The following is a 136,979-nucleotide window of genomic DNA, read 5'->3' on the forward strand; positions in this document are numbered from 1 at the left end:
CAATCCACGTCCAGGTCATGACTCATTAGGGCTGAGTTTGTGGATTGGGATCAAATACTCTCTAATGGGCTGCAGAGCCAGCAAATGTTTCTGGTTAGAGGTTCCACCATCTTCTTGGCTCCACAGAGATGTTATCACTTTTACTACAATGTTTCAAAGTATGGCAATGAACTCTATCCTGCATGCATTTTGTAAAAAGTGTGTCTATTGCTCAAAATTACATTGACTATGAGTGAGACCACCTCTTTGCAAATCTAACTTAACATCTTTTACTGTAATCACTATTTTGTAAGGAATATAAACCCAGAATTATGTAACTTATGGGGCGTAGCATCTGATTGCAAGGCACATACAATACAAAAAATAGCAGACACAAAGCATGGTATGAAGCAACATATGAACAAAGTTGTAGATTTTGAAATAGATTGAACGGGAGCCGGTAAATTTGAGAACCCTGCTACAGAAAGTAATCCATACTTCCACTATAATGTTTTGGTCATTAGTGTTTGTGGATTGGGAGAGGGTCCTGTAATGAGCCCAGAGCAATAGCCCAAGTTTATTTAAGGAAGTGAAGGGGGGGTTTACAGTCAGGAAACTGAGGTGGCAGGCCCATTCCTCTGTCACAAAGCACATGTCAGCCTCACATCGGAGGAAGGAGAAGGAACGCGCAATCAAAATTCAGTGCTCAGTGTCATCTAGGGTTGTCAAAAGTATCAATAGTCTGGTACTAATTGATTAGTTGGCAGTTTTAGAGTAATCTTGAACATTACCAACACCAGTATAGAACCACATGACACATGATTTTTATATATATATATATATATATATATATATATATATATATATATATATATATATATATATATATATATATATATATAATTTTTTTTTTTAAATTTTATATATATTTTTTTTCATCATTGTGGTATCGAAATTGGAGTATTGAGCCTTAATATGTTACATGTCTGAAGCTAAGTGGGGGTGGGCCTGGTAATTACTTGGATGGGGGGAATTGCTTCACAGCAGGTGTCACAGTCAAGCAGCAGTGGTTTGCGAAACACAAATCATTTCATATTGTCCCATTGTCACAGCTTTTGTTGCTTGTGGACTTAGTCAGAGAGGAAAGAGTAACCAAAACTTTTACTCAAGTTGCCTTGTTACCTTTGAATATTACTCAAGAAGGGGTAAAAATAGGCTGCTAGAAAACTACCGGTACTCTGAAAAGTACAATTTCCTTATAAAATTGCTAAAGTAAATGTAATTGTCCACCTCTGCTCACTTCAAGCCTCATTTACACAGATTCTTCCTCAAATGTGGCAATGGAAGCAGACAGTTGCAAATAAATGGTTTTTACTCATTTTCTATATACAACATGAAAGACCCTGAAATGTGTTATGGACATGACAACTAGACCTACACTATCTACAATATCGAGAACCATTTTTTTCTAGACTCTCGAGCACAGAATGGAAGAACAATTAGGCTAAAATATGGCTTATGCCACAATGTTAATATATGTATAGACAAATATTGGATATCGGCATTGTCTCATAGTGGTGTGGCACTTGGTATAAATACTAGGACAAGGAAAGTGACTGTGTCCAGTCGCGTATTGACCTCTTCCATCCAAACCACTGACCACTGGCTAGGGTTATCTGAAGACACTCAAAAAGGAATTCTACTGATGTTTTCGGTCCCCCAGCCTTCTCTCGTCACGTTTATCCCCTCATGAGGAACCCTCATAAAAGAGGATGAAAAAGTGTAGACCTAAATGTGGATTCAGGCTACTGTTATCACAATACTAAAATTTCAAACTCAATGCCGATACTAAAGTATAGACTTGATACTTGATACAGAGTTTCATACCCAAATGATAATTTTAAAATCTCTTTTTACGCAATATTATAACTTCCAACACAAAATAAAATTCTTTGTTTTTTAAACCATGTGGTTACACTAGTTCTGATAAAACGCAAGATGGAACTGTTATTTATTTATTTTTTTCAGAATCAATACTTGCTTAAATGAGTATGATTTAATAAGATTTTAATGATAATGTTGACAACCATTGTTCATTTTCAAGGAAAATACATACACAGATAATATACCCTTTAAGATTTATTACCAAAAATGTGTGAAAATCAAAATGCTGTAGAATTAGATACAATTTCTAAAAGCACTCCAAGTTGTCCAACAGTTACAGTTTGGCTTATACAGTATGGCATTCAGGTGATGTTGGAATAATTCAAGTCTAAAGCACTGTATATTCTTAGCAACACTGTTAATAGCAAAAGTGAACAGACCACAAACATCACCAAAATTCTTCATCAGCAACTAGGTGCCTATATGTAAAATTGCAAATCTGTACTATTGTGAAAATATTTCTCTTGTATTGATTGTTTTAAAATGAATATTAAAGAGATTGTTACAAATATGGTTCTCACATATTCACATAACTGATTAACACCCAGCAAGCTTTCAAAGTTCTCACAACCTTTTGTTTTTGTCTCTGAGCAAAATTAATGGGAAATGTACTCCAAGTATTGTTAAGCTCCATTGTAGAAGAGCTCCTAAATAGAAAACGGTCTCCTTATTTTGAATTATGAATTACAGAAAATGTTCTTGTTTGGTGGTTAATCATTTAGGAACCAAAGAACACTTAGTTATCTAGTACAAGCCCTTCTAGGTTGACAATCACTTAAATTGGCATTAAATATGTATGAACGTCCCTTCTGGAGACATTTCATAGATGAAGGACTGGGGTGATAAAACAGTATTATGATATTGTTTTTGTTTACATGGTGTAGTTTTGTTTTAAGTGTTTTTTTCTGCCACTATTGGCAGACATGCTCCCGTTTGCTTCTCAAAACTCACTGAACAGTTCTTCCATCCTGAAGGACCTCCTAAACCTTTAAATCTACAAATGCCTTATTCAAAATGGCAGAGGATTAGATTTCAACCATGGGAGTGTGATGGTAGAGGATATGATTGTATGACTGTGATTAAAACATTAGAATATACAAATTCTGGAGACTACTGGGGCTTTGTAAAGTTGAAGGAGTTCACAGTAGAATGACAGAGACTGGTGGTGGACGGTTCTTCAGAGGACTTCCAACTTCAGCTACATGTCCATCTGGAACTGGTCTTCATCGTCTACAAGTACACAGACCAGAGCAGCAGCGTGAGGGGAAAGAAAGCCCAGACGTTTTTGAGATATGATCATATTTGAATGCCTTAATAAGTCTCACAGTTTTAGTTCAGTTCTGATTCTTTGATTGGATCTATAAAGTGCATTTCAGACACTTTACGGTGCATTATTCATTCACTCCACACTCGATGGTGGAAAGCTATCAGAGTAGGCAGACTGACAGAAACAAGGCTGCCAATCTGTGCCATCAGCCCCTCTGAGCACAATCAGTCACTCACACATTATATTCATATAGGCAAGGTGGATTAAGTGTCTTGCCTATGGCCACAATGACATAACTTGGTTCAAGTGGGAGTCGATCCTAGAGGTGTCCTGGAAGAGTGCTCAAACCACTGAACCACTGTAGCTATAGTGTGCCTGTACCAGAGTACTGGTTCTTTACAGTGTCAGCTGATAACAGTGTAAGACTAAATGAGATGATTTCCAGATATATTTAAAAAAAATGTAGACATTGTATTTTTTTCAGTTTTAGTGGCCCCAGTCTTAAAGTTTTTGAACCTCTTCCTTAATGTGCCAGGCAGCTCAGGTGCCAGTCCTTACCAGTGTGGCCACTGGGTGGTGCCAGGGTGCTGCTGTTGTTGTTCAGTAGTGGTTCCTTGCCCTTGTCTCTGGTCTCACTGGAGGAAGGACTGGTCACTGGGAATGTTGGGCAGACCAGGAGGAGGAGTCTGACGCCTATGTGTGGAGCCATGGTGTATTACAGTGAGAAAGAAGGTATTTTAAAGGTTTTCCATTCATGGTCATCATGGTGTCATTTGTCTCAGCATCACAGGCACATCACAAGACAGGCCTAATCAACCATTTGAGGGTTTCTTTTTCAAAAGAGCAACTGATCTTTATTAGATTATGGCTCATCTTTCCTAAAAATCATTATCCTCAATAGTCACATTCTTGCCTGTCACATAGCCAAGGATTTAGGTTTAACGTCTTCATCATAAAGCCTACAGTCACACTACAAATATGACACACCATAGCTCTGTGTCATGGACATGGTACTGTAAAATGGTCATAGTCTTGAGTAGACCAGTTGTTTTAATACAGTCTAGGTCGGATATGTCAGAAACGCCAACGGTTGTAATTCAGACCCTGTAAGTATGTGCAGACGGCGTACATTCAAAAATACAAAGTGACCAATTTTAGTCCACTTTCGCTGAGATTTCCGTAGCAGTAGGCCAACAAACGCTGAGGGTTAGTGGCACAGGGTAGACCTACAGTGCACAAGCTTTACTGTCCATTTAAGTTTTTTACTTGGCTATGTAACTTATATACAACTTATGCGTTTGAAGGGGTGTTTAATTTAAATGAACGGTGCTTTACTTTGTACAACCAATTTAATATATGCCGTGTGAACGTGTACAAAATTATACTACCTTTTAATTGATCGTGGTTTAAACAGTTAGCTGCGGCATTGTTAGCATGATGCACAACACCATATGAAAGAATGACTCAGTCTGTCAATAAAACCTCGGAACAGCTGTTTAGCACACTGGGCTTTGTCGTACAGCCCGGGGGATCTGCGCCGGGTCGAGCACCGTCACCGTCCTGGTCCCTGGAATGGCCCTGTTGCCACTGGTCTTTTGCATATCCTTGGATATCCAAAACAATTTCTCAAAGGAAGGTGCAACCCACACAGGTGGTCCTGTGGAAAAGAGGTTCCAGTAAGGTTTTTAAAAGACTAAAATTAAATATATGTTTCTTATAGGGCAAAGTTTAGTAAGTGTCTAAGTATGTGACATGCCTCTCCCTCGCAAATGTTTAGAGCAGGCATACCCAAAGTGGCCCGTATGCAATTTCCACTGGCCCACAGCCTCTGGAATAAAAATAATTATGTGTGGCCCGTCAGCACTGTTGACCAGTGTAAAATACACATGTTCAAGCTCGCTAAGTTTTATCGCCAACTGGATAAAGACAGGTTTAAAGAAATTCAAAGCTTTCCTAAGAAAATGCTGAGTTTGTTTGGTTCGACATATTTGTGTGAGAAAACATTCTTGAACTTTAACATGAACTTTAACAAGAACTGTGCTAGGACAAGTCTAACTGACTCTCACCTGTGTGACATTTTGCACATCAAAACCACTTGAGCCAGACCTGGTTTGTTTATTACAGTCAAGATCTCAATTTCACCCTTCACATTAGTGCAGGCAAGTTATTTGTTTGCCTTCTGAGGAGAATAAATTCTAAAATCTCAGTGAATTTATTTTATTGTGATTATCAAAACCACCTTTTTTTTTTTCCATTTTGTTTTTGAAATGTGAAAGCCATTTGCAATAAAAAGTAAAAAATAATTAAATAGTTAATTTGCATTTAATATTAATGGTTCAAAGAATGATCAGGCCCAATGATCGGCCCTCAAACATTTTCACATCACCAAATCTGGCCCTCTTTGCAAAAGGTTTGGACACCCCTGGTTTAGAGTCTGTGACAAGGATGCTCGTTTCTGCTCAGTCTGTGCACCGAGGACACGCAGACGCAGCATCTGGATCACAGTAGAGCTAGACTGTCCCCTAGTGGACACAACATCACCCTACCTGTCCAGGTTAGTCAGGTTCACAACCTATGGGTTTTATAGAAAGTCGCCACCTGGATTTCACTAAGCAAATAGGTACGAGCCTCCTCCAGTTGGTCAAGTCTAGGTTCAGCAACAGTATGTGCTCAAAGAATGAGGTCAGCTGACTACCTGAATGACCAGGTCAATTGATTTTTTTCTCCCCTGATAGCCTGGTCATGTTCCAAGATGACAATGCCAGGATTCATGGGTTGGCCACCACAGAGTCCAGACCTTAACCCCATTGAGAATCTTTTGGGATGTGCTGGAGAAGGCTTTGCGTAGCGGTCAGACTCTACCATCATCAATGCAAGATCTTGGTGAAAAATTAATGCAATCTTGTGACATTGCAGAAGCTTCTCGAAATAATGCCACAGTGAATGCATGCCGTAATCAAAGCAAAAGGCGGTCCAAGGAAATATTAGACTGTGACCTTTTTGTTTGTTTTTTTCAGTGGCAACTTTTGTTTGGCCAGGCAGTATAGTCACATGTGACCTCCTGACCAGCTTTTGCTCTCTGGTACTATATCATCCTTTCCTCTGCAGCCTTTCTTATTTAGGTGCCCAAGTTGGCTAAATAGAAACAACCACCATGTATGGACACTAAATGAAGTTTATTTCCCTACTTTATTGCCCCTTTATGATGGAAAGTTATCCCACCTCCTTCTAATATTTAAGTCTATATGGTATGTTACTATATGTACTTTCTGTACAGAGATCAGCTTTATGATGTTTTTCTTCACATAAGATGTCTTTACTATTATTTTAAAGAATAGTTTTGTGTTATAATTGAAGGCTATTTTATAGCAATATCACAGGTCTAGTAGAGTGAATGTCCTCTTAGTGTCTGGGTCATTGCTCAGTTTGATTTACACAATATTAGCATAGTAAGTGAGAGTTTGTGTTGTGTGTAATAACATTTGGATTTGTATATCGCTTTTCAAGGTACCCAAAGTGCCATGACAAGCTGGTATAGATGGGCAGCACAGACAAGACAGAAAGGTAAATATTTGACACAAAAAATGTTTTGCTTATGCAGAGATAATGTTATGACAGTACAGTGAAAAAACACACTAATAAACTCATCAATTCACAAATCTACAAGATGCCCTACATATGTATCAAATGACCAGATGTGGTTTCATATTTTATTCAGACACACAAGACACACAAAGACATTTCATTTCTTTATTAATTTTTGTAAATGTTGAGCTGGTGTACCGAGTAAATTCATAGATGTTAACAGAGTCAACTGGATTAAAAGGCTTTTACATATATTTTAAATTCATGTAGGATTCTCTATAACAATAAAAAAAAGCAAACAAAAATAATTTCAAATACCCCAGAATGTCCCTTTATTTCCCAGGTTGCAGGCATTACCCGACAGTCACTTGGTAGCTACAGCTGTATGATGCTAAAAGTATATCCATAACATAATCCCATTTGACAAGGAAGGGTGCATAGCATTCTAAGTAAATATATATACTTCATATATCTCATATATATATTTATAGACATATAGCCTTTTATGATAAAAAGATTTTCTGTTCATGTGCGCAGTTGCATTCCTTAGTATTGAGTATATACTATTGCGTTAATAATGTCTTCAATCCATTCTAAAGAAATATACAAGTTCTCTAGTTTTTGCAACAGTAATATTTTTGCATGAACTCTGTGACGTCACTCTCTGCTTCTCAAGTCTCTATGTGGAAGCCTGCTCCTCTGGTGTGGGCTCTAGAAGGCTATACTGTGGAGGGAAAATGTCAGCCATCTTGTACTACTGGTCATTAAGTCCACCGAGTCTCTGAACAGCTGAGTGTGCCCTGGCCATATGGCTCCGAGTCTGGCTGTATGCACTGAGCCCATCTGTGTAGCTGAGAGCTCGCCCATCCTAGATAAGGTCAGGAAACTCATTCAGTTTCACCTGTGTGGTCTCATGTTTTTGATTAGGACAGTATGCTATAATAAGATATATCTATAAGCAAATAAAACTACAAGAGGATTTGCTCTTGGCGTTTCAGTCTCCCACCTAAAATATGTATAGTGGTTCTCCTGTCCTGTCCTTGTTCGAAACACTGTAGATAGGACTCAAAATTAACTAAGGACTGGAACAAACTATATATTTCTAGAAGAGGATTTTCCCAAATTTTTGTAATTTTAAATAAAGACAACTGCAAGGAATTGAGATGCTTTGGAATCTCAAATACATGTAATCATACTTTTTATGAACCTATGCATGTACAGCCTTCAGTCCGAGCACTCATCCCCCCTCACCTCTCCTCACCTCTCCCCCTCACTCATGACATCAGCTGCTTGAGTAAAAATGGCCCTTGGCTTCAGAAACAAGCAAAACTCCTGAGCCCTTCATTTGCAACTACTACTGCATATTCTCACTGACATCTGGCTTTTGTCTTATTATTAAAAATTTTGTAAAATATAGCTTATATGATGAAATGTTTGTTAGTTCAAACTCCTTCGCCCCTGTGCCTCTGTGTTAGCACTGAGATGACTTTATACTGTAGATTATTAGCAGATACAGAGGTGAAACATTCTCTAATCTACTAAAATACAGTCAACACATAGGACTACTTCAGAACTACAGTACACCAAGACTGTACATTCATCAATTCAAGTCGCACTAAACGAACACTACTAGGTGGTTATTGCAGCATTGGTATGATTTTACACAAAGCAACTATTTGAACAACTTTGAGAAAATAATTGAAATAAGCTTATGATATAACATGAGATGGCAAAGGTTAAATTTATGGTGGCTGTAAAGTGCAAACCAAAATTGCAAAATAAGACCTTTCAAATGAATGAAAACACCTTTATATTTATAGTGGTAGTTTTGTGCAACCTGTTTGTCAGTTGAAATTATAAACATGTTTATTACAATGTTGTTAAATAAGTCTTATTTTGCAACTTTCTGGCCGTCATCTGAACTTGAGGTAAAGCAACTTGGAAAAAAAAGTGTTTTGTAGAAGACTCATTAAGTTTCTCCTTTGCCCATTTCAGAACCTTTAACTGTATACTGAATATATGTATGTATACTGAAGAACCCATGTGGTTTTAGAACAACCACAGACATTCATAAACACACTCTTGTCAATCTGAAATGCAAATCTCTAGAACTGGGCACTTGGAAGGTGAGATGGCTCATTGGAAGTTCAACACTAAACGAGGATGAGATAAAAAAGTTGCTACACTCGAAATGCAATTGTCACTTTATACAAGTCCAAAATGAAGTTTCTATGTACTGACATCATTGCTTGGGGGGCCTGAATCTGCTCTCCACCGACTAGAAGCCGCGTTTAGGAAGAACATGAAGCTAAAGTTTCCTCTCCAGTCACATGGACAATCTTCTCGGCGCTGTTATTGCTGCGTAGGTTTGGGTGTGTTTGAATTAGCGGAGGAGAGTGGCGCTTGCGAAGGGCCACACTCACAGTTACAGGTCAGAGAACTCTTCACAGTGATTGGTGACTCTCAAGAAGAAGCAAAAGGGACAAACATTCAACTCAACTCGACGCACCCTCCTCTCCACTGTCGAGTACGGGGTGACATTTGTGCCAAAAGTGGATGCAGACAAATCGATTTGGCTGTACAAAACCTTCCAACTATACACTCTTTTAACAAGTGCAGTTACTCTTTCTTAAATGAGCTGTATGTGAAATTTTTATTTTAAACTTGATAAACATGACCTAACTATGTCCCCAGACATGAGTTTAGCATGTTGAAATCAAATAAAGCTTATACTGATGATAATTCTAATGCTGATTTATTGATTACAAAAATGTTGCGCCAAACACTGATTGTAAGAGTGCGAGCTATACAGTTCCTTTAACAATATTCAAGGTGATTGTGCACATAATTTGCACAAATGTAAAACTGCAAACCAGACAAACACATCCCCAAATTATGCACACGTTGTGCATTAAATATGGAAGTAATGTCTGGCTCATGTAATCATGGAAAACAATAGCAATAATATACTTCCAAAATGAAAACATGTTTTCTGAATTTTACATTCAAGTAAATGTCATGCTGAAATGACAATTATTCGGCTTTGGACCATGTTTGCAATGACTCTGGGTATTATAATCTCTATATTAGTCTCTTTGATGCTAGTAGCAACTGATTTAGTCTTAAATTGCTTCACTCTTCATTGTCATAAAGCATGACGTGTCACTGCTGGATGTTCAAGCATTCTAAACACAACATTATTGCATAGTATGGGACCTTTGACTGAGGTTATAAGAAACCTACTTTGGACACAAATGTAGTCCCGCACCTGTCTTCTCTCCTTCAGTGCTACAGTCTTGAGCTCCTCTGGTTGTAGGGCAGACTCCAGATGCTGCTACTTGCTGCTAGTCTTTTGCCCCATGATGACCCTGCCTCTGCCTGAGGACAAGGCTGCTACATCTACTCTGAGGTGGCACCGGTGAGTAGTGACAAAGGCCAGACACAGATGGAAGACACGTGATGTTAACTCACTCATGGTAGCTCATTCATCATCTTAGTTTGATGCAAAAAAAATATAGGTTATTCTGTAAAAAATAAGATGTAACTTTTGACTACACATCTTTGGCTGAGACTTCTCCTTGGTCTTCTATACTTCTCTATGCTCATTTTGAAGACAATAACAAGCCCAAACTTTTGCATTATTTCCATGAAACTGTATGCTAAAGTCAACCATGCTAGCAAACACCTGTAGAGCTTTCTATTGATATTTTTTAATCGCATGTTTATCTTGTGTTCAATTCAAAAATAATAGCAAAATGAAATTTTCGTACACTGGCAAAATACATGTTCTCATATCATACCAAACTACCTTCCAGCAACAATTTAATGGAAATACTGGCTAACAAACACATTCAAGTAAATCAAATGTGGAAAGCTAATAAGCCCAAACAAGATGATGCATGGCGCCATCTGCAGGATATCTAAGGAATCATATTTAAGCTCTTAAGCCGTTAAACTGTTGATAAAACCACATAGAATTATAAGTTCAGTGGATATGGACACAAGGGAGAGAAACTGTTGCCTAGAGACAATATTCTTTTCATTTTCAAATTCATTACCCTTTTTTTCAAATTTCGCGCCACTTTATGATTGGCCCATCATTGACCATATTCAGTGCTGCATGCCTGTCCCCCAAACCCCCCCCATATCGTAGTTAAAAACAGGCCATGCGGTGGGAGTCACTCATGCTCATACACATACAGGAAGCTCATTTGGTTGCTCAATTTTTTTGTAATTTTTTTGGTCTGTGTTTTAATTTTATACGAAATCATGCGTCTTGCCTAGAGTAGATGTTTCTCATGGTTTTAAAAAAAAGTCATAAAAACTACAGGTAAAACCATATCCTTCGGTGGTGGCGTGCTGAAGGTCTGGTGGTGCTCAGGTCCGTTTGTCTGGCTATCTGGTGTGAGGTGGTCACTGGTCAGCAACAGCACCGGGTCATGTGTCCATGTATGATGCTTTACGAGAAGGGCTAGAATCGTGTGGAGAATTCTGTGGGCAGAGGAAACAATGTTGAAGATAATGGCATTTTGTTTTGCCACGTTAAATGTTCACAGTTCTGTTGATTCTGTTCAGACCGAGCACTACCATGCAGGCCTCACTGGGTGTGTCCTCTTAGCCATGTTAGTTTTGTGTATTTTAAAGAAGACATATTGTGCTTGTGTCTCTTATTTATGACACCTGTGGATCATTATGTTATAATTTGCACATTTGAAATTGCAATATTCATCTAAAAGGACAAAGAAAAAAAAGAACAACAAAAAGCCATGAAGTTGTATGCACCTACGATGGGTAGCTATCATCACGCTAGCAAGCCGTATATTTTTTTTAATATGTACCAAAATGACCATGTGACCCTGCTGAATCCTACATGCTGAATCACAGATTAAGAAAATAAAATTGGAGAATGAAATAAGTATAGAGCAGTGGACCTATGCCAGTGGTGGTGAACACGGGGGTTAATCGGAAATATGGCGTCTTGAAATTAAAGTATTAAAAATTGTTCAAACATGCATAAATCACTCCAAAAACAACTTTTAGAGGGTCAATGAGAAGAGCAAACAACTCTAACATGGCTAAAATCTCTGAAAAGTTGGGTCTGCTTTAAAGAAGCATTTGAGTAAAGGTAGTGAGTGTGGCATCCAACATATCAGGAAGTGCTGTTCACTATTTGCAGCTAAGGCTAACTTTTTGAGAAACAACTACAGAAAAAAGTCCTTCCATAGCTGCAAAAAACAATACTTGCTCTGCTTTGTGCTCAGCATGTCCTTTATCAAGTGCTTTTGACTAATCTCAGTCTAGTCTGGTGTAGTATATGTATGTGCTGCCCTTGGTGTTTGTCCACGTTCTGAACAGGACCAAACAGTTGTTCCTCCAGAGAAAACCAGCTTGCTGCATGCATGGCATTTACTCTGTGAACACAACTTAATATGGAAACTATATTTAATTGTCCTCTGTGATGCAAGCAATCACTGTATTAGACCAGCCAGACACATCTACCCCCCCCCCCCCCCCCCCCCCCCCCCCCCCCCCCACACACACACACACACACAGGGTAGTGCTCTGCAGAAGCTCTCACTCCTTCACTACAGCCTATAGCTGTGCCTGCCAGGGGCTTTGAGAACATGCAATAGTCAGCCGGGGTCAATCGGAAAACTCCGTTAGATGTGAAAGTGTGCATAGAAATACATCCTAATATTGTGATTCTGCATGCATACCTTTCCAGTTAATTCTAACCATTTGCAATAAGGCAAACATCAAGAAGTCAATCTCTGCTTTATTCAGTAGTAACAATATGCATTTTGTCAACCAGTTGGTCTATATAGATTGGTTCATTCTGGTTTTGGGGTGAGATTGCAGTGCCAGTATTGTGTTACATATGATTAGTACTGAATTAAGGGCACATCGTTTGGATTACATTTTTTTTCCAAAAAGATGAAATCCATTTTGACTGAAACAAATGCATTTACCTCTACAAAATAACATTCAGGCTCAGTAGCAAAACAAACAATAGTCTAACTTTGCTCAGTAGTTGATAAAACTGGATTAACATAAGCCTTCTAAGCTAGCTAGCACTTATTGTCAAGTAACTAGCTATTAAAGTGGAGGTGGACTGCATGCTACTAAAACCTTCCGACTGTCTGCTGTTAGTTAACATTAAAACTAATGCTGTCAATCAATTTTGAAAAATTAAGCAGATTAATCAAATGTTTATTATTATTATTATTATTATTATTATTATTATTATTATTATTATTATTATTATTATTATTATTATTATATTTAGGGTAATTAATCGTGAATAATCACATTGAATGCTGATTTTAATGTAGGCTTACTTTAAACATAGCGCTTATTTTCTTAAGTCTTGACAGTATCTTTCCTAATGAATCTTTGTGTTCTCAGTTTTAGTGAGGTAAAGACCCGTCATTGTCGTTTGCAGTGTAACAGGCTCTAATGGTGTAAGCCGCTAGGGTTGACCTGGCGTCTGCGTGCTGTAGTGGTGAGGTTTATGCTTATAATCCAGCAGATGCCTGTATTTTGGACTAATATTGAGTATTTCCTTGTTGTTATTTGCTTCAGTCAAAGAGAATGTTTTTGGCCCAGGTGTGATTCCATACACTTGAGGCATTTAACCCCGGTGGACAGTGGGTTAAATGTGAGCAGACGGGTTAGAGGCAGCGCGTACCTGCAGCCTGCCTCACTGCTTAACTCTCCGCAGACTGGCACATTTCACTATCTGAGCCCCTCTCTTCACATCAGTTGTATCGGGCTACATCAGGGGAGGGGCCACACCACAGGGGCCCCACACCAGAAGGGGGTTAGTAAGAGGAGGAGAGGGAGAGACAGAAAAAGAGCAGGAGAAGTTGAGGACAGCCAGCGAAAACAAAAAGAAAATGTCAAGCCAAAGGAAAAGTGGTGTGGACAAACGGACAGAGCTGAGGTGTGGCTGACCTATCTGCTAACGCTGTGGAGGTGCTAGTATCTACGCTGTTATGTGACAATGTGATGGCTCCATATTCAAGCATGTAGTCTATTGTGAGGGTGTAGCTGAGATGGTAGTCCCAACAAGTGATCCCATGTGACTACATTTGGGAGTGCCAGGAAGAAGGTCCACAAATTGTTATTGGGATTTTTTTTTTTATATAGGCACATTAGTATATATATATATATATATATATATAAATAACTATATATATATATATATATATATATATATATATATATATATATATATATATATATATATAGTTATATATATATATATATATAGTTATATATAGTTATAGTTGTTATAAAACTAGTGGTGGTGACATACATAATTTGTAAATGCTTTTGTTCAATCCATTTTCTTATCATTTCAGAATATATTTAGGTGAGGTAAGGAAATCTGAATTTTTAAAGGCAAAACTTTGTTTCGGCGCTGGGGATTGGTAGGTTTAGCGTAATAGTGACAGAGAACACACTCAGATGAAGGACTACAGTCTTTAATGAAAATGTGAATAATATACAGCTGTCATAAACAGAACAGTGATGCTGCAGGGAGCCAGTCTTCTCCCAGAGCCATGAATTAAACACAATGGATTGGTAGGAGCATGTAGGTGATTGCCATCTGTCTGTGCAAGCGCAGTCACACTTCTCACTCTGCCCCCACAGCTTGATTTGAACCACCCTCTTGTGTCAAACCAAAGGCCCATGGCCCCACCCAGCAATTGTGGCCCCAGACAACAGCTTCCTTCTGCCTCCTTATGGCTTTATTTGTGGTTAGTTGAAGGTTATAGAATCTGGCAAAAGATTCATCCTCAATTCAACATCAGTTATACTATAAATGGGTACCAATAGAAAGGACCACATAACCCTGACACTTGCCTCCCTCCATTAGCTCCCTGTCAAAACCAGGATCAATATCAAAATCATCCTATTGACTTAGGATGATCAAAGCATCAATAATGTTGCTCCTTCTTACATTTACTATCTCCTGTCCCATACTCTACCAACAGAACCCTTAATTTTCAAAGCAGGTTTACAGTGTTCCCTAAACGGGTCTGTTATCCTTCCCCCAGGGTCTTGGGAGCCAGACTTTAACCCTCAACTGATTATTTTATATTAAAGACCCCAGAAATTCTGGCAAGGGTCCTGATTTGACTTGCCCCATCTCAGTTAAGCAGAACAGGGATATAGACTGCCATGACTATCTCAGCCTCCACTGTTACTGTTTTATATTGTTTTTTGTAGAAATCTGACTGAAAACAAGAGTAATTTCAAAGTCCTTAATCTTCCTGCAGTGTTAGTGACAAGCTCTTATTCAGTTTGGACATTGAGTTTGACACGCCTGCCAGCCCTTCCGCCTCACGCTGACCACACCTCTCAAAGCTCTTCTGACCAGTGCGCATGGGTGTTGAGTCCGCTGGGTGCTAGCTAAGGGAAGGGCCCGGTCAGTAGCCCACCTTGCTGCTGTCCCGGCCCAGGATGGCATAGCTCATGTACTGCTCGGTCTCCAGGTCATTGGGGTCCTCCTCTGTCATGTCCTGAACCCCCTCCTCACCCTTGCCCCGCCGCACCACCTTCCTCACAATCTGCACATGGCAGGCACACAGGTGGAGAGGAAAACACAAAATGAGCATCACAACCACGCAGAAGAAAGATGAAGAAGGACACGTACATTAGTGTGGCTCAGGGTGGACAAGGACAGGTGCACTCTCAGGTACAGATTTAGCAATGCTGGTGCAAACTCCAAATTATTTGTCGGTGGGTTGCATGTCATTTACTAATGGAGAGGTGTTTTATTTAAACTGATATATAAATGAGAGTATACGAGAGGTACCTCTGCTGCTGTTCCTTTAATAATATTATTGTAATGCATATTAAAAGAAGCCCAAAATCACATACAAAACGTTATGATGATAGATGACTGAATGTGACTGAGAATTGTTAAGTCTGTAGAAAATATATATATATATATATATATATATATATATATATATATATATATATATATATATATATATATATATATATATATAAAATTATGAGTCAAGTTTCTACTTGTGTACACTTTCTTCTCAAAAAGATTTTAAGGAGAGATGGTCTGTCATGAAACCATCAAACACTGAAAAGTAGATTTATATAAAGAGCTGTTTGTGAACTGTCTTTAATATTTATAAAACCCCACTGGAGCACTTATTGCAGCAATGTTGCCTGCACAAAAGTGTACGCAGAAGTTTACTCCTGATCCACACGACTTTAATTCTATTATGAAGTCTTGTTTGCAGTTTGTAACGATATGAATGTTGATACAGTATATAAGAATAAAAGTATGCAAGCCTCTGTAACATTTGTGATGGGTTAAAGCCCCGATAGCCAGCGAGAGCCTGCCATTGTCACCTCTGAGCCCTCTAGTGTACATTGGTCTAACACGGTCTTTGGCTCTGGTTCAGTGGAGTGACATGTTTGAGAGCAGAGAACATGAGCTTAGTGGACTGACCTTTTTTGTGACAATGTTTCCATGTTCGTCAGTGAAGTGTTCTTCGCTCACTTGCTCCCCAGGGAGATTGTCTGCCTCATCACCCTAGCAACACATGTATGTACACATCAGCTCAGGGATCATAGTGCCCTGCTTTCCTTAACTGGGCGTCCTCACTCTGTAGCTTACAGTATCCAAGTGTTTTTGCAGTTGCTAACTGAAAAGATAGAAGTACAACAGATGGTTGGGGTTGTTTTGGAAACCCACCCTAAGATCAAGTGGTGGAATTTTCAGAGTTTATTAATGTTTCTGAGCAACATTTCATTTTCTTTTATTGCTCTAGCCCTGCTAACCAGCTAATAATAGAATCAAAGAGACAATCAGACAGGCAAGCTATGAACAAAGCATCTGGAGGAGAACCTAAGTAGTAGTTTCTTTATCTGCAATAAAAGCACAAAGAAGTGGAATATAGGCTCGAAGAGAGCAGGTTTGTACATGATGGAAATATAATATGCACATTTCAAGTTGTTACTTACAAGCTTCAGCCATTTCTGATCTCAGAATCTGTGTTATGTGTGTTTGTGGCTCTATTCACAAACATATGATCAATTCATAACACCATTAGGCTAAAGGAAATTTTCACAAGTCATAGCCATGCTTTGTCCTCATACCGGCTACAAATGTACCTTGAGGATGACGCGGCGGCGCACCACTCTGGTGGTGACATTCTCCTCTTCGTCGGCCACGCCCTCCCCCTCCCCCAGCTCATGGTCCAGAGCATGGTGTATGTGCGTGAGCACGGAACGCACCGAGCCGCTGGCTATGTGCAGCACATTCTGACAACTGATGACCAAGAAGGCCAGCAGCACGAAGCTGAAGAGCAGCTCTGTGACCAGGGCCCACATGGCTCCTCTGTCCTGGCAAAGTCCAACAGTAAAGGCAGCTTCTCTTCTGATCTCCTCTCAGTTCATGTTGTCCTTCAGAAGCAGTAGGGCTCCTCCACTCCTTGTCCCTTCAGTGTCCTCTCAGCAGTAGCCTCTCACTGACGTCCAGTGCTGTTCACACCCCCCTACTCCCACCACTTTGACTGACCATGTGACCCCTGCTCTTTAAATACCACAGGCTTCACTGTGTCTCAGATAAGCAGCCCTGGGCCCACACTCAAAGTGCTCCCCTTTTCACAGGAATCATGTGCATCCAAAGGCAAAGATCACAAACTTAAAATTCTATAGTAATAATGCCTGTAAGAGATGACAGTGTAACCCTGTGCAGCTCCCTCTGACAGTGTCCTTCACAGTACTGTGGGTCAGTTGGACCACAGAGTACACAGCGGGAAGGGGGTGGCTCTGGTTCAGCTTACAGCAGAATGCGGCTATATTTGTCACCACATCGTGTGTGCCCATCTTGGGCTTTACAGTGTTTGTGTGTGTGTGCATGTACATGTGATCGCGCATGAACAGTTTTGATGCTTTCAAACTGTCTGAGTAAACAGCCTACAAAACAACCCAACTATCCAGTCTTATATAGAACTGGTAACAAAAACTAGAGCCTTTCCAATCTACTGTAGGATGCAACCTGGACATTCCATAGTCTCCATATTATAAGGCTAAACACTCATTGGTCATTTTTTTGTTGTAGTGGTAGGCTCAAAAGGGAACGTTTCAGTCAACATAAATACATTTATCCACTGAAGTTACTGAATCCATTGTTAACAGAAAGCAAGATGATGATGATTACTCTTGAAGCTTGCTTGGAAATAAGTATCTTTCTGCAGCAAGATGTTTATTCACAGTTTGTGATTTGTGAGTTCAATGACTTACTTACAGCCTATTTTTTTTGAAAATTATAGACTATTTTGTTTGTGAAAAATATGCAGAGGGAAGCTCTTTGTGCATCTGTGGACAGAGACTGTGCTAGTCTCTCGTCTAGATGTAATAAAAGTTAGATTTTTTCCACTGTTGTGACACAACAAATATGACTCAAATATTCATCATGACATGAAATAAGTGCCCCCACCTCCTCGTCATAATATAATATCAGAAGTTTAATATTGTAATTATACAATCTGGTTAAACTGTAATTATGTAATGGTCTGAACCACTGTAATGCATGTGTGTATGTGTGTACCTGTCCCTTCAGGCGCATGTGGTCCCAGTTGCGAAGCTCGGGAACTCTGTGAGGGAAGCCCAGGCCCTTCTCAAATGGCTGTGTCCCTCTGAAGTGGCCCTGCAGAATCTCCGAGTGGCCCATGTCCCGCACTGGTTGCAGAAGGGCCTCTTGGGCCATATGCTCCACCTCCATGGCGTTCCGGACCGAGGAAATCATACCATCCATGGCCTGCCTCACTTTAGGCTGAGACCCCACCCAGGCCTGGGGGTCAGTCACTGGGGTCCAAGGCTGACCGGTCTGCTCCTGGAGGTAGGACAGGAAGGAGCCGCCGCTGCCCCCGCTTCCCCCACTTCCTCCGCTTCCCCCACTGCCCCCGCTGCCACTACCACTGTTACTACACCTGCAAGCAAAGGATCAGGACTTAGCTACAAAGCTACATGTCCCAGGTGCATGAAGGGCATATATATATATATATATATATATATATATATATATATATATATATATATATATAAATAATGCAGTATATTTATATGTAGTCAGGGGAATATTATGAGTCAGTTCACTGTTGTCTTGGCTACTTACCCGTCTCCGTTGCGGTCAGGCACACAGCTGAGTCCAGGAGATTCGCTGAGGCGTGCATACACCCGCTGTTGTCCTGTAATAAGAGAGGCTTTTTCTGAGCCGGGGGTCCCTCCTCCTGCTCCGTCTCCTGTCTGACCGGTGAGCGCCGACAGCTCCGAGCTGTTCTCTGACCCCTGACCCATGGAGTTTAAGCTCATGCCGGCGATGGTGCCCCCCAGTGAGGCCGGAGTGGTAGTGCTGAGCGAGTCTACGCCCATCTCTGAATCATCCTCCGGGAGCTCGATGGAGCTCAGCCCCCTGCCCCCACCACTGGCTGCGCTGGCCTGGCTGGCAGGCCGTCCCAGACTGCCGTAGGGTAGGCCCAGCAGGCCCTCCGAGTCGTCTGCATTACTGCACTCCAGAGAAGAGTCCTCTACTTGCACCAGTGAGGGGCTGTTTCCTGATGGCCAGACCTGCACATCGGACATCTCCATCAGTGTGTCCTCCTCGGTGGTGGCGATGGGCGCACAGTCCATGCTGGACACTTCCTGCCAGTAGGGCTCAGCCCCCAGCGGTGAGGGGAGGCTGTACTGCATTGACGCGGGGGACAGGAGCTCATCCTGGGCCAGCCCGTAACCTAAAGCGAGACACAGAGAGGCACACTGACACCCGGCCCCCCGCCTCGCTCCCTAGCACCACCCCACAGCACCTCATCTCTGGGGGGGGACGTGCCCCTGCCCAGGAGCCGGGCATCTGGGGGGGCAGGGGGCCAAGAGGGACACATAAACAGGCCAGGGCAGAGGTGCAAAAATGCAGGAGCTCAGGTTAGCTTTGGGCAGGGTTATGTTGGATCAGCTGATGGTGCAGTGGCAGCAACACTGTCTTAGGCCTGTGCCAGCAAGCTGCTCTGCTCCTGCTACCAGCCAGACCCAAGTTCTCCAGAACACCCATCAGAGTCATGCTCCACTTCTCCCACACACACAGACATGCACTCCCCTGGAATTCAGGCAGGTTAATTTGCTCAGGCTTATGCATGCACCAGGCAGGCTCTCTGCTCACTCAGCTCTATCATTCCAATCAGTCTAGCTCACAAAGATCATTCTGCTGCCACACTGTAGAATAGCTATTGCTGCATCATTGTCACTCTAAACATTGTTCTTTTGTTCTGGACTCAGCCTACTGGCTGCTTCACATTATGGAATTAAAACCCCTCAGCACTGATAGCCTTTCTGACTGTGATGTTGACATGTGTGGGGCAGGATAAAGCTCTGGAGGTTTTCCCTTTCCCCGTGGAGTTTGTGCATTCTCCTTGTGTCCACGGTGTGAGGTAGGGGCTGTAGATTTCCCTACACTCGAGATATACTATAGAATATTGAGGCATACCTCTTAAAAAACTCCAACTAACTGCACAAGTGATATGATGGCACAACCAGTTCATGAAACCTCCTTGCATTTGTGTTTAGGGTTCTGAAAACTCTAACCTGATTTGGTGAGTAAAACCAGGTTAGACACAGCAGGTCATGGGGAGATACCGGTTTTTGCACCAAGGGTTCTGTCAGTTCACAAGCTGTGCTTCAGATTTCTTATGGACAATAACTGAATCAACGTGCTCACTGAAGGCTGAGGCCTGGCCTGTGCACGAGCAACAGAGCAGTGGTGTAACCTGAGTCATGGCTTGCTCTACTCTGAAGAAGTGCTGAGAGAGCACACAGATCTGTGACACATGAGAATGTCTTCAGAAAATAGATGCTAAGACTGGGCTAAAATCTATGACATCGGACCATGTTATTTTTAAGTAAAGTTAAATTGTGCAGGATTTTCACAAGTAAGCTTGATAATGTTGACATATCCCAAGTGCACAAACTATATTACTTAGTAAAATTACATTGAACATGACACAATGTCTGACTTCATTTCTAGTTGGAAATTGAACCACAGCTTCTCCAAGGTCTTCATATCCCTGGAAAGTCTGCCCCAGGCTCAGGGGGCATTCGCAGCTGAGGGCGTCTGTTGGAAAGGCAGAGCCAAAATCCACCCAGGTGGTGGGAAGCCTGAACTGTATGCTTCAAGAATTCGGCAACAGGCCTTGCATTTAGGAACAATGATGAAGAAAGGATATCATGGGCATCACTGTATCCTGGTCAGCTGTGGGTCAATGCAGTGAACTATGTTACAACACATGAAGACTGTGAGACCAAGACGACTAGGTCTCTCTTTTTCAAAGACAGTTAATCTGACATCTCTTTGAGATGGTTCAACCCACACTGGATAAGTACTGACCACTCAAATTCGATGTGTCTAACCAAATTAAATCTATGTAAAGTGTGTATGGCTGTAAATATGATACATTCTGTGTTGGTGAACTTTGGTGGCAAAAAAATGAACACAAATGTAGTGAAATCAAAATAATGTCATAGAGAACCAATTTGATTGATGTAGTTTGTGGAATCACTGTTTAGACAATACTGGAGTAACCAAGCTAATCTCTAATGCTATTGGTCAGTAAAGAGTGAAAGCTAGGCTGGTTTTAGACCTTTAGTGACCAGTAGTCTAAGTACTGACCTCACTCTTTACACCTTTAACTAGAATTGGCATGTTCTTCTGTTAGTATCTATTACATTGCACATTACAGTGCTCTGAAGAACCCACTGGTCTGCCCTGGCTTATGACACAGGTACAGAGACCCAAAACTGCTAACGGTGAAACCAGCCTGAACCTCTCATCCTCCACTGAGCTGAGCATTAAGGATCAGGCCCAGCAGTGCTCTCAGGGATACTGTACCAATGCACATCTCTTTGTTCTTGAATGAAAAACATGTTTGACAACCTGGATGACCATGTTGCTCTACATCCACCTTCATTAAAAATACAAAATTACTCGAGAGTGTTTAGCATGCAAACATACACACTCAACATGCAGTGAGTGAGTCCCAGTGTGTACATGCAAACACATGGGGACATGAGCTCACGCACGTGCACAAGGCTCAAGGGCACATGGGTAGGTCCAGAAGGGACAGATCAGAGACAGGATAGCGGAGAATACACATAGTGACACCTCCCCCTCCCAGTGGGTGCTGGCACAATTTGTGAGCAGGGGTTCTATAAACTACACAAGGGCTTCTCAGGACTACCAACAGCACTGCTACGCGCAGCTCAACAGTACAGTGTGGGTCAGAGGTCAGCATGAGGTCAGCATGAGGTCGGCATGGTCGAATTCAGAGAGGAGAGAGGAAGAGGAGGGCGGCTACAGGCTGCAGAGGACACGCTCAGAAACAAAGAGAGGGACAGTCAGGGGACACTACATTCAGTGCACTACATCAACTTGGACTACAGTCCCCATGCGACCACAGGCACAAGAGCACAACACACACTACAATATCAACACACTGACAGAACCTGACCCAAGTATGCTCCTATCTGGGCTGGCTGCTGTTGGCCTGAAGTGTCATAGGACTATGGTGTAGTTTTCTCGGGCAGTAGGGGGGGCTACGGAAAGTACCTGACAATGGTAGACAAACACTCTTGTCGGGCTTAGACAATGAAACTAGTGAGAGCTGATTCTGTGGTGCTCTAGAGCTGCTTCTGTGGAGGTATAGAGCTGCTTATGTGGAGGTATAGAGCTGCTTATGTGGAGGTATAGCGCTGCTTATGTGAAGGTGTATAGCTGCTTATGTGGCGGTATAGAGCTGGTTATGTGGAGCTATAGAGCTGCTTATGTAGAGGTGTAGAGCTGGTTATGGGGTTATATAGAGCTGTGGGGGGATAGAGCTGCTTATGTGGAGGTATAGTCATTGAGTTGTGTTCAGTTGAGTCCATTGAAAGCCCTCAGTGCTGTTTGGGCCACATAGGAACACGAGACAACACATATGGTGTCAGATACACTTAGATGTGATCTGACTGCTTCTGAAGCCTTTCACTCTCATGTTGGATGTATGTTGGAGGGACACAGAGAGCATCAGTACATCAACACCACTCCTATTTACACCCTGACCACTGCCAGTGACTGGTCTTCTGCAGTGGGTCCTGAGGTGCAAATAGAGTGCACCAGATGTACAGGATGCCTGAGTGAACAACCCATGAGGAAAAGGAGAGAAAGCTTCACCACTAATGAGCTCTAAGTCAACACTGTGATATCAGAAACAACGAAAAATCTACACTACAGTCTGAAGTCTCTGAACATGTAGCTCCGTTAGCTCTATGCTAGCTCAGCAGTTCTGCATAACAGTGTAAGCGGAGAAGGAGCGTCCTGAACCCATTGAAATTAATTTAGGTTTACAGCACGTTAAATACACTTTAGGACAGCAGGGAAAATGTTGATGGTTAACCAGTATCTTAAAAAAGGGCACTCTCTAAACCATTGTCTTTTCATCTGTTGAATGAAAACAAAAACAAAACCTAAACAATATTTGGTTTAAAGAACCTACTTGTCTGGCAAAGCTACAGAAAAAAAAATCTTTGTTATTATCAAACCTTATTATCATACTATGCCTGTGAAAACTGCTGCTGACAGACTTGAGGTCTCAGATGTTCAGTGGGAATCAAGTCTGTATGGTTGGTCACAGTATAGAGGAGGTGTGGGGGCTCTTACCGTTGGTCATACCCGGAGAAAGGTGTTCTCTATCGGGATGTCTGCGCCGGCTCATGTTCCGGGACTGTCTGCTGGGCTGGGGCGGCTGACCCTCCAGCAGGTTCACTATGTCCATGCGGTCGATGCTCTTTAGTGCAGCGTAAAGACTCTCCACTGGAAAATAAAGCCCACAGTGTTAGGTCAGGACCAGCCTATGACCAGGCCATGTGGATGAGGTTAGGCTTACTCTTGGCCCTCTTGCCCTCCCTGGTGGCCCACAGGTTCAGCAGTGCTGAGCTCTGTTCCAGTAGTGAGTTGGGGTTCTCCACTCGGATCTTGTTGATGTCATCTACACTCAGCTGGAGCTCCCGGGCCAACTCTGTTCACAGACACAGAACAATACAAATCTTTTATATTTGCATATATATATAATATATCACTGTGATAGGTCCTATATTATCCATTAGTTTGCCCTGGTATTCAGAATTTTCAATTTGTGTTGTTATGATATTTTCTGTTAGTCTACTCCTGTTCTTGTAACTTCTGCTGTTCTTGTAATTTGTGTCCAAGCATTTTCTCTTCTGTCATACAAATTAAGGTAGCCCTAGCTTCTTTCCTTTAGGGGAAATAGGGAAGCTTTAGGAGCAACAGGGGCTTCGTAGTTAGAGCGTTTGTCCCCCAACCCAAAGGTCAGATAATCGAGGAGGATCCACTCGGACAAAGTTCTGTCATGTGTCATGTGTCCTTAGACACTTCACCCACCTTGTCTGTATGAAGGTGGTGTGTGTGAGTGTTGGTATAGTCAGAGGAGCCGATGGTACATATTGGCAGCCTGTCAAGATCCCAGTCTGCCTTGTGTTTTGTTTTCTCCCTCCCTTCTGTGTCAGAGCCTGGAGCTGGGTGGAGATTCGGACTCCTCCCATGCATACCTGCAACTAATTGCTAATCAAGCTGGACCTGGGGAGGACAAAGGGAGACAGACCCTGACACTCAGTGCCAGATCATCAGCGTATCCACACTGATACAGCTCTGCTTGGCTCAGTCTCATGTTTTTGCATTTGCTACTCTTTTCTAAGTTGGATGTTTTTGCTCCTCGTCAGATCCCGCTCCCTTGGCTCACTCAGCTCCTTTGCCTCCGACACAGCTCTCCATGACCGGTACGAACCTCACACCCTCCGACCCAGCTCACCTCTACCGGTATGGCTTACCTCACCTCTGACCCCGTTGCCCACGATCTACTCCAGGACTACTACAAACCACCCTGCTCTCAACTATCTGATCAATCTACCTTCATTTGCACATTTCAAGCTGTAAATAAACATTGTTAAACTGTTCCCCGAGGTCTTCTATTTTTGGTCTCCCTGTCAGTTGTGACGACAGAACGATCTGGCCAACATGGACCAATCAGACTCGGGGCCAGATCAAACGCTACACCGGGTGTTTTCATATCACGGAATCATCATTGGGCAACATGAACAAACCATCCTGCTCGAATGTAACCACACTCTAACCCAGCAAGTTACCCAGCTCTCCAACCAGGTCTCCGCTCTGCTCACTTTCCCGCCTTCAGCTCCTGCGGCCACCGCCTCCGAGACCATCGCGGTGCCGCGCCCTCAGGAATCGAGAGGCACTGATCCGGATCCATATTCAGGTCAGCCAAGCCTTTGTTGGGGCTTCCGTTTTCAATGCACCTCCATGTTTCAACAACGTCCAGCCTGTTTTATATCAGATGCTGCAAAAAATATGGCACATGTGTAGACTATTGAGGGAGAGAGCACTCCAGTGGGCAGAGGCAAAATTTTCAAACACTACATTAGACCATATGACTTTTGATGAGTTTGAGGGAGAGTTTAAATTAGTCTTTGATCACCCACACTATCAAGCTGACACCTCACTCTGCCTTTTTAAGTCTGGTCCAGAGCACTGTCGATTGGATTGACAGCGCTCTGAAAGCTGTCTTTGTGAAAGGATTAAGTGACAAATTAAAGAATGAACTGGTTTCACGAGACAACCCACCTGACCTAAAATCTTTGATTTCCCTAGCAACAATCGCCTACAGAGTTGTCAAAGGGAGAGACGCCGTTGGCTTATCGGGGCCGTGAACCGTTCTGCCCTGCCACCACCAGTCAACCTGCCCCCAGCAACACCCCCACCAGAGGAGTCAATACTGCTGGGTCGTGCGCACCTGACTGCAGAGGAGCACCTGTGATGCCGTCAGGCGGGTGAATGCCTGTATTGTGGAAATCAAGTATCACACAGGTAACTGGACTCTAATGAAACACAAAGTGAGCAATCAAAAGGTCTAAGAAACTACAACAGAAGGCGTCCTTTTAACAGGTAATTCAGAATATGGTAAATCAGGTAAATAAACAACTGAGGAAAGAAGTCTTATTTAATATCAACAAAAATCTCATCCAAGACTGGGAATTCAAAAAGGGGGAAACAGGCTGGGGAAATAAACTCAGGAACAGGCAACTCAAACAGAGAGAAACACACGTTCAGAATTTCAGCTGGGTAATACAGATACAGAGCTTGATAGTTGCTTTTGTCTGTTGAACAATCTAGCAAGAACTAACTGAACAGAAGCAGTATGTATAGGCTGCCCTGAGCTGATTAACACAATGAGAGGCAGCTACTGGGAAACCAGGGAGGTAACAAAAGAAGGGCCGGAACATGCTGAAAAATGGAGCCGGACTGAGGAAAAAACAAGCAAACAGGTAGAACTATGACAACAAGGGCATTTCCTCGCAACCTGCCTGGTTCAGACAAACAAGATACTATGGACCAGTACATCCGGGACTCTTCATCCACCCATTATTGTCACCCCTAGTAGCTGGATCCTTCTTTGTCGCTAAGAAAGACAAAACATTATGGCCCTGCAACGACTTTAGGGACCTCAACAATATCACCACTAAAAAAAAAATATATCCATTACCACTGATTGAGTCCACCTTTACGCCACTCCATGGGGCCACCAGCTTTACCAAACGCGACCTGAGGAATGCTTATCATCTGGTGTGCATAAGGGAAGGGGATGAATGGAAAACTGCATTTAAAATGCCTCTGGGACATTTTGAATATTTAGTGATGTCCTATGGGTTAACCAATGCCCTAGCCGTCTTCTAAGTGTTAATCAGTGACGTACTACTGGATTTTCTCAGTCGGTTTGTGTATCTGGATGACATTCTTATCTTTTCTAAGACCCAACAGGCACTAACACCACATGCGCCTGGTCCTCCAGAGGCTCCTGGAGAACAAATTATTCGTGAAGGCAGAGAAGTGTGAGTTCCACGCAGACAAGGTCAGTTCTCTGGGGTTTATTGTGGGATGTGGACAAGTGAAAGCCAACCCAGAAAAAATTAAAGCAGTAACTGAGTGGCCTACGCCCAACAACAGGAAACAGCTACAAAGATTTATTGGGTTTGCTAACTTCTACAGACGTTTCATCAGAGACTTTAGCTGTGTTGTTGCTCCCCTCACTAAACTCACCTTTCCCTCCAAACCATTCTGCTGGACCCCGAAGCCCAGTCTGCCTTTGAGAAACTGAAGGACCTATTCACCTCTGCCCCAAACTTACATCAGCCTGATTCTTCCCACCAGTTCACTGTGGAGGTGGATGCCTCAGACACAGGTGTAGGAGCAGCCCTCTCCCAAAGGTTTGAACCAAACAATCGATTATATTCCTGTGCCTTTTTCTCTCGTCGCCTTTCACCAGCTGAGAGCAACTATGATGTGGGGGATCGAGAACTGTTGGCGGTCAAGCTTGCCCTGGAAGAGTGGCGCCACTGGTTGGAAGGGGCAGGGAATCCAGATTTGATTTCACACTCACATATCGCCCAGGATCCCGCAACATCAAGCGCACTCTTGCACCAGTTTTCCCAGGAGGACGCTACCACCCCTCCGGAGCTTATCATATCCCCTACCTGCATGGTTGCGGCTGTCCGCTGGGAGATTGAGGATCTGGTCCGGGAGGCTAAACACCCTCAGCCTGATCTAGGTAATGGCCCAACATCCAGGGGTCAATCGCACTCTCTCCCTTCTGAGACGTCACTTCTGGTGGCTCATGGTTGACAAAGACACTAGGGCCTATGTGTTGGCATGCCAGGTGTGTGCCAGGGGCAAAGCCTCCCACTCGCTACCTTCCGGTCTGCTCCAACCGCTACCAGTTCCGAAACGCCCTTGGTCCCACGTGGCAGTGGACTTTGTGACTGGGCTTCCCCTGTCTCAGTCATTCTCACAATTGTTGACCGGTTCTATAGCCTCCTGAGACCTGGTGTCCTCATATGTGGACAACACATTTTGCGTTGTCTAGGCCACAATGCAAATTTTTAGAAGAAGAATAACAGCATACAAGAACAACAACAATGCAAATATATTATATATATTCATTTTTTAACAGTTTAGAATGTTTAGAATATTTTATTTTAATTTTTTTTAATTTTTCTTCCTGCTCCTCACACGAGATACATTGTTCCAAGAGGCACAAATGTCATTTCACATTTTGTTTTTACATTCAGAACAAATGTTGCTGTTTTCAGGGTCTTAATAAATAGGTTTTGCAAATCATTATTCAAATGTTTTATCAAAATGATGAAAATGCCCACATATGAGGACATTTGATTCACATAATTTTTTCTCAGAAACTATAATGTAAAAAGATAATTCTTTGTATTTACACTCATCTGGTTCCAGTCAGCCCAAATAACAAAGAGAAGTTAATAAAGTATCTCATGCAAGAGCTCGGGTCTCAGGAGGTTAAGGCAGCCCATTTCGTCGCCGTACCGAAACTCCGCCAAGTAGACTGCTGACCACATAACCAACCATGTGTTCCGACTCAATGGAATCCCGGCGGATATTGTGTCGGTCCGAGGAACGCAATTTACAGCCCAAGTGTTCCTTCTGTGAGGACTTAGGCGCATCGGTGAGTCTTACCTCTGGCTTTCACCCCCAGACCAATGGAGAAACTGAGCGGGCCAACCAAGACCTAGAGACTGTGCTACGCTGTGTTGTCTCCTCCAATCCCTCTACCTGGAGCACATTCTTGCCATAGATTGAATACTCCCACAACTCTTTGAGTTCTGCTACATTCTGCTTCCAAACCTCTCTAGATTACCAACCTCCACTCTTCCCATCTGAGAAGGACCTGGCACTGCCCTCTGTCCAACGCTGCCGCATGGTCTGAAGAAGAACTAGGGTGGCTCCTCCTACCTGGGTTGTGAATGGTCACCCAGCTTTCACGGTCCAGCAGCTCATTAATGTCCGCCGGCGGAGCAGCGGACTACAATATCTTGTGGACTGGGAGGGGCCCTGATGAGTGCTCCTGGGTGCCCAGGGCATGCATTTTGGATCCGGAGATGGTCAGAGACTTTCATCGTTCTCACTCTGACAAGCCTGGGGGTCCACCAGGAGGCGTCCCATAGGGGGAGGTACTGTCAAGATCCCAGTCTGCCTTGTGTTTTGTGCCGTTTTCCCCCTCCCTTCCCTGTCAGAGCCTGGAGCTGGGTGGAGATTCGGACTCCTTTCATGCACACCTGCAACTAGTTGCTAATCAAGCTGCACCTGGGGAGGACAAAGGGAGACAGAACCTGACACTCAGTGCCAGATCATCAGCGTATCTGCAGTGGTATAGCTCTGCTTGGCTCACTCTCATGTTTTTGCATTGCTAAGTTGGATGTTTTTGCTCCTCGTCAGATCCCGCTCCCTGGGCTCGCTCAGCTCCTCTGCCTCCGACCCAGCTCTCCACGACCGATACAAACCTCACACACTCCCCGTTATGGCTTACCTCGCCTCTGACCCCGCTGCCCACGATCTACTCCAGGACTACTACAAACCACCCTGCTCTCAACTATCTGATAAATCTACCTTCATTTGCACATTTCAAGCTGTAAATAAACATTGCTAAACTGTTCCCCGAGTTCTGAATCTTTGATCCCCCTGTCAGTCGTTACGTCAGTCGTTACGACACTGTTAGTTTACTCCAGGGCAGCTCTGGCTACAATAGTAGGCAAAAAATGGCAAAAATCAAGTAGTAACCACACCCCAACATGCCAGTAAGTGGTATCAAAAATTAGAACTTGACAAGGTCAAAATGTCCTCAAAGACCCCAAGAAAAAATAATAAAAGATGACTCAGTAGCGCCACCTCAAACTTTGATTTTCATTGGGCCAATGGGAGACCGACTCAGAAAAAAATCTACGTAAAAATCTGAAACTTGCATCAAAAAAGACAACATGACAAAAATGATATTATAGCCCCATCCTAAAATGTACAGGAAGTTGGCCATATTGGAATGATAAAGGTGCACACCCTCCCATTTAGGACATCTCCTCGTACAGTTTTCATCCCAAACACAAATTTGGCCAAATCCCACTAAATCCATGAGTGATTAAAGATTATCAATTACATTTTGAATATGACTTTGGATGTGGTCATGAGAAAAAGCTCATACAGCGTTAATGCAGATTTGAGAGTTGAACACAATGATATTCAAACCATGGCACTATCCAACAAAATGACTCTCTAGCACCCTCTTCAAATTTCATTTTCAAAAATTCATAGAAGACAATCGATTTGTTATGGACATGTGAAATAAATCACAGGGGCCACACTTGTGATGGGGCACAATGTCAGAAAGTCACATGACTCTAGCTTTTATGGTTTAGGAGAAAAATAATTATTGGAAAAAATGTTTCCATTATAATTATTAGGCAAGAGCCTGGGACAACGTCCCAGGGAGTATTAAATCATAACTCAAACATGCAGTGTCCCATTTCTCAGCATTAATATAGGTTTTGTGCAAAATGTTGATCTGAACGCAATGATATACAATTTACATAGTTGAGATAATACATTAATCCACAGCGCCCCCTTGAAATTTTGATTTTCATTGGCCCAATGGGAGCCTGATCCGGAAAAAAGTGAACGTAAAAATCAGAAATTCGCATAAAAAATAGACCATGTCGGGACAAGACAAAAAAAAAATATTTTGGCCCCGCCCTAAAATGACAAAAGCGCACACCTTCGCATTTGGGACATCTCCCCACACAGTTTTCATCACAAACACTTCAAATTGAGCCAAACCCCACTAAACGCATGTGCAATTACAGATTATCAATTACATTTTGAATATGACTTTGAGTGTGGCCATGGTGAATTTTCAACAAATTTGTAATTTTTGGAAAAAAAAAAAAAAAATCTCTTTCACACATTTGTTGTTTGGAAAAAGCTAATAGAGCATTTATGCAGATTTGCGAGCTGAACATAATGATATGTAAACGAAGGCGCTATCCAACAAATTGACTCTCTAGTGCCCTCTTCAAATTTCATTTTCAAAAATGTATAGAATACAATCGATTCATCGTGGACTTGTGAAATAAATCACAGGGGCCACACTTGTGATGGGGCACAATGTCAGAAAGTCACATGACTCTAGCTTTTATGGTTTAGGAGAAAAATAATTATTGGAAAAAATGTTTCCATTATAATTATTAGGCAAGAGCCTGGGACAACGTCCCAGGGAGTATTAAATCATAACTCAAACATGCAGTGTCCCATTTCTCAGCATTAATATAGGTTTTGTGCAAAATGTTGATCTGAACGCAATGATATACAATTTACATAGTTGAGATAATACATTAATCCACAGCGCCCCCTTGAAATTTTGAATAGGACCAAAAAAAATTACTTTGTCAAAAACAATTGTCCATGCTAAATTTTCATGCACATCTGTATACTGAACAAAAAGGCCAATGAGAACATACCTCTATTTGCATGTTGCCATGGCAATGTCCAACATTTCTTATTGAGATACATGGGTTTTGGTTAACTGGGATGAAAACAATTTGTTTGTCATAGACCATTGAAATTTGGTACACATTTTCCACTCGTCACATTGAACAAAAAAGTCAATCAAGACATATCTCTATTTCGAACCGTGCAGGAGTGACAATGTCATAAATGGTCTCATTGGAATGAATGGAGTAGTATCACATAGTCTTAGATGCTATTTTTGGGGGGAGGACCATTTTTGACCCACTGAATGTTAACATAAACTCAATTTCACTGGACCCAAAATTCAAGGTTGGTGAAAAATGTATGTTCAAAAAAATTGCCCAAATTACTTTGTCATAAACATTTGAAATTCGGCAAAAATTATATGATGACCCCACCCTAAACCTTACAGTAAGTCGGCCATTGTGGACAGAAACCGATTTTTTCAAAATTTTAAATCTCACATTTGAATTTTTTACGCTGTGGATTTTCATTTAAGAAACTTTCAAATTGGTCAAAATGAACTAGACCCATGTGGTATTATAGGCTACTCTTTTGATTTTTGCTAAGTCATAAAATGTTGGTGTGGCCAGCCTGCAAAGAAATAAAGCAATTTTTTGAAGTATTAAATCACACACAACTCAAACATGCAGTGTCCTATTTCCCAGCATTAAAATATATTTTGGTCAAAATGTTGATTTGAGCGCAATGATATACAGTTTACAAAGGTCAGTCATTACATTGCTCCCAAAATTACTTTGTCACACACATTTGAAATTCGGCATGGACATCCGGCTTGACATACTGAACAAAAAAGCCAACGATAACATACTTCTATCTGCAACCAGGTTACTGTGGTAACATAAGAAATATGTCATTGAAATACATGGGGCTCAGAGTACTGGACTTTGTTGTAGACTAAATAGATGCTCTACACCAGGGGTGCTCAGACTTTTTCAGTATGTGAGCTACATTTAAAATAATCGTGTCTGAAAGATCTACCACCTAATACAAAAATCTTAAACATATATTTGTTTGTAAATGTATTATGAATTCTTACATGTACAGTGCATTTTAATGTACTTTGCAGAACGTCATGAGATAATACTGCACAACACAATTGAACTTCTTACATGTTCATAATTACTTGAATGATGATTACTGCTCTGATTACTTGCACTGAATGGAATCTGTGAGGGATGCATAGTTCGGGCAGTAGCTTCTGACAGCCAGCCAGGAGTAAAATTGCATTTTTCGTTTGAAAGTGATAACAGAGCTAATCATGTTGATTACGGGTTTGTCTTTTTTTTATAGCCATAAAAATCATGTTAAACGAAGTATCAGAATTTACTGCATTTTTTCACACAACTACTTCTATTTTACACATCCATCCGTATTTTTTCTTTTACGCATCGAATAAATGACTGGGAAAATCCCCGCAGCACCCGCGCTCTCATTCGTCACCTTCGAGGGACAACAGAGGCAGATTACCGTAATGAGGGTAAAATATTTAGATAGCCCCATGTCTCCGCTTTGAGACGCCGTTTGATTTTACATGAGAGCGCGACTAGTCACTGATAGAGCACGGTTGCGGACTTTCCAGCAGCGTAACTCTGCAACCGCGCTCTATCAGTGACGAAAGGATCCGACGCTATAGGATTAAGCATAAACAAGCGCGAGTTAGCGCTTGTTTATGCGTGTGCAGTGCCCATGATGTGACCTAGGGTCAGGTGTAATCTGACTGGTTGTCCTGTATATTAGTCATGTGACTGGATGGATGACGGGACGTGTTCTACCCAAAATGCCTTCGAAATCGACTGGTAAATCGCGATCGACGTAATGAACAACCCTGCTCTACACTAATCCAACTATGGCTTAAGATTCAAGGTTTGTGAAAAAAATTGTATTTTTATGTGTAAAAAAATGTATCTTTCAAAATACTCAATAGCGCCACCTCAAAAATCAAAATACATTACATACATGAGAGACCTTTTTCATCGTAGATGGACGAAATTTTGTACAATCATAGAACATGCCAAGGCAAGTAAAAAATTATATTATGACCCCACCCTAACCCTACAGGAAGTCAGCCATAGAATATTTTTTTTCCTATCATACTTTAATTTTTTTTATACCATGAATTTTCTTTTAAAAAGTGGAAAAATTAGTCAAAGTGAGATAGACCCACATGTGATTAGAGACTAGTCTTTTGAATTTTGATGAATTGTAAAATGTGTGTGTGGCCAACTTCTTGTATCCTGCATTTTTTTAAAATATACATTTTGTGCACAATGATGACCTGAACTCGATGATATATAATTCACATAGCTGTGGTATTGAATTTTTCCACAGTGCGCCTTTGCACTTTTGAATGGGATTTTTTTTTTAAATATCGTAGGCATTTGATATTTGGCATGGGCATCCTCCTTGACGTACTGAAAAAAAAAAAAAAAACATAAAATAAAAAAAATTATAAGGATATACCTCTATCTGTAATCATGTTACCACAACATCAAGAAATTGTGCTTTGGCATAAAAATACCCCTATGGGTCATATTGAACACAAAAGCCCAGGCAGACATATCCCTATTTGCAATTGTACCATGCCATGCTAACATCCAACATTTGTCATAGAAATATTCACTGAGATGAAAAAATGTTTTTTTCTTAGAACATTGAAGTTTGGTGCACATATTAGAATAAAATAGAATAGAATAGAATTCCCCACATCACACTCAACAAAAAAAAGCAATGAGGACATCTCTCTATTTACAACCACGCAACTGTGACAATGTCAGGAATTAATGTTTTTTCAGAGGCAGGTGGTGTAGGTGGTCATGATGGTATGCAAGGGATGGCGAGGGTGTTAAATGTCACATGCAGCTTTAATTATTATCATTATTACTTAAAATAATAGAGACCACAAAATACCTTCAAGACTTAGTCTCCATTAAATATTTGTATACAAAATGCTGACAGTCACAGAAATTATCAGAGGAAGAAAGCAGAGGGGGCTCTTTGAGTTTTGAGCTCTGGAGAGATAGAGTGAGACAGACAGGATGGATATTAAGTCCAGGATATTAATTTGTACAGTCTGTGTCTTTGGTGTTTTACATTCTGAATACTTTGTTACTCTATGCTTCAGGGGGTTTAAATTTGGTGTTTTGTGGATGTTCCCTTAGTTGCCAACTATGGGATTTGTATAGCGGTGCACGTGAGTGGTGAATCTGTACAGTTTATGCACAGACAGTAGAAAATATATTTACTCTGAGGACAGTGAGAATCAACAAAACAATGCATGACTGAGTGTGTGGGGAATGTAGAACTGACCGGCCCAGCTCAGCCCCAGCTGCTCTGCGATCACCGCCATCTTGAGCTCTGTGCGCTCCATGGCACTCATCGAGGCTGCACACACAAACATCAGTGTTAACAATCAGTGAAGACCTAACATTTCCATGTTTTTAAACAACAGGGACTTGTACCCATGGCCGGCTCATTCAGGGCGCTGTATCTCTCCCTCAGAGCCAGGGGGGTCAGGGTTCTTCGGCGGTCTTCACTCCCCATCATCTACACAGAAAAGCCCCATGCTGTGAGTCATTCAGGCTGCAGGCTTTAGCCGACTGCGTTAGCTGGGACAAGCTCACCTTAATGCACGGAGGCATAGTGATGTTCAGGTTACATAGGACATGTTGGCTGTCCTCATACTTGGTTGTTTTACGCAGAAAAGACAATAGACCAGCAGGTTCTTTACCACTGTCTCTGACCTGTTCCTTGCATGAGAAAGAAGTTAGGACAAAGTACCAAAGTGTGTTTGTTTAGTCAATTTTGTTTCTTTGTTAATTAATGACATACTGACAGCAGTAATTTGGGTATGCAAATCTGAGAGGAGGATATTTTTGAGGCATGGTTACATGGCCAGCCAGAGCCACACAAAACCTTACGAGTAGGTTTTGAACCGTATCCTGTCTCCCCTATTCTAGAGGGCATGATTGACAGGCAGATTTACCAGAGAGACAGATGTTCCGGGTGGGAAAAACAAACATGGCGGTTTAAGAGTAAAAAAAAAAAAAAAAAAACAACACAAAGGACTCACAAACAGCAAAGATTTCTGCAGAATCAACAATCAAAGCACCAAACTCAAATTTACCTCAGGTAAAAGAAATTATAGATTTTGTTCTGAATGAAATGAACATTTTTGAAAGATGTCTTCTGCATTTGAGAGACAAATTAGCAACTGTGGACTGTTGGACTGTCCCACATTAGCACAGAGGTTTTTCACACTCTATGGTTTGGTTCCAGACCCTTCTGTATTCTAACAGAATGTAGAAGGGACTGGCTGGTCAGGGGCATGGTTGGCCAATACAGACAGCCAAGAGAGCGTCAATAAAGTGACAAAATAAAAGTGTGTGTGCTTCACCTTGACAGAGACGGGCAGCCGGTTGTCCCTGAAGGCCTGGAAGCTGAAGCAGCGTGGTTGGGCTGTGGCTTTCCTCACAGGGATTAGGTTTCCAGAGCACTCCAGATGAAGAGGCATCCCCTCCATCACCTGCAATACACAGTGGGCAGACCATAGAAACCTGTAGTTCTCAGGCAGTATGAGCAGTGCCCACTTTCTAGGCTTGTGCCACCGGAACACCTCAGTGAAGTTACCTCTATGTCCCTCTGAGAACAACCTCAGTGAAGTTACCTTTGTCCCTCTGAGGACCGCCTCAGTGAAGTTACCTCTATGTCCCTGCTGCGGGCCACCTCAGTGAAGTTCTCATGCTGCTCTAGGGTCTTGTCCATCTTGTCATCGGTCATACAGTAGCAGCGTAGTCGGCCCTCACGCACCTCATTCATCTTGGCAAACACTACAAACTTGGCCATGTATGGAACGGCCGACAGCTCCTTGTACAGCAGGTTAGCAAAGGACACTGCCTCAGCGGTGCGGGGGCAGTCTGCCAGCCAGAACCTGAGGAAGACAGGGGGAGGGGCACCGGGACAGTGACATCGAACCTGCTTATCCTTAAGTTACAAATGTTTAGAATCATTGTATTAGTTTGGCAGTGATCTGAATTAGTGTTCTTCTCAGTGGAAGTGGAGTATAACAGGCAGATGTGATTACCGTGCAGAGACATTAGTGGTGAAACTGGCACAGTCGTTGGCATAGATGAGGCGTGTGGTCCCTGTGATGTCCTCCCACTGTGCAGGAGCTGTTCCCCCTGAGAACACATAGCACACATGGGACTCCATGTATAGAAAAGCGATTTTCTAAATATAGAAAAAGTCACACTTTTGCCAGCAGAGGACAGAAAGACTGTGTCTGCTTGTACACTGATGAAAGGGGCTGTTTAAGGCCTGGCATTAAAGTCTGTTAGCTCTGTGGTGAAGTGAATCTGGGTGCTGAAATGATCAGATTGAGTCTGATGAAGGCGGTTGGTGTAATGTGATTTTTTTTAAAGTTCATACACCTTCACCAATCTAATGAAATTGAGATGTTTGGCTGCATCATGAGCAATATTCAAATAGCTACCTTTGAAAGCTTTTCTATCTTCCATTGAAAGTCTGGCAAACATAATATATTTTTGCTATGGAAACAAAATGAGAATGGATATGACCAGATTTATCATGACATCTATCATGTATGTAATAACAAACAGGCTTATTGTACACCTCAGGACAAACCCTTTAACGCCCAGGCTTCAGCCTGTTATCCCCAGTACTGTAGTTTCAGAAGTAAATCTTGGGAAAGCCTTCATAAGTACTGTAGTGATCACCACTTACCATTCAATTAAAAGCACAGGAAAATGCCACAGTACCATGCAAAGTTGCCATAACAGTACCATTTCAAGTTCTTAAAGTAATAGATATTTCAATATGCAAAAGATTTGAGTAAGCTTTCACAAAAAGTGTCCATTATTTTTTATTGGACTTGAATTACTTTTGCTGTACCTGAAGCTAATAATTATATTTCTGTCTCAGGAGTCTGTTCCTGGTCCTGCTGTTGTTTAGTGCCATGTGCACAAACTATACTGGACTTATACACTCACCTCAAGGATTATTAGGAACACCATACTAATATGGTGTTTGACCCCCTTTTGCCTTCAGAACTGCCTTAATTCTACGTGGCATTGATTCAACAAGGTGTTGAAAGCATCCTTTAGAAATGTTGGCCCATATTGATAGGATAGCATCTTGCAGTTGATGGAGATTTGTGGGATGCACATCCAGGGCACGAAGCTCCCGTTTCACCACATCCCAAAGATGCTCTATTGGGTTGAGATCTGGTGACTGTGGGGGCCATTGTAGTACAGTGAACTCATTGTCATGTTCAAGAAACCAATTTGAAATGATTCAAGCTTTATGACATGGTGCATTATCCTGCTGTAAGTAGCCATCAGAGGATGGGTACATGGTGGTCATGAAGGGATGGACATGGTCAGAAACAATGTTCAGGTAGCCCGTGGCACTTAAACGATGCCCAATTGGCACTAAGGGACCTAAAGTGTGCCAAGAAAACATCCCCCACACCATTACACCACCACCTGGGGTGCCTGCACAGTGGGGGATGCGTGCACAGTGGTAACATGGCATGATGGATCCGTGTTCTCATTCTGTTTATGCCAAATTCTGACTCTACCATTTGAATGTCTCAACAGAAATCGAGACTCATCAGACCAGGCAACATTTTTCCAGTCTTCAATTGTCCAATTTTGGTGAGCTCGTGCAAATTGTAGCCTCTTTTTCCTATTTGTAGTGGAGATGAGTGGTAACCGGTGTGGTCTTCTGCTGTTGTAGCCCATCCGCCTCAAGGTTGTGCGTGATGTGGCTTCACAAATGCTTTGCTGCATTCCTCGGTTGTAACGAGTGGTTATTTCAGTCAACGTTGCACTTCTATCAGCTTGAATCACTCGGCCCATTCTCCTCTGACCTCTAGCATCAACAAGGCATTTTTGCCCACATGACTGCCGCATACTGGATGTTTTTCCCTTTTCACACCATTCTTTATAAACCCTAGAAATAGTTGCGCGTGAAAATCCCAGTAACTGAGCAGATTGTGAAATACTCAGACCGGCCCGTCTGGTACCAACAACCATGCTTAAATTACCTTTCTTTCCCATTCTGACATTCAGTTTGGAGTTCAGGAGATTGTCTTGACCAGGACCACACCCCTAAATGCATTGAAGCAACTGCCATGTGATTGGTTGCTTAGATAATTGCATTAAGGAGAAATTGAACAGGTGTTCCTAATAATCCTTTAGGTGAGTGTATGACTCTTGTATACCTCCTAATGCACAGTTCACTAGATATGTGACATTTGTAGAATACCTAGAGAGATGGAGGAGTACCTATAACGGAGCAGAGCAGCCTCAGACTGGTTGTATCCCCCTCCCCCGAGTCCCGGGGACTCTCTCTCCAGGAGGGGGGCAGGGGGATGCGCAGACCAATGGGCCGGTGAAACTTCCTCCTGCGAGGCTCCACAGTCACCACTGGGCTGAAGTTAGCCTGGTTCCCCAGAAGTTTGGCCACCAGCTCGTCTGGCACTGGCTGGGCCTGTGGGCGGGGTCAGGGGCAATGCATACACCAGCCAATCAGATGACAGAGTGGAAGCATCAGTACATTATTAACATTATGGGTCATGCATGGCAGTGGATGTTGAAGATAGGGACAAGAAACAAATACTATGGGCTGAGAAGCAAAAGGGAGGAGGGGACATTTGGGCAAAATTGAGTTAATACTTTCAAATAGAAGAGTATGATGAACTTTGCTTACCCCAAATACATATTTTTCAGCTATTGCTAAAATAAAAATTTAACTTCTTTTACTTTAAAGATAAAATAATGTACATGTACGTTATTTTGCCTATTAAAAGGTTAAGACAATTACATCAAAGAGCAAACAATTATTGGGTGTGTGTTGTATGTGTGTAAGTAAAATGTGCTTTTTTTTTTAGGTCCAATTTGTCCAAGAGTCAATTCAGTGGGGTTGTGAATGTTCCCTTTACATTCTTTAGATTCTCAGCTGATGGTATGGTTCTCATAAACTCATGTAAAACAATAGGAACACAAACAGTATCACTTCTGCATATGCCCTTTATTGGTCAGGATCAAAAAGTTACATCCATAGATACAAAGTGATATCCAAGACATAAGGCACAGTGGTACAAGCATGTATAGCACCTCATCACAACACAGGGGTCTCACTCTAGTACAAAGCCCCCTAGTGAACTTAAAGGCACATTTGATAAAACCTTGTGCACTCTCAGGAGTGCTCAACATTTAAGGAGACATTCTGTGCTGTATTTTGGCCCTTTCATACAAGGACACTTAAGCATTGGCCTTTCAGGTTATAAAAAACAGCCCCTTCACACTACTGCAAGTATGCTTGATAAAGTAAAACCTCCAAAACATTAATTTTGCACAGCATGTCACCTTCAAAGGGACTATATGTAAGATTTAGATTTTAAATTTCATAAAATTTAGGTAACTAAATATTTGATTCAGGCAAATCAAATATAGGTTTTACTGATGACAAAAGCACAATGAGCCTCACATGAGTTTCTCTTGGGTCACCAGTTTCAGTGCTGCACCTGCAGCTAATCATTAATCAGTGCTAGTGCAGCCTCAGTGAGTTTCACATGAGGCATAGTTTGTCCATATACTGAGAAGAAAAAGAAGAAAACTTGTGACTCTGTCTGCAGGATAAGACACTGGCAACCCATCTTCAGCTGTGTTTGTATTACTTTTCTTTTTTTTCTTTCTTTTTATTTAAGAGCACAAGCAATGCCTCATTTTCAAGAAAATGAGGCTGAAAAGGCCTGGGTTTCACACAAATTTTAAATATTTATTTTCCGCCTGTGCACTAAAGGTTCTATTACAGGAATTCATGCGTGACTCATAAGATCGAGAAAAGGGCATGGAAAAAGGCACACAATAATGCTAAGTGTTAGTACATAAATGATAACCATTATTCATCTAGATTTAGGTCCACTTAACTGTATATATTATATAAGGCTTTTATTTGTTCATCAGATTATATTTGTAATTATTTTATACTAAACAGTCATTTAAAGAGTCAAAAACATCAAAATATAACCTAATGTATACGAAATTATATGTAAAAATTGTCTGTTAAATAAAGGTAATTTTTGATGGCCTGTCATTCAAATGCCTGTAGATATCAGCCATCTGTTCCATGGGTCTTTGGTGCAAAAGTCTTCCAGCACATAAGACTATAAATAGCTAACAATACCGCTATATAAAACATTCATATTTAATTTCCATATAAATCTCTCTCTATTTATATATAATCAAAAATCAGAGTGCAGAGGATTTTAAAAAGATGAATACAGAATCATATCAGTATTGACAATAGCCTTGTTTCGACCAAGAACTCCATTGTCCTGTAACCTGCTTTGGTTTTGAACCAGTTTAAGGATAATGCCAACGTGGTGTTTTAGTAATTAGAATCCAGCATTCTTAGTTTGAAGGAATGAATGGTTGTGATAAAATATCAGTTGAACTAAGAATCACATAGGTTTGGCATAAGTTAAGCTCTAGTTTGCTTGTTGAACTTAAAGCTTGGGAAGTTTTGAGAGGTCTTTCCCACATTTAAAGCCCAGTTCTACTTAAACAAATAGACCAACAAGACACTAGACTGTGGAGTGCTGGATGGAAACAAGTTCTGATGAGTCTTATGAAGGTGCCATGCACTGTTAAATACAAGGCAAAAGGTCCAATAAAAACCAACAGAAGAGAAACTGAGAAAAACGGGTAGGGGCGGGTCATTCCAGGAGGGCATCCAGCATGCGTGCTTCATTCAGCCACTAAAGCTTGCGTCTGCGCCCTGGTCGTCCCACCTCACCTGCAGCCCCAGCCGCACACGCTTAGTCACCGCCGTCTCGGGGAACGTTGCCTGGACCAGCGGCACAAGCTTACTGGTGAGAGAGCCGCCCTCTGGACCAATTAGATCGCTCTCCTGCTGCACGCGGGACACCACGGCAAAGTACAGGGGGAAGTCTGTGGAGATGATGCGGCGAATTCTCTTCTTCCCCAGTTCCTCCTGGCTCTCCAGGTCTGAAGAACAGAAAGGACATGTCAGGAACTCTTTTGGTGCCACTGTGAGTCTTACTGCTGAAATAATTATTATGACGCTAGTGATGGAGTATGAATTTTAAAAACACCAAGGAGAATTTTTGCATTATCGTCAGATGATGCCAGCAGTGTTTTGAGCTCAAAAGAGGAACACAGGCCCTGTTTATAGGGCAACACCAATGGATGAAGTGTTTTAGGTTTGAAAAGTGTCAATACATGCATTTGCACAACAAATGGAGCTCTGCTCTAGTGACACACTGCACAACTCCTCATCTTACCTCCTGTATGCAACTTGGATATCTATCTTATTTCGCCTTGCCTACTTTGCTTCCGACTACTGCCAACCTCCATTCTCTGGGTGGCTTGAAAATGTAGTAGTTCTACATATTTGATGCCAGTTTCATGACTAAATATAAATGGATACGGCCTAATAGCATTGTATTTTCTGATAACATGTCAGCTTCATGCTGCCATCCCTGATGAGCTCAAATGGCCTCCTGTCCAAAAACGAACCTACCTTCAAACAGATTGTAGATTCAGTTGACACTTATTAAAGATTTGTGAAAATTTGATGCCATGCAAACAGGTCTTTTCATGTACTAGAAAATGGGGAAAGCATGTAGCTGTAGCATTAGCATACCTTCGTCCATGCCGTTGAGGATGGTCTCCAGGACCTCGTCTCCATAGCGGTTGCGGTGCTCCTTCCACACAGAGCCGTTTTCACTACGCAGCACTACCAGCTCTCGATCGCCCCGGGCTAGAGCAGCGAAGTGAGGGATCTCCACTATCACCGGCCTGACTCACATTCAATCCACAGACAAAATGTATTTGAAGTACTTTCAGTATTCTTTTCAAGTATATAGACAAGAATACACAGCTAAAATTATGGTTCATAGCTGGAATATAGTTTTCACCAAATTCACCTTTCCTCTTTTGACTGCACCTACTGACAAGTGAAAGAAGAGCTCTCACCCTAAGAACTGCATGCCTGCCGGGCCCAGAGAGATGATCCTGCTGGCCAGCCCCTCTCCCTCCACCAGGGGTGGGGGGCTGGTGAGCTTCTGCGGTTTGACCAGGCGACAGGTGATGCGGGTGGGCGCAGCACATGTGCGAGGAGGGATGATGACCCGCAGGCCATTGTGTCTGCTGCCACGCATGGAACCCCCACGAGCGTCCACCATGAAGCTGACCAGGAACCTGCTCACATACAAGGAGATACAGCAGAAGCCCCATTCATACACAGTTGCCAAAACCTTGTAACCAGGAAACAAAGCTTGTAATCAGGAATCCAAACTTGTAACCAAGGAAACCAAACTTGTAACCAGGAAACAAAGCTCGTAAACAGGAAACAAAGCTCGTAAACAGGAAACCAAGCTTGTCCCCAAGGAAACCAAGCTTGTCTCCAAGGAAACCAAGCTCATAACCAAGCTTATAACCAAGGAAACTAAATGGTGGCACTGCATTTTTCTTGCTTTATTTATACATAAACTTTCCCTGCATATTCACTGTAATTTACTAAGGAAATTACCAGATAAAAAATGCAGGGAAATCATTTCTAGCTTTGCTTACACATGACCTCATTCTGGCAAAATGCAGATCAATTCCCAAGTCAGGCTACATGTGTGAATGGGGCTAAAGATATGTGTGGAGTCTGGAGGTCTGGAAACTGACCCTGTGTGTATAGGGCTGGCCACAGGGCTGACATTATCAGAAGTCTCCGTGGCCGGGCTGCTGGGGATCAGGGAGTCCTCATCATACTCTTTTGGCAGTGGGAGCGGAGTGTGCTGCTGTGGGAGAGAATGCACATCATCTTCTGTATTTGTGATAAATAGGTTAGGGCTGGATAGTATATTGCAAAAGTATTGATATTGCACTAACACCAAGTTTCTCCATTGGGCAGAGAATTGCCGTTTTTTTTTTTTGTTTTTTTTTGCTGAAGTGCACTTATAAAATTATTATTGTGGAGATATTAAAATATAACAGCCATATTGCCCGTTGCAACCTTTTTTCAGTGTTCTCCAGTACTAGTCTAAGTAACTCATGGTAGGTGGAACAAGAGCACCTAGATGAAATCTGCATATTAAGATAAGAGTATGAGTTGGGGAAATCTGTCCATAGAAAATCATTAGACAAAACTATATACTATATACTATATGTATCTTCTTAACCATGTACATATTTATCTCACTATAGTGAGAAAATATTTTGAGTGAATTCTAACTCAAACTGTGTTAGTAATCCCCTTTGGTTTACTATTATGCTAATTGTTTCTGTTTCATGGACCATGTTAAGCTTTGGGGCTGAATTTTCTGTAGTTTGTACCTGTTCCATCTCATGCTCTTTGAGGAGGACCGTCTCTGGAGACACACGGGGGATCCTAGGCAGGGCTGGGGAGTAGTTTCTGTGAGGAGATCAAGCAACAGTCATGCCACAGAATACACTGACACACTGGCTCGACTCCATGTTGGCAAGTTGTATCCACCACCTCCATTATGATGTGTACGTTGAGCTGCCTACAGTCTCATAACCCCCTGGTGGCCTTGTCATGTGCCCCTGCAGTGCCCGTGCCTGATGCCCATGCCTGGTGCCTCTCTTGCTGTTTATTCACATCAGCATAGTTTCCACACCTGGTGCCTCTGCCTAGTGCCCCCACCTGGTGTTTCTGCCTGGTGCTTCTGCCTGGTGCCCCTACCTGGTGCCACTGCCTGGTGCCACTGCTGCCTCTGCCTGGTGCCCCCACCTGGTGCCTCTGCCCGGTGCCCCCACCCCGCTTCCCCACCCCACCCCCACCCCGCTGTCCCCAACGTTGTACATGTGCCTTAGCCTAATTCCCCTCCTGGCGCCCCTTACACTGTGCCCAGCCCTCTCTCGTACTCCAGTGATTTCTTGGGGGAGAGGAAATCGTCATCATGGTCTTTGGTGTCATCCGTCTTCATGTACCTGGCCACTTCAGTCCCGGGCTCCTCGCCTTCAGAGAACAACATGCCAAAGAGATGCACACGTCACGTAAGAGCAGCGGACAGAGGGGGAGGGGTTAGACAACAGCATGTTAGTGACATTTCAAATGTAGTGCTAACAATGGAATGTACTGAGTATTGCATCAACTGGCTTGACTTGCCTTAAAAATAGAAATTCTAAATCTGGACTTGGACTCTGGAACAATTACTGAATAGGGTAGCAGTATAAACCTTGGACTACACCAGATCTAAGCTAGTAACGGTAAAACAAGAACAAGAGGCCTGTACGTAATTTTTCTCCTTGTGTTTGTTTTTCCCAGTACAGATTGTTTAAGCTGCTCTTAAGGTTGAAATAAATCCGCTGTGTACTGTCTGTATGTAATTATGAAACGTTTTATTGTCTGATAATCAGAAAGTGCAAGCTTAGCATAGTTACAGCTAGTTGTTGTTAGCATTACCATGATAGCAAATTCTGCTCTGGAGTTGTGAAAAATGCTCATAAATTCATTGTGGTGAATAACTAGGATACTGGGAATGCATTCTACCTTACAAGTGAAGAATAACTTGCAAACTATTTAAAATGAACTCATTCTGTATTTCACGTTTTAAGTAAAAATCAGGTACAGGTACATATTTGAATTAGATCTTAACTAATCAGGACAGGCTAAAGCAAACTTGCCAAACATATTTTCCAAACACTTTTCAGCTGGTTTTTCACTGCTCTTTTTCTGTAAAAAACTGTTCACAAGCAATTCTGAAAACATCATTCCCCCATCAGTACAAGTCTACCTGTAGTCTTCCAGAACCTCCACGATGCACTGGAATATTTGCAAAAGTATCATCTGCTGTTCTACTGTAGAGAGAGAAAGCACCTTACACCATTCAGCATTCCCAGTGACTCTGCTACTATCTGAGTCAGCCACAGGCCATGAGCCGATAGTAGTTTTGACTGTGAGACACCACGCTCGACACAGCACTACACAACACCACAACAACACCCCACTACAGTGGAACCAGCCTGCGGCAGTCAGCGATAATGGGTGTTAGACATGTGTTACTGGAAGTTACACGATGGGTGCTGTGGGAGCCATGTTGGTATGGGGCATGCCAGTGATAAACCATCAAAAATGAGAGAGTGAGATTGGAATGAAGCCACACATTGAAGGATGCGGAAGGTCAGGCCATACCTAATGTGAGCTGTGCAATTCCTATAAAAAAGTCAAACAAAAACAAAAAATATATTTTAATGGTATTATTTGCTACATTAGTTCATATGTTTAAGATGTTTACATGTATAGTATCGAACCTATGCACAGGTCTCACAAACCTCTAGGATAAATATTCAAGTGTAATCTGTGTAATCCCTCAATTGTCCAGGTGGGATCCATAATGTTTAAAGGAACTGTATGCAGTCTGTGCTCTGACAGTAAAAAAACAGAAAAACAAAACAAAAAATTCAGCATGGAAACTGGCAACCGAAATGAGAGGCTCATGAGAGGATCACTATGCTTTCTGATTGAATAATTATTTTGATTTTGAGAACCAAGACACCAAATTATGACATAAAAAAGTTGGATATCATGTCCAGTGTTTTTGTAGATAAGAATAAATCAACATTACAAGTGGTATTAATAAAGATGATTTTAACACAGAATTATGGAATTTTAAAACATAACCTTTCATATGGTTTCTTTAAAATTTGTCAACTAAACTAAGTGTGAAAAACTGAAGTTAAAATAAGCCTCCTCGTTGGGAAGTGAAACACCAAAAGTGAAAAGTGAATTTTGGTATGTTTAGAAGAAGTTGTTTTAGTTTTAGTTTTACTTTTTTCCTGGTATTTAAAACTAAATTTCTTAATTATACTGTAAATCTACCTATGCTTCCATAACCTTTTTTCATCAGTGGGTCAGTTGTGATGTTTAATTACAGATATCTTCTTCCCACTCCTTTTCGAGAGATGTGCTTTTCTTTTGTTTACAATGTACATGTAGTAAACATGATTATTCTTTTTCTCTTGGCACTAACTCGAAATAAAACCAATCAATATCTAGCAGGGCCCTGACATGAATGGTTGTATTCATGGTCTTTCTCACCTTCGTCCTCAGACACGTCGAGGATCTCGTCCACTGTCTCAGGGAAGCTCATGCGGTGCTTCTCTGTGGAGGACTGCACACACAAACACAGTTAAGGAGGCCTATAAACTCCCTCATTCTGTCTCTCACATGTTTCATTCTGACCATAGACACATTCTCCTCAGTGACCAGCTTGAGCACGTCGATGACAGAGATGTAGCCTAGGCGTTTAGCAATGGCCAAAGCTGACGTCCCATTCTGAAGCACAAAAGAGGACTCAGGTGAATCATGGGTGAGAAAGTTTTATGTCTAATTTTCTTCCTTCTAAATATTCATGTATTGAGTTTTTTTTTTTTTTTTAATACCTGGATATCTCTTCATTGGTGACACATTTTACTCTAGATGTTTATAATAAAAGGTTCCTACATCTTAAAAGTGGAACTGAAGACTAAATCCAATTTTTTTCTCTACCAAACTGTGTATGGTATTTTAACAGCATTATCTACTGTTCCTAGTCCTTTTTTTTTTTTTTTTTTTTTTTTTTTTTTTTTTTTTTTTTTTTGGCATTTAGTGCAAACTAGGTAAATTTGCAGTTTACTGCTCAAAAACATCAAAATCTAAGTGTGTGCTGCCTCCAGTAACCACTGCAATTTTAAGTAGCTGTTGATATCACAAAAGACTGCTCTGATTATAGCCAGGTGTTTCTGATTACACACACCTGGCTGCAGGGGCGGAGTTTGAAATGTGGATACTTGAAATTTGGACCAGTCACACTGTTAGCTAGCACGTTCTGTTTTCACCTGTATTTAAACAGCCTCTGCATACAACATTAGTCTAGTATGCACAGAAAATAGTTATCAGATTTCCATACATGTAAATTACCTTTTAAAATGTGCAATATCAACAGTACTGATGGGACGTTAAATAATATCACAGCATGTTTTGTAACGCTTGTGATAATTAACCTTACTACTATGTATTTAATAATACAATAATTGTGACATAAACTTTTAATTCTTAAGTCTTATGTTCAATATGAAAGTGAACTTTTTTACTGGCCAGTAAAGTACTTCATGCCATCTTTTTCTGAGTGGCCTATCGTGCTTTTAACACTTACCGGTACTAAAAATAGATTGTGACACCACATCACAAAGCATTATGAGATAACTTAGAGAAAAGCTAAAGCAAAGTTAGTATGTCCTCCTCCATCAAAATAACCTTCTCATTTCCAGTTCTAACATTTTGAAACATTAACTTGTTTTTGCAAATAAAATTTCTTATTTTAAGAGTGTGTTTGAATATAGAATCCATGCCATGTGCTGGTTTGTTTGTCTAAGGTTTTGGCACTATGGCTTACTGTGGTGGTCTCGTTTGGCTGGGCTCCGTGCTTCAGCAGCAGTGTGACGATGTCCGTGTGTCCCTGCTGAGCCGCCTGGTGCAGAGGGGTGTAGCCCAGCTAGACACCACAACAAACATTCATTACTGTTATGCAATTTAAAGGGCGTGTACCTGATTTTGAACCATGAGTCAGGAATACATTTTAGTTAGAACGTGCAGACTTAGTCCTTTCTGTAATCTTGTTTCTTTATAGTTCTTCAATCTCTGCACAGAAACAAGTGTCTGAGATAGTGTCAAGCATTTGATTCCTCATGATTCTTAGTAACAATGTGCCTAATGAGACAAATAGAGGTGACCGCGTCAATAACTTCTGTATTAGAAAATACTACGCAAAATGAATATATTATATTTTACAGTCTCATTGTTTTTCTTATTTAGCAGCTTTTACCACACAGTGCATGTGCAAAGAGCATTTGTCTTAACAAGAAAGGTAGGCACAGGCCTTTTCAAAATGAATGGTAGTGTCCGTTATCTATGGAACTAAATCTGCACTAAATCAGGAGTGAATCATAACTAAGTTCTTGGACCACTGGAACTCTCTCAACTCTGTATCTTTTTCAAGCTGATTCAGAATGCATTCAGTTACATTACATCAATGGTTTGGATCAAAATTATAACAAAAACATATGTTTATTTTTGTTCAATATTAGCTTAGTTTTTTCGACAATCTACTTTCATTGATTTTATTTGCTGTGCTAAGTTTATTGGGAGCGCACTGTTGCCTGCGGTTGCATTTCCATAGAGGGCCACTAGGGGAGCTTACCCGTGTTTTGCTGTTGACGTTGGCCTGTTGTTGCAGGAGGAACTTAACCATTTTGATGTTTCCATAGTGACAGGCCACATGGAGGGGGGTATATCCCAACTGCAACAGAAACATGCCTTTAAACACAAACTATGGCTGATACTCAGAGGTGAGTAAAGTTGCTAAAAATTGTATTCAAGTGAGAGTAACATTACTTTACAATAATATAACTTAAGTAGAGGTACAAAGTAGTAGTCCAAGAAATTACCGGTACTCAAGTAAGAGTAAAACATAATTTGGTAAAACTACTACTTAAGTAAGGGTCACTGTCAAGATCTACAATTGCATTTATAATTTGAAGTTAAAGTAATTGGAAAGACAAAACCTTAAATAATGCACAAAATCTGGTATTTTCAAAGGGTAGACACAAAAATGAGAAGGAAACCACATCTGAGGAAGCAGAGCAAGAAACACATATATTCAAATCATTTCATCTTGTCAACATAAAGCTTTTGTCACTTGTAGACTCACAGTGGTAAGAGTAACCAAAATATTTACTGAATTTTTACTATTTACTCCAGTAAATGTAACTGAGTAACTATCAATGAGTACTATCCATCTCTGCTGATACATAATTTCTACAATATTCATGCGAGTGTAGCTTATGAAACATTTGGTAATGACCTCGCTTTAACCCTCACAGGCTGCAGACTCATTTGATATTACAAAGGTTATTAATATTTCATAAAGTCATTCTTCACACTCACACCAGATTACTGCAGAACCAAATCATGTTCAAATATTCATCTGCAGGTTTTCATGTTTTTGCTCATGGGACTGCAGGCAATTGGCCGTATTCTGGACATGTATCGACCTCTCAAGGACAAATGCAACCAATTTCCTGCCACCGGAAGTCTAATGTTATATTCAAATAACAGTATGACTCGAGAATTAAGGATCCAAATAATTACCCAAGTAATATGCATACATTAGTATGCATTGAAACTGGCAAGCCAAATTATAGACTCTTTTGAGTTTCATCCTGCTTTCTGATTGGATCTTGAGAACCAAAATACCACATTATAACAGAAACACCTTGGGTATCATGTTCTGTAATTAAGATTAACTCAGCGATAGAATTGTTATCAGTAAAAGTCTGTTTCTGTACAGAGATGTTTATGGAATTTATGATTCTTTTAAACATAAAGTAATGCAGGTGCTGGTATAAAAAAGGTGATTACATTTTGGAAAATAGGGTTTGAGAAACCCATAGGCCTACTTTCAAATCAATTTAAAATCTGCTAACCCTATAAACATGTTCTGAAAATGTTCATATTTCAGTCGTTTCTTTTTCTTTTTTGTTTAGTTGCACACAATATTCATCCTAGAGTAGGCTCACCCTTGTGGCAGCGTAGACGGAGGCTCCCTGTTTGACCAGGATGTCTGCGATGCCCACGTGTCCCTCCTGAGCTACCAGATGCAACGGCGTCAGACCACTCTGTAAACACACCCAGCAAAACATATTTAACATGTCCAGAGCTCTAAATATATGATAGGAAATGTACACAAAAATAGTATAGCTCTCTGTCTCCAAACAACATTCCAATAAGAGCCACTAGAGGGCGTCTCAATACCACTTTACTTAAAAACTTAGATCGTGATTATATCAGAAAACTAATAAAACTATTTTTAATATGTAATTTAGCTCCCGAAGTTGACCCACGGGCATTATGGTATGCTATTAAGGGTTGCATTCGTAACGCTACAATCTCTTACTCATCACATATTAATAAGATGAAGTTAGAAAAAAATAAACAATATGAACACATTTTACAAGTATTAGAACAAAAACAACATCAAATGGGATTTTCTGAAAACAGAGCTAACTTTATTGAGATTGTTAAATCAAAGTTATACACACTTCTCTGAGCCAGACCTGAGTTTGACATTCATAGATCTAGACAAAACCATTATTTTAGTAGTACCAGATTTAATTCACTTCTTGCCATGAAACTAAATAAATGTACAAAGCACAGTATTATAACCACTATTAAAGCAAACAATGAAATATTAACAGATCCCAAAGATATAAACAAGGAGTTTCACTCTTTCTATCAAACAATATATTCATCCACAATTTAGTTAAATAAAGCAGGATGTAAAAAATTTCTACATGATTTAACATTAACTTCCTCAAGAAGAAAGTACAAATCTTAACAGTAAAATTTCCTTGAACGAGCTTCACGCTGCCCTAAATAGCATGAAACAGGGTAAATCCCCACGTTGGAATGGTATCCCCCCAGAATTTTATCTTACATTTTGGAATGATTTGGGATATTTGTTCGTAAAAATGATTTGGACTTCAATTGTGAAAGGTTTCTTCATTATTGATTAATCAAGCAATAATTACTATTTTACCTAAACCAAATAAAGATCATACTCTATGTAGTAATTATAGGCCTTTATCGCTTCTCAACACTGACGTTAAAGTTTACGCTCGAATCCTGGCTCATCACATTGACTCATATATGTCTAAATTGACAAAAAACTGTGACCAAACTGGTTTATTAAAAATCGATTGGCATCTGATAACATAAGACGTTTACTTCATATTATCCACACCGCCACTGATATCCCATCTGACTGTGTTATTTTATCTTTTGATGCTGGAAAAGCTCTTGACCAGCTTGAATGGGAGTATCTCTGGATGGTTATGGATCACTTTGAACTGGGACAAACCTTCATCAATATGGTAAAATTATTATATACAAACCCTTCAGCTGTGGTAATAAGTGGAAGTATTATGGCATCTTCTTTCCGCATATCTAGATCATGTCATCAAGGGTGTCCTTTAAGCCCTTTTCTTTTTGCTTAAAAAAATAAGACAAAATAACTTTATCCTTCCTATAAGTTTTAATAATACTTACTATCATATCTCTCTATATTGTGATGACATTTTATTATATACAGATAAAGCATCAACCTCTATCCCATGTATACTGGATACATTTAAAGAGTTTGGTTCATATTCTGGATATAAGATGAATTGGTCAAAATTGGCTTTACTTCCTCTTAACTCATATGCCAATCTTTTATCACTTCCATCTATAATTCCAAGAGTGGAACATTTCAAATATTTGGGAATGGAAATTTATTCATCACTAAATGTAACTGCTTCTATAAACTTTACAAGCATTTTAAACCAGGTAACAATGATGGGACAATTTCCCTACCACTTTGCAAACTCAAATCTCTATAATTAAAACAGATATACTGCCACGTTTAAATTTTTGCTTTGCAATGCTCCCCTCTCTCTCCCGCCCAAGTATTTTGAAAAGCTTCACTTTCCGGTTTCAAAATATCTATGGAAAGGAAACCGGCCACGTGTCTCTTTAGTTACTTTGCGACGGCATAAATGTTCAGGTGGCCTTTCAGTGCCTGATTTTAAATACTACTATTGGTCTTTTGTTTTACGTCCACTCTCTTCATGGTTCTGCCCAACAAGTGACTCTTCATGGAAATGCATAGGAGAAAATATCATTCATCCTCATAGATTAATGCACCTGATATACTCTACTATTAAACAAACAAAGACACGTTTTGGCCAAATAATTACTAATCTAAATAACTAAACTAACTAAATTACTATCAGTCTGGCGAAATTTGGAAAAAGAATCAAAAACCATACAAAAATGGCGTAAGAACAGTCCACTTTTCCATTACTATTCATTACTCTCTGGGGCCAAACCATTTGCGTTTTCACAATGGGAAGAGAAAGGGATTCATGTATTAGGAGACATGTTTGGCGACTCTAGATTTCTCCCCTTTAACAATTTATGTGCCATCTTTAATCTGTCAGCATCTTTTTTCTTGTACCTCCAGTTGAGATCCTCCATGAAAGCCTATGGCGTTCCATGGACTGAACCTCTCACCATACACAAATTACACAATGTATTAAATGGAAAAATTAAAAAGAGTTTTGTTACACAAATATTTAATTGTTACTGACTGCAAATTATAAACCATTGTATACTGAAAATGTGTGGAGTAAGGATTTGGAGGCAGTATTGGACAATGACAATTGGAAAAGAATATGGAACACAATTACTTATTCATCAAAAAATCCAAACCATGAGATATTGCACTTTAACTTTTTACACAGAACTTATTTTACCCCCAAAAAGAGGTACATGATAAAGCTCACGTCTTCACCATATTATTATTATTATTATTATTAATAATAATAATAATAATAATAATGATGTAATGGTAATAATAATAAATGCTAAATAAAAAAGAAAGGCGTGTGTGTGTATGTGTATGTATATATATATATATATATATATATATATATATATATATATATATATATATATATATATATATATATATATATATATATATATATATATATATATATATATATATATATGCATTACTATACATGTATGTACAGTAATGCATAGGTGTATATGAATACATACATTGTGTGCAAGTACATGTATAAGTATGTTTTATGGTATAGGTGTGTGTATATGTATGTATGCATATATGAATGTGAGTTTGTATTTTGTAAGTGTTTGTATATGTTTGTATGTGTGTTTTGTACATGTCTTGTACATGTGGAGCCCAGGGAGGGGGGAGTTGGATATCACCATGAGCTCGGGATTGTTTTTTTTTTCCCTTTTTTGTGGGAGGGATTTATTTGTTTTTGTTGTCTTGTTTTTGTTATTATACAAACAATAAACATTTTATCACAAAAAAATAGTAGGAAAAAAGGAGTTATTATTATGTTACTACTCTTAACGTTAAGAGTGGTAAACTGTGAGTGAAAAAAGTTAGCTATAGATAGAAATATAGATATAGATAGATATTGAGGTGTTTTGGGGTTGTAAATACTTAAAGATCCTGTAGTATGTGTTAATATAGCATTTGTGTGGTAATTTGTTCTACTATTGCATGGGTGAAGATGTGTGGACTAGGCCTCAATATCGCCATACTGACTGACACAGTAATCACTATTGCAACATACTCAATATATGGCAATAACACAAATGTCCATCTGACAAACATTCACTGTTTTTTTGTTGTTGTTGTTTTTTTTTTATATGTTTAATAAAGATTATTTTCTCTGTTAAGATAAGTGTCTCTGTTAAGTTTTTATTTTGACAGAAAGCATGTCTTTTTTTGTTTTATTATAATTGAAATTATTGATTTCATTTTCCAATACCTTGCAGCCCTAGTATGGACTAATTATGCTTTAATAACATATGTGTATTTCGTGTATTTCCTGTGAGAGAAGTCTTAGCTGAGTCTTGCCTTGTTGCCCAGGTTGACATTGGCCTGTTTGGAGATGAGCAGCGTCACCATGTCGGGGCGTCCCTCCTGAGAGGCCAGGTGCAGAGGAGTCACCCCCTGCAGGGACTCGGCGTTGGCAGAGGCACCGTGCTGCAGTAGGCTGGTGGCCACCTCCAGCTGGTTCTGCTTAGATGCAATGTGGAGTGCTGTGTAGCCATTCTGGGGGAAAGAGGGACAGAGGAGGTGAGAGGGGGTACAGAGGAAGTACAGAGAAGGGAGAGAAGGGTACAGAGGAAGAGGCAGAGAGCGGGTAAGAGAGGTACAGAGCAGGGAGACAGCTGTACAGAGGAGAATGAGAAAGAGGGGTACAAAGGAGGTACAGAGCAGGCTGAGTAAGAGGGTTATATAGAAGGAGGGGGACTGGGTAGAGGAAGTGAGAGAGGGGTATATAGAAGAGTGAGAGGGGTACAGAAGAGGTTGAGAGGAACTTTAGAGTCTCACCCTGGCAGCGCTGTGTGGGGAGCCGCCTTTACTGACCAACAGGTTGACCACATCCAGGTTGTTGTGATGGACAGCCACATGCAGAGGAGTCAGGCCATTCTGAAATCAAATGCAGCTTCAATACAGCTGTTTACAACTTGTCATGATGCCTGCATTTTCTGTCTCCCTGTGTGCTCTCCCCCTCCCCTACCTGTCTGAATCCGGAGCTGGGCGGAGTTCCCACTCCTCCCGTGCGCACCTGGAGTGCATTAGCACAATCATCACCACCTGCTGTCGAGTATATGAGGGCTCGGCAGAAGACACTCGGAGCCAGACCGTCCGCGAGTAAACGTGAATGTTCCAGCTCAAGTTTGTATCCTGTTACCTGCCTACTCGTGTCTTACCAAATTTTGCTGTTTCCCAGATTCCTGCTCCCTCGCTCGCTCCTGCTCCTGACCCTGCGCTCCAGCTCCGGTACAGTGCACCCCTCGTCTTTGCCTCCTGTCCTGTCTTGGTCTCCGGCCTGCTTCCCGTCTACTGCCCTGGCTCTTGCTCTCTGGATTACTCCTGCTCGGCCCTCCCTGGTCTCGTCCCGGTCCTGTCTTGCTCCGGCCCTGGCTGTCTCCGTGTCTGCTCTGGACTACCCCCGCTTAGCTTGCTCTGTTCCCGTGCCCGATCCTGCCCTCATCTGGTCCTGATTTTCCCCGTTCCTGCTCACCACTCCGCACACATGGTTTGCCTCCCGTGTATTTAATGAACTATTGACTCTTATTATTCCACAAACTGTTAATAAACACTGTAAAATTGCCCTGAGTCTGCATTCCTTGGTCCGCTCCTGTACCTGCCGTTACGACACAACTGGTGAAACGTAGGATGGGGTCACTATTACACATATATTCACAAGGAGTTCAACACCTTTATTTGGTGACAACACCTTTATTTGGTTAAATACATGTTTAAACTGTCACTTGTGTACATAATTCCTTCATTTTGGATAGAATTATGTGTATTCATGGCATAGAAAGGGACGGATTTCTATTTGGGTTTAAGTTTTTCCCCATCCTTTCTTCAAAAACTGCCACTTAATTGATGTAAAACTATGATAAATATTTACCACAGGTACTATCCCACCAAACTAAGAAATCATTAGAAAACATGAAAACCTATCATATGCATAGAAGATTATTCATGCTAAAAGGGTGTCAATACAGAATAGAATGTTGATGTATTTATTAGTGTACCTTCCCTGCTGCGTTGGGGTTGGCTCCTCTCTCCAGCAGGAGCTCGGCCACGTCCACCTTGCCATATTTGGATGCCACGTGGAGAGGAGTGAAGCCTTTCTGTATGACATGACAAACCCCCGAGCTCCAGTCAGTCCTTGCACACCTTCCCTCTCCCTCTCCCTCTTCTCCCCCTCCATCCCTACCTCCCTCTCCTTGGGCAGTACCTTAGTCATCTTCGTCTGCTGTGCATCTGTGTCGAGCAGGATGCGGACAGTGTGCACGTGGCCCTCCCTGGCGGCGATGTGCAGGGGAGTGTGTCCAGCCGTGGTGCTGGAGTTGGGGTTGGCCTTTTGGTCCAGGAGCAGCTTGACCAGCTCTTTGTGGCCCATCCGAGCAGCACAGTGCAGGGGCGTCTGGTCATCCTGCAGAGGAGGGTAAAACGCATAGTTTTGGTCATCACAATATTGTAAACTAAACAAAAACTTAGTAGTAACTGAACACTTTAACTGTGATTATTTGTACAGTATTCTAATTAAAGGTAAACAAAAATTTACAAAATGGATATGTCTAAGTTCCCAATTAAACAGTATTAAAAAGTCAAAAAAATATTCACTGTTGATGGCATGTACAGTATGATGTGTCTATCCTCATTTCATGTCAAACTATCTTCTGTTTTTGCCACCTGCTGCAATATTGGACATAGTTGCTCAAAAACAAACAAACAAAAAAGCATTAAAGGTGCTGTACCAAGATAGACAGGATAAATACAGTGTGGCACTGTCTAGCTGCATGACATTAGTTGGCAAATAACTAGAATTTGTATCCTAACAAATGTTTTGTTACCTTGGCTTTAGCATCCACCGGTGCACCATTCTGAAGCAGAAACTCGGCCACCTCGATGTGTCCTGCCCTGGATGCCATGTGCAGAGGGGTCTCCACTTTCTGCACACATCACATCTGTTACTAGTACATTTGCGTGTGTCTCCAGTCGAGCTCACACTGCTTCCAAGTCCAGGTGAGATCATGTTTACAGTAATGGAAAAGAAAACTTTGAACAGGTGGTTTTCAAATTGTATAATGTGATTTCATAACCTGGATGGGGGACACAAGTCAATTTTCCCTATTGATTACATGGTATTTTCAATAGAAATAACAGGTAAATGCACACGTGTTGACCCTGACTGTTAGTGACTAGACCCTATTTCTCATAATTTTACAAGATAAATTGATATTTTAACAATGTTAATATTATTATTTAAGATGCCGACATCTGTATTAAATATGTGTCCGTTAGAATGGTGTGATATCATCTGAAACCAAGCAAATAATAATAAAGCCAATAGGCAAGCAACTTCATGTTTTCCTGCTTGGTGGAGAGAACTCTACACAGGTCACTGGACTGTCCTTGAAAGCAGCATGAGCCTGCAGATGTTGAAGGACACTGACCACGTTGGAGGCACTGGGTGAGGCTCCTTTCTGTAGCAGGATTTTGACAATGTTCAGGTGCCCCATAAAGGAGGCCACATGGAGAGGAGTCAGGCCGGACTGTGGGTAGCACAGGGGTCATAGGTCAGTCAGGCGGTATAGAGGCTGGGCATGTGTGTGCTTTTGTGTGCCCTAACCTCAGTGACAGCTTCCAGTGACGCAGACTGTTTGAGCAGTAGGTCCATCACTCTCAGGTGGTTCTTCTTACAGGCGATGTGCAGTGGAGTGAAGCCGTTCTGAGAACAGCCAAGGAATGTTATCAGATAAAACCAAAGAAAGTATAGAGAAAGTAAAAACACTCTCTATGGGGAGAAATAGGTTGTACGTTTAACTGTTGAAGAAGGCCCTCCTCCAGGCCAAATAAGAGCCAGGTTTGTGGAGATACAAGTCAGCTCACAGTAAGGCTGCACATTTTTTCAGTGTAATAAATACACCCAAAAAGAAAGAAAAAAAAGTTTTAGTAAAATTCAGAAACAATAATACTAAAACTAGGGCTGGGCAAATCATGATCTGATCCCTGTGAGAATCTGCTATTGTGGGGAGACTGTCATTCACTATCTCTCTATTTAATGCAGTCCAAAAACAGACTCTTTTCCCACCCACTCCTCCTACAGGTCCTCAATCATGCTCTGAGTGAGTGACAGGTACATTTAACCAATCACAGTGAAGTATGAATTCTCAGAAAAATAACTTTACCATTTAGAGATAAGACTGATAATTACATGAAGACTTGAATTGCGGTAAAATTAAAATAGTGATTTGAATTCAAGAAAATTGTGATTTTTATTTTTTTTATTTTTTGTCATATCGCTCACTCCTACTAAAAAGAAGTGACAGCATTTCAGGTTAACTGTTGAAAAATTATGTTTCTGAACAATGTCTGCTGATAGCTGTACCAGTGCACGTGAGTTAGGCTTGGCCCCCTTGTCCAAGAGAGCCTTGGCCATGCGATGGTGCCCACAGTGCGCGGCCACGTGCAGAGGGGTCAGGTGGTCCAGAGTGATGTCATCGATCTCTGCATTGTACTGCAACAGCTGCTTCACACAGTCCACATGGTCCCCCTGCGCTGCCATGTGGATGGGAGAAAGGCCGTTCTGTGGAGAGGCGCACAGGTCAGTTTATGCACAGTTCGTTTTGTACACTCAGACATAGTGTCAATGTCATCTTTGACTTAAACTAAATACAAATAAACAGTCATTAAAAAGTAATCATAATGACTAAAGCTATAGCTAAAATCACTAAGGCTGTAGTTGAGTAAAGAAATTCTTGGTGAACAAAAGACATGTCCAACCGATCGATTAATTGACTTAAAAGGGGGCATGGCAAAAGATTTCAAAACAATTACTCGTGTATCTGACCCAAACAAGACTACATCTGCATGGGAGTTTATGCAAAACAACTATTTAGGCAGAAAAATGTACTAGGAAAAAATGTATTTATATATAGCCTTATTAAACTTGTGAATTTTTACAAATAAATATCAAATACCAAAAAATTGCTACTTTCAGCTAATAAATGTTTATAATCTAAATAAAATGATTAGTTGACTAATATAAAATTTGGTCAACTAAGACTCCATTGACTGATTAATCAACTAAACAAGGTTTACAGCCCTAAAATCACATTTTTGTCAACTAAAAACTGTTGTATTTTTGTCAAATAGCTACTAAATATAAATTAATAAAAGGGAACAATTGGAAAGTAGATTCAAGTTCCACTTTTCAATCCCAGAGCCCAGACCATAAACTTTAAAATTTAACCTGCTTGACTAAACCAATTATATTGGATTCACTAAAACTACACTAAAATAACAAGGTCTAATCTTTTAACTAAAACGGGCTTAGCTCTATGTTCCCACTTTGTTGGGTTGTAGGGTAGTGGTTAAGGTTAGGGACTGACTTTGAGATTATGGTAAAAGTTAGGGCCAAGGTGATTTTCTTTTAAAAATCGGTCCAACAAATACATTAAAATTTCTTGTCAAAATCAACTCAGTAAATGTAAACCTAAACTGTGGTGCACTTTTAGCCATCACAAGCCTCTGCTCCTGCCTAACCTTGGTCTTGGCCTGGATGGGAGCTCCGTGGTCCAGGAGGATTTCAATGATGCGCACGTGACCGTTCCTGGCGGCGCAGTGCAGAGGGGTCAGCTCGTCCTGGACACATACACAAACATGTTACACAAACATGTTACACACAAAAACAGACTCTGCACTGGGCAGTGGACAGGAGCGTACCTTGGTCTTAGCATCGATCTGTGCTCCTCGGTCCAGTAGCAAACGCACCATGATGACGTTGCCTCTTCTGGACGCGATGTGCAGAGGTGTGATGCCATTCTGGGGACACATAAGTCACTTACAGTTACAGCAGGTATGGTGGAAAGGGGAAACTATCTATATTACCAGATTTATTTGGTTTGTATGCTTTGGTCATATCAGGGACGAAGGGACACCTTTGGTCATATGAGGGAGTGAGAGATACCTTCGGTCACATGAGGAAGTGAAGGGTCCCTTAGGTCCTTTGACCAGGGCCGGCCCAGCCTATAAGCCAACTAAGAAGCCGCTTAGGACCCCGAGGCCTCAAGAGCGCCCCCAATCTGGCAACCCCCCACAATATACATTGCATTTAGTGCATGCGCAATACGCGCTACTGACGCATCTCTGCTGTAGCGCTGTAGTGCACACATGATGTATTTGTATTGACAATCTGGCAACCAACTGAATGACACTACACCTGATCTTGCAATGATTGGCCAACTTTATTGTAAGCGGGCACGAGTGTGGAGTAAACAAATGCATAATGTATCGGTACTGTGCCCAACTGTTCTGAGTTCATTTTCATCATCTTCATCATGTCAAAACGTAGCTACCCGTCGGATGCGGAGAAGCGTAAAAGGAAGAGAAGAAACACCACCTTGCGCGGGGCCCAGCCCAGGCCCAGCGCAAGGTGGTGTTGCTGTGTTTGTGACCGACCGCACAGTCTTCTTCCCTGTAGTGAAAGTCATATGTTGTTATGAAACATAACACTTTCATGATCGTGTTTCCTGCCAGTAAATTATGTGTGTGTGTAGTATATTGTGTTAGCCAGTTAGCGTCAAATCTGCTGTTGTGCATCTCTTAACATTAAATCCAGGCTAAGGCCCACATTGCTGTCAGTGTGTCTCACTGTCGCTGTGGTGTTTGGTGCTACATTGCTCGGCTAAATTATTGAGAGAGCCTGGGCATGGAGCTAACGGGAAGCCGGTCTTTCACATTTGTAGAAGACCTGAGCAGCATAATAAAGCCATGGTTAGTAAGTCTTATTCAATGCCATTTATAAACTATATATAACTATTATATAATTATAATCCCTATCCCTAAACATTTCACATTTTACTTAAAATTAATGCCATCCATCCATCCATTTTCTTCCGCTCATCCGGGGCTGGGTCGCAGGGGCAGCAGTCTAAGCAGGGACTCCCAGACTTCCCTCACCCCGGACACGTCCTCCAGCTCCTCCGGTGGGACCCCAAGGCGTTCCCAGGCCAGCCGAGAGACATAGTCCCTCCAGCATGTCCTGGGTCTTCCCCGGGGCCTCCTCCCGGTGGGACATGCCCAGAAAATTAATGCAGATTCATTATTTTATTGAATTTTAATCCATGTTTGAATTCACTTTTTATGTTTTTATGTCTTCCTGCACCTGTTTTTATTTTATTTTATTTTTGTATAAACTGTGTCCTTTTTATTGTTATATGTTATATGAGAGCTAAAAATAAATAAATAATGTAATAGTCACAAATAACGGCAGAGTGCCTGTGATAAAGCCTAAAATTATTTCATTTCATCATTATTGTCATTATTCAGGGATTTGGATTTACATTTAGTCTGACTGTGTTTTTTCTGCAAAGGCTCTTTAGACAAGTTCTTTGCCATTGGAGCTGAAGTGACATCCCATCTCAAGATGCTGCTGAAGATGCTGAAGCTGGTAATGCCTGGTGATAATAACTTATTACGTAAGTAATTTGTGTACACAATTTATGTACAGATTAGTAATTTATTAATATAAATAAATACAATACAACACATAGCCTAATGCTTTTTGTGATGTCAACACAGTTTGACTTAATGTTATAGCCAATATTGTATTAAATTATGCTAATTACACTAATCTATCAACAACTGACTGACTTCAGTCACTTACTCTTGGCAGTGTTTATCATATCAAACATAAATATATAAAGGAAAAAGTATATTAAGCGGGTCTTATGTTAAAACTGATTTAGTCTAAACAGCTGTTTCTATCATATAGCTTTTACAGCCTGTACGTATATTCTCACTTTAGCCAATAGGGACACATTATAATGCACGACCTATTTTGATACCGGTACTGTGTCTGACTTAAGATTCTTGATGTCTATGGTGTGTTATTTATACAGCCTGTAATCTGTAGAGATCTGTGCAGTATCAAGATGCAATGTGGGATTTGTGTTGCTGATGTGGTGAGGGCCCCCAAGGCAAATTCTGCTTAGGGCCCCCTAAAGTCAAGGGCCTGCCCTGCCTTTGACATATGAGGGAGTGAGTAGTACCTTATGTCATATGAGGGAATCAGTGGTACCTTTGGTCATATGAGGGAGTGAGTGGTGCCTTTGGTCATATGAGGAAGTGATGGGTACCTTCGGTCATAGGAAGGAGTGAGGGGTACCTCTAGTCATATAAGGGAGCGAGAGGTACCTTTGGTCATATGAGGGAGCGAGAGGTACCTTTGGGGTGAAGTTGACATTGGCTCCTCTGTTGAGCAGCAGCTGGGCCACGTTTAGGTTTTCGTAGTGAGCAGCGATGTGCAGAGGAGTGAAGCCCGTCTGCAACACACAAGTTACACATGTCAAGCTAAAGAAATGTGTTACATTTCAAGGGTTATATATAGGGATGTAACAATAACTGAAATATTGTGATACCGTATCATCAAAAGTCTCACAATAATATTGTGGGCTGTCACGATTTTGCCTTTGCTTAAATACAGTAGCTAAAAAAGAGAGTGGATAAAAAAAAGGAAACTACATAGACCATGATCATTTGTTCCATTTCAATGAGACAATATGAAGAAATTACTTATAAAGAACTTTTGTATCTCAGTTCTTTGGGATATAGCACCAAAGGTTTGTCAAGGCTTTTTAAAAGGAAAAAGTAGCATTTCTTCAATTCTGTTCGCATCTTCAGAATATCGCAATAAATATTGTACCATGAAATGAATATTGTGACAATATCATACTGTAAGATTTGCATATTGTTACATCCCTAGTTATATTAAAAAAAAAAAAAAAAGTCTATTTCTGCTAAAATAGGGGGAAATGCATCCATTGATGTTGCCATATTTGTTTGGTTCTTTTGGGAACTTCACCTTTGGCTCCGCCTTAAACCACAATGCTGCCCTGTGATTGGTCTGAACCAGTGTTAGCTTGGACCTGATCGCAGCAGCAAGAGCCTAGCCAGATAGATTCTTGTGAGTTTTCTGTGTCCAAACATGCCCTTTCTAGTGGGTCTATATGTTGTCTACAGGGCTATTTAAAGGTCCTAAAATGTTACCTCTTCAAAAACATACCTGGAGCGGCATTTTGTTTCTTTCACACATGCTTGAGTAACCATTTATTATGCCTGTCTAAATCTCCATAGCTCAAAATGCTCTGTTCCAACTATTGATGTCATGAAGTGATAGGTTTTAAGTTAACAGCTCTTTTTACGTTTTGTTCAGTAGAGATTGGCAATGTCAGGGCTGAATGATTGTACTATTACCACATACTACTAAATATACAGAGTTTGTGTGTTAAACATGTGTGAAACAAAACACAACTCCAGGTGTGTTTTTCTTGAGAAAACATCCCTAACCCTAACCTTACAACATAGATAAGAAAATAGCATAACATGGACCCTTTAAGCCGTTCCACATTAACACTGTTATTCTTGTAAAACTTCCCAAACCCCCCAAAAGGACACTACTCCATGAAACATTAAACCTCACCTCTGACCACTTGACCCCTCCCCTCTGCATCTGTACCTTGCTGAGAACATCTGGGTTGGGGTCGTTCTGTAGCAGGACAGCAGCAGTGCGTGTGTCATCATTGCGTGCCGCGATGTGCAGAGCGGGCAGTCGCACTTTGCCTTTGGTGCCATAGTTTATGAGAAGAGCCACCACGTTCTCATGCCCCTGCTGCAGTGCCACAGCCAAGGGAGTGAAGCCATCCTGGGCCAGATCACACATGGGTCAGCACACAGACTGAACAGGCTTTAGAATGACCACTACTCTACTGCCTTTGTACACAATAGCACACTACTTCTGGCACACAGGGTAAAGATATCAAAAATGAGCAAGCTTTCAAACAAAAAAATACCAAAAAAATATGACAAGTAAAAATAAAAGTATATGATTTATTTATTTGGTTATTTATTTTAAGTAGTGTATCCATTTAAAAGTCTGCTTCCAAGCAAAAAGGTAAAATTATTTAATAAAGATTTAGATATATATTAGATTTTGTATACGTATATGTTGAAGGGATGTACTGATCTATCTTTTTCAGTCTGATATCAGTACTACCCAACATTTACCAGTACCTGAAGTAGCTGAGAATAGCGTTTTCCCCGTCAAAACACAATTGACCATACAAAATGAATCAAATTGTGTTATGTAAGTGTCATTAAAGTTCAAAATGTATGAGAATTTCTGGACCTACATCAGCCTGTGAATAATGTTAGTACAATTAATGGCCCAATCATGACATCAGCTGTATCGATATCATTGAACTGCTTTTTTCTATTTTGACATCCCTAGTTATGTTTACTTTTCTATATGTTGGTTTGGCCAAAATCCTAACCCTGACAGTGAAACTATGAACATACTAAAGCTAACCCCTGAGCCATTTCAGGTGGTCTCAAACCAAAAAATAAAGTTCTTTGAAATTTTTGTCCATTTGAGAGATGTAGAGTATAAAGTATAGATACATGCCCTCAAATATATACTTTTTTAAAGGTATTCCCATTTACAAGAACATTTATGCATTTACATGATACTAATTATGACTGTGAAAAACACTAGCGTGGATGGGCAGTGGACATGGCAATACCTCGGTTGGAATGCTCTGATTGGCTCCATTCTCTAGCAGAAACTTCACCACCTCCAGATGGTTCTCCTGAGCAGCCATGTAGAGAGGCGTGAAGCCCTTCTGTTTTCAGACACAGCAGACAGGCAGACAGGGCCCCCAGCAGGAGAGAGCGCAGAGGGCACAGCACACAAGCACAGAGAAAAGAGGATGCACAGCGATGGGACACAGTACAGACACAGTGATGTAGCGGAAGACTATAGGGGACATATGAGAGCTCAAACCTGAGACTGGGCATTGACGTTGGCACCGTAGTTGACCAGCTCAGTGACTACCTGCTCCTGTCCCGCCAGAGCTGCAATGTGCAGGGCCGTGTTCCCCTTCTATGAACACCAAATACACACAAAGATCAGAGGAAAGATACTTATTTGGGATTGTTTTTATGATTTTATTTTGTTCCTTGTAACTGTTGTTTGTAACAGTCAAGTTAAGAGGACAGCATCTAAGCCAGAAGTCTGATTACTTCCTTGACAGTAGCACTACAGTTCCAAGGTTGCTATAACAAGATGTAAATGTAATATGATGAGGTATCTTGTCCAAACACACAACAACAGTGAACACCAGCTACCCTCTGATTGGTGGACAAACAGCTGACTCACTCTACCACTGAAAACATCACTTTCAGTGGGGTGTATAATAAGTATTAAAGGTGCAATATGTAGCTTTTCTAGTGGAGGGTCCATCATCTGATTGAGATTGCTTTGCCTAGACTGTTCCACAGTATGGCATTAAACATACACTGTCTGGCCAAAAAAAAACCAAACAAAAAAACTAAGCAAATACATACGAGCCTGTAGGTACGAGTCAGGTCTAGGTTCAGCAACAATGTGCTCAAAAAAATTAGATCAGCTGACTACCTGAAAACACTGAATGACCAGGTTATTCCATCAATTGATTTTTTCTTCCCTGATGGCAAGGGCATATGCCAAGATGACTATGCCAGGATTCATCGGGCTCAAATTGTGAAAGAGTGGGTCAGGGAGCATGAGACATCATTTTTACACACAGATTGGCCACTATAGAGCCACTATAGACTTTAACCCCATTGATCTTGCATAGCGGCCAGACTCTACCATCATCAATGCAAGATCTTGGTGAAAAATTGCAACACTGGATGGACATAATTTTTTTTTTAGCCAGGCAGTGTATTTATGTCCATTGAGAAAAAGCATTTGACACCACCAGGCCATGTTATAGGTCATATCCGAAGAGAGGTGACCTCGCTCACACTAAGAATGTATCTTGTGTATGTAGTTTTTATAGCATAACAACACTTATAATGAAATATGCTCAAAGAGGGTACCTTGGTTTACATCAGAGGTATAATACTCCCTAAATCAGAAGCAGAGGCAGACTGGACAGCACTGGACCAAATTGAAAACACTATCATAATATCTTGAAGGCTCATATCTCCGGGTGCTGGGTCCTGCACTGATGGGAAATAAATGTCTCCTGCATTAGAAGTGCAGCTTCATATCTCTTCTCTTGAACTCTTGGGTTACTACAATTTATTCTACAACATTATGCTGGTTTATAATTTACATTAATGTCTGCATGAAGCTCTCACCTTGGTGGTGGTCTCCAGGGTGATCCCATTGTGCAGCAGCTCCAGCACCATCTTCACGTGACCTTCTTTGGAGGCCAAGTGCAGCCCATTCAGCCCATTCTGAGGAAAGCACACAAAGCTAGAAAAGCAACCACCTCCTGCTAACCTCTTATACACACCCACATGTGATGGTGAGGAGGACACATGCCATCAGGACATCACATGTTACAGAGGGGTCCATACTTACAGAGCCACAGAGCATGCACATGGAGAGAGGGAGGGGCAGGGGATGGCGTGCGCCACTGGTCTCTGGTCCCGGAAGAATATGAGGCGTGTGGGATAGGTCCGACCTCACACAGCCCTCTACAGCCCACAGGACATGTGAGGTTGGACCTTTACCACATCTGTGACATGATTCCTCTGAGCGGAGAGACCACAGCGCGCCATCACTGCACTGTGGAGAGGGAGGGGCGTTTGAGGAGGGGAAGGGACATGTGAAAAGAGGGTGGGGCTAGTGAGGATGAGGATAGAGGTGAGAAGTAGGTGGGGCTCGTGAGAGGTATGGGGTAGGACATGTGAGGAGAAGGTGGGGCTTATATGCAGTGGAGGAAGGGACATGTGAGGAGAGGGTGGAGCTTCTATGAGGTAGAGGGACGGACATGTGAAGAGAGACTTATATGCGGTAGAGGAAAAGACCCGTTGAGGAAAAGGTGGGGGCTTAGAGAATAGAGTGGGGGTTGGAGTAGAGCATGGTTAGAAGGCGGGACATGCTGGAAAACAAGCCACTGGTATCACAGTAAGAACACAGGTGCTGGAGAACACATGCAATTTTTACACTTAAATAATACTTGAGGATATCATAGTTAATATGAATTGTAATTGAATTTTAAAATAATTTTAGGAGCAACAACTGCTGATGTAAACCTGTACAGGAAAAGTATCTGGGTATGGTGTTAAGTTGACAGTTAAATTTTACACTTGAGTTTTTAATATATCTCAGCACATGCAACTTTGCACATTGAGCACCTAAGCACTAAGTTAAAGTGAAACTAATAACATCTAAAGCTTTGATATGTTTATTTACACTGCAAAGAGCAATGACAACTAAGCAACATATTTCCAAGAATTCTTTTAAATGAAATGGTCAAAGAAAGTGAGTTCTCAATTTTCTGTATTGGTAAAAGTGTAGTTGTGTATGTTAGCTGCTTTTATTAGCAATTAACGCTACAGCAATTACAGCTAAGTATAAGCTGTAATTATAAATTACTAAATATCTCTCTTAGTCCGACCCATTCGCACCTATTCAGTTCCTTTACAAGAAGACTTTGATTTGCAATATTTCTTTGAACTTTTTAGTATTTATGGTAAGGATGATTAGCGAAAAGTAATACACTCTGCTGGTCATTTTATGTTCCTAATCTCATTGTTTATCACTATGGCCCGTTGCAAGGGCACACTACATGAGATAAGATGGAGGTGGAGATTGGAGAAGCACTACTGCTTCTGCACACTGGAGCTCTCCTAAACACATGGGAAGGTTTTGGATCTAATTTAGCATCAGTATATTTTCTCTCATGTTTTATTATTTGGAATTTTGTCTATACTACCAACACAATTTATAAACACTACAATATTGCACCATTAAACCACCACAATATTATATACTCAGGGTTTCAGTGCCACATGTACATGCTCAACACGTTACATGCAAACATCCATAAATATATATATATATATATATATATATATATATATATATATATATATATATATATATATATATATATATATATATATATATATATATATATATATATATATATATATATATATATATATATATATATATATATATATATATATTTGATATAATATATCAGCTATCAATTCCTGTTCTCACCTGATTGGCTGTGTTTATGTCTATGCCATTCTTGATGTGATCCAGAGCCTTCTCCAGGTTTCCCGATCGGGCCGCTCTGAGAAAACTGTTCCCAGCATCTGCCTGTGGGTGTGGGAACAGATGGACAGAGGACAGGGGACAAGGGGACAAATAAAGGGACAGGGAGGGACAAACAGCACAGTTAAAAATGTTAAACATATCTAAATTATAATAGCGGGAACAGTCTGTCCAGTTCCTGTCAAATTTGGACCACCAATTTGACCAAAATGTCCAAAAGTTGTCTAGGTCTGGACATTTGACCCGGCAAGTGAGATAATGACCTAAGGAGGGTACAAAGAATACAAAGGTTTTATAGCTAATAATGATTTTATAGCTAATATGTAACACAAATGATCCCAAAATATTCAAGACAATATTGGCCTACACCTCAAGAAAACTGAGCACCAGGGACAAATTCACAAGCAGTATTTTGTGTCCCTACAAAGCTGCCATAGCTGTTCTGTGGTCAATGTAAAAAAAGGTAAACAAAGGGTAAGCTATGACAAGTCTGTCAGAAAATGACCAATATGAGGCAATTATGGAAAATGTCATGCCCAAGGATACAACAGTATGCACGTGTCCCACAACCACAAAACAAGTCACTTTGCAATGAAAAAAGTATTATTTCTCAAATTACTTTTGTCAGCATAGTTCATTCTGCAGCATAGACATTTTCTAATTGTAAATTTCACTATTGTTTGTGTTAGTGATGGGCATTACCAGTGATTTTTGTTGAATTTTGACTTTTTGTACTAGTGCATCAACCACAAAGCTTTAAAAATGCACTATGTAACTTTTCGAGTTACATAGCTTGTATACATGGAGAAGTTATTTCTTTGTTTAGAATATTCCTCACTCATATCTCTGTGAAAACAAGCAGCCGATAATACCAAGCCAAGTCACAGGTTGGATCTGATGACCTTGCTCACAGTTGAAATGCAGATTTTTCTGAACAAAGCATTAACAGCTCCATGGAGACAAGCAGGTTGTGGACCCCCGTCCACATAGTGTTTAGCTCTCCAAAACCATCCTGGCACTCGTCCTCTGCTCCTCCTGCTCTCTTCTCTCCCTCTCTCCTCTCTACATGTCCATCTACCTCTGAGACCTAAATCCACCGCTCCGAGCATCAGTGCGAGTGCTTTTCCTGGGTTACAGCAAATGGAGAGGGACTGGAAGTCTCCGGGACTGTGTGAGTGTGTGTGTGTGTATGTGTGTGTGTGTGTGCGTGTGCGAGTGGAGATACTTTTGTTGTGACAGGAACACCTTTTATTTATTTATTTATTTTAAGGAAAAGGGGAGCGACAGGGCTGAACGCATGCCAGTGCAGAGACCTGGCAACAAATGACACACAGAGACCAAGCAGGACCACATGATACCAGGGATACTGAGACAGAGACAGAAAGGGGCAGGGTGAACAAGGGGAGGAGAGAGAAAAAAATAATAGGAGGTGAAAAGGGGAAAAAGATGGGATAAGAGAGAGAGTGGGAAGAGAGAACAGAATAAGAGAGAGAGAATGCGGGGGGGGGGGAGTGAACAGGGGGAAGAGGAGGAAAGAGAGAGAGAAAAATAAGAGGTGAAAAGGTAAGAGTGGAGAGGAAAGGAGAAGAGAAACAGAGGGAGAGGAGACAGAAAAATCAGGACAGAGAGGGAAAGGGGGAAAGAAAGAATAAGAGGTAAAGAGAGGTGAGAGAGGACGAAATAGGAGAAGAGAGCAAAGAGAAAAGAGGCAGCAGAGAGTGAGAAGGGAAGAGAGAGAGAGAGAGAAAGACAAGGAATAGAAGGAGGAAAGGGGGAGAGAGGGATGGTTCAGAGAGGGGAGGTGAGAGAAGCAAGTGAGAGAAGAAGAGAGGAAAGAGAAAAGAGAAGGGTTAGGAGGTTTTATGACAGAGAAGAAGAGAGGGTCATAGAAAGAGTGAAAGGGGAGGGGAAGAGGAAGAAAAGATAGGACGGACAGGGGGTAAATAGGGGAGCAGGAGAGGGTATAGGAAGGAGGAGAGAGAGTGAAGAGAGGGCGAGAGAAAGAATATGGAGAGAAAGGAAGATAAGAGGAGAGAGAGGTGAAAGGAAGAGGAATGAGAGGAGGAGAGAAGCAAGAAGATAGAGAGGGGGTGAAAAGGGGGGCAAGAGGAGGGATATAGGAGAGAGAAGAGGAATGAGAGGAGGAGAGAAGAGCAAGATTAGGGGAGTTAAGAGGAGAAAGAGGGAGGAAGGAAGTGAAAAGAGAGGATGGTGTGGGGAAAAGAGAGAAAAAGGTAGAGAGAGGACAGGGATGGAGAGAGGGGAAGGTAGGACAGAATGGAGAGTGAAAAGGAAGAAGAGGGTGCAGAAAGGGGGGACAAAGAGGAGGGGGAGAGAGAAGAGACAAAACAAGAGGAGGAAGGTGATAGAAGACGAGGGCAAGGAAGAGAGGAGAGGGGAGCGAGAGGAGAGAGAGAAAGGGAGGAGGGGAGAAAGAAGAGGAGTAGAATAGAGAAAAGAATAGGGAAGAGTGGATGAGAGTGAAAGGAGGAGAGAAGAAGGATAAAGAGAGTGAATAAGGGAAGAGAGGAAATATAGGAACAGAGAGATAGGGAAAGGGGAAAGAGTCTAATCCATCACACATGTTCACACACAGAGGGCTGTAATGAAGGTCGAGCAAACACAGCTGATGCTCTGCACACACTCAACATGGGAGCACAACTGGCCACTGTGTGTGTGGTCCCTGGAGCTGACCACAGATATTCTTTATTAAGAAATCTCTAAAAGAGATAGTTTAGAGACAGTTTGTCACAGTTGTATGCTTATACTGTTGTATTTGGATGGAATGGGGAGTGGGTTTAGCATCCTCGCCTCACAACAGGCGAGGCGAGGATGCTCACCTCACCTGTTATGTTTCCTAGGTTTGATTCTGAAGCTCTTAGGTTTGATTCTGAAGCCTGTGGAGTTTGCATGTTCTTCCCATTTTTATGGGTTTCTTCGTGGTTCTTTGTTTTTTCCCATCAATCCGAGGCATAATTAGGACTTTTAGGACTTATCCAGATGCTCAAAATTTCATGCATTATTCATTATTTCCGAACTGTGATGATAAGATACTTCCGCACCCATAACTACCCTGAGGCAGAGTGGTTGCAAAGATGTCACTGTATGCCCACTCACACACCATAATCATACACGGTAAGGTTAGTCAAGTTTCTTGCCTATGGACACAACAGTAGCATGCACTTCAAGCTATTGCTGTGGCACCTGGTATTCCCAGCAGTCTCACATCCCAGTACTTTGTATGAACTGTAATTTAGCGAGTCTTTACTCTACGTACACATTAGGCGCACACATTACATGCATGCACATGCACACCCGGTGTGTATGTGCATGTGTTTGAATGATACACACATACACTTTACTTGCATACACATGCACATGCACACCCGGTGTGTGTGGGCATGTGTATGGATGTTGTACACATACACACTACATACATACACACACACATACACACGCACAGATGGTGAAGGTTTGGTGAAGGTTTGCCACTGCAATGTAATCTAAATGGTGTTATTTAGTTATATATGGGGGGTAAGCGCACACAAGTATTTTACTTCGGCTTACTCCTTTTGAGCACAAACTTGGGATCTGGGTGTACACTGTTTTGTTTTTGTTTGTTTTTATTATGCTCAAATAAACAATATTCATTCATTCATTCATACTAACCAGGCCCTGTCCTGCTTAGCTTCAGAGATCCAATAAGATCAAACAAGCACAGACACTACATGCATGTTAAGTGTCGACCTGGGTACTCCTGACTAAGATCTTAGCTCAAGATCTCAAGGTGGGTCCTGATAGGTTGCCCTGAGGAAAAAGTGTCAGGTTGGGTTAAATACAGAAGGCACATTTTACTATGGGGACAATAAAGTCCACAAATAAAAACAAAAATACAGCCATAAGGAGTGAATCAGAGTAAACAATATTAGCAATAGCTGCCAGCATCAAAGTTTGAATTCATTACAGTGAATGCCTTATGAGTTGTAATGACAAGACTAAACCTGATGCCTTACACGGAGGCCCCATGAAAAAGTGACAAACATGGAGGAGCTGAGAAGCTCTGTGTGGAGGAGATAAGACCACGCCCTACAACTGAGAAGATAGCTCTGTGCTAGATTATCCCCAGGTTTATCTGCAGGTTGGTGGTTAGATTCCTGGACCATATGAGGCCTTGCACATTCTGCTGTGTATAGGTAACGTTGGTAGGTAACCCTGAAAGTGCGCCGGTCCCCCCATACCTCCAGCTAGATACTCCTCACCCATGTCCTGGCTCAAGGGGCAATGGGTGCTGTGGTCACCCATTGCTCAAAACAGGTTTAACCCAAGTAGCTAAAAGGATTATACTAATGTTATGTTGTGCAAAACTGACTTTTGATCAGTGGTTTGTTTATGTGGCTAGTAAAAATCAGACAACTAGAATAATCTAGTTATAATAACTGGTTATAATAACCTAATAATCAGATCTGATCAATGATTTTTTTTAACAAAGTACAATATTTTAAAATTACTTTAACATTCTCTTTTATTTTTGTCTTTGCCACATTAGTTTGTTCTTTTTTTGTATATGTTTCTTTGTCAGAACCTGCACAGAAATCAGTCACTCACATCAGATGGAACTGTTTGCATGATATTTTGGGTGTGCAGGGAGTGTTTGGCTCAGTTTCAAAATGTACAATTACATAAGCAATAATTAGGGCTGGTTCATATTATGATTATAATTTAGTTTCTAAGCAGTTATGTCTCCTTTTAATAACCAACACTGTTTTTGATATCATATTAGTATCCCAATAAGCACAAATACTATACAACTATCCCGTGGTTTTGGGGCACATGCTGGGAAATCCCAGTCTTATCAATAGCGATGCAGGTGTATATGTGCACGTATACTAACTCCTAAGCCACAGTATTGGGTTCAACTTGATGTGTAGGGAAAGGCCTGTTCTGAGGAGGCATTAATCAGAGGAGCAAAGGCACAAAGACTATCACAGACATATTAAAGAGCCAACACAATGTAAACAACAGCCCTGTTCACTAGCAGTACCTGTGCATCCTGCTCTGAAGGCACACTTGAAGAAAGGACTCATCCTTCATAGTTCTACTGCCTTCTATTCTCCTCTCGCCTAGTCTTCTCCCTCTTAGCCTTCTATCTCCTGTGTCCCTGTGTCCTCTCTCCTAGATCTCCTTCCTCTGCCCCCTCTCTCTCCCTGCGTCTCTCCTAGCCTTCTCCACTACTCTCTTTCTCCCTTTTAGCTCTCACTTTCCTCCTTTTCTTACCTCTCTTGACTTTTCACTCTCTGATATCCCCACTCTGTCATATTGCATTCTTCCCTCTCTCTCCTCTTTCACGTCAATAGGCTCCTTACCTTATCCCCCCCATGCAGCATCCTTTCCTCTCACTTTATCTTCCCTCACTCCCTTCCCACTCTCATAACTCCCTCCGCTCTCTCCCCAATCTCTCATCTCTTTCCCACTTTCTCTCTTTCCTCTTCCCCCCTCTGTCTACGCCAGCTCTCTTTCTCTCCCCCTCTCCCTTCCCTCCCTCTCTCTCTGTTAGCACTGTTGCAGCAAACTGGATGGCGTCACCTCTCTCACTGTGGACTAGACCTGAATCAAACACACTGGTTTGGGACACAAGTACCACCCCTGGTCTGGACTACAGCTTGTCTCCATGGAGATGTATTGCTTTACCTAGAAGGTTCCACAATATGGCATTAAAAATACCTGTCTGTCGTGATCCCCGTTTTGCTGTCCTTGTGTTCTCGCTTCCCCCTCCCTCACCTGCCTGTCTCCGGAGCTGGGCAGAGTCCTGACTTCTCCTGCACGCACCTGTTTCCCATCAACACAATCAACACTACCCGCCGTGGATAAGAAGAGTCAGGACCAGTCACTCGGCGCCGGAATGTCCGCGTGTTTCGCTTAGCACTTTTTGATCTTTGTACTCCCTTTTGTCTCATTGGAACATTTTACTGTGCTTCAGATATCCGCCCGAGAACCAGCTCCGGATCTCCCCAGCCTCTGCACCTCTGCCCTGGTATGGTCTTGTGTTCCCCCTTTTTTGTCGTGCACTTGTGTTTCTCCACGCTCACGGACCCGCACCCATGCTCCCCAGCTACTCTGGACTATGAACTATGTACCACTGACTCTATGCTATGCAGCACCCTTGTTGTGGATTTATGAACTATTACTTCTGTGAACACTTTGTGTGAATAAAGACATTGTTAAACTTCGTGAGTTTCGCACCTTTGGTCCCTACGCCTCACTGGTTACGACAGAACGTTCCGGCCAGAAATGGACCAAGCAGACTCTAGACCTGACGCTACCCTTCAACAGACGTTTACTCACCACGGCGACGTGCTCAGACAGCACGAGCAAACCATCCAGACCCTGTTGGAGCACAATCAGTCCCTCGTGCAGCAGGTGTCGCAGCTGGAGAACCAGGTCACCATGCTGCTCGCGCACCTGCCCTCTGCCGCCGCCGCCGCCACCACGGGATCTGTTCTACCGCCCTGTCCTCCGGAGTCGAGGAGCACCGATCCGGACCCATATGCAGGTCAGCCAGGCCTCTGCCGGGGCTTCCTCTTCCAGTGCCTGTCTGTGTTCCAGCAGCGCCAAGCCCGTTTTCCGTCCGACGCGGCCAGGATACGCTAGGTCTGTGGGCTGCTCAGGGGAAGGGCACTCCAGTGGGCGGAGGCTAAGTTTTCTAATTCTGCTTTGGAGAATACAGACTTTGAGACTTTTTTGAATGAGTTTAAGTTGTTTTTTAGTCACCCCCACTATCAAGCTGACACCGCCTCCCGCCTGCTAGGCTTAACCCAGGGGTCCAGGTCTGTGGCGGACTTCACTATTGAATTTTGGGCATTAGCTGCTGAAGTTGACTGGTCGGATAGTGCGCTTAAGGCTGTGTTTTCGAGAGGACTAAATGACCCGTTAAAGGACAAATTAGCCGCACGAGATGAGCCCTCCAACCTTAGGGCTTTGATCACGCTGGCCAACCACATAGACAATCGGCTACAGGAGCGTCGGTGGGAGACTCGTCCTTCCCCTGTTCGGACCGTGGTTCGCCCCCCGTCGCCGGCTGCGAAGGAGAGATATCATTCGCCAACTTGGACCGAGACACGCTGCGCAGCACCGCCCCCAGAGGGACCCCCCGACCTGGAATCCTTGTTCCCACTGGCCCATCAGTTAGAGGACAGTTTGCAGATGGGCCGGAGAGAGGGACGTCATCTGCCAGTCCAGCCCAAGATGCGCCTTTCTACCCTTCCCCGGAGGAGCCCATGCAACTGGGTCGCACATGTCTGTCGGCCGAGGAGCGTCAACGGCGGCGCCGCCTAGCGGGGGCGTACCTCTATTGTGGTGGACTAGGACATTTTGTGGCCACCTGTCCGGTACGGCCTAAGAGGAAGCGCCAAACAGTGGCTCTGGGAGGACTGGTGTTGCAGCCCCGTATCCCAGAGAAGATCACTAGGGCCTACGTCTCCACGTGCCAGGAGTAAGGCCTCCCACTTGCCGTCCACTCCCGACCTGTCCACGCCCGACCCGCCCTCCCCTGCTCAGGACCCTTGCTGCTCCGCTGGACACTATCTTCCGTCCAGGGACTGCCTTGTGTCCCACCAGTGAGATTGCACCCACGCTCCCCAGCTACTCTGGACTATGAACTATGTACCATTGACTCTATGCTATGCAGCACCCTTGTTCCCCGGCCTTGTGGATTTATGAACTATTACTTCTGTGAACACTTTGTGTGAATAAAGACATTGTTAAACTTCGTGAGTCTCGCACCTTTGGTCCCTACGCCTCACTGGTTACGACGCTGTCTTGTATTTCATTAGATGCTTTTATTTTGCATTGAAAGACATGCATTCTTATAGTTGGCTGCATCTACACAGATCTGACCTGCTCGTGTCAATGGAGATAAATTTAATGCCATACTATGGAACATGCAGTAATATAATGGGGATATCTTCTGTATTGGCCTTGTTAATTAAATGTATCGTAGTAATTAAAAATCCAATACAGTGTAGGCGGGGCCAGTGGAGTTATGGCATCAGAGGTCATGTAGATGTGGTCAAATTAAATATGATAAATGACTAAGTGTCCAAAGACTCAGCCCCTTCCCCTGCTATTATTATGCTACGTGTGCAGTGACAGATTTAAAGTCAGGGGGCACTTTGGGCCACTCCAAACATGCTCTACCAACAATAGGGCTATAAAATAGCAAACTAACTAAAATGGGACATTGACATATCTAGCTTTATATGTCCAATTCTTATTTTATATTTCAAACATGACCTATCTATGTTCCCAGATATGAGGTAAATATGTTCAAATCAAATATAGTTTTTCTGATAACACTTGTAGTTCTGATTTATTCTTGCATTATTCTTACAAAAACATTGGACATCATAGACCATTTATGCTGCAATAGTGAATTAGTGCTAGTGCAGCCTCTGCAGCTCAGTGACTGAATTCTGGAGGTTCTGAGTTTCCACATAAGGCCTTGTGATTTTGCAATTGTCGGACAATAAAAGACTTAATAATGATTAGATTCAGACAGTACATAGCTGACGTATTTTGACCTCAAGAGTTGCTTATATAATGTATGTATACTGGGGCAAGAAAATTTTGCTCAAATACAAGAGCACTGCTCTTATTTACAGTAAAAAAAAAAGTGAACCATTTTCCCTTGTACTTTTACTTCAGTAATTACATTTCTGAACTGTAATCAGACATACTCCGCACGTGTCCAAATCCCTGATGCAGTGCTTGTATTGGTTCCAGTGCATATTTGCGTGACTGTGGCGAAAGTGAGTACACAGACTGTAGTACATGCAGTAGAGCGGATATGGAGATGGCTCAGAGTGCTTAACTAGCGCTTCTGGCTGAGTTCTGCTGACCAGGGTTTGTCGCAGGATTGATTTTTCTTTCTTGGAGACTTTTTTTTTCTTCCTGGAGGCTCCATCTGTGATTAAAGGGCCCGAGCAGTGATGTTCAGAGGGTGGGTGAAAAAGAGGGGAACCTCTCATGGGAGCAATGTGGGTGTGTCTAAGAGAAGGCAGGAGAGGGATTTTGAGTATTTTAATAACTATGGCGTATTTTTACTGATAATGAGTGGCAAGCTTATAGCATCACTCCTTATGTTTGCTTATGTGTACAGAGCGAAGTGCACTTAACAACCAAATTCAAATGGTCTTTGCCCCAAAACCTGTTAGACTATTGTCCCACTCTACAGCAGGTTTAAGAACCAAATAGGTGTATATCGGGGCTATGAAGCATTCAGGTGCATCTTGTAATTCAGCATTAACACTAAAACTTTGTAGCTATAAATGCTAATAAAAAGGCTATCATACATACAAGAACTATTTTAGCAGAAACAGACAAAGCAACATCTAATTTAAATTGACCATTTGATTTTCTAACATGAGCAACTGCAATACTCACAAGTTGTTTGCTCTCCGCAGCACAAATGAACACATTGAAACTGCAGTGATTTTCACTTTAATTTTAACAAAGCGCACCAAAACAGTGAACAAACACATATGTTTGCGGTGAGGTCATCGTTGCTAATCTAAAATGAGTGAGGACATGTCCAAACACACGTCTGACATTTTCCTGGCTGTTTCTTACCCTGTACAGTTGAATGGCTCTCCTAGTCTGCGCAGCTTGCTCTAATGTAAATTAGACTGTACAGTTACATGAAGCGGGCATCCGAATACAAATTAAGTGGATATATAATATTACATTTGGAGTGTGTAGTTATAGCATGACTTTGTCTAGTTCTGTTTTAAACATTTGTCCATATTTAGTTATTTTAGCACCAGCTTGCCCTAATGACTACTACATTGACAATACATGACAATAGAACAGAATGTGAGTCATGGCATTTTTATAGAATATTTAAAATGACCTTTGATTGATATCGTGAAAGGACTGTGCTGGATAGCATTACGTTTCGACTGACTTCTAAATGTTTTTCCATCAGTAGATTATGTCATATATATATATATATATATATATATATATATATATATATATATATATATATATATATATATATATATATACGGAAACACAAGTCAAAATGTGCTGTTTTTATACACTCCAAACTTCCACAGTAACTCTCTCAAGTCACAGGTGAGAGTAACTGCATACAAACATACCATACAAACATACTCCAATCTCTTCTCAAACATTTGTCTTAAAATAAATCTACTCTCACTCTCTATACTGTTTACTTTCTCACCCCTCCCTCCTCACTTGTACCCTCCCCTTCTCTGTGCGGTCGAGTGAGATAGGATTGTCATGCTTCTCCTCTGGCTTTTGTTACCATGACAATGAGATGAACGCCGAGGTACGCCACGCAACGCTGAAGAACCGGTGGAGGACAGAAGCCTGTTCAGATGTGCATGGGACAGCACAATGAGCCCTGGCATCCAAATGCATTATTCTAATCTCCAAATTAATATTCATATACAAATGTGCGCTGTAAACCGTTTGCACCTGCTCCTGTGTCTTTATGGTTATAGAAAGACGTGATGAAAATGTTCTTCGTCTAAACAAAAGATGTGAAAGAGAAAGTACAAATCAGCGGGGCCAGGTTCCTGATTTATGGGGGCCCAACCCAAAATGCTATTTGGGGGCCCCTAGTTTGATGAAGTATTGCATAGTTGGATAATATTAAAGGGATGTTATATGTAACTTGTCTGTTTGCCTTTGTGGAGATGTTATTGATATATCTGGTATGTTCCGCAGTATAGCTTTAAAATTATTTATCTCCACTGGGACAAGAAGATGATGCCACCAGGTCAAGAGACAAGTCAAATTCTGCAGAGAGGCAAGCCAGGCTTGGAGCCCCCTATAGTTTTGTGGGGCTCTGGATGGATAGATAGATAGATAGATAGAGAGAGAGAGAGAGAGAGAGAGAGAGAGAGAGAGAGAGAATTTCACATGTTTGAGTAATCTTACCCTACCACTGATCTCTAGATTAAGCCTGTTCCACTCAATGAAGTTAATTGACCTGCTAATCATGGCTGACCCTAGGTTTACTCTGCACTGCTAATCCTGGTCAACATGTGGAAATCTGCAGCTCAAACATGGCAACCCGCTCACTCCAAACAACCCAACCTCACAGGTGCTAATCCCACATCATAGAGAGAGGGCCTCGGGCTAACCTTGGCCTAAGGAGAAAACAAATTCTATTTATATGCTTTTTGTGATACTATAATATTTTTATTTATTTTTTTAAAGGGGGTATCATGCAAAATCAAGTTTTTGGAGCTTTCCACCATGTTATAATGTTGTTCCCTCATCTAAAAACATACCTGAACAGGTTTTACATGTCATCCATACATGTTTGAGTAATCTAGTGAGCTCTCTTGGGCACTATTCTAACCCTCCTTACGGGTTAGCTATAAGATTTGTCCAATGCTCCTCCCACAAGCCTACGTCACCCACGCTCCCACAAGGCAATTGTTCGTAAATACACAAAAGGATGATACAATACAACACTGCACACTACAGCTTTATTAACTTAATGCGATGTACAGTAGATTGATTAGTGGAATGCAAGCCGATTGTAATTTGGCAGCATTGTGAAGGGGGAGTGACTTTTGACCCATGTCAAAAACAAAAGTGAAACTCGTAAAACATGTTAATACATTGTTTTTGGCAAGTTTTGTATTTTCAAAACAATAAAAGGTAACATGGTGAGCTAACTATGTTATGGGTTAGCAGTTAACATCCCATAGAAGAAAAAATACACCCTCTTTAATACTAATATTAATTTTGACTTTTTTTTGTCCAGTAAAACTAAACTTAAAACATAAACTTAATACACACTGCACCTACCCAAGTCTCCCAAACTGTATCTATTGAGGAACAAGAGGCCAGTACTTCACAGCTTCATTTTCAGCTCATATATTATGTTGTGTTGTATTATGTTAAATTTTCAGAAGTTGAAACAATATTGCAATAATAAAACACATTGTGAAATAAAAATAACAATCTAGCCATGTAAAACTCAGATAATCCTATACAATGTCTGAAGCAATAATACATACAGTAAATTAATTCTGATCTGAAATGGAAGGTAGAGTAGCAGGTAGGTGTAATACCTTATGTTACACAGTAAAATAGAAAAAACACAGCAGCTACCAAATACTGTTCATAATCTATTTATTATTATTATTATTATTATTATTATTATTATTATTATTATTATTATTATTATTATTATTATTATTATTATTATTATTATTATTATTATTGTTATTGCTATTGTTATTATTATTATTATTATTATTATTATTATTATTATTATTATTATTATTATTATGTTTTCACAAGCACATAGTAATACCAAAATGCAATAGTAAATTACCAACACAACTAACCACATAGCAGACACAGAAAAAGGAGGGAGAATGTACACTCAAAAAAAAGCTGATGCATTTGAAAGATTTTGACCAGTTTCTGACTGGATTTGTTAACTTCCATTAGTAGTTAGAAATACCCTGAAATATGTCAAGTTCTATCAATGTAGTAAATAAACTCAAAAGTATTCAGTTGTATTCAATCCACATTCTGAGTTCAAGAAACTTTTAACTTTACAGTGTATTCAAGCCCAAGACAGCATTTAAAGCAACAACACAACAAGACTATGTAAGAAACTGTTCCGGTGCAGAGCAGAGGAGAGAGACAGAGAGAGGAGGCACTGATGCAGTACTCACTCGTGTTGGGGCGCTCCTGACTGGCATGCCTGGTCCCTACTCTGAGCTCCAGAGCTGTGGGTCCTTTGCTGAGTCCCAATGAAGTGCCCCCTCGAGGGGCTGCAGGCAGAGCACACTGGGTCTGATGAGCTGGAGGGTGGAGGGGGGTGTCAGGGCGGGGACGGTGCAGGGCCCGGGTGTGGTGGGCCGGGAGGGTTATCTCTGGAGGAATGCTGCCATATCTAAAGAAACACATTTGGCGGTGGCCCCAAACAAGCAAGGTCCCACACTCAAGTGCCTACGCTTTGGCCCTGGGCTTTTTAAGCAGGGGGCGGAGCCAGGCCCTCCTCTCCACTATACAGGGGAATCTATGCAGCTACTAGAAGGCTCATTTAAATGTTGTTATGGTGGTTATGTTTCTGATAGTTTTGAGTAAAGTGATAATTGAAAAAAATACTTTTGTAAAAAAATACTGCTAAAAGTGCATTAGAAGCCGACGAATGCTGCTACGTAACACATTTTCCATCTGAATGCTTGGATTAGCTCTCTGTCTTAGGCAAGTGTTTTGGCATGGCTAAAACAACATGGCTATGGTGCAAATACATATATCCTAAATGGAGAGTTGTTTGCCACTGAAAAATGTTCAAGGTATTGCTACGTGTATGTAGCAATGTACATAGTACAAGTAAATGCTAACTTATTCCCATGTGAATGTTAGGGGAGTAAATTTCAGTATGGCTAAAAATGTGTTAATAACAGATAGTTGAGATAACTTCATGAAACAGGATTAGTAAGAACGAACTCACACCAGTCTTTTTGAACTGTGCCATGCTCAGGCTTCATTGTGGAGCGCTCTTTGCCTGAGCAGCCAGCCCCTTCTACATTCTGTTTGAATCTAGAAAGATCTGGATCAAACCATAGAGCTGGACAAACCTCTGCTGTAACATGGGATAGTCCAACCACAGTCTCTAATTTATATCAGATATCTCTCAAAGGTGGAAGAGATTTCCACTTGAAGATTCTTGTATCATTCAGAACAAAATCTACAGCTTCTTTTACCTGAGTTAAATAAAAGTTTGGCACTTTTATCGTTGATTGTGCAGATGTCTGCGCTGTTTCTCAGTCCTTTCTGTTATTTAGCTTTCCTTTTTTATTCATACACCAGCATGTTTGTTTTGACATGAACAGATTTCTCTGATTGGCTAATCCGCCTGTTCACCCACAGTTTGACTGGCCTAGTATGAGCTCACCCTAACATGTAAATACTGTAAACTCCAGGTATGTTTTTGGAAAGAGACCAATAACTATGTATGTTTAAATGCTCAAAAAAGTTACATTTAGGATATTACCCGCAGGTAACCTAGGTTAAGGTTAAGTAAATAGAGACTATGATTAACGTAAGGGTCAGTCAATGTTCATCAACGTAATGTCCTCAAAAAGCATGGAAACCCAACACATGTGTATGTTTGGTGACTTACAGTGACAAAGCAGAAGGAGGAGGGGTCCCAGCCACCACCCCGTGACAATGGGCCAGACACCGGGATTGGGGTTTTTCTAAAGACCCTGCCTCTTTTAATAAAGCGTCCATCACTCGCCACTTGAAAAGACCCCCCTTGGTTCCCCCTCCTCTGGCTATAAGGCCCAGCGCTGGGAAAAGCACATCCATGCCAAAACCATGCAAGGAGATAAATGCAGGAGAGAGGGAGAGGAGGGGGCTACCAAAGCAGAGAGGGGGGCTATAGGAGCTACTCAGCGCCATTGGACCATAACATGACCAAAACATCTCTCCTTTACAAGCTTAAGTCAGAATGTTCCAGTTAGCTGTAAAGGAATAAAGAATGATCAGAACAAATTTGGCAGAACAATGTTACAAAATAGCAATAGGTAATATGGGAGGGATCAACCGAGTTGTTCGTCCATACTGCAGGCATGGCCCAGGGCCAAGGGCAGGGCATGTTTTCTTAGTAAATAAAATCTTCAAAGATGAATTATACTTTAAATCATATGGCCCACCTCAGCAATTCTCAAAAACACGTTTAGTAATTCCAGATTTGTTGCAAAGTTTGACTAAAGCTAGAGTAGCCTTAACAGCTCAACATATAAGTCATATCAGTTAGAAATGCAGTGTTAATCACAAGATCAGGTTGATTTTATGTTTTTTTCATGTTTTTATCTGAGTCTGTGTTCTCTCTTGTCCAATGTTCTGTGTAACTTGTGGTTAATGAGGGGGGTATTTTTCTTATATGGGGTATAAACTGCTAACATGTAACATATTTAGATCAACATTTTACCTTTTATTGCTTTGAAAATGTTATAAGTTTCACTTTTATTTTTGATGCTCTGAGTCTCCCCTCCCTTTGCTCTCTGTGCTAAGTCACTCCCCAATCACAACACTACACTGCAGGACAATCCTCATGCATTTCACTAATGCAACTACTGCACATCACATGTGTGAAGTTGTGTACAGTTTTGTATCATGCTTTTGGAGAATTGTCATGTGGGAGCATGGGCAATGTAGACTTGTGGGCTAAGTATTGGACAGACTCTTGCATCTAGGGTCCGGGAGAGAGCACTAAAATACTGATGGATACATGCATGGTTGATATCTAAAATCTCTTGAGGCATGTTTTTGAGGTGGGAACAATGTTATAACATAGTAGAAAGCAAAAAACATGATTATACATCATGCTTACAGGAAGCTGAAGAATGTGAGCTCCAGTCTTACGGCTGATACGGTTTACGTAAGACAGTAGAAAGACTTTCACATTCTCCAAAGCTACCCATATTTTTGCCAAAGTTTAAGACGACAGCCTTGTTTGTCTTTCTCATAGCCTTGAGCCCAGCGCGGCATCATTTCTGCACCAGGAAACCACCAGAGCAGATGATGCAGATGTGTAAGAGTCTGGAGTGCCTTAGGACATTCTGTGATAAATGTGAAAGCTGGAGGAGAGTGACAGTGTTGCTGCTACCAAGGCACTACCTATTAGCACATTGCAGAGGCTATCTCTGTCAAACAGTAGATCTGCTTTACAGGCCTATTCATATGCTGCAAAGGAACATACGGTAACATGTAAAAAAGGTGCACTGCCTGGAATGTTCCAAAGGATAGTATTACATTTGATTTTATTCAAACTAAATAAAGAAAACCCACAAAAACATGAATTCATACTGTCAGTGGGCTTGCCTCTCCAGAGATATGACTTGTATGTCGAACCTGGTTGCTCCACCTGCTTGTTTTTAATACCATGCTATGGAACATTCCAGGCAAATCAATGACATTCTACAAAGACAAGCTGGCAGTTAACCCTCCACCAGGAAAGTTACATAATGGTTCTTTAAAGTTATAGAAAGGCCATTCATCTAAAGATGTAAGTATATTGGGAATTTGGAATATTTACTGTTGGACAAATTCATTTTCTGTGCTGTACCTAGGGCACTCACTGCCAGCTCAGTTATTGTTATCTTTGTCTATGACATCAGAGGTATTATACTCCCTACAACAAAACCAAAGCTACACTGGAATGTACTAGACAACTAGAATGGACAACACTATCATAATGCGTTAAAGGTTCATGTCTCCTGGTGCTGGGTCCACAAACTCTTGCATTAGAACTCTAGCCTCATGCCTCTTCTCTTCAACTCTTGCTTACAAAAGTTTATTGTACAACATTTATTGTGTATTTATTACAAAATGAATGTTGTTATTTGATTGTGTATTTTAAAATAAATAATTTTATTGCAGTATCAGCTAAAAAGCCAAATGAACGAATAAACACCTTTTCTAAATAATAAGAAATTAGACAATATGACCTGATTGTCCTCAGAATAGGCTCTGTGCACAGCAACAAGCTAGTTTGCTCACTGTGTCTCAAATCTAGTGCTAAGTTTTTATTAAAAGTGTAAAATATGAAATAAACAACATATTCAAATAAAATAAAATAAAGGCTATCTGGTTGTATGCACACTACCAGTCAAATACTTGGACACACCTTTTTTAATATATGTTCCTTCTTTATTGCCATATCTTTATGAATTTTAGCAAGACTCAGCAAGATCCCCGTTGAGATACATTTAATTAAAATAAAGAAGTAGTGATGCCAATAGTGAGATTGCTGGGGGCTGATGTGCACAAACCCAATTGTTCAATAAATATTAATTATGTTTTAATATGCTAGTGTTCAGATTTTGTTACACCCCTATAAAGAACAGGAGTCCCTTATCCAGGTTCATTGACATCTGAAAGACTTATTTCTCATGTGTACTTAATACGTCTTTAAGTCTACCTCAGGGGCCTGCTGCGGAGGCTTTATCTAAAACTGACTCTGTATAAATATATAATAGAATCACTTAGACGAGAGGCTCAAAGGAAGGTACACAACAGACAGGCCAGTGCAGCTTTCAGTCTGCCCTTTAGTGCTGCCTCTCTCTCTCCTTCTCTCTCTCTCTCTCTCACACACACACATTCACACATATTCAGCTCATGCTCTGTAGTAGTCCAGGGGGAAGACAGGCAGTAGCACATGCACTCTCAGGTGGCCCTCTTTGAAAGGGTTTTTATTTATGAAGATGCTGGACATATAGCATTTATAATAATTCACTAAGTGTAACCCAATGAACAGTAACTTTTGGGGTACAAGATTTTCAAACCGGGAAAGAAGAAAGTATCTATTTGAATTTGTCTAACTAGTTTGTAACTCTCACAAAACCTTTTGATACATTGTTATTATTCACAAAATACTTATTAGATTCAGTGTGCAGCGGTTTCTTTTTTTGTCACAAAGTGCTGACTTTATAATATATTAGTTTGAAGGAAAACATGCTAAACCTTTATCTGTGTTCAGGGGCAATTGGCACACGTTGGGAAGATCAGGACACGTTAGGGCAATTGAGACCATAGACTGTATATAGAAGTGGACTGAGGGAGTGTGACATCACCCATAGCTATCGGCTCCAGTCAAATTAAGCCAATCAAGCCTAGCAGCTATAGTGGCTAGTTTGGAGCTGAGTTCCTTATTTGGAATTATAAACACATGTGTCATACCAATCAATAAGGCAATCAGGAGTGAGATTATTGAAGTACTTGCTCCTTTCCAACGCTGTCAATCAAACCTGTTGGTCCTAATAGGTCCTATTAGCGTGATCTCGGGGAAAGAAGGCACATGATCGGTCTGTTATATATGTTTATATTTTAATTTATGAAAGATATTCTGAAATAAAAATAACACCATGATCATATAGAGTGGGTTAATATGAACATTTTATGGTCAGAATGATGAGTCTGGCAGCAGCAGTTACATACCATTTTACCATTTTTTATTAAGTGATTTGGAGCCGGAGTCGATGGAGTCGAACTGCACCCATGCTCACTTCCTATTTGGAACGCAGCAGCTAGTGGTATAGCTATGCCCATCTATGCATATGGACTATTGTTGAGACATATCATGGCAATCGACTTCCGGTCAGAGGGACAGACTGTGTGACCATTTCTGCTGTAATGTTATTCCTATGAGGTTTTTGCCAAGTGGCGCTAACATCTATAAATCCTGACAGATGATCCACTGGACAGAGAGCTACGAGTGGAGGTTAGTGACAACATGTTAAACACTTTACAAATGAGGATGTCAAGATTTGTCCTATCTGTCTTGCCTTTTTTGTGCTGTTTTCCCCCTTTTTGTGCTGTTTTCCCCCTCTAGACAGAGACTGCAGCGCATTGTGCGCTCTGCTGAGAAGGTGATTGGCTGCAACCTTCCATCTATACAGGACCTGTACGTCTCCAGGACTCGGGGGCGAGCAGGCCGTATAGCAGCTGACACTTCTCACCCTGGACATGGACTATTTGAGCCACTTCGCTCTGGCAGGAGGCTACGGTCCATTGGGACCAGAACCTCTTGCCATAAGAACAGTTTCTTCCCCTCTGCTGTTTGTCTCATGAACACTTTATAATATCTGCACTAAACTGGACACTTTATATTACCGGTCACTTTAATAAGCCATGTTTGCACTGTTGTTCTGATGCTGCTGTTGTATATATTTTCTCCCTTTAAGTATTTCATTTGATTTTTTAAGCATATCTTTTAAACTTTGTGCATGCCCTTATTTGTATTTGTATTTATTTAGTGTGTTTATGTTGCACTTTTCACCGAAGCAAGTTCCTAGTTTGTGAACTGTGTTCACAGACTATGGCAATAAAAGTCTTCTGATTCTGATTCTCCCTTCTGTGTCAGAGCCTGGAGCTGGGCAGAAATTCTGGCTCCTCCCATGCACATCTGCAACCCATCTCATTAATCAAGCTGCACCTGGGGGGGGACAAAGGGACCCAGGACCTGACACTCAGTGCCAGATTGTCCGTGTATCCACTTTGGTACAGCTCTGCTTGGCTCAATCTCATGTTTTGCATTTGTCACCTACCTACCTCTAAGTTGGATGTTTTTTGCTCCTCATCAGATCCTGCTCCCTGGACCTGCTCAGTTCCTCTGCCTCCAATCCAGCTCTCCACAACCAGTACGAAGCTTACACCCAATCCAGGTCACTTGTCTCTGACTCTGCTACCCACAGTCGGCCCAAGGACTACTACAAACAATCCCGCTCTCAACTGCCTGATCCATCTACCTTCATTTGCACATTTCAATCTGTAAATAAACATTGTTAAACTGTTCCCAAGTTCTGTATCTTTGGTCTCCCTGCCAGAATGATCTGGCCAACATGGACCAATCACACTCGGGGCTGGATCAAACGCTACACCGGGCAAGTCATCATCGGGCAACACGAACAAACTATCCGGACACTGCTTGAATGTAACCACACTTTGACTCGGCAAGTTACCCAGCTTTCCAACCAAGTCTCCGCTCTGCTCACTCTCCCACCTTCAGCTCCCGCCGCCACTGCTGTTGTCTCTGGGACAACCACTGCGCCACACGCTTTGGAATTGAGAGGCACCGATCCGGACCTATACTCAGGTCATTCCAGCTTCTGTCAGGGCTTCCTTTTTCAATGCTCCTCCATGTTTCAACAATGTCCAGCCTGTTTTACATCAGATGCTGCGAAGATACAGTACATATGGATTATTGAGGAGGAGAGTAGTCCAGTGGGCAGAGGCTAAATTTTCTAACACTGTGTTAGACCATGTGACTTTTGATGGTTTTGTGGGAGTTTAAACTACTTTTTGATCACCTGCACTATCAAGCTGACACCTCTCTTTGCTTATTAAACCTAGTTTAGGGATCCAGTTCCATGGCAGATTACAGTATCAAGTTCTGCCCACCCCTCCCCATGAGCCACCTTCCACCAGTGACACTCCCAGAGGAGCCAATGCAGCTGGGTCGAGCGCACCTGACTGCAGAAGAGCGCCTGCGATGCCGCCATGCCGGTGAGTGCCTGTATTGTGGAAGGCAGGGGCACCCCTGGCTGGTAACTCACAACCCCAATTAACTGGGCTAGGGGGACGGTGTCGGAGTGGAGTCCCTTTTGCCATGCGAACTGCCTACAATCTGCTCTGTCTCCAGCAGGGGGTGCCAACTTGTACTCCAGTTGCCCTCCAGACAAGCCGGACTCCTCCGTGCCTGAATATCATGACCTATGGAACGTTTTTTTGTAAAAGTTGGGCGCTGTCTCTTCCTCCCCACAGGCCATACGACTGCGCTATCGACCTCCTGCCTGGTGCCCCCTGGCCCTCCAGTTGCCTCTATAATCTCTCAAGCTGTAACAGGAGACTATGGAACAATATATTCGACATTCCCTTGCCACTGGTATTATCCACCCATCCTCTTCACCCTTGGCTGCTGGATTTTTCTTCATCACCAAAAAGGATAAAACATTACTTTACACTCGTGTAACGCAACTAGGGGCTAATTAGGACCTGACTGCAGTGTTGACCAGATGTATGTACGGTAGGGAGCCAGTGTGTGTGAATAAATACAACAAACAAGGATAAATACATGCCATACATGCAGTATATATATATAACCAAATAATCCTTGTTACATCAAAATTAACTTATCAATAACAAATAATTCCAATAAACTAGCTTTGATTTTAAAAGCAAAGCAAAGTAAAGTCAGATAAAGTCAAGTCAAATCAGGTCAGGTAAAGTCAAGTAAAGTCAAGTCAGGTAAAGTCAAGTAAAGTGCACTTTCAAATTTCATTAATAAATCAAATGTTATTGCATCTCAGCCTAATTCATTAAAAAAAGAGAACATGGAGCTTCTAATGCTGCGCATCACATAAGAAGGTTCCATTCAAAACATCATGGCTATATTAACTCAGAGTTCAAAAAGTTACCAAAATCATCGAACCGGATCAAATTGAATCAAAATAAAGTAATAAATTAACACTAGCCTTTATGGCAAAAGGTTCGGCTTAGGGCATTAATGTAAATAAAGTAGAAATTAAACCAAAAAAGACCGTTCTTGGTCACGCCGACCGCATTATCCTACATGCTACCGCATGTTAAAAGGGGATCCGCAGCTCCGCAAAACATGCGTAACTTTATGAAAAATCAATGGATTTGCTTACCGTTGAGCGGATAGTGATAGCGGTAAGTATCTGTCGATTGAAATGTAGTTTTTTTGTATTTTCTTCAATGAAATTGCTGAGAGAAACAGCTACAATCAGCTACAATCAGCTACAATCAGCCACAATCAGCCACAGCAGGAGCAGCATGAGACAGATCTTGGCGTCTGACGTCACCGCTAATAAAGGAAATTGTCCCGCCACAACCAACTCCTCGGAAGTGGGACATTATTTGACATGGGTTACACTCGACTTTAGGGGCCTCAACAATATCACCGTTAAAAACAAATATCCATTGCCACTTATTGATTCCGCTTTCACAACACTCCACGGGGCCACCATCTTTACTAAGCTTGACCTTAGAAACGAACGCATATCACCTGGTGCGCATAAGAGAAGGGGATGAATGCAAGACCTTCAAAACTCCTCTAGGACAGTTACCTGGTTATGCCTTTCGGATTGACCAATGCTCTAGCTGTCTTCCAAACTCCCATCAATGATGTGCTACGGGACTTTCTCAGTTGTTTTGTGTTTGTGTATTTGGACAACATTCTGATTTTTTCTAAGTCCCTACGGGAACACCAGCACCACATGCAACAGGTCCTCCAGAGACTACTAGAGAACATATTCTATGTGAAAGCGGAGAAGTGTGAGTTCCACACAGATAAGGTCAGTTTTCTGGGGTTCATTGTGGGCTGCGAGGAGATTAAAGCCGACCTGGAGAAGATTAAGGCAGGAGCTGAGTGGCCAACACCCAACAAGAGGAAACAGTTACAACGGTTTACTGGGTTTGCTAACTTTTACTGATGCTTTATCAGAGACTTTAGCTGAGCCGTGGCTCCCCTTACTAAACTCATCTCTCCCTCCAAATAGTTCTGCTGGACCCCAAAAGCCCAGTCTGCTTTCGAGAAACTCTATTCACATGTTGTCCCCTGTCCCACTCCCCTTGTGGAGTGTAACTCTTTCAGATGCCCCGATGACAGCTGGACCCTCTCCTCCTCCTCGCCTGGCCTTCCTCCTCGCCTGGCTCTCATCCTCCTCGCCCAGCTCTCCTCCTCCTCGCCTGGTCTTCCTCCTCCTTGCCTGGCCAATTTTTCTTGTTTTGTCTGATTTTTCCTGTTGTTTTGTTTTTGTGTGTAGGCAGCACAGTGGCTGAGTGGCAACACTCATGCCTCACAGCAAGAAGGTTTGGTTCAATCCTCGGGTCGCCCAGGCCTTTCTGTGTGGAGTTTTGCATGTTTCTCCCCGTGTCTGGATGGGTTTCCTTCGGGTACTTCGGTTTCCCCCATCAACCAAAACATGAACGCCCTTCGAGACAACTGTTGTTGTGATTTTGGGAGTTACAAAAATAAATGAATTGAATTGAATTGAATTGAATTGAAATTGAACTGAATTATTCACCTCTGCCCTGGTGCTACGTCAGCCCAATCCCTCTCGCCAGTTCGTTGTAGAGGTGGATACCTCAGATACGGGTGTCGGAGCCATGGGTTTGACCCACACAATGCGTTATATTCCTTCCTCTGTCGTCACCTCACACCAGCAGAGAGTAACTATGATGTGAGGGACAGAGAATTATTAGCAGTTAAACTTGCCCTGGAAGAATGGCTTCACTGGTTGGAGGGGGCAGGCATCCCTTCTTGGTTTGGACTGATCACAAGAATTTAGCCTACATACAGTCAGCTAAACGCTTGAATTCCCGGCAAGCCCGTTGGTCACTCTTTTTCAGTAGAATCAATTTCATTCTCACATATCATCCAGGATATCGCAATACCAAGCTGGACGCACTTTCTTGCCAGTGTTCCCAGGAGGACACTCTAACCCCTCCAGAACCCATCATCCCACCTACGTATGTGGTCGCCGCTCTTCACTGGGAGTTTGAAGACATGGTCCGGGAGGCTTAATGCAACCACCCTGACCCAGGTAATGGCCCCCTGGTACTCTTTTTGTTCCAAATCCGGTTCACTCCAAGGTACTTGAGTGGGTCCATTGCTCACGCCCCCACCTGGGGGTCAATCAGACACTTTCCCTACTAAAATGATATTTCTGGTGGCCCACCATTGACAAAGATGCTAGGGTGTACGTATTGGCATGCCAGGTGTGTGCCAGAAGCAAAGCCTCCCACTTAATGCTTTCCAGCCCGTTCCACCCGCTGCCTGTTCTGACGCGCCCTTGGTCTGACATAGCAGTGGACTTTGTGACTCAAGGTAACACAGCCATTCTCACAATCGTTGACCGGTTCTCAAAAGCAGCTCATTTCGTCACCCTACTGAAACTCCCGACCACCAAGGAGAGACGGCAGACCAAATAACCAACCATGTACTCCAACTCCATGGTATACTCGTGGATATAGTTTCTGACCACGGGACTCAGTTCACGTCACAAGTTTGGCACTCTTTCTGTGAGGGCCTGGGCGCATCAGTAAGTCTTACCTCTGGATTTCACCCCAAGACCAACAGACAAACCAAGCGTGCTAACCAGCACCTGAAGACGGCGCTGTGCTGTGTGGTTTCCTTTAACTCCTCTGCCTGCACCTTCCTGCCGTGGATCGAATGCTCACACAATTCCTTGGTGAGCTCTGCTACTGGTCTATCCCCTTTTCAAACGTCTCTAGGGTACCAGCTTCCACTATTCCCGTCAGAGGAGAAGGACCTGGTGGTGCTCTTTGTGCAATATCACCTTCAACACTGCTACAGGGGAAGGGGAAGAACTATAACAGCCCTGCACCAATCTGGGGCCAGGATGAAGGCAGCTGCCGACAAACACCACTATCCCGCTCCCCCAATATCAGCCAGGTCAGTCAGTTTGGCTTTCATCATCCTGGAAACTCTCTCCTCGCTTATTGGCCCCTTCATGATCACCAAAATTATCAATCCATCCGCAGTACGTCTTCAACTTTCTCCTTCCCTCCGTATTCACCCTACGTTCTATGTGTCACAACTCAAACCCATCAATTCCAGTTACCCGCTCAGCTCCTCTGCCTCCGACCCAGCTCTCCACAACCAGTACGAACCTCACACCTTCCCACCCAGTTTACTTCAACCGGCACAGATTACCTCATTTCTGACCCCGCTGCCCACAATCTGCTCAAGGACTAAAGCAAACAACCCCGCTCTCAATTGTCCGGTCCATCTACCTTCATTTGCACATTTCAATCTGTAAATAAACATTGTTAAACTGTTCCCCGAGTTCTGTATCTTTGGTCCCTCTGTCAGTCGTTACGACAGAGGAGCACATTTCTTTTTAAACACTTCTGTGTTCGTTGTTTGTGTACGTCGGTGCTAATGCTAATGCTAATTTCAGAGCCTAATAAATCTTAAAATAAAGCCACAAACAGAAATAATCTACACCAATTAGGTAGTCTTTACTTCAAATTTAATGTTACTGTTATCTTAGATTTAAAGTTTTAGTAAAAGTTAGCACTCATTTTAGTGCAACTCAGGAAAAACCTCACTGGGATTTACATTAGAGTGGAAATGGAAATTGTTCAGACATTTCCCTCTGACTGGAACTAGCTTTGTACCTTTGTGCACAGAGCCTATTGGAGTGATCAAGTTGCAGACATTCAGTGTAAGTGCAAGGCGTAATGTGTTTTACATTGAAAATGATCATGAATTTTATATAAAAGATTACACAGTGTTGTCAGTGCCTCTTTATATAGATTTTTTTTTTTTAATATCTTTGTCTTTTTTTCTGACAACATTCATTCCAACTCTAAAATGGTTTTGTTTGACATATCTTGATATCCCCACTAGCTAGAGTCTAATGTAATGAAAGCAGTTGATCCACTTTGGCCCTGGCTTGTCCCTGAGGCTGAGCTGGGTGGACAGTCCGCTGTTAGGATTAGCATGTCTTTGTTAAATTCTCCTTGAGGACCTGTCCACCCTGACCATGCACTCTGCACATTCCTTGGCACTCATGCACATGCTGCATGCATGCACATAGCTAATGCACCTTTCCCATTCACACATGCACTGACTGGGAGGCCAGGAGCTTCATGAAAGTTTACTATACTCAATCCATTTTGTAATCACGTTAGGTCATACACATTAAAGTGAATTCATATATAAGAGACTTCTGTATTGCAGATACATTGAGCTGCAGCTAAGTCTGTCTGATGTTAGTAGCCTGCACTAAAATGTAGAGTACAGGGCTGAAGATCGGAGCAGCGTTAGAAAACTACTAATTGCAAATCTTCAAAGATTTGTGAATCTGCAGTTCACATGGAGAAGGTTTACACATAAAGTAATTAAATGTGCACACAGTCCAATTGTCCAGACATTTATGTGGCTCAGTAATTGTCATCCCCATCTTGTTATAATAGCTTCTTGTGCTATGACAGATGATTAGGAATCGTGTTTGTGGCTGTTGTTTAGAAAAGGCATTAGATAAGTGTGAATGCAGACTGTGTAGACTGTGAGCAGAGTGGGAGCAGTGGTTCTCAGGTGTGCAGACACAGTCAGTGGGTCATCACTGTGTCCCGGGTCAGTCTCTTCCCATTAGGAGCTCATTCTGTAGTCTAGAACTCAGCACATTTCCTGGGACAGTCAAACCAGGAGACATGACTGTACAGCTGCACTCCCCCACACCCATGTATGAGCCATATTCTGCTTTGAATAATCTCCACCATGCAGCGATGCCATCAACAACGCACGAGACATTCAATCTCCCAAACACGCAGTGGCCTTTTCTTATGTAAATAACCTTATGCCCCCGGAGCCTAAACAAATCACTGCCAACTGCTGGGGCTGGACATGAATGGCCTTCCTAATGTAGTGCATTTACAGTGGGCTGGGGAGCGGGGGCAGGAAGGGGCAGAAGAGGGCAGCAGGGGGCAGGTGGGGGTAGGTAGGGGCAGGAGGGGGCAGGTGGGGGCAGCTGTGGCGGACAGACATGGTAGAATTTTTGTGACAGTGGCAGGCTGACAGTTAGTGCAGCCTTATTGAGTGTGCCATGCAGCCGCACTGTGACGAATGGGGCTTGGCTCATGGCATCTGTCTCCCTGGACAAGCTTTGGACCGGACAGATATGTTTTGAAAAGGAGGAAGAGGAGAAGGGAGGGGAGTACCTCTGACACAAGGGCCACCAGGACACAGCCAGGGCCAGAGCGAGGAGGCAGGAGAGGGGAGACAGCAGGGCCATAAGAACAGTCTGGAGAGATGAGTTCTGAGGGCCATAGGGACTGGGCAGGGCAAGACGTTGGACTATGATATGCTGGGATGCATCACTATAGCCTTGCTCAGTGGAGACTGTGATGAACATAGTTTTATCATACTTCAGTATTGTCACAAGAGTTGTATAATAACTGGTATAAAAGATATTCTACATGGACACAGCCCATACCACTGTCTTTGGTAGCTTAGTGTAGTTTTGCAGCCAACAGTTGTTCATAGGACACCTCACCCAATCCCACAGAAACAGTGGCTGCAGCTGTAGCTACTGGAAATCCTACAGCTAAAATATAGTTTATAATACATTTTCCACACTGGAGGCTGGTTGGACAGGCTGCTGCATAAGGCTTTAAGCAGGGCTGGTCCTGGCCCCAGTCCAGACCAGGTCCTGAGCCAGCTCTGGGATTCAACTGTCACCCCATTAGCAACAAAAGCCGGTTAGCTCTGCTATTACAGAGTTAAATGAGGAAGCTGCAAGAATAATGTGCTAAATATCTGCTACAAACCTCAAAGTAAATCCAGCTAGATATAAGGAACAGGGAGCAATAAATCATTGTCAAAACAATGAGTGTCACCAAAGCAAATGTTCTGATTCAAAGGGCTCTGAACTGAAAGGGGCATAGGTGAAGTTTCTTGTGCAATGAAACAATAACAGTATGCAATCAATACAGTACTTAATATAATAATAATAATAATAATAATAATAATAATAATAATAATAATAATAATAATAATAATAATAATAATAGTAATAATAATAATAATAATAATAATAATAATAGCACTCTCAATTTTTTTTATTGAGAGTGCGATTAGCACCATATAGACTAATTTCAATGTCCAGTGTTAGCATGGAGCATGCCCATCATACACCTTCAAAGGGTTGACCAGATCTGTGTGTTGTGGGGATTTATGTGTTCATATCCACATGACATGTGTCTGTAATAGGTTGTTACAGCTCCATAAGTTTGTCTGAAGACTCAGTCTAAGTATTATTACTGAAGTTTTATCTTTCTCATTCACACAAAAGCATTTAAACAAACCAAAGGCTTGATGCAGTTTCCAGTGCAAAGGCATTCCCGAGCAGTACAGGACTCCATATTGTTTTGGACTGATGCTGTCTCCACCATTATCCACTTGCCTTGTGGGGGAAAGTGTCCAATTCATTTTTCAGAATCCCCAAACCAATGACACACTTTGACTTTGACCCCGCAGATGCTCCAGTGTTCAGGGAGCAATATGGAGATGTTGGGGCAGCTTTAGGATTGGGTCAAATGCCAGGTCGAAGGGTGCAGGGGTCAGGGGTCAGAGAGAGGTCATCTGGGGCACATGTCCATCTGCCCCATTGCGCTCAGATGATCCATTGTCTGAGGATTCAAGATCATCCAGAAATGAAGAGCAATGGAGCCTTTGGACAGCGCCTCTCAGACAGTAAGAACAGAGAAATCAGACTTCACAAGCACAGGCACAAACACGGCACGGTACAACACAGAACACCACACCTACAACTTTTATAACACTGTACGGACCAATCACAACAAACCACCAGAACACTGAACATGCAGAGTAGAGCTGAGGCCACTACGAGACTGAGCTGGTAAATATGTTTCAAAAATCTGTCATGGCTGATGCTGTTGGAATAATTATTCACCTAACCCGTCAGAATGTATCAGTTAACCATGCAATTATTAATTTACATTCAACAGATGGAGCTAACAATTTTCTGACATATATGATTGCTTTAAACAGAATGAGTAAGCATGTTTGTAATTGTTTGTTAGTAATTAGACAACAAGTTGGTGTGAGTGGATGACAGAGGACTTGTACCTGACTCATCAGGCGTAGTAATCTGTTATGCAACGATCATGGCAAAAGCTAAAATCGTAGCTGTATGTAGCTAGCACATTGTTGTTGCTCCTGTAGACATCTGTAGAAAAGTCATCAAGAATGCCTGCTCACCTCTAACCTCAGCTCCAGAGTCTCATTCACCAAACATTGTCACATGCAGAAAACAAAGCCATGCACAGTCCACGTACATGCACATGCACAAACCACTCCCCCCCCCCCTTCCCCACGTGTCGTGGCACCACGACAAGCACATTCCACCACCCAGCAGAACCCACAGGAAAAATAGTCTTTGGTTAGCGCTAGCATAAGCCTAGTGCAGCAGACTTATGGTGAGCACACAAATGCTAATGGACAGAGGCTATATTTTGCCCGTGGTCTCTTGCTATGTAATGTGCTGTGTCAGAGAAAACACAGACACCAATGTGGAGCTGTACTAAACAACTAAAGTGTGGAAAATAAATGCAACGAAAATCAAAGGTGAAATCAAAAGTTAAAAAGCTCCAGCATGGTCCAAGGACTCCTGACTCAGCTCACAGCACGATATTGTTAAAAGAACTATAAATACAAGAAACACACAACACAAACCAGATATATACACTGCACAACCACACGGTGACACACACACTTTAGTGACACAATATAGTAATAATATACACATAAATACACATAAAGAGAATAAAAATAGAAAAGCCAGTATACGTGGAGCAGATATTTACTTCATCATCATAGTGCCATACGCCTTGGCCATCGGGCATCTCAGAGCTCACACTACTGTCCTGATCGATAAGCCAGCGGTGCACGGCGTGGGCCTACAGGGACACACGACATAGAGACACAGCCCATTAATGGTAGGAGGAAGAGGGGAAGAAGTGAAGAAGAGAGGAGAAGAGAAGGAGAGTACAGGTGAACATCAGCAGTGGAGATGGAGGATGGGCTCACTGGAGGTGTGGACAGGCTTGCATGTATAAAGGTCAAAAATGGGCATTACATTTTTGTTTTGGCAGTACATTTTTTTTTTATCCTAAAGATATTTAAATGATTATAAGGACAACTAAATACAAAGGTTCACTCTTGGAACTGTCACTTAATGGACGCATATTAGTCAAATATAAACTTCCAATGAAGGGACAATCCCTATGTTTACATGCACACCAGGAAAACACGATAACAACCCTAGTCTAATTTAGACCGCATAGGTTTAAATCAATTTCTCATAAATGCATTTAAACCCGGGAACTACTATTGAAGTGCTAACAACAAAGTTAAATCTGTCAACTGGACAAATCATTGTAAGAGTGAAGACGTTTCGCTGCTCATCGAAGCCGCTTCTTCAGTTCTGGTCAGAATGCTGGTGGCCACTGCCTTAAATCTATCTCAGGGGAGGGGCTAACCACACTGAAACTGCAAACAGCTTTTGTTTCCAGTTTCAACTGAATCTACCCTATTCAGCCCTTAACGACCCTGCTATTGTTCTCATTGTTCTGGGTCTGAGGATGGCATTGTAGATGGGGAGAGATTATGTTTCAGGCCCCCATTCCTGTGTAAGATTCTCTTTCCTAACAAAAATAGCTTCTTTAACTCCCCTCTCAAACCATTTCTTTTCTCTGGCTAAGATCTGAACTTCACTATCTTCAAAGGAGTGGTTAGTGGCTTTGAGATGGAGATGTACGGTGGACTGAGGTCCAGAGGAACTCTTCCACCGGTGTTGGTACATCCTCTTATGGAGTAGCTGTTTAGTTTCTCCAATGTAACGCTCACTGCACTCTTCACTACACTGAATGGAGTAGACTACTTTACTTTCTTTATGGCTCGGGGTTTTGTCCTTATGGTGAACCAATTTTCGCCTTAAAGTGTTTGTGGGTTTCAAAAAGACAGAACTGTCCAGAATCTGACCGGAACTGAAGAAGCGGCCTGGATGAGCAGCGAAACGTCTTCACTCCTACAACGATTTGTCCAGTTGACAGATTTAACTTTGTCGTTTGCTATGGATCAGACCTGGACAACTGAGGGTCTACACAGACAATTGAAGTGCTGTGAATCGAATCTCAAAGATCCTAATAACACACCTGGAAAAGCTGGTACATACTTGGATATCCACTGCATGTAACAGTGCAGTCCAATTTATATTAGGTTAAGACTAGGAGAGGCATTCAAATTCACAAGATAAGGAACAGCTAGGAAAATATTATTACACATCCAAACATAATTTAGATCAGCAGCGATTACAAACAATAGACCCCACACTATGTTATAGTGAAAGTTAAACCTACCAGAATAGCTTGTAAGTAGCATGTCTAAATATCAAATGTTCAATGTAAATTAGATTATCTATGTCTGTGTTGTTTAGTGCAGTCTGAGTTCTCTGTGCATGTAAACATAGTGGCTCATAGTACCTGCCAAATTTGATACTGCAACCTTCTGGTCTGAGGATGAATGCTTTGTTTGTTTGGTTTTTTTTTTACATAATTTTTCCCTAAAATGTCACTTAAGAGCTTTTGAATATCAAATTAAATTCAAATAAGTCTGTTATATATAATGGCCAGTAACTACACACCTCAAGTTACCCTCACCACTCCAAAATCCCAACCCTCCCTCCCCCAAACTAGCCACATGTCTATGGAAACGGCTCAGGTCAGGATGAATGGAGCCAGGAGCGCTTTGTGAAGTTGTGATGATAGGAAGATGAGGTGAGTGGACGTTAATAGGATACTGGACATATAGAGACAAGGGGCACATTGGTATGGACAAAACCGCTGTATTCACAAAGAGCTTTAGCATGTGGTACTTACCGTGAACACGAAATAGGCATGTAAAAACAACACAGCAATGCAAGTTGTAGCAAAACATAAGAATCAATTCAGCGTAAGATATGATGCACAACCAGAAAAAACTGAATGACCCAAGTAATCTGCATGGATTTTCATTTAACTCAACAAACTCACTTATTTCAATAAAAATCTGAAAAATATTCATAATACATTTTTAAAACTGGTAAAGGCTTCTATGAACTTTTCACATTATTAAAGATGATAAAGGCTAGAACATTACATTTGGTCAAACTTGAAAAACTGCACAGAGATGCTGGCAAACTTTCAAGGTCCATTTTGCCAGTCTTCAATGCCAAATTTTAACCATTAGGCTTACATCAGACAAACTCAAACTCACCCAGTCACAGCCTGCGACCTCTTAGACAGTTGAAATCAATCAAACTTTCATCACTGATGTCTCTGACTAGGATGGTCAATAAAGCATTCACTACTTGTCACTTCATTCAACTATAACTTTTAATCTGATCAAAAAGTGCCACATACTTTACCAAAACATTGCAGAACCCAGCAACTATGACTTTGTATATAAAGTACTGACTGTTACGGGCCAATGGTTTGACAGCCCTGACTGTTATAAAACAATGGTGTAACAGCACTGGCAATTATTGACCAATGATGTAACAGCACTGACAGTTATGGACCAATGGTGTAACAGCATTGACAGTAATGGACCAATGGGGTAACAGCATTGACAGTAAAGGACCAATGGTGTAACAGCACTGATAGTAATGGACCAATGGTGTTACAGCACTGACAGTTATGGACCAATGGTGTAACAGCATTGACAGTAATGGACGAATGGGGTAATAGCATTGACAGTAAAGGACCAATGGTGTAACAGCACTGACAGTAATGGATCAATGGTGTAACAACTTTGACAGTAATGGACCAATAGTATAACAACACTAACAGCAACGTATCAATGGTGTAACTGTAGTATTGACAGTTATGACCAATGGTATTACAGCACTGATAGTTATGACCAATGGCCTAACACTGGTACAATTTTACCAATACAATGTTATAATAAAAAAAATAAAAATAAATAACTACTAGGATGCAAAGTGAATAAAATGGCAATCTTGACATGTTTACTATGAAAGCTATGACTACACATGTCCAAAAATTAAGCAACCATTCCTTGTAGCATCTTGCAATAAGTAAAGATACAATTTGTCTTTAAGTTTCAAATACTTCTAAGGAAATCCAGCCTGACTCACATTTGCATATGAAATGTACAGTACAGTGTAACATTCTCCACAGCTCATCCACATCACCACGCTGTCAAAGACGGTTGATTTGCAGCACCCTTGGGACCCTCTGGCGGTCACCCTGCACTCACCCATCTGTTCGCAGTGTCAGCAGTAAAACCAAGCTCTCTTCAGCATAGAGACTTGCTTAGGCCAAACATCATGGTGCTCTGATGAATGACATGTCCACACCATGATAGAGCTGGACAGTGTGACTGCTGACTGATGGCTACCAAACACACGTTTTGGTCACATGACAAAATGGCTGCCATAGCAAATTTCATTTTTCATCTCAAAAGTGAAGGGTGTCATTTGGAATACAGACTTGTTGCTAAAACTACACTGCATTTCAGATGACATCACAACATTTTATGGGCCAATAATACTTAATACAGCTAAATTCAATATATTAAAGTGTTCTGTTGAAATATATGACCCAATACCCAATATGTGAAGCTACATGTACAAAAAGAAAGGTCTCAAATGCTCTCAAAATGCTGGACTAGTGGTGGTCCCTAGAGTGTCTAAGCACAGACAGTGTAAAAGCACAGCAGGAAGCAAAGCGTTCAGTTACCAAGATCCTGTGTTATGGAAACAGTTCCCTGCCCATTATAAAGAGGCAGCCACAGTCTCTACATTTAAGACCAAGCTTAAAATGTTCCTCTTTGAATTAGCTTATGGCCAGGTCAGTTAGGAGCAGAAATACAGTAAAACTCACAGTTTTAGCTAAGTTCCCTTAGGAGCATCCCTATACTGAGGGAAGTATGGAAACCTGAGCATTCACTATTCACATGTAATCTGTTATGCTGTGTTCACATGTCGGAGAAAAATACTTGATGCACATCCAGGGTCCGTTGTGATCTGCGATTGTCTTTGGATGTTTTGTTTTCCTGGTGTCTTTCTGAAACGTCAGACCAGGTTGAGATACGGGCTTTGGTGTATTTATTACATAAAACCTATCAACGGAGGCGATCGGTCTGACGGCGACATGTTTGGGTCCATGACTAGCCTAAGCTAGCTGGTGCAACCACCATAATGAAGTTGCCACTAGTTTGTAGCTGATGTCCACCATAGACTGTGAATGGACCATTACAGATGCCTGGCTGCTGACTGCCTGGTGATGACTGGACCATAGATGCCCCTCCTATACCCTGATCCTGTTCTGTGGACCCAAATTCTCCCCATCTCTCAACTGGCTAAATGACCCAATAACTGGCTGGATGTGCCCCCCTTTGTCCCAAGTGGACTCTGGGCCTACAGATTTGACCTTTATCTGCAAATGGATACACATTAGTCCTGGACACATCTGCAGCTGCCCGTCCATGGGAGTGGATCTTTCTTTCACTGTGGTTCTCCTCAAGGTTTCTCTTTTTCCCCACTTCTGCACTTTTTTTTTAAATTTCTTTTTGCTGAGTCAAAGAACATTCTTTCACAGTTATCCATTTGATATATCATTTTTGGTATTTTTTGTTTTTTGTTTTTTTTGTATTTTATACTGGGTTCACGTGACATCAGCACATTGTAGAATCCCCATAGTTTAAGTTGAGCTGGATGATAGGTCAGAATTCTATAGTGGAATTTGCTGCTTCACGGTCAGATTGCATATTTCTAGACCTGGTTTTATGGTTAATGTCTCTGTAAGTACTGAGCTTATCCACATGAAACAAAAACTGGCACAAAGTTCAATGTCTTCTATACATCAAATAAATGAACTAAAACGAAATTATTTTCTTACAGTACCTTCAGAAAGTGAACGTTTAACACCAAAGACATGATTGTCGTCAGTTGAAAGAACTTAGTATGACACGTATTTGGAGCCAATCCCAAACAAATAATGATAAGGTTCAAAAACAGCGAATCTCCCATAAAATGTAATAGTCTTCATATTCTAGAACATTAACATAATTGAACCATAGGCAAATTTCAACAGTTTAATATTTTCTTCTGTCTTTTCATTATAGTAACACTCCTGGCCTGATTCTCTTCACTTGCAACGTTGCAAATTGTCCATTGCACAAGCACATTGCACAGTAGCAGCTTAATGCCCGACCATGTGGTGGGGACAGAGGACACCCAAAGTCATAAATCCAAGGAGACAGTAGAGGCCAAATCCTCACTCAGCGTGTTCCAAAATAGTTGTGCCATTGTGGGTCACTGCTGACCACCTCCACGGTTTCATTTTAACTCCAGAACTCCTGTATTCTAAACTTTCCACGACCAAAAACATGCCTGTCTGATGGGAGACTTTCACAGAGTTGCCGAGCGTGTCAGCTTAGAGGAATAATTGGATTAAGAGGCAGCCGGCTGGTGCTGACAGGGAGGGGGCGCTGATAACAGGGGCCTGAGGAGGTCCCGAGGGGGCTCCAGACATGCCCGGCTGGCTCCCAGGGTTCCACCAGAGATTAGGCGGATAAAAGGATAACTGTTCGTGAGTGCCCATCGAGCCCCCTGGCATTTCAGAATGCTTTACAATAAAACCGACACACTAACTAACAACAACACAAGCACAATCTGATGCTGATTCTGTGCTGGCTGCTTTGGTGAAATTGGGCTGCCCTTTGCCACTGTATTTTCCGGGGCATCCAGGGAGAACAGGTTCGTTCCCCAGAGACTTGTTTTACTTGCATTGTTGTGAGAGGTGTTTAGTTACTTGTTATTGCTTCAATCAATCAGAAAAAAATGTGTAATAAAAAAACAAAAAAAAAAACCAAAAAAACAATTAATACATTCTTGCCCATGTTTGTACCATAGAAATTAAAGCATTAAACTTGCATATGTCAATGGAGACAACATGTAATGCTACCAGGTCAAATGACAGGCCAGATCTGTGGTGGGGTAAAGCTGCTCACAGTAAGAAGGCATGTTTTTCAAGGTATTTTTGAGCAATAAAAATAAAAAAACTAAATAAATGCAGGCTACATAAGTGTAATGCCATAAGGCTCATTTCCACTGGAGCTGCCTTGGAGCAGGTCAAACATAACTCATGTTTTCTTAATAAATACAATCAGCCAATCTGAATTATACTCTTAATCATCATAGGCCAATTTCAGGGAATCACAAAAAGGCATTTGTGGAGCTGTGAGATGTAGCTAAATGCAGCATAAACACTTAATTACTTTTTTCCTCCATGCCGCATTGTAACGTATCTTTAAGTAATGCATTCGATTTGGCTCATGTCAAATGCATTGTGCAGTGAAAAAAAATCATAATTTTGGTTTTGATGTGAGAGGCGTGCTTCGACAAACAGGACACACCTACTGCTAGCGTACTAGCCATGGCTAGCTTTGTTTTGCGAAGCAAAGCAGCTCAACATATGAGTTGCCATCACTGGAAATACGGTGGTTTATCACAAGATCAATCAGCGTTTGGTGAGAAATGATTATTTTTTGGTCTATATCTGTTTTTTGCTGTCTTAATGATGATTCGTCCACCTTAAAATGCTTGCACTATATGTTTTACCACACACACTGCTACTGGTGTGCTACCGGTCCTCCAGTGACCAGCCTTGCCCCCTCGCAAGCTGGTATCTCCAGCGGCCCACTTGGGACCCCTCAAATGGGCTACGGATCGCTTTCCAGTCTGGAAACACTTAGGGTCCGCACTGTTCCGCCCCTACTGCCCCTATGGAAACATAGCTTCATCTTCATGTTAAGTTTTGACAGTGCATAAAGACTTATAAAGAAATATTTACAGTTCATTTATCACTAAAATAATTGTGATAAAGATTTGGTGACATTTTTTTAAACTTTTTTTTTGGAATAAAGTGATAAATTGCAACACACCATTTTTTATATTTTGTTCATTGTAAATGGCAATATTGATCTAAAACCATGCAAAAAAAATGGGTCCACTGACAGCAGAATTGATTTCTTTTCTTCCCTCCTAACCCATTAGTAAGCACAAAATGATATCTACTACACAGCCCATTTGATTTTTTTTTTTTTAAAGGTCAGTAATGTCTTCACTCCACATAGTTTAAATAAATGGAATCAAGAGGTTTTATGATATACACGTCTTGAGGCAAGGCAAGTTTATTTGTATAGCACAATTCATACACAAAGTAATTCAAAGTGCTTTACAGAATAAGAAAGACATTAAAATCACAATACAACAATTCAAAACATAAATAATCATGTAATCATCATAAAATGAACATTAAAAGAGAAGAATACAGAAGAAAAACCTTTCAGGAGGATCTAAACCTTAAGGATCTAAATGTGGGCTTGGCTGGAGCTGAGTGAGCATTTTCGCCCAGTCCTCCGGTGGAAAGGGGGCTGCAGAGGGGTGAGTCAGTACTCCCAACACCCATCCATCACTAGGACACAAGACATGACTTTATACAGGGGAGGGATGGGTGGTGGGTTTACAAGTCACATTTGTAAAACAGCAATTCCGATACAAGGCAGTGTGTCTGTTTTTGGTGCTTGGGGAGGGAATATGTTGCATTCAGAATTTAATGTTATCATTTCAAATGGAGGGCAGGGCCCATATAACTCTATAAGAAACATTTTTTGTTTGTATATTTCATGTTGATAGACCCAGTAATTAAAGAACTATATCATAAACCAGCGAAATCTACCATAAACCAGGACAAAGCCTCTGCACTTTGACAACTAAAAGCCTATTAGTGCAGAACGGCAGTCACGTCTGCCTCAGGCAGCTTCAGGGCAGATAAAGCTACTGGATAGGCAAAAAGGCACTACTCACAGTCTCATAGATTTCATACATCAGACAACTTTCAAAATAAAAAATGCAGTTTTCAGACACCATACTTCTACAAGGGAACAGGTTTCTTACTTGAGTAATATTTTTATTGATGTAACAGTATTCTTACTTGAGAAAAAGTTTTGGTTCCTCTTCCCACTGTGAGTAAATGACTAAAGCTTTATGCTGACCGCTCCTTCAGGTATGATTTTGTTTTTTCATACCCAGTGTGTTGTACTTCCAATGACATAAACTGATATCACATCCACACTCTTAATATTACAATTCTTTACTCACATTTGATTTATTTCTTGGACCACTACTCTGTACCACTACTTCCATAAAATCAAGAATCCATATTTTGGTTACTCTAACCATCTCTGTAAAATGACCTTCAAAGCATCACTTGACATCTAACAGTTCAAAGGCCACTGTACTAATTGCTAATGTTAATTTTGGCGTACCATCCAATAAAAAGCATCCAGAAGGCACATGTCCTCTGTATCTTATTTCAATGACCTGCCATCCATTGTCTCTGTCCCTGTGTATTTCCCTGTCCCAGCAGCTGTACCTCTGTCCCCACGCCTGTCTCTGTATCTGTCAGAATCAGAAGACTTTTATTGCCATAGTCTGTGAACACAGTTCACAAACTAGGAACTTGCTTCGGTGAAAAAGTGCAACATAAACACACTGAATAAATACAAATATAAATAAGGGCATGCACAAAGTTAAAAAGATATGCTTAAAAAATCAAATGAAATACCCCATGCCATTTCCCTGTGCCTATTCCCCTGTCCCTTCTACCCATCCCTATTTCCCTGTCCCTGCACCTGTCCCTTGCACCCATGCCTATTTCCCGGTCCCTGTAGCCATCCGTCTGTCACCACACCTGTCTCTGGACCTGTCCCCACGCCTAATTCCCTGTCCCTGTCTAAGCACATGTTCCCCCATCCGTTATAATTACAATTCTCTGCACCTGTCCCCACACCTATATCCTGTCCCCTATCCATGTCTCTGCACCTGTCCTAATGTTCTTGTGCCTGTCCCCCTGTCCTTGTGCCTGTCCACCTGTCTCCATGCCCATTTCTCTGTCTCTGCATCTATCCCCACACCTATATACCAGTTTACTCGCCTGTCTCTACACCTGTCTCCACGTCTCTGGGAAATAGACATACCCATTGCCCTGTCTCAGCCCCTGCTACTGTCCACCTGTCTCTGCACCTGTCCCCTTGTCCCCACCCCTGTCTCTGCCACAGGGCATTACCATAATAAAACACATGCATGCAGGAGATAAACTGAAGCAGACAGCGCGGGCTGCTTCAGCCTCGGTGCGCTGTGCTTCTATTCTTCTGCAGAGACGGGAGCGCTGGATTTGCTGTGCTCCGTTATGGTGCTTTAGCGTCTGCTCCTTTGTACACGTCCAGCCTAGAGCCAGAGCACATGTGAGTGCTAAATCTGGCACCAGCTGCTGTATTCATCATCTCAGCACATGGAACCAACTGTATTAATGTGGCCTCACTATTAGAATGTGGCATATGTCATATGAAAGAGTACATGGAGCGGGTGGTGGAACAATATGTTTGGTCCAGTTGCATCAGGATACTTACAGGAGAAAGATTTATAATGAAGAACATCAGAAAATCCCACGGCTGGTCTAGTGGACAGTAGTGCTTTTCAGGGTTATTAAATAAGAATAATATACGGTTTGTGCAGCCAAGCAAATGGCACAGATAATACACGTCAACATTTCTGTATTCTATATTTTTGTTATTTCTTTCAAAATGATAATTCACACACAGTTATTTTGGACCCAGCCTATGTTTCAGATTACAACCTCAGGCAAAAAAATGTCATAATCTATACATTTCCTGACATGATTTAAAATCGTGTGTGCATTTTTATGGATGCTCCCTTGATATGCTCTTTGTCAAGGGGGCCATTCAAATTTTGGGATGAGGAAGACACCAGAACACAGTCTGTGCTACAGAAGTAGCACAGTCTAATTAGCTCTTAACTGTGTCAAAGAGCTTTCTGGTTAGCTGTCAGGTGCAGTGCTTCCTAATAGAAGAATCCTTTATATTCTATATATTAACCAGAGTTATTAGGTTTTCTAATCTAAAACATAGACCACATTGTAATTTTCACTTCACCTGTGATTCATCTTGCTGCCCTATATTGCACCATTAGGAAAGATTCATCAATAAAACATCAGGGATCCTGGTTTAGATCTGGTTTAGTCTTGATTATACACCAGACCTGGCATAGTCCTGATTTAGATCTGATTTAGTCCTTATCACATACCAGACCTGGCATAGTCCTGGTTTAGATTTGGTTTAGTTTTGATCATACACCAGACCTGGCATAGTCCTGGTTTAGATCTGGTTGAGTCCTGATTTTTACAAAATTGCATAGTCCTGGTTTGGATCTGGTTTAGTCCTGATCATATACCAGACCTTGCATAGTCCTGGTTTAGAGTGGGTTTGGATAATATTGATTTATAACTGGTCTAGATTCCATGTTTTAGTCAGACTTAAATCTAATTCAGACCTCAGAGGACAGGCATGTGGCACACCTCCATTAGCCCCACAACAGGACATCACCCATCAGGAGAAATGCTTCTAAAAATAACCCCTGCTCTCCACTCATCTGCTTTCTCACAGAGTGGGGGAGCACTCAGTTAGACTTGCTTGCTTGCCATACATTTTTACTCTTCTTGGACCACTATCCCCCCCTAGAGCTATTCATGCTCTTCTCTGAGAATGAGGCTCCATCTGCCGGAGGGACATTGCTGCTGAGGCCAGGCTAGGCCTGGGAAAGGGCCTACCTTTCACCTGAATGTATAGGGTCACTCACTGTCAAGCTAAGAACCAAGTTTAAAGAATTATATTTTAATATGTCATCTTGGGCATGTTTTTTATGCCACATTCCCTTCCTACAGACCAGCAGTTTCATAGTTAGGTTTTAAATCATAGGTTAAGTTTTTAAATACTTGACATATTTGAGTAATATTCTCATTCTAATACATTGCTCACTTTTTTGTTATTTTTTAAAAAGCTGACTTTTTTTTTCGCTGGGTCCTGTTCTAGTCATGGTTTAGTCCTGGTCTTGTCCAGGTTTAGTTCTGCGTTTTGTTCCAGTGTAGTTCCAGTTTAGTTCCAGTTTTGATGTGGTTGATATAAGAGTGTGAATGCACCATGGGTGAATACAAATAATGAACTGTTTATTCTGCATTTGGTCAGTGAAAACTTAACCTTCTGTGCCACTGCCACCTTCAAACCAAGTGCAATTACTGTAAGGGAAATAAACTACAGTCCCACAACTGCTCTGAGGTGAAAATGTTAAAGGACCCATAGCAGATTTTTTTCCCCCATGTATTTGAGCAAAATGTGTCTTGCCTCAGTACAGATATGTTGTAAAAACAGCTTGAGGTCAAAATATATCTGCTGCGTGCTGTCTGTATCTGATAATGAAGTGTGGTCCAAGGAATACGGAATGTGTTTTTTCATGTTTTTAGGACAGCAACAATCAGTAAAAAAACAAAAACATTTGTACAACCAACTAATCCAATGTCTTTTCCAAAGTCTGTGTCCTAATGGACCTCTACATCTGCTGGAGTAGGTTCATGAACAGCTAATGTTGAGAAATGATGTGACAAACTAATTGGCTGAAGGCGCTCTTTGGGAGTTTACTTTGTGCAGTCCATCTGTTTTGTGCTGCCAATACAGTCTGGGCACAAAATTAAGAAATATAAAAAAAATACAACATACGGTGCACAATTATTTTATAACCACTAAACATGAAATTACACTAGATTTCTGCATGTAATTTCCTGCTTGCTTATGCTTTTCAATCACCCACCTTTCAAGATTTTGTTTTAACCTCCTAAGGCCCAAGCTCTTGCATGACATGCTTTATTAATTTCTCTTTGTTATTTAGGCTGATTGGGATCTGATGAGTGTAAAAACAAAGAATTATCTTTTTACATTATGTAGTTTCTGAGAAAAGTGATGTAAAATAAATGTCCTCATATGCGGCCATTTTGATAAAACATTTGAATAATTTGTAAAAAGTATTTATTAAGTGCCTGAACACAGCATTTGTCCTGAATGTAAAAATAAAATGAGAAACAACAATTGTGCCTCTTGGAACAATGGACCTCATGTGAACAGGAGCAGGAAGACACATGTCTTCACAAAAAAAATAATAAAATAAAATAAATAAATAATAATAATAATATTATATATATATATATATATATATATATATATATATATATATATATATATATATATATATATATATATATATATATATATATATATATATATATATATATATATTCTAAACATTCAAAATTCTAAATTGAACATTTCTGCATTGTTGCTGTTCTTGTATGCTGTTCCTCTTCCAAAAAATAAATAAATAAATAAAAAAATTGCATTGTGGCCTAGACAGCCAGGAATGTGTTGTCCACACATGTGGACGCCAGGTCCAAGGAGGTTAAATACACTTTGCCCTCCTTTTATATATATCCTTTTGTTTGCGCTCTGACATCCCATCTCCACCGCAGCAGCAGATCTTTTAGTCTCCTCAATCTATATAAGTCCTTCTCTTTCACCATCACTTAAAGAGGGCGTGTTATGCAAAATCAGTTTTTAAAGCTTTCAATGTTATAAAGTTGTTCCCTCTGAAGTAGTTTTATGTGTCATCCATTTATGTTTGAGCAGTCTATCTAGGCTATATCTGAACACTCTTTTTACGGTAGTAGTATGAACCTATCCAAAGCTCAGCCCGCATACATCCCACAGGCCATGCTCCCACACAACAATTTTCTATGAAAAGAAAAAAGCAGGACACAAAACAATCCACTACAACTTCACAAACCCTATGTGATGTGCAGTAGTTTCATTAGCAGGATGCTGATTTGAGCAAAGTGTGTCTTGCCCCAATACAGATATACTCTATATGTAGATCTTGAGATGAAAATAAGCCCACTGTGTATTGCCTATAAAGTGTTTTACTGTCCATCACTGTCTGTTCCTATCAGGAACTGTGTGTTAGCATGCAAGTTGTTGTTAGATTTACTGAAACAGCAAAACTCTGAAAAAGTTGTGCATAAGCACTAAACTAATGCTGAATAATTAGGATGCTGAGAATGCATAAGGTAAGTGAGGAATAACTATGGACCAAACCGTTTAAAATAAACCTTTTCTGTTTTTCATGTTTTAATCAGTAAAAGTCAGGTACAGCGACTTTAATACATCTGTTATGTATATATTTTCCTATATCGGTTTTGTCCGACTTGATGTGAGAAAGTCGTGACCTATGCAGTGAGACGCTAACCTAAAGCGCACACACATTTGGCTGCTCTGTGTGATCTCAGCAGACTGCTCTCTGCTCCTGCTGTGCTGCATCTGTGGCCTGCATCACAACCAGGGCACCTCCTCTCTGTGTCATTTGCATACCACTACCTAAACAAGAACTGGTTTTCTGTAGCTATTCCTGTATCACTTGTTATTTAGAACAATAAAACACAGAGTAATCTTCAGTTATAAGCCAATATTATGCTATTTTCTGATCTAATTTATAACGTTTCCTCACCAAAAACATACCTGGAGTTGTGGCTTGTTTCATTCACCGTAACCAGGACAAAAACCACACAGCTCCTCCCGAATCCGAGGTTCAACTATCATTTGGATTCTCCTCTCCAGTATCCTGGAATAGACCTTACTGTGAAGACTGAGGAGTGTGATTCCCCTTTAGTTGGAACCCACGCTCCGGCCCCCCTTCTTAAACAGAGGGCTCAACACTCCAGTCTGGTAGTCCAGAGGCAATGTCTCCGACTGCCACACGATATTACAGAGGCATGTCACCCAAGACAGCCTAACAACATTGCCACATGAGAGCTTGCCAACTACCTTAGTAAGCTAGGGTGGTGGATGAGTCCGCCTCCGAGTTGAAGGTCAGATGACACAACAACAAAGTTGATCACTGACTCCGGCCTAAGGTGTCCTAGTGTGACCTGCACTGATGGACACCCTTTTGCTTGAACATTATGTTTCTTATGGACAAACTGTGACTAGCACGGAAGTCCAATAACAGAACACCGCTCGGGTTCAGATCAGGGAGGCCGTTTTCCCCAATAAGCCCTCTCCAGGTGTTACAGTGCCCAGACACCCAGTGTGGGTGTGCCCTGATCCCCCCCTCGCCATAAACATCATCATGACAAAGATCTGTACAGCTGTCAGCCCCCGCTATGAATAACTGCACATCATGTTAACAGATGAGGTCTAGCAGTAGATTAGTCCTGGATTCTAGAAGAGTTGAATGAAGTGAAAAATATGTACAATGGCCTGTCCTTGTCCCAATCCTTCAGACATGTGGTTCAGTCAGACATCTGGACACTGGTTTGTGGTTAGGTGGAGGCGCTCATACTCTTGGATCACTTTGTGGTCAACTATACTGCAATCACTTATAATAAAAAGTAAAGCGCTTCTTTAAGGAAGGATTCTCATTCCTAACAAAAATAGCTTCTTTAACTCCCCTCTCAAACCATTTTTTTTCCTCTGGCTAAGATCTGAACTTGACTATCTTCAAATGAGTGGTTAGTGGCTTTGAGATGGAGATGTACGGCAGACTGAGGTCCAGGGGCACTCACGCCAGTGTTGGTACATCCATTTATGGAGTAGCTGTTTAGTTTCTCCAATGTAATGCTCATGCTTCACTACACTGAATGGAGTCGACTACATTACTTTGTTTATGGCTCGGGGTTTTGTCCTTAGGGTGGACCAGTTTTTGTCTTAAAGTGTTTCTGGGTTTGAAAAAGACAGGAATCTCTTACTGTCTGAAAATTCTCTGAGGTTTTTCACACACGCCCGCTATGTAAGGAATAGTAACACCTTTCCTTCTAGGTTCAGATTCCCTTTTGTCCTGTTTTTTTTAGCTCTCTTAGATCTATTGAAGGCCCACTTTGGATATTCACAGGCAGAGAGGACTTTCTCAACGTGTTGTTCCTCTTTCACTTTTCCCTCCGTGTTTGTGGGCACCACTTGAGCTCTGTGTTGTAGTGTACGGATAACGGAGTGTACGGAGTTTGTGCTGCAGTGGATGGTGCAGTGGATGGTGTGAATCAAACAGGAGGGGTCAGTGTGTGATTTCCTGAAGACTTCCACCTGGACTCGTCGGCTCTCTCCTATTGTTACTGCACAATCTAAGAAGGCCAGTTTGTTCTCCTTGGCCTCTTCCCGTGTGAACTTGATGTTTGGATCCACCACATTTATATGTGCAGTAAAGGGCTCCAGATCATAAATTTTGATTTTAGTCCAGTTGTCTTCCACATATCAATACCAATGTGTGGGTGGAGTGCCTGGAAATGAGGCCTATGTCTCCTGTTCAAATTATTCTATGTTTAAGTTAGCCATAATAGAAGATGAGCTCCCCGGTCTCTCCTATTATGGCTAACTTATACATGGAACAATTTGAATTTGTAACCCTGCATTATTGGGCTGTCTACATATCTCAAACTCAAACTGCTCTGTTCCACCTTGTGATGTCATGAGGTGGTGCTTAACAGGTACCTTTTACCTTTGTTTAGTGCAGATAGGGAATTCCAGGATTAAAATTACCCAAATGATTCTAGTGATAGTGTATGGAATTTAAAAACACAGTGAAGCACTTTCTGTAACTTGACATGACAAGGTGGAACACAGTGTTTTCTGTTAGAGAGGGGAACTCTTCCTAAATAAGCAGGGTTTGTGTGTTAGATATGTGAATATATACTTCCTGGCCAAATAAAAAAAATCATCACCTGGATTTAACTAAGCAAATAGGTACTGGGTTGCTGCAGTTGGTCAGCAACAGTATGTGCTCAAAAAATGAGGTCAGCTGACTACCTGAATATACTGAACGGCCAGTTTATTCCATCAATGGACTTTTCTTCCCTGATGGCACAGGCTTATTCCGAGGTGACAATGCCAGGATTCATTGGGCTCAAATTGTGTTCAGGGAGCATGAGACATCATTTTCCCACATGGATTGGCTACCAAAGAGTCCAGACCTTAACCCCACTGAGAATCTTTGGGATGTGCTGGAGAAGGCTTTGCACAGCAGTCAGACTCTACCATCATCAATGCAAGATCTTGTTGAAAAATGTATGTAACACTGGATGGAAATAAATCTTGTGACATTGCAGAAGAGTGTGTGACCTTTTTTTTGGTGGTGACTTCTTGTTTGGTCAGGCAGTGTATGTGAATGAAACAATACACAATTCCAGGTATGTTTTTGATGAGGAAACAACATTATAACGTAGATTAGAAAATAGTGTAATATGTTCCCCTTCATTTATAACACAGCAGAACCTATTCAATGTTTGGTTAGTACCTTCATGGGAACCAAAATTTTTCCCCAACAAGAGCATGGCCACAAAACCACATAAGCCACTTTGAAATGAACTGATATGTTCATGTTTTGAAAGCCACATAATTATACAAAATTAGAGTCTTATACCCACAGGTGGGTAGTACAGTGGTACCTCACTAAATTGCTGTTCATCTTTTGTGGTCTCGCTCTTTCGCTGATTTTTTTGTGTGCAATTTTGCATGCTTTTTTTTTTTTTTACAGTGTATAAACACACATTGTCTTCTGCATCCTGATAAAGGACGTGCCGCTTCTCCTGTACAGCATGTGTTCAGCCAAATTTATATAAATGTTCGATGTTAGCAGTGTGACTCTGAAGTACTGTAAGTTTGCAAGTTTTCTCCCCGACAAAACCCACAATGTCGATGAAACGTTCTACACCAACAAAGGCACTTGTGCCCACATCCAAAAGGCTGAGGAAGATGCTAGTCATCACAGAAAAAGTTGGACTTCTTGACATGCTGAAGGAAGGTATGCGGCTGTAGGGCGCCGGTAAGGAATAAATGAATCTTTGGTTTGTCACATAAAGAAGGATGAAAATAATATAAGGACGACAGCATCAATAAGTTTTAACAAGGATGCAAAAAGGGCTGTAACTGCCCGCAACAAGACCATCATAAGGATGGAGTCTGCTTTAGCTTTGTGGATCAGGAACTGCAGGAAAAAGAACATTACGCTGGATACCAACATCATTCGTGCAAAAGCTAAAACGCTTATGAAACCTTTGCTGACAGCAATAATATTCATGACAAAGAGGATCAGGATGATGCGGAGCCCAGATCATCAACAAGCCCTTTTCACGCAGTACCAAGCCCATTCAATGCCAGCAAGGGCTGGTTTGACAAATTTAAGAAACACTTTGGACTCAAAAATGTTTCTCTGTACGGAGACTAACTATTTTCTTCACTCGGAAAAAGACACCTGCACCAAGGCCTTCAGTGGAAAACGTCACTATTACTCATTTCTTATGTCTCCAAGCTCATAGGTTGATCATTAAATTGTTGCAGTATTTCTAAAAGCTGGCATTTTTAATTACAGTAAAGGATAGTATTTGGTTTCGTTCTATAATACTGTGCTTATTTTTTTAAATCTACACAGGTTTGAACTTTAAGTGTGTTTAAACAGATAAATGTGAGAAAATGTTAATGCCTGTCTGAGAAAAGTGTATGAATTGTATGGAGAGGGGTTTTACAGCCTTAAAATATATATAATAATTGTAAAAAATAAAACTGACTACTTCACGGATTTCGCCTATTTCGGGTTATTTTTGGAACATAACGCCCACAATAAATGAGGGAACACTGTACTCAGTTAAATTTACTTCAGTAACTTTTTAAAGAAATTGCACTTTGTTACAGTATGTTTCTAGCAGCATACTTTTACTCTTACTTGAGTAAAGTTTTTTTTTTTTTTTTTGTACAGTACCCTTACTTGAGTAAAAGTATTGGTTTATCTTCCCACTGTAAGTCTAAAGTGACAAAAGCTTTATGTTGACAATATGAAATGATTTGAACATTAGTTTGAAGTAACATTACTTTTACTTGAGTACAATTTTTTTGTTACTCTACCCACCTCGGCTTACAACGTTTCTTAATTAAAAATATACCTGGAGTCATCCTTAGCTTCAGTAATGCTTGTTTTGTTAATCTTGTTTATGAGGTCATCTTGCTCAGAAATCCCTTTGTTTCAATTTTCCACTGATAGTCATGTCACAAGTAGAACATGACAGAGATTAAACTGGACAAAAATAGACACTGGTCATAGTTGAAAAGGGAGGATGGAGAGGCTGAGGAGGTTAATGATTGTGCTGTTATTTGAGGGTTGTAACTAAATCTGCAGGAAGGAAGTAGGTGAGTGGCATGGATTTATATAATATTTTGAATGATGATTGCTTAAGAGGCAATGCCTTTGATTGGCAGACTATTTTCAAGGAACTGTATGTAGTTTGCAAGGTACTACAATCACGACTGAACCTGTGTTGCCAGAGCCTTAACCTTGCATACACATACACATTTTTCTCATTCTACGTATATGGACAGGCCATGTCTCATGTGAAAGCCTCCAGAATCTCCAGAATTCACTCACTGGGCTGCAAACGTCATTGCTGTTTTCAACATGCATAAGGAAATATGCCAATTCTTGTGGATATATGAATATACATTGTTATTTGTTGAATCTTTTGTGATGGGAGTACACCGCCCGAGTGACACGTTTGTTTGGGGTATACCAATTTGGTGGAACCTTCTACATGCAACATGGTAATGCCACACAAACGTTAAACTTTTATATTGTCCTGCGGGCCACAAAATATCTGCGAGTTTGAGACTCCTGGTTTAAACAAACCCAAATGAGAGACTCACGTGAGGCTCATTCTACTTTCTAACACCTTGAGAGCTGAAAGACCAAATTAGATCATGTCCAATGTTTTTGTAATTAAGAAAAAATCTGCATAGATTTTTTACCAGTGAAAGCTATGTTTAATTTGAACATGTTAACTGTTACAGCAAACATCTTACTATGTATTTGGTCATTTCTGTTTATGTAATATCAAATCTTGAATGCTTTTCCTAAGCAGTTTTTAATAAGGCAAAGGTAATAGCAGCCTTTGCATAATATATAGAGCCCTTATAAAAACATTTTTAAAAAAGCACACTATTTGGGTCGTCCTTAGGCTTAAAGTAGTGCTGTGCTTGAGTGAGAGGACACTGGGCTAGATCCCTACTCCTCCTCAGAGGGCCCATTCAGCGCAAAGAGTGGACAAAATGAATGTAGTTCCCAGAATAGCAGCAGCCTTAGACAGCAGTATGCACCCAATGCTGCGACTGAATCAGCAGAGCAAGGAAGCACGCTAACAAAGCCTTTCACCACCAGAGAATCATTTGTGAATCTAAACTGCAGGGCTGGAAAATCAGTTCAAACACCCATGTTACTGTAATGGAGTAGATTTTTAATGTGATTGCAGGAGTTTATGAGTACAGCACAAGTAAAAGTGATCCCAAAGTACAGCTGCTTCACGGATGTCTCTGCTCCTTTTAGTACCCACAATAACGCTAAACAACAGCACTGTATCGCCTGTTCTGATTGGCCGGAGCTCAGCCGCTGTACCTGATTTTTACTGTTTTGAAAGCATGACAAACAGAACTAGCACTAACTGTTTCTAGTAGAGAGGTGATCCAGTGGTGCAAATTTTATTTGGACCATTGCATATTCCTCACTTACCTTATGCATCCTAATTAGTAAATAGTGATGATGAGTTTATAAACAATGAGAAACCAGGGTGGAGTTTTGCTGTCACAGTAATGCTAACAACAACCAGTGGTCAGTAAAATTACAATTACATACACACAACAGGCTTATTTTGACCTCAAGAACTGCTTATGCAATATATCTGTACAGGAGCAAGGCACATTTTGCTCAAATATATGGAAAACAAATGTGTAGTGAAGCATTTTGAAAGACAAATTAGCACTTTTATCATGATATCATGGAATATAGACCAAAAGGACACATATTATGCAAAACATAAACCATGTCATAAGCTTGTTCCCACATCAAAAACATGCCTGAATTTAAAAAAAAAAAACAACTTAATTTTGGATTTCCCAGGATTGTAAAGTCATAGGTAAAACTCTGTAGGTTTCCTGCTTTGAAGTCAATAAATCATCACCAGATTTATTCTAACCATTTCTCATAATTTAACAATGCTAAAAAGTAGGCCTAATAAAGAAAATCAAGCCTAAAATCAGACCATTGAGACCATTTATCACATTGTCACGCCTGCACGTTTGGAAATAGAGGTATGTCTTCATTGGCTTTTTTATTCAGTATGATGAGAGGAATATGTGTACCAAATTTCAATGGTCTATGACACACTAATTATTTTTCATCCTTGTTGACCAAAACCCATGTATTTCAATGAGAAATGTCAGACGTTGCCATGGCAACACCTTTAAAAATAGAGGTATGGTGTCATTGACTTTTTTGTTCAGTATCGGAATTGGGATGCCCATGCCAAATTTCAAATGTTTGTGACAAAGTAATTTTTGTACGTGCCATTTAAAAATTTCAAGAGGGCGCTGTTGAGCAATGTAATATTTGATATGTGTAAATTGCATATCTATGCACTCAGATCAAGATTTTGAAAAAAATGTATATTAATGCCGGAAAATAGGAAACTGCATGTTTGAGCTACGGGCCATTTAAAACTTCAAAAAACGTATTTTTTCTTTGCAGGCTGGCCACACCCACATTTTATAACTTAGAAAATTCCAAAAGAGTTCCCTATAATCACACATGGGTCTAGTAAATTGTGACTATTTTGCACGTTTCTTGAATGAAAATCCACAGCATAAAAAATCCAAATGTTAGAGTTAAAATTTTGAAAAAATGGGGTTTCGCCCACAATGGCCGACTTCCTGTAGGGTTTAGGGTGGGGTCATAATATAATTTTTTACTTGACTTAACATGTTGTATGTTTGTACCAAATTTCATTTGTCTATGATGAAAAAGGTCTCTCATTGTTGTAATGTATTTCAAATTTTGAGGTGGCGCTATTGAGTCATTTTGATACGTTAATTTTTTTTGAACATCAAAATACAATTTTTTTTGCAAATCTTGAATTTTAGGCCATAGTTTGATGAGTGTAGAGCATCTATTTAGTCTACAACAAAGACCAGTACTCTGAACCCTATTCATTTCAATGACACATTTATTATGTTACCACGGTAACATAGTTGCAGACAGAGGTATGTTCTCATTGGCTTTTTTGTTCAGTTTGCCAAGCCAAATGTCCATGCCGAATTTCAAATGTTTATGCCAAAGTAATTTTTTTGGTCCAATTCAAAAGTTCAAGGGGGTACTGTGGAGCAATATAATGTCTGACCTATGCAAATTGTATATGTATGTGTTCAGATCCACATTTTGAAAAAAATGTATATTAATGCCGGGAAATAGGACGCTGCATGTGTGAGTTATGGGCACTTTAACACTTAAAAATATTGCTTTTTTCATTCCAGGCTGGCCACACCCACATTTTATAACTTAAAAAAATTAGGAAGAGTAGTCACATGGGTCTAGTTTATTTTGACCGATTTGCAAGTTTTTTGAATGAAAATCCAAGGCGCAAAAAATCCAAATGTGAGAGGTAAAATTTGGGGAAAATGGGGTTCTGCCCACAATGGCCAACTTCCTGTAGGGTTTAGGGTGGGGTCATAATTAGGCCCGATCCCATACAGGGCGTAGGGCCTATTGCTTCCGCAACGATGAGTGCATGGGCGAAGCGGCAACTTCGTGGCCCCGTCGCACCGTGCACAGACTCCTGTATCCTAGCAACCCATGCCGTAGGCATGGGATATGCATATTTGTTCTTGCTAGCATGTCAGCGAAGCGCTCATGTCCCCAAACACACTCCTGACATCGAGCCCTATCCAAGCCCCCATGCCGCAGGCATGGGCCATACTTATTACTGCTAAAATGAATGGAAGTCAATGGGAGGTCAATGGCAGACCCCGACGTCATGGCGAACCTATAATATGTCATTGTAATGTTATCGGATATATTGTTTTTGCTAAAATATATATATATATATATATATATATTTTATTTTTTATTTTTTATTCTTTCATCTGCTCTTTGAGCAGGAATTTGACCCCCTGAACATATTCAAAAACTCACCAAATTTTGCCCAAAATTCAGGTCTGCCAAAAAAATGTATTTTTTTATGTGTTGCATCAGTGGGCATAAAAAAATGGTGTGACAATTTGAATTTGAATATGTGTTAATGTAGACATGTTTTTGCAGTCCGGAGATGTGGAAGTGACTCCAGGAACGTCACTTGCCAGTTCCAGGGACCAAATGCAGATGTTGATGGATGAGGTGAGTTTATTTTTAACATTATTATTATAGTATTAGTATTAGTATTAAATTGCAGAAAAATTAAGTGTACAGTAACAGCCTGATTAGTTTAAAGGCGCACTAATAATATATTTTCTTTGCATCTTTAAGGCCATGAACATCAGCCCTCCTGTGACCCCGCCGCTGCCTCCTATGACCTGTCCTCTTCTGACAGGTCAGCCTTCTTCTTCTGTGACCAGTCAGCGTTCTCTTCTCAGCCCTCCACCAGCTGTCCAAGAGGAGAGAGCTTCCGACAAAGATAAGTCTTGTTGTGCACATGTTGTACCCGTCGGTGTTCCTTCTACCGTTAGGGGTAGTTTTCATCACGGTGATTTTAGGTTCGAGTATGGTGGTGTACAGTGTATGGCGATAGCTTTGGTAGCTTTAGCTAAGCACTCGGTGTGTAATGTGTTTTCATGGGATCAGAGGCAGTTAGACTTGGTTTTGAATCTTGGGGATGCACTGTACACAGAGCGGCGGAATCGGGGCTTGACTCGTGGGCGTGACTTGTTACTTGTTTCAGACCTGCCACATGAGTCAGTTATAGATGGGCAGCAGTTTAGCTTTTCTTTCAGTCAGCCAGTTAATGGGGCTGCAAACGTTGTAGAACATGAGTTTATTGAAGCGGGCGCGTGGGTGACTTTAGATGGTGGTTTAGAGCAGATGTTGCCACAGTACGACACATGTCTTATGACACTCTGTGGTGCTGCTTGTGCCGTTATTAAAGACAATGGGCGGTATGCTGAAGGGTTGGTAGATCCTGATGGTAGACGTGTGGTTGTGTACTTTAGTCATATGGATGAGCTTTACAGTTATTTTTGTACATTGGCTGCATGTTATGGTGATGATTCAGATGAGTCTGTCAAAGAGTGACTGGCGTCGATGTTGTTGTTGCAGCTGATGGTCCGAGGGGCTTAAAGCGCCAAGAAGTTTCTTCTTCTGTACCCCAAAACAAAAATTCAGAGGACACTGTGGTTGATTTATATGTGCTGTGCACCAGTGTTCAAGACAGTGCCCTGTCCTTTAATCCACTTAATGAAAGTATTTGTAAGGACCTGTGCAAAAACATAAAGGCTGAGTTTCAGAAGCTTTGTGTGGCAGATCCTAAAACTGTAGGGCCATTGGGTATGCCGTGTCAAAATGACAAAATCATTGCGGATGGGAATTGTTTCTTTCGGGCTGTGTCACAGGCCATTAGTGGCACACAAAAATACCATAGAAAATTAGACTTGCAATTGTGAAACAGCTCGAAAAAAATCCTTCTAAATATAGCACCCTATTGCGCGATGGCCACTCGTCTGTGGACCAATATATCAGTGTGTCAAACATGCGTAAAGTTGGCACATGGGCCACAGAAGTAGAAATCCACGTGGCCGCAGATTATTTAGGTGACGACGTGTGTACATTTTATGATGGACGTTGGCTTAAATATGGTTGTACTACCGAGCCTCTGTCAAACAATGGCATTTACCTAGAGAATATCAACAGTTGTCATTATGAAAATGTCATTTGTGTCAAAATACCAAATGCGAATGGTTGTTATGAATGCTGCCGAGTCTATTGACTTTCAGTGGAGAGCTACAATATCAGGCCTAAAAAGGTAGCTCCTAAATCACAGGTTAATGTAGATAATCTAATTTATACAAAACCTACATTATTAAAGTATATACAAAAGAAAAAACAAAAGCATTCGAAAAGCAGGTACACCACACATAATGAGATGGTCAAGGAAAAACGGAGGACACATTATAGACACCCACATGTTAGAGATGCCTCACAAAAAAGGGACAAACAAAAATATAGAGATAATGTCGAGCATAGAGAGGGGAAAAAGGCTGCAAGTAAACATTCATATAGAATGAATGAATTGTATAGAAAGAAAAAAAAAAGCAGCAATTAATGTAGCAAATAAGCTCAAATACAGAACCAGTATGGACTTTAGAGAAAATGTTAAATCAGCGTATAAAGGTAAATACAGCGTTGATGTAGAATATAAGAATAGAGTAAAGGCTGCAAGCATCCACAAATATAAAGTTGATTTAAATCACCAGAATAAACTTAAAGCGGCTGGTATCAACAAATATAAAGTTAATTTAAATTATCAAAATAAACTTAAAGCTGCTAGCATCCACAAATATAAAGTTGATATAAATCACCAGAATAAACTTAAAGTGGCTGGTATCAAGAAATATAAAGTAAATTTGTATTATCAAAATAAACTTAAAGCTGCTAGCATCCACAAATATAAAGTTGATATAAATCACCAGAATAAACTTAAAGTGGCTGGTATCAAGAAATATAAATTAAATTTAAATTATCAAAATAAACTTAAAGCTGCTAGCATCCACAAATATAAACTTAATCTGCAACATAGACAAAATGTTAAGGCAGCCAGTAAACACAAGTATAAAGCAAATCCCCTTCATAAACGAAAAGTAAAAGCATTTGGCAAACAAAAATATCGTAGTAATGAACAATTTCAAAATAAAACTCTGGCAGCATTCAGGAACAGCCAAAAGTATTTGAAACAAAAACAGGAAAATTTTACATTTGTTTTGGATCAGTTTTTAAAGGAAGATCAAGATGGTCCGGAGTATGTTTGCTGTGTGTGTTTAAAACTCTTATTTAGAAACCAGGTCTTACCTGATGTTTGTGATTTCAAATAAGCATTCACTATTTAGTTCACCTGGAGTTTGTTCATTGCTATTCACATTTTGTTTCCTGTCCCACTCCTCTCTGGGGAGTGCAAATGTTTCAGATGCCCTCCTGCTGACCGCCCGGTGATGACTGGACCCTAGATCCCCTCCTGTACCCTGATCCTATTCTGTGGAATTGGACCCTCCCTTCCCCCGCCTGGCTAGAGTTGCTCCCGCCCTGTCGTGGGTGGGCCTTCCTCTGACCCTTAGTTGAGTAACTTTGGCCTTACAGACTTGAACTCTATCTGCAAATGGATGCCCATTAGTCCTTACCAATGAAGATGGGTCAAAGGACAGGGGGCGCTCTGGGACAGAGTTATGTTTCATTGTTGATTCTCTAACTTTCTGTTGGTTAAATCAATTTTCATGTTCAGCCCTAAGAGGCAGCTGCTGTTGGGATTTTGGGCTTTACATTATATTATGTGTGTGTGTGTATATAATGTGTGTGTGTGTGTGTAATGTTTTGGTTTACAGTTATATGGCTACCGTAGTTACTGTAGTTTTGTGATAATGTTTTGTTTTGCAATAATATGTCATGTTATTATCTATAAAGACTGTACTATAAAAGAAATGTCACTATTGTAATAAATGTTGGGGTTTGTCATGGTTTTATTTTTAAGTTATCAGTTTTAGATCAATACAGTTGTATGGCTTAACATTGTAAATGGTCTGTCAATTTTATTTAGAACTGATAAGGTAAATAAACTTTTTGAAACTAATTTCTGTTTTATTTAATAGAAAATGTAAACTTTTCAGTGAACTAATTAACTAAAATATAGAAGTTATGTAAAAACACAAGATTTTGGCACATATTTTGTAATGTATAAAGTTTGATTAGAATGAATTTTTTTAAGCAGGAGTGGTTTGGATTAAAGAGGATAATACTGCCTTTGAGGGCAGAAAAGTTTAAATCACCACACACCTTTGGAATAATGAGATATTTTATGACAAAAGACAGATATTGGAGTTTATCATGGTTGGGTAAACATGTTTTATTAGTCCTATTTGGTTTAAAAGTTCATAATATGGTGCCTCCAGCAGCATCATCAGGTCTAATATAGTGGGTGAGGGCTTTGATCATTATCTCCCGTGTTCACCTCCTCCGGAGTCCAGCCAGCAGCCCAGGACAGAGCTGCCCCTCTGACCAGCCAGAGTGTCTTTTGTTCCAACTGTATTTAGTGTTTAGGAGACCACAGTAGCAATTTTCCAAAGTCCAGGCCATTCCTAAAATGTCATAGCAGAGACATGCACACTCCAAAGGAGTCTGAGAATAAAAACACAGTCTACACAGAAGGTGAAGGCCACCTGATGCACAGAGTGAGACCAGTCCATCTTTTGATGAGGTACAGCACACTACACACACTTTATACTGCCTATCCCAACTCCCATGATGCAGCCGCACATGTGATACTTTTAAACACTGAAACCAAATGTTGCTTGGCTGTCATTGGTGTTTAATTGGTTAATTTGCAAATAGTGTCGTTGTCAGACAAAGGTTTTATCAGCAAAATGATTTTCCCGGGATTATAGAGAATGTAATAGCATGCTTTCACTTTTTGATCATACAAATACAAATAAATACTGGTTTACTCAGTTAAGAAAAAAAAGTGACTGTTTCAGGAATAAAGTATCTATAGAGCAAAAGTGTAAAAAAAATCTGGTGGTCATTAAAGTTACTCAAATTTAGATTAAGTGTAACAAAATGAGGTCATCAAGTTGACGCAGATTGATATTTCAACAGTCAGCTGGTCTGCACAATTTCAACATGGAAATATGGCTATGACCATAATATTATTACACAACCCCAACCTTCTGATAAAAATGACATGAATACAGTGCACCTGCCCATTAAGAATAAATAAAACTTTGTCCAGCACGGTCAGAGGGTCAGGGTCTCCAAAATGTTTATTGTGTAAAAAAATAAATAAAAATACATATAACACATGATTTGAAATAGAGGTGAGTGATATGGCAAAACATTTATATGACTGTTTGCTGGGAGTAAAATCACAATTGAGATTTTATCACTATTTATGTACATACTATTTTTCCATTGCCTTCAAGAGGTACATAAAATCATCTGGTTCTTCTGAAAGTTCACACCACACTGATTGGTTAAATTCAAATGTCAATCACTCAGATCCGTACAGAGTTTAACCAATAGTAGGAGCAGATGAAAAAAAAAAAAGGTATGAGCTGACAGCTGCATTAAATGGAGAAAGAGAATCATGATATAAAAGTAGAGTTGGATGAAGATTTGATAGTTATCACAATATATACATAGATTAAATTTGGTATATTTATGGTGCATTTGTATAATGTGTGTTAAGAATAATTTTTGTCATGCCATAATGCAATATATCTTGCTACGGTAACAACACCACTGCAAACCAGTAAACCAGGTTTACTGGTTTGGCAGAGGGGTTTGGCCACACACGCATGTGACCACATACAGGTGCACGTTGGAGGAGAAAAATATATATCTATTTAATATATAGCTCGGAAATGATTGTCATTTTTGTTACTGTAATATTTAAATGTATTTAATATTATTTAAACAATTAAATGGCTGTAAAACAAATAAACTTTCAGAAGTTTGGGCATTTTAATTAAATGGTGTTTAATTGAAAATGTATATTTAAATCATATTTAATTTAATATTAAGGCTAAATAAAGAATTCTGAAGTTATAATACAATTTTTTGGTGTGTTTGTAAATAAGAGCAGTAACAGCCACAAACAATGAAACAGACACAGAAGACATGCACACTTCAATGTATCAGTCGAACAAATGATGATAGCAAAGTTATTTAAAGGGCCCATATTGTACAATTATCTCATTTATGTTATAATCTTATTTCTTCATCAAATACATACCCGGAGTTGTGTTTTGTTTCATTCACTCATGTTTAACACTCAAACCCTGCAGATTTAGGCTAAGTTCTTCTCTTAAAATGAAAACACTCTATTCCATCTTGTGATGTCATCATGTGGTAACACAGAAAGTACTCCACTCTGTTTTTAAACTCCATACACCTTCAATAGAATCATTTGAATAATTTCAGCCCTGGAATTGTCAATCTTGACTGAACTAAAGGTAAAAGGAGCTGTTAACTTGATAACTACCACTTCATGACATCACAAGGTGGAACAGAGCATTTTGAGCTTTGGAGATGTTACAGACTACTAATAAAGTGTTACTCAAACATGCGTGAATGTAACAAAACACAACTCCAGGTCTGTTTTTGAGGAGGAAACAGCATCATAACATGGGTTTAAGCTAACGAGTCAGTTTTGTGTAATATATGACCTTTAAAGTTGATTTGTCTTGAATTTTGTTTACTTACAAAAGACAAAACACTTGTGAAGTGTTTTGAGTGCTTTGAAGGTTGAAAAGTGCTATATATAAATTTACCATGACTAAGGATTAATATGCATGTTAATATCATCTACAAAGTGTAGTATAACTCATTCCTGACCTGGGTCAGTTTCTACATCTGTCCTAGTCATGTTATCATTAGCCTTGTCACCAGTGAAAGTGAGTGGAGCATTGACATGTGTGGAGCCGATTACGGCATAACGCAAAACCTGAACCAGAACACTTTGAGTAACAGACTGAAGTAGGCAGACAAACTACAAGAGAAGATATAGGCTGGATTTCTATGTAAACAGTTTATCATGAAGCAGCAGAACAAATTTTCTAATTGCTTTGACAATAGGTGATTACCACCTTGTGGGCCACACTCAACCGACCCGACACTTGTTAAGGGTGGCGCTAACGCGCCCCTTGAAACTGTTTTATTGGGACTTTGGACTGTACTTGTACAACAGACATTGGAAGTGCTGATGCACTAAAATGGAATACCATGGCAACACCGTGCAAAATACAAACTTAGCAAAACAGACTTTTGTGACAGGGACAAAATGAAGAGTTACTGTACCAAATTTCACATTCTTCAGTGAAGCTGACCGGGCACTCCCTAAGGGTCGCACTAATACGTGCTTGTGTCTGCTTTCTTTTCGCTGTACTTGTCACTAAAACAAGTCAAAAGATATTCGAAGCGCTGATGCACTAAAATGGAATAATATGGGTTTTTGAGGCATCACCATGGCAACACCGTGCAAAATACAAAGTTGGACCCCTGGACTTTATTGACGGTGATGACCTGAAGAATCACTGTGCTAAATGTCACATTCTTCAATTAAACTAATATGTTGTTACAAGACTTTAAAATGTGTGAAAATTTGGACATTTTCTTATTAGGATAACAACACAGTGGAAAAAAGAACATGGGTCTCATTGATATTTTTGATTGGGATGACCCAATGGAATTTTGAGTGTAATTTCTTAACATTTGGGAAAACTAAGTTTTCTGGCCTCCATGTAAATATATTTGTTATTCTGTATGCGGCGCTAGCGCGTCAATTTAGTTTGTTTCACAATAAGTAGGTCTAGGCAAGAAGTTTTTGCAACTGATTCAAATTTGAGGCCAATCGGACTTCGTATGTGCAAATGGGAGCAAATTTTGACTTTTGAAAATTTCCAAATTTCCAATGTCATTTTGCGGTTTCGCCACACACAAATCAAGATATCAAGGTATCAAGATAAATTGGACTTTTGAGAACTTTTGAGATGATGTACAGCAGGGGTCTCAAACTCAATTTACCTGGTTGCCGCTGGAGGCAGAGTCTGGGTGAGGCTGGGCCGCAACAGGTATCCCTCGCTATATCGCAGTTCACTTTTTGCAGTTCACTTTTCTCGGGCTTGCTGTTTCGCAGATTTTATTTTATTTTTTAAATATTGGTTCCTACTCATTGTTGCGGTACAGCGCATTTGAGGAGCGCACCGATAAAAATGTAACAAGAGTGAACGCACACAGGGTGTGGACGCACACTGGGCGTGCACCAGATGAGATGAGTGAAGTTATTGAATGAAGATGAGCTGTAACTGTCCTGCCGTGTTGGTTTATTTAAGCAGAACATGGACATGCTGAGGACAGGGAGAAGTTACGCGGCTGGAGGAGGCGTCATTACAGAATAAATGAATCTTTCGTTTGTTACATAAAGGAGGAATAATAGCGTTGAACAAGGATGCAGAAGGGATTTTAACCATCGTGCAGATGGAGTCTGCTTTCGCTTTGTGGATCAGTGACTGCAGGAAAAAGAACATTACGCTGGAAACCAACATCAACAACACATCAAACAACATCATTCGCACAAAAGCTAAAACGCTTTATGAAACACTACAGGGGAGCGGCGCCAGGACGAAGAAGAGGGTCAGAGGAACTGTGAAATACACCTGAGACAATATTAATCATTTCTTATGTGTCCAGCGTCGTAGGTTGTCAGAGAGAGACCTCATATTAACTCTCTAAGTGCCATTGACGTGCATGTGTAAATATATTAATATATTTATGTAAATTTATATACGTGTAATATCCCGCTGAGCAGCAACTTAAAAACACCTTTTTTGTGTTGTGAACGCAATGCGCTCAGACGAATGTCCTCGTGTGCTCAATAGAAACCAGGCACGGAAGAAAACACTCCATGGCAGCACTGCTGTAACTTTCACTCATTGAGAAATGTTTCTCTGCATCACACCCGGCCGATGTCCCACCCCCAGAGCCATATACCACACTGTGATTGGTAGGTTCGTTCAGCTCCGCACACAACACTGTAAAGTGCCACACATATCAAACTCGCGGGCCGCATTAACGTTAAACTTTCATATTAAGGCAGGGGCCGCAAACTACCGGCCCGAGGGCCGCAATTGGCCCGTGGGCCGCGAGTCTGAGACCCCTGATGTACAGGGTTTTTAAACCCTGTCAGTGAAGCCTCTTCAGAGGAGTTGGTTAAAATGTGACGTCAGCGAAAAAGCTGACTCAGCATTTCGTTTGGTATCACTTGATGAATGCGTGTGCCAAAATTACGTGGCTATACGTTATATAATTTGACGTCGGGACGTCTCCCATTGACGCAATGTATTTTGACTATTGCAGGTGGCGCTGCTGCGCCATTTTTTATGCCCAATTGTTTAACATATAAAAAAATAAAATTTTCAACAGACCTGAATTTTGGGCAAAATTTGGTGAGTTTTTTAATAGGCTCAGGGGATCAAATTCCTGCTCAAAGAGCAGAAGACATATATATGTTAAGAAAAAAACAGCATCGAAAGGCCCTCGCGGGCCGTGCTTCGCACTTGGCCGACCCAGCACTCCCTGTCGGTGGTGCTCACGCGCCACTTGCCTCTGTTTTTTTTTTGCAGCTTTGGGTTGCGCTTGTCATCAAACAAAGTCAAAAGCCTTTGGAAGCACTCATGCACAAAATGCAAAAACATTGTTTTTTCAAGGAATCTCCATGGCAACACTGTGCAATATACAAACTTGGCCCCCTGGACTTTTTTGACGGGGACAATCTGAAGAGTCACTGTGCCAAATTTCAGATTCCTCAATAAACCCACTAACTTCTGATGAGAATTTGAACTGTACGAAAATTAGTACATTTTCCCATTATCCCATGGGCTATTTCGCGCATCGCCATGGCAACCCAGTGAAAGATATTACATGGGTCTCATTGACTTTTTTGACTGGGAGAACATGAAGAGTCATGGTACCAAATTTCACTTTATTCCATTAAACTAAGTTTTTTGTTATGAATGGGAAAAATTGGGAGCATTCCCATTAGGATAACATTGACAGTTTGGCGCATCACCATGCCAACACGGTGCAAAATACGGCTACAGTCTGATTGACTTTATTGATTGGGATGACCCAATGTTATTTTGTGTCAAATTTGATAAAATTTCAGAAAACTAAATTTTCGGCCCTCCATACAAATATATTAGATATTCTGTAGGGGGCACTATCGCACCAATTTAGTTTCTTTCATAATGAGTAGGTTTAGGCCAGAAAGTTTTACAACTGATTTGAATTATAGCAAAATCGGATCTTGCATGCGCTAAGGGGAGCAAATTTTGACATTTGAAAATTGCAAAAATTCTGATGGAATTTTGTGGCTTTGCCGCACGGAAACCATGATAGGCATCATCATGAATTGGATAACTTTTGATGCCCCACTTGTCTAGATGATGTACAGTGATTTTCAGCCCTGCAGGTGAAGCGCCTTCAGAGGATTTGATTAAAATGCGAGGTCAGCGAAAACGCTGACTTTGCATTTTGGAATTTTCAATCCAAGATGGCCGACTTCCGGTTTGTCAGAGGGCCTGGCCATAATAATATTTTTTGTTTGGCATCAGTTGAAGAATGCGTGTACCAAATTTTGTGACTCTAGGCCAAAGTTGACGTCGGGACGTCTCCCATTGATGCAATGTATTTTGACTTTTGCGGGGGGCGCTGTCGCGCCATTTTTTTTATGCCTAATGATGCAACACATAAAAAAATAAATTTTTCGGCAGACCTGAATTTTGGGCAAAATTTGATGAGTTTTTGAATATGTTCAGGGGGGTCAAGGAATAAAAATTAAAGCCGCAAGCAGCATCGAACAGCCCTCGCGGGCCGTGCTTCGCACTCGGCCGACCCGGCACTCCCTGTGGGCACTCCCTTGTCCCTTTTTTATTGTGGCTTTGGGCTGCACTTGTCACCAAACAAGTCAAAACACATTGGAAGTGCTGATGCACAACGCTGACATGCTAGCAACAACAAATATGCATGTCCCATGCCTACGGCATGGGTTGCTAGGACACAGGAGTCTGTGCACGGTGCGAAGAAGTTTCACTTCGTGAAAACAGTCTGCAACAGCCTGCATCGTTGCGGAAGCAATAGGCCCTACGCCCTGTATGGGCTCGGGCCTAATAATAACAAGAAATCGAGCAAGAACAATGCCCCTCACATCATCATGTGAGTGGCGAGGGTCAACAAGGACCAAATTCACCTAATTTACACAATAATTACTTTACAGCACACAAATGTATGACAATGCCTGGTTGACCTTACAAACATGGTGGCGGTGGTCAGTGTGCGGTATAATCATTACAAAGTGGATGAGGAGTGGTCTGTGAGTGCAACTAGAGCCTCGCGATCGACACTACCAAGCAGTGAACTTTGACCCCGGCTCACATCACTTGTAAACAACAAAATGCTGACTCACACACGACGTGAGGAAGTATTGATTCAGTTTAGAAGCTCCTGCGCTCTACTGTAAAAATGCAACCGGAACAGGGGAGTATGTGCATGTTCAAACTGTTTTTGATACTGAGGAATTGACCCAGTGCTCAATACTGATTCCGATTCAACAATGACAATAAGAAACACTCTTTATTTAGACCAGGGTTCACCAACCTTTTTGAAACTGAGAGCCACTTCATGGGCTTTGAGTCATACGAAGGCTACCAGTTTGATGAGCTCTTCTGAAATAACAAATTTGCTCAGTTTGCCTTTAGTTATACATTATTAATAATGATTAATGATAATCATCTATGTGAAGAAACTGATCACATAAAGATTTCTCACAATTATCAACAATGACAGCAAGGTGGGAAACAGATATCAATGTTCAGCACTTTTAGCTTTATTAATCTTAGTAATTATTATATTTTCAGATAATCACTTACATCACTACATCTCATAGGAAAAATTTTCACTAGCCACTGACGAACCTTTTAACAAATATGTTTTACATATTTTAAATAAATCTCAGTTACTTTTTGTGAGTTTTTCTCCAGTCTTATATATAAAAAAAGACTGTTGCTTACCCAAAGCTGCCTTTAGCTCATGGCCTTTCTCTGTATGTATGCGGTTCCCGGTGGGTAGTTAGCATGGAGCTTTTGTGACACGTAGTGAAGTGTCTCTCCACATTGTGCCACTTTGCCATCGCCACAGTCGACCCGCAGATGAGACACTTTTACAGTCATAAAATTTGTTGTGACACGTGACTTTTTTTTTATGCCATGTTTTTAGGGTAACTGCATTCAGCATGCATTTTTGCAGCGCTCGCTTGCACTGGTTTTGTCACGTGCACAATACTAACTTTTGAACTAAGTAGGTCAGAGTTCACCTTAACTTATCTAAGGTTCATGTATAATGAATCAATAGCAGGGTCATTAAGGGCTGTTTGGGGTAGTTTAAGCTGAAACTGGAGACATTAGCTGTTTAAAGTTTCAATGTGGTTAGCCCCTCTCCTCAAATAGATATAAGGCAGTCGCCATCAGCATTCGGACCAGAACTGAAGAAGCGGCTTGGATGAGCAGCGAAACGTCTTCACTCTTAGAACGTTTTGTACAGTTGACAGATTTAAACTTTGTCTTTTACTATGTATAATGAACATGTTTTTAAGCTATTGACATTTTTAAATCTATAAAAATTCAAGGGTGATTAAAAAAGCAACAGAATACAATTAAATTTTAGATGCTGCTCATTAGTGAGTTGAGCTAATTTTAGAACTGGCCTTCAGCAACTCATGTAGTTCTTGGGGGCGACCTGGTGCACCGTGTTGGTGACCCCTTAATTTAGACAATAGAATGCCATTTTCAGCATTAAATCATAACAATTTTGTTTATATCCCCATGTGGCCTTATATCTGTTATGAGTTCCATAGTGGTCCATGGGCATATACTAGTCTATGTGATCTTTTATTTGTTCTGTTGCAGCTCAAGATCATTCTAAAGTTCTTCAGGAAAGGTTCATTTCTGTCCTGTGATTTGACTTTTTTAGTTTTTATGCTATTTTTTTTATTAATTAGTATCTGATTTTTGGTTAACTTGGTCGGTGCTCCAAAAAAGATCTTTAGGTACCTGGACTGAACGTTACAAAGTTTGACTATTTGAGAGCTTAATAGTCCTGGTGTGTGTCAGATGCCCTCCTTGTGTCTCCTTGGGGTCATATTCTGTGTAAAGGCTGCTAACCCTTTAGTTTTACACCTCTACAAATATGTCCCAGTGTGTCAGATGCCCTCCCTGTACCTCCCTCCTCGTGTGTGAGATGCCCTCCCTGTGTCTCCATGGGGGCTTATTCAGTCCTTGTGCGTCAGATGCCCTCCCTGTGTCTCTATGGGGTCTTATTTTGTGTAAAAGATGCTAACCCTGTATTTTCGACCTCTACAAACATGTTCAAACATGCATGGGATTCTTGGATTAGTTTGTCTGTTCAGATCTCAGTCTCTCTCAGATTTGAATGGTTCTCGATGTGTTTATAATTAGTTTATTTTAATTAGCTGAGCCTCACAAGCCCTAAAGGGCAGATAGAGTAATATGTGAAGAGATGGATCAATATGAGATATTGCACTCTGTCTCGGTCACTGAAGGATTCAATCTGTTTTCTCTCACACTCCTGCACTGAGGAAAAAACACATCTGCTCAATAATACATATGTGTGCAAAGGAGAGAGGGAAGGAGAAAGAGAATAAAGAGGGTCTGAGAGTGAAGGAAAAGAGTGAGAAAAGAACAGGAGGAGAGAGAGGGGGAGGGGATAGCAGGAGAGAGAGACAGACAGAGAGGAGGATGGGGGGGGTGGCAAGAGAGAAGGATGAGAGAGAGGAAAGAGAAGGACAGGAGGAGAGAGGGGGGAGATAGCAGGAGGGAGAGAGAGAGAGGCGTGGTAAGAGAGAAGGATGAGAAGAGGGAGGAAGCAAGAGGAAAGAGAAGGACTGAAAGAGAGCGAGGGAGATAGCAGAAGAAGGAGGGAGAGGTGGGAGATAGCAGGAGAATGAGTGGTATAAGAAAAGGGAAAGAGAGTTAGAGGAAAAGAGTGAGTGAGGAAGTGTAGATAGAGTAGAACAAGAGGAGAGAGAGGGGAGAGAGGACAGGAGTGTGTGCGTTGTGTGCATGCGTGTGTGTGTGTGTGGGTGTGTGTGTGTGTGTGTGTGGGGGGGTGTGTGTGTGTGTGTGAGAGAGAGAGAGAGAGAGGAGGGGGACGGGGGGCAGTGTAGAGCCCAGAGCCACACAACTCCATCTCCTCTGTGTACTTTCTCTCTTCTCCTCTCCTCATTTTTTTTCTTCTCTCCTCCTGGTGGAGGGAAACAATAAAGAAAATTAGGGGTTAGAAGAAAAGGGAGAGGAGGAAGAGAAAGATGAAAGAGAATGATAAAAAGTAATCAATATTTCAGTCATTTGGCTGTGACTCAGAAATGGTCATATTTTTTATCAAGGAACCACTCACCCATTCATATATAGATACTGGTGGTGGTGTCTTGGCCAAGGATGACAGCATTCATCTGTGGGAGCTGAAATCGCAACGCCAACCTGTGAGTCAGTGGATCTGACCACTCTACCAATGATGTTTATGTTGACAGCGGGATTGGAACCGCTAACCTTGAGATTATTGGACAAATACACTACGAACTGAGCCACTGTAGCCCGATTGCTATTTACACTTTTGTTCTTAACTTGACACACTGCAAAATGGACTTTTCAGGGCTTTGAACCATGTTACAGTTGTTTCTTCTCAGTGACCCTCTGAACTTGTACTTAGAGTGATTCACGTCTCAGTCATCTTTAATCATGTATTTTCAAGATGCCATATAGCCGTGTTCAACAACTGTAATGGTGCTTTATTCTTGATTACAAAAACACTGACCATTATGACCAAATTCATTTCAACCTAAAAGGCAGTGGTGGCAAAGTAAAAGTAGTCATAATCTCTCCCCATCTATAACTCCACCCTCAAATAGGGTAGTTTCAGCTGAAACTGGAGACAATAGATGTTTACAATTCCTGTGTAATTAGCTTCTCCCTCCAGATAGATATAAGGCAGTGTCCACCAGCAATCTGACCAGAACTGAAGAAGCAGCTTGGATGAGCAGCGAAATGTCTTCACTCCTACAGCAATTTGTCCAGTTGACAAATTTAAATGTCATCTCTTACTATATAGTTAAGTACACATTTTAGGTATCTGTACATTATTTAAGCACATTTTACAGTGGATATTTACTTTCTACTTCACTATATTTATGAAGTGGACTGAAAAGTGAAAGTATTTTTATTACTATTTGAGACCTGCTGAAAACATGGTTGTAGTTTGAGCAAACAAAAATATAAAATAAAAACATCTAGGAAATAAACGATTGATTTGTTTCTATTGAACAAAATTCAGCACAAATCTTTATCAAAATCATTACATTTGTAGCTTTATAAGACCTCGAAATCTGTGTAAAATACTTTTACTTTTTACTCTTTAAGAATATTTATAAACACGTGCTTTAATGTCTGTGTAATCCCTCAATTGTCTAGGTCTGATCCATAGCAAAAGACGAAGTTTAAATCTGTCAACTGGACAAATCAATTGTAAGAGTGAGGACATTTCACTGCTCATCCAAGCCGCTTTTTCAGTTTTTAATCAGATTGCTGGTGGCCACTGCCTTATATCTATCTGAAGGGAGGGGTTAACTACACTGAAACTGTAAACATCTATTGTTTCCAGTTTCAGCTGAAACTACCCTATTCAGTCATTAACGACCCTGCCATTGTTCTCATTGTTCTGGGTCTGGAGTTATAGATGGGGGAAGGAAGGATTCTTTTTCCTAACAAAAATAGCTTCTTCACAATTTCAGATCTTAGCCAGAGAAAAGAAATGCTTTGAGAGAGGCTATTAAAGAAGCTATTTTTGTTAGGAAAGAGAATAATAACAGTGGTCAGACTGTGTTGTGATGGTAGTAAAATTGTAAGAGCACAGCCAACATACATTTCTATTAAACTTTGCATTTTGTTACATATTGTTCAGCCCTGGTGTGATTTGCTTCACTGGTGAAAATTATTTGCCTGTGTTTGAAAATAAATGCAGATCATAAACAGTAGAAATGACAGAGGGATCGAGTTTCCTGAGCTCAGCAGGAAGTGAAGAACGCCAAAGTGAGCAAAAAAAGGAGGGACAGAGAGAGAAAAGGAATGCAGCCGACAGAGAGAGAAAGAGAGAGAGAGAGAGAGAGAGAGAGAGAAAGGTGATCTGTGTGTGTTCTTCAGGTAGAGGAGCAAGGACACAAGGGAGGGAGGAGAGGAGGGAGAGAAGGAGAGAAGGAGAGAAGGGGCAAAGAAGAGGGAAGGAGGAGGTGGGATAGTAGGAAAGAGAGAGGAGGGAGGGGAGGAGATAGGGAGGGCAGGAGGAGGGAGAGGGGATTAAGAGGGAAAGGAGGATGGAGAAGAAAGAGAGAAGAGAGAATGAAGGGAAAGAGAGCAAGGGAAAGAGGAGGAAGGAGAGGATAAAAGGAAGAAAAGAGGGAAGGAGAGAGTGAGGGAGAGGGGAGATGGAGGAGAGGACAGAGATTACAGAGCATTCATTCTGATTCTGAGAGAAGGGGAAACAGGATAGAGGAGGGTAGGAAGAGAGGGGGAAGAAGGCAAAAGAGGAGTTAAAAAAGGTGAGAGCAAAGAGGAAGGAAATAGGGTAAGAAAAAGGAGAGAGGGTGTGTGGAGAGAAGGAAGATAGCAAGTAGAAGGGGAGAGCGAGGAAATAAGGGAGGAGAGAGAGGAGACAGGAGTAGAGGGAGTAGGAGGGAGTGGGAGGAGAAAAGATGAAAAAGAAGGAAGGAGGAAAAAGGGTTTTGCAAAGATAGGAGGAGAGAGGGAAGAAGGGAAAGAGGAGTTATGAAAGGGGAGACAAAAGCAGAGAGAGAGAAGGACCGGAGATATGAGGATGGAGGAGATGAGAGAGAAAAAGTAGAGGGGGAAAGATAGTAAGAGAGAGGAGAAAGGGAGTGGGGAGAGAGAGGGAAAAGAAGAAGAAAGAGATAAAATAGAATAGCAAGGAGGAAAGGAGAGGGAGAGAAGGGGAGGAGAGATGAAGGAGTGAAGAAAGGTGGTTAAAGAGGAGTTTAAGAAGGAGAGAGGGTAGGACAAGGGATGAAAGAAGAAGTGAAGAAATAGAGAGAAGAAGAAGAACAGAGAAAAGGAAAGAGGGTAAGAGAAAGGAAACAGGGAGTGTGGAGAGAAGGAGGATAGTAAGCAGGAAAGGAGAGAGAGGAGGGGAGGGTTAAAGGAGAGTGGTGGAGTGAAGGAATAAGGGGAGGAGGAAAGTCAAGGGAGAGAGAGGAGAAAATGAGAATCTCAAAAAAGAGGGAGACGTGAGATGGGAGGGAAAGAGAGAGTATGGAAAAGAAAGAGTGAAACAAGGTGAGGATAGAAGAGTGGAGTGGGTTAAAGGAAGGAGAGAGGAAATGGAGGAGAGGACAGAGGTCACAGCACATTCTCATTCTGATGTAAGACTGAAGCAGTGACCCTCACAAACTCTACAGAGACAACCATTTGTACCAGATTTCAACCAGCGACCCACTCACATATGCAGGGGAGATGTGTCTTGCTCATGGTCCATTAGGGCTGTGGAGGGCTTTCAGATACCATTACTTGAACAATACTTAATTTTCCGTATCATTCCTGAACAGTACTTTTTATTGGTAATTTAAGGCAACACTGACTTGTTAAATCAATTCTGCATGCTATATCTCCTTTAAATTCATGTTATCACTAAACAGTGGCACCGTTTACTTGACACTATGCAAGTAATCATCTTGATTGCAATGATGACCCAAATCAACAATATATATGTTACAAGCAAAGTTGACAATCCTGGAGATTGCCTAGGCATTGTATGGAATGCCTAGTATTTTTAGGCAAAGTAGTTCTATTATCTACTTGCCCTGGCATTCTAAACAATGAGGAATGAGATAGCAGTAAGCAATGTGCATTAGGCTAGATCTTCTGGAAAAAAGGCATCAGTAACTACTAATACATGTAGGTAATGGAGAACAGGAGCAGCAGATTTAACAGTGAAAGAAAGACTGCAAACAGTTTACAGCCCATTTTCATAAGCGCACACCCCTCTAGTGAAATTTCTGCACTTTTGTGGTATTTTACCCTCCATTCACATGTTTGAACCTCAACCAAAACTTTTATAGGCATGTTTTAATGCATTCCTGATTTCTTTTTTGATATACCTGAATATTCTTATCAGCATAATCCAAAATAACAAGATATTTATTTTCAGCCCTACTTTCCAACAGCCTTTAATTATGGTAGTCCTGATTCCACAGTCCTCACATATAAAGGATCCAGGTGACATTTTGACTCTTTTAGTCCAGCACTTTTCAAACACTCTCTACATTATGTGGTGTAAGCAGCATTTTGCACTCAGGCAGGTGAAATGTGCAAGTCCACAGTTTGTCAGGGCGTTTGCAAGTCCACAGTTTGTCAGGGCGTTTGTCAGAGGGAGACAACTTATGAAAATATTATGAGGTAGGTTTAAAGAGACAGTGCAAACAGAGTTAAAGGGACAGTACAGAAGAGTGAGCAGCATACTACCTTGCCTAGTATGAAATATTTTCCATTATATTATGTTGCTACTTCTAAAGTTATTGACTTTTTATTATTTTACCAAACACCAGTGTAATAATTATATTTTGACTAGATGCAGATTCTGTTCTG

At 41.1% G+C, this 136,979-nt stretch overlaps 2 protein-coding genes across 5 annotated transcripts; both read right to left on the reverse strand.

Moving 5' to 3' along the window:
• Positions 1-6,926: 6,926 nt before the first annotated feature.
• On the reverse strand, positions 6,927-34,924 carry LOC129456139 (ankyrin-1-like). 3 transcript variants are annotated; one of them, XM_055224464.1, is made up of 11 exons: positions 34,892-34,924; positions 34,730-34,814; positions 34,578-34,652; positions 23,725-23,856; positions 23,499-23,651; positions 18,933-19,548; positions 18,366-18,747; positions 16,260-16,343; positions 15,223-15,351; positions 13,464-13,547; positions 10,728-11,266 (listed from the first exon to the last, which is right to left on the reverse strand). In XM_055224464.1, the coding sequence occupies exons 1-10, from the start codon at positions 34,907-34,909 to the stop codon at positions 13,476-13,478; spliced, it is 1,746 nt and encodes a 581-aa protein (XP_055080439.1). In that variant the 5' UTR covers positions 34,910-34,924; the 3' UTR covers positions 10,728-11,266; positions 13,464-13,475. The 3 variants fall into 3 exon arrangements, with proteins under 3 accessions (XP_033827829.1, XP_055080439.1, XP_033827828.1); XM_033971937.2 differs by lacking the exons at positions 18,366-18,747; positions 18,933-19,548; positions 23,499-23,651; ... (2 more) ...; positions 34,730-34,814; positions 34,892-34,924 and adding an exon at positions 16,925-17,523 and having other exon boundaries at positions 10,732-11,266; XM_033971938.2 differs by lacking the exons at positions 13,464-13,547; positions 18,366-18,747; positions 18,933-19,548; ... (3 more) ...; positions 34,730-34,814; positions 34,892-34,924 and adding an exon at positions 16,925-17,523 and having other exon boundaries at positions 6,927-11,266.
• Positions 34,925-39,301: 4,377 nt separating this feature from the next.
• LOC117375635 (ankyrin-1) lies at positions 39,302-80,412 on the reverse strand. 2 transcript variants are annotated; one of them, XM_033971936.2, is made up of 29 exons: positions 80,329-80,412; positions 67,547-67,648; positions 65,668-65,766; positions 64,325-64,423; positions 64,065-64,163; positions 63,002-63,187; positions 61,710-61,808; positions 59,209-59,307; positions 59,029-59,127; positions 57,872-58,069; positions 57,113-57,211; positions 56,937-57,035; positions 56,334-56,432; positions 55,715-55,912; positions 55,509-55,607; positions 54,289-54,387; positions 53,809-54,006; positions 49,889-49,987; positions 48,511-48,609; positions 47,707-47,805; positions 46,515-46,607; positions 46,371-46,443; positions 45,465-45,485; positions 44,171-44,288; positions 43,643-43,721; positions 42,992-43,107; positions 42,293-42,517; positions 41,961-42,115; positions 39,302-41,302 (listed from the first exon to the last, which is right to left on the reverse strand). In XM_033971936.2, exons 1-29 carry the CDS (start codon positions 80,353-80,355, stop codon positions 41,046-41,048), a joined length of 3,432 nt encoding a protein of 1,143 aa, XP_033827827.2. In that variant the 5' UTR covers positions 80,356-80,412; the 3' UTR covers positions 39,302-41,045. The 2 variants fall into 2 exon arrangements, with proteins under 2 accessions (XP_033827827.2, XP_055080438.1); XM_055224463.1 differs by lacking the exon at positions 45,465-45,485.
• Between the last annotated feature and the right edge of the window lie 56,567 nt (positions 80,413-136,979).

This window comes from Periophthalmus magnuspinnatus, chromosome 9 (assembly GCF_009829125.3).
Source record: "Periophthalmus magnuspinnatus isolate fPerMag1 chromosome 9, fPerMag1.2.pri, whole genome shotgun sequence".
Lineage (NCBI taxonomy): Eukaryota > Metazoa > Chordata > Actinopteri > Gobiiformes > Gobiidae > Periophthalmus > Periophthalmus magnuspinnatus.

Coding starts and splice junctions, on each gene's coding strand:
- LOC129456139 (XM_055224464.1), bottom strand. Junction 34,653..34,729: donor CCTGAATGAGCCGGCCATGG/GTACAAGTCCCT, acceptor TTGTGTGTGCAG/CCTCGATGAGTGCCATGGAG. Junction 23,857..34,577: donor GCTGGGGCTGAGCTGGGCCG/GTCAGTTCTACA, acceptor GTCTGTGAACAG/AGTTGGCCCGGGAGCTCCAG.
- LOC117375635 (XM_033971936.2), bottom strand. CDS start 80,355: ATGCCAGTCAGGAGCGCCCCAACACGA. Junction 63,188..64,064: donor ATCAGAGCATTCCAACCGAG/GTATTGCCATGT, acceptor GATCTGGCCCAG/GATGGCTTCACTCCCTTGGC. Junction 43,108..43,642: donor AAGAGCATGAGATGGAACAG/GTACAAACTACA, acceptor TCTCTCCCACAG/CAGCACACTCCGCTCCCACT.